The 144,179-nt window shown below is 40.1% G+C and overlaps 5 protein-coding genes and 2 long non-coding RNA genes across 18 annotated transcripts in view; 2 read left to right on the plus strand and 5 right to left on the minus strand.

Annotated features, from left to right (window-relative positions):
* Positions 1–9,959: 9,959 nt before the first annotated feature.
* On the plus strand, positions 9,960–17,712 carry entpd8 (ectonucleoside triphosphate diphosphohydrolase 8). The gene is made up of 10 exons (XM_076269171.1): positions 9,960–10,019; positions 10,290–10,434; positions 10,746–10,863; positions 11,295–11,445; positions 11,619–11,778; positions 11,887–12,117; positions 12,216–12,482; positions 12,707–12,817; positions 16,593–16,727; positions 17,524–17,712. Exons 2-10 carry the CDS (start codon positions 10,306–10,308, stop codon positions 17,710–17,712), a joined length of 1,491 nt encoding a protein of 496 aa, XP_076125286.1. The 5' UTR covers positions 9,960–10,019; positions 10,290–10,305.
* rab44 (RAB44, member RAS oncogene family) lies at positions 17,137–34,755 on the minus strand. The gene is made up of 9 exons (XM_076268561.1): positions 34,584–34,755; positions 21,746–29,766; positions 21,325–21,430; positions 20,937–21,071; positions 20,755–20,836; positions 20,390–20,504; positions 20,048–20,146; positions 18,290–18,366; positions 17,137–18,185 (listed from the first exon to the last, which is right to left on the minus strand). The coding sequence occupies exons 2-9, from the start codon at positions 29,750–29,752 to the stop codon at positions 18,098–18,100; spliced, it is 8,709 nt and encodes a 2,902-aa protein (XP_076124676.1). The 5' UTR covers positions 29,753–29,766; positions 34,584–34,755; the 3' UTR covers positions 17,137–18,097.
* Positions 34,756–35,253: 498 nt separating this feature from the next.
* Positions 35,254–40,072, minus strand: srsf3a (serine and arginine rich splicing factor 3a). 5 transcript variants are annotated; one of them, XM_076268366.1, is made up of 7 exons: positions 39,593–40,072; positions 39,038–39,058; positions 38,595–38,805; positions 38,299–38,433; positions 36,750–36,788; positions 36,244–36,330; positions 35,254–35,666 (listed from the first exon to the last, which is right to left on the minus strand). In XM_076268366.1, the coding sequence occupies exons 2-7, from the start codon at positions 39,042–39,044 to the stop codon at positions 35,639–35,641; spliced, it is 507 nt and encodes a 168-aa protein (XP_076124481.1). In that variant the 5' UTR covers positions 39,045–39,058; positions 39,593–40,072; the 3' UTR covers positions 35,254–35,638. The 5 variants fall into 5 exon arrangements, 4 of the variants coding, with proteins under 4 accessions (XP_076124481.1, XP_076124479.1, XP_076124480.1 ...); XM_076268364.1 differs by having other exon boundaries at positions 35,256–35,666; positions 39,038–39,090; positions 39,593–40,067; XM_076268365.1 differs by lacking the exon at positions 39,593–40,072 and adding an exon at positions 39,273–39,583 and having other exon boundaries at positions 35,256–35,666; positions 39,038–39,090.
* Positions 40,073–45,612: 5,540 nt separating this feature from the next.
* fkbp5 (FKBP prolyl isomerase 5) lies at positions 45,613–61,469 on the plus strand. The gene is made up of 11 exons (XM_076269136.1): positions 45,613–45,822; positions 50,242–50,365; positions 53,707–53,851; positions 54,202–54,344; positions 54,723–54,837; positions 55,344–55,500; positions 55,613–55,703; positions 55,927–56,010; positions 56,417–56,602; positions 58,049–58,288; positions 59,422–61,469. Exons 1-11 carry the CDS (start codon positions 45,794–45,796, stop codon positions 59,509–59,511), a joined length of 1,404 nt encoding a protein of 467 aa, XP_076125251.1. The 5' UTR covers positions 45,613–45,793; the 3' UTR covers positions 59,512–61,469.
* Positions 61,470–61,752: 283 nt separating this feature from the next.
* On the minus strand, positions 61,753–113,179 carry LOC143104815 (sodium- and chloride-dependent GABA transporter 2-like). Of its 3 annotated transcripts, XM_076269134.1 has the most exons (16): positions 112,954–113,179; positions 99,736–99,881; positions 88,693–88,895; positions 77,713–77,847; positions 74,794–74,934; positions 74,619–74,706; positions 74,004–74,136; positions 73,184–73,318; positions 71,449–71,552; positions 67,317–67,441; positions 67,090–67,202; positions 66,498–66,638; positions 65,599–65,701; positions 65,385–65,485; positions 65,038–65,208; positions 61,753–64,489 (listed from the first exon to the last, which is right to left on the minus strand). In XM_076269134.1, exons 2-16 carry the CDS (start codon positions 99,771–99,773, stop codon positions 64,334–64,336), a joined length of 1,887 nt encoding a protein of 628 aa, XP_076125249.1. In that variant the 5' UTR covers positions 99,774–99,881; positions 112,954–113,179; the 3' UTR covers positions 61,753–64,333. The 3 variants fall into 3 exon arrangements, with proteins under 3 accessions (XP_076125249.1, XP_076125247.1, XP_076125248.1); XM_076269132.1 differs by having other exon boundaries at positions 74,619–74,934; XM_076269133.1 differs by lacking the exon at positions 99,736–99,881 and having other exon boundaries at positions 74,619–74,934.
* LOC143104691 (uncharacterized) lies at positions 92,364–93,728 on the minus strand. The gene is made up of 3 exons (XR_012983117.1): positions 93,271–93,728; positions 92,739–92,793; positions 92,364–92,451 (listed from the first exon to the last, which is right to left on the minus strand). It is a non-coding gene; the product is annotated as an uncharacterized LOC143104691 (long non-coding RNA).
* Positions 113,180–141,476: 28,297 nt separating the features above from the next.
* The window catches only part of LOC143103651 (uncharacterized), a 10,378-nt gene continuing 7,675 nt past the window's right edge, over positions 141,477–144,179 (minus strand). For all 6 annotated transcript variants that reach the window (XR_012982931.1, XR_012982930.1, XR_012982932.1 and 3 more), the window contains 3 exons: positions 142,785–143,295; positions 142,570–142,692; positions 141,477–142,454 (listed from right to left, as the gene is read on the minus strand). This is a non-coding gene — a long non-coding RNA (uncharacterized LOC143103651). The remainder of the gene's footprint in view (positions 142,455–142,569; positions 142,693–142,784; positions 143,296–144,179) is intronic.

The following is a 144,179-nucleotide window of genomic DNA, read 5'->3' on the forward strand; positions in this document are numbered from 1 at the left end:
TTTACAATTTTATCATTGTAATAAAAAACGCAATTTGCCACATAATTTCAGCATGCTCCTGGCCTACTAATTAATGCCTATTGTACTTTATTTTTTGCAAAAAGAAAGAAATCCTTGATAAAATAACAAGTCATTCACATTATAGGCTACTTTACACACTGTTATGTCAGGTTGACTGACAAGCCTGTTCTGAAGACTCCCATTCATTTTGACTGCACAAGCGCGTCTTTTTCAGACAGACATCGCAATTCATTTTATAGCAGGCCATCGGACAAATATGACGCCTCGATATTAAAGAAACTCCGACTCCATTCATTCTGAAAGTCCACCGCACAACAATGCAACGTGCATGTTCACATTTTTAGTAACAACCGCCAAACTTGCTTGCTTGCCTTACACATCTAAGTTTTCCGACTATTTTTCTTACCTTCTTTTTCCGCTGTGGATGTTAGTGAGTTTGTAGAAGTTTTAGCTCTTACGTTCTGAACATCTCGCACTGCCATCGCCCGATGTCATTTCTTAGTCATATCACTCTCTGTCTCTCTTTTAAATGCCTATTCCCTGAATGGTAGGCTACAATTATGTGTTTTATATATAGGCTAATATCTAAACAAAATAACCCAGGCAGTCTCATCTAGGATATAACACAGGTTGAAGTTGGTTCTATTTAGGGAGGTGAACATCTGTAGATGACTCAGAAATGACATCGGAAGACAAGGAGTGAATATGGCAAGAGGCAAGCCGAAGTCTGCTGACAAGGGCCCGACGGTAATTGTAAAGCAATTTACAAAAGATTCACTGAACAAAAATGCTGATGTGGTACATGAAAATGTAGCTAAAAATGTGGAGAATGCAATGCAATCAAGCATTTTGGACGATATATTGTCACAAGCTGGCAGAATAGGCAACAGGCCGATGTGCGTTTTATTTGGAGACTGTTTTGCGCGAAAGAGACTGAGTTTGCTGCTGATATTCTGGGGATAGGCCTAGCCAATGTACGACTTTTGCCTTTTAATATATTGGCTGCATTAGATCAGTCTTTCTAGAACAGGCAAGGGCTTTCTAGCCTCACGTCAGCAGCGCTGCATCACCCATATAGCCTACATTAAAACAACCAGCGGATGGTGGGCAGGTGCAGTTTTGAAAATTGGTCAACAAACTTTGGTGCTGATGGATGGCTGATGGATGATAAGTTTTGCTATGCAGTTATGGTTGAAATAATAGCCCATCAGCGCATCTCTAGTGTGTGTGCCTCTCTCGCTCAGAGGGGAGGGAGAGGCTGAGGGTCGATCCAGCATGGATTCTAAACTCTGTGGTGGATAGGATCTACAATTAGGTGTTAATAATATTACCACGCTAGGTCGAAGTACTCCCAAGTGCTATTGCGCCACACATTGTAGTTCTCATGTTTATTTGCTTGGAAAATCGTCACGTTTCATGTTGTGTGCCCTAACATTTTTCATCAACTACTCGTGCAACTGTATTTAAGTAGTTAAAATGTGGAGGTGTTTGAATACTGCTATGTGCCTCTCTCTACGGCCACGGCAGAGCCCGCTAGCATAGCAACATGCTAACACATTCGCGCCGCGCGACAGAGCGTTTGAGTGCACCTACCGACGCGGGAGAGGTACGACTCAACTCGTGAAAGTTACGGTAAGAACATATATCACTACTGATTTTGGGTGGCGTGTTCCTTTAACTACCTGCCTGACGGCCCATGCTGCTTGTAACAAACTAGAACAGTTAGCGCAACTTTTTTCCCGAACGGACGGAATATGGTTACATACTGTAATATGTTTATTAACGGGATAAGGGAGACGCAGATCTGTTCCAGAATCAATGTTTATCGTATTTAATGACATAACATTGCTATAGCTTTGTAATAGGTTTTGATGAAAGTGGCATAGCTTCTCTGCTATACTAACTATTCGACCGTGATAATCTATTTACCAAATGGGGGTTAGGAAAACCACACGATAAATTCCGTGCATCAAAGCAGACTGGAACTTTCATGTCTAGTATTCATGCACGCCAGCTGTTTACTGTCTTTAAAGCACCAGGTGCGTCTGTCTAATTCTCAAACAGCAGAATGCTTAAATGCTATGTTAAGCTACAAGTAGGCCTAGGTCAATGTATAACATTAGCTTGGGATGTTTTTACAGTAAGCATTGGTAGTTGTGAAAGCAGCTGCATCCCTTCTAAATATCAAAATATGGAAATGCTAACATATCTTTTCTTTCTCCCTCAAGGTGCTTTGCTTAAATTTCTCAGCCCTCAGGCTCTTCCTAAGGATACCTCCATGGATGAAGATGGCCTGAAAGGTTAATCTTATGTGTGTGTGACTGTGTGTGTACTTGTATTTATGTTGGATTTTTAAATTGCTATACAACCTGCACTTTTTATAGTTTGAACAATGCATCCTTTTTCTGAATAAGATGGCAGTGTTTTATTTTCTCACTTTGTGAGAACTGAAAAATGTATGTTGGATTTAGTTATTGTGCACTTTTTTACATTTATATTGGATTTTATAGTACGGTGGTGTTTTTGCAAATGTTCAAAATGTTCAAAACTAATGCACAGTATATATATGCAACTGCAGTATTTGCACTGTCAAAATGTTGTATTTATATAAACTGTGGGTGAACTGTATGGCTATGCGGTGGTTCCTGTAGGCTTTGCGTGCGGTGGGGGGGGGGGGGGGGGGCCCCCCTTTCCCTTTTGCTTGGGGCCCCCAAATTCCTTGAAACGGCCCTGCTTACTAGTGTAGCGTCAGATAGCAGACGGTTACTTTGACCCCCCCACTACAGCACCCCCAACCAAAACTCACTTCCCACGGCCCTGTTTACATGGTTTTAGTGTCCACAATAAGTTATTTGATAAAACAAGTAATTTTGATCATGTATATTGTATTTTCATAATCATATTGAACATTTTGCATGTGTCCCTGAAATTGCGGTCCACCCTGTCATTATGGGGTAACTGTCCCTTTAAGAAACCCACTGATTTTTTCAGTGACATCACTACGAGCATTTTTTCTTTCTTCAATGGAGGCTGAAGCAGTGGCGAGTTGCAGAGTAAGTATTTACACTTATGTTTCATAATTTTCATCATATTATGTGTGTAGTTGGATGTTGTCAAGCTTAACATGTCCACTCTGTCATAGTGAAATATCAATTGATAGAAAAACCTATCAGAACTTTGAAATATATTTGTAAAACAGTACATAGTCAGCTTGCTGACTGTAGCATGTTGCTAAGTGAAGATCCACCATGTGCTCATTAAATGCTAACATTAGCCAAAAATGTCCACCCTGTCATTGTCCACCCTGTCAGCAAGCCTTCCATGACAGGGTGGACATGGTTCATGACAGGAAGGACATGTGCATAGTTTAGGCCACATGCTGATAATGTTACACATATTACAACAGCTATTACACACATTTTATAACAGTACATGCTATACATAGTAAATTTGGACAATTGGACAATTTGGACAATTTTTTTGGCGATATCGGTATCAGCAAGCCTAGTTTGATAAGGCAAGCCTAGTTTACAGGGACTGCCAATTAAAATGTGTAAGGGAACATTTTGAATCGTCTTTTTCAAGGAATGAGATCAAAAGGAGCTGAGATAGCAAGGAGATATCGGGAACGTCGTGATGCTGACCCAGACAGAAGAAGAAAGTACCTTGAAAAAGAAAGGGTCAAATGGAAAAAAGACAGAGAGACTGGAAAGAAGAAGGGTGTCAATGAGCTCAGTGAGAGAGAGAAGAGGGCAAAAAGAAAGAAATGGAGAGAGGCAAAAAGTCAAGCCAGAGCCAGAAACAGGGCCAGTGCTTTGCTACAGTCAGAGACACCACCCAACTCCCCTGCTGAAACTCCTGAAAATCAGCGTGAGCCAGGGCCCTCCAGGTTAGATCATTGGAAGTTTAGCTGATGAGACTTATTAGAAAGTTTAGATTTATTTGAAGGACAATTATCAACTGTTTATGTCCACATAAAATAACATATGAAGGGTTCAGATGCAAAAGCCTCTAAATGCCACCTACGTCAAAAATGAGATAAAGATGGTGAATGGATGCTCTTCACACATAGTACGTTAACCTTCTAACACTGTTCCGGTCAAAAATGACCGATTTAACCATTCCCTGTACCATAAATATAGCATTTTTCATCAGACTGCCTCAAGATCTTATGATATCCTTCACAAAAGGCTTTTGAACACATCAAATTTATTTTGACTACTTTCTTTGAATTTTGAGTGATTTATTCAACGTAGAAACACTTTTTTTGTTTACGGTCAAAAATGACCGCCATAGGAAATGAATGGGAAAGAGTATAATTTTCATCCAGGAGACAAAAGACATATCCTTACACACACTCCTACAACTTACCACCAATGTTCCCACACACATGCATGCACACACACACACACACACGCAAACAGACACACATACAGTACACACACGTACACCCACTCACAGACACACACACACACTCAGTACATGTTGTCAGTTCATGTTGTCATGTTGCCACATGTACGTGTGAACCACCAATGTTCGCACACATAGGCATTCACACACATACAGAAACACACCCACCCACACACACACAAACAGACACACACACACACACACATGTACACGCACTCACACACACACACACACACACACAGTTCCTGTTGTCAGTTCATGTTGTCATGTTGCCACATGTGCAGGAAAACCACCAATGTTTGCACACATATGCATGAACACACACAGAAACACTCACACCCACACACACACACACACATTTACACCCACTCTCTCACTCACACACACACACACACACACACACTTCATGTTGTCAGTTCAAATAATTTAACTTCAAAACCCACTAAATACCACTCTTTTCTGGTCTGACATTGATTTATAGGCAAAAACCTATAGGAGCCTGATTTTAAATGCTCATTTAAAAGAAAAGTGGTCAGATGGATTTAGAGGGTTTTTGCATCTGAACTCTTCATATTGATAACTAACTTGCTAAAATCGTATAAAAAAATCCTTACAAATATTTTGTGTTTCAGGCAACGGCATCAAGGGGAAAGCATTCGAAGGAGTGCGAAGAGAAAACTGAAAAAAACAGATTGAAATATTAGAGGCACAGCTCAAAAAAGAGAAAAGTAAAACTGAGAAATATAAGAAGAGGTACCATCGGGCCAAGAAAGAAAGTCCGTCCAAATCACCACGTACAAAAGTCAATGCTTTGTTGGCACGTCAAAAAGTGAATTCAGCCATCAAAAGAGCTCTTCTTTTCCATACATCCCTGATTGAAAATATTAGAAGAAAATATGAACATGCAAAAACAAACAGAGAGAAGCAGCTGATAGCAAAAGTGGTCAGTGGAAACATTCTAAAGAAGTATAAGCTCCAAAAGCATGCCCAGACTGCTTTTGGCTACTCTAAGAAGATAGCAAAGTATCCTGTGGATCTGACCTACCGTGGAAGGAGGTGCGTCAGTCGAAATGACATTAGGAAGAAGGTTACATCATTTTTTCTTCGAGATGATGTTAGTCGAATGACAACTGGCCGCAAACAAACAGTCACACGGCTGAAGAATAAAATGCAAAAGAGGTTGCTTACTGACACAATGAAGAACTTGAATAGGAGGTTTCTCTCTGAGCACATTGGCCACATGTCATACACCTCCTTTTGCCGTCTCAGACCCTTTTGGGTGGTAACCCCCTCTACCTCTGACCGTGACACATGTCTCTGCAAAAAGCATGAGAACTTGCAATTCATTGCCAATGCCTTGCAGAGCCAAGGGTTACTGTCGTCAAGAAACATTGAGGAAATTGAGGACCCTGAAGCAACCATGTGTGACCCGAAAGCCAAGGTCTGTGCTTATGGTGAGTGCAGTGAATGCCTCCTAACTTGTCACCCGATGCTGAAAACCCTTGGGGAAGAGAACATTAGTTTATTTCAGTGGATGACAGAGAAGATCAAGAAGGATGAGAAGGTGTCAACAATAACAGTGAAAAGGGAGATAACAAAAACAGAGCATGAGCTTAACACAGATTTCCAGGAGAGGCTTGTTCATTTTAGGAGCCATGTCTTCAACATTAAATGGCAATTTGATGCCTACAGGGAGCTCAGGAGGAGTCTGAAGCCCAATGAGTCCCTCTTGCATATAGATTTTAGCGAAAATTACTCATGTAAGTACGGCGAAGAAATACAATCTGTGCATTTTGGAGGCTCACACAAGCAGGCCAGTCTGCACACTGGAGTGCTCTACACCACTGGTGAACAAGCACCACACACCTTCTGCTCCATATCACCCTCCAGAAGACATGACCCTGTGGCCATCTGGGCCCACCTTGATCCAGTTCTGAAGGTAGTGAGAGAACGACACCCTCAAGTCAGCACACTTCATTTTTTCAGCGATGGGCCTGCAACACAGTATCGACAAAAGGGAAATTTCTTCTACCTCTCAACAGAACCCTACAAGTATGGCTTCAAAGAAATAACATGGAATTTCTTTGAGGCTAATCATGGGAAGGGGGCACCAGACGGTGTAGGTGGGGCCCTCAAGAGGTCAGCAGACCGGATTGTAGCCCATGGAGGAGACATTCCTGATGCCCAGAGCTTGTATAACAAGCTGAAAAGCCTGGACACATCTGTCGAGCTGTTCTTCATCCCAGAGAGGGATATTGAATCAAAGCCTGAGATACCTGCAATAGCTGCCGTAAAAGGCACTATGAGAATCCACCAAGCTATCAGTCTGACACCCGGCCAAATGAAATACAGAGACATTTCATGTCTATGTAAAAGGGAGAAAGGTGTTTTGGACTGCCCCTGCTTTAATCTTCAAGGTCACTCTAGCTAATGTTCCTGTTTCATCTGACAAGTCCCCAGCATGTGGAAAGACACCAGATAATCCTAGGAGACCAGAAATTATTGAGGTAAAGCACATTGGAGAGTGGTGCGTTGTTAATTATGACAATGAAGCATACCCAGGTATCATCATGGATGCAGAAGGGCATAGTGTGAAAGTTAAGTGTATGCAACGCTATGGCATAAACCAGTTGAAATGGTCAGGTCTTCGGGACGACATCTGTTGGTACCATGACTGGCAGGTACTTTGCCTAATACCAGAACCACAGGCTCTGAACAAGCGCTCTTTACAGATTGAAGCGTCTGCGTGGAAGTATGTGGAACAGAAACTGCAGAACTGAGCGAGCCATGTCTCTTCAGAAAGGGAGAGACTGTTTGGAGATGCGTCCAAGTGATCTTTCTGAAATATTCTGTTTTTTCAAATCAACTGTTCTCCACTTAAAAAATGTTTTCTTCTTGTTCTACAGTTGAATGTTTAACTTTCACTGTGCAGAGTTTAACGCTAGAAGGCCACATTAATGTCTCATTTTGGGCAACTTTATTCAGTGGCTGCATGCAGGTAGAGTCGATCAAAACTAGTCTGTTCAACTGGTAATTTCCCCCTACATGGGAAAAGGCATTTTTTACACAATTTTCTTGCATTGTTCCTTGCATTTATGGGGCCATTCAATGATATTCCACAACATGTCCACCCTGTCATGCCCAGGGTCCACCCTGTTATTTTCATGTTCTATGAAAATAAACAAATTATTTCCACAAGTTAGCAAAATCTTTTGTGTGATTCCTTTATAAGCAAATGAGGGCCAAATAGTATTGTTTGAAAAATTGACCAGATATCTTTGTTGTTAGATTTTATTTAGAAAAGAAAGTGCAACTCTCGCAGATTTTATAGAGAAACAAATAGTTTGCCATAATTTCATTATTATCCAAATACTTTTCCCATTAACTAAAATGTATTGTTGAGAAAGGGACTAAATAGTTTTCTGAAAATTTACATTTTATAATCACTATGTAATTACAATGTATTTACTCTGTTTTGAAATTGTCTATGACAGGGTGGACATATTTTGCTGTTTGCATGTAAATTGTCTGCTTGCAGTTAATTTATAAAAAGTGTGGGAGCTTGACCAATATGTATTTCTAACAGCATAACATATACTTAATACACAATGAATATGAAGTTCAATGGAAAATCTCAGTTTTTTTGGGGGGGGGATGGGGAAGTCTCAAAGGCACCTTATGGTGATATTGACTCTACTGTGACAAAACCTCTGTCTGCCTATTATTATCTATCAGCACACAACAAGTGCCCTTTATGAAACTCACACAGATTCTCATGTTTTGGCATAAACCATAAAAGGAATGATGAGCACTCTGATTAACAGCATAAAAGCGAGAGTGGGCAGTTTGGGGGGGGGGCTTATAGCCTGCACAGAGATTTACCTTGTAATCTGCACATTTTTTGTGTACAGAGCCAGGGAGATGTCAGGTTTTTTGTATATTGAGAGAATATGGCACTCATTTGACTAAATTGTGCACTCGTTTTACTAAATTGTGGTCTCATTTTACTAAATTGTGGTCTCATTTTACTAAATTGTGGTCTCATTTTACTAGATTGTGCTCACAATTTAGTATATTGTGTGCTCGTTTTACTAAAGTGCGCTTATTTGACTAAATTGTGGTCTCTCAACCTCAGCAACAACATAATGCATGATAATGTGGTAATGACATTTAGAAATCATAAAAATAAAGAAGAGGGAAGACAAGTTTGATGCTGAAACCAAATACACAAAGTCTTACACAAAGTTTCAGATGCACTACCTCCCTGCCACATTTATTTACTGAATGTTTGGGACAAATGTTGATACCTAATTACAGCGAGACTGCAGATTGCGTGCTGCAGAACAATTAGAAGTTTGCTCTGGCTTACCTCTCCTCATTCATGGGAGACCTGATCTGTGATTTTTGATAGTTTACAGGGAAATTTATAATTGACCGTGACGGAGGCCATTGCAATGGCCTTTGTGTGGGAGGCATTGGGTTAACAATGACGCCTTTTGTGTGAAGCGAACGAATGCACTAGAGGATCCCACAGGTGTTCAAGGCACAATCAAGGTCATCAACTAAAGAGACACACCACAGAGAAAATCATATATACATAATGATAAATCATAGTTTACAGTATCCATATGACAAAATGCAATCTGCTGTCCAGTCACCACTTTGGCCGAATTGTCTTAAAAAAAAAGTTCAAAACTATGACAATTGAGACAAATGATAAATAGAGCAGAATGTGTCTTGCAAAATGTAAAACTACCTATAAACACAATCCAGGAAAATGAATTGCCGGAAATCAATGGCCAAAGTTACCACCAGTGTTTCGGTAAACATCATCAGATTACAACCCATAATAAATATAAGAGAATGGTAGATAAATATCTGTTAACTATATGTTAACTTAACATGTTCTCTAAACAGCAGTGAGGCATTCAATAGACTGATTTAATAATTAACCTCTTATCTTTAAAATACTATTAGTAAGATCCACATGAATACAAGGAGCTGACCTGACAAAGAACCTGACATGTAACCTTGCTAATATAAGCATGGCATTCATAAAATTACGCTGTTAACCATAGTTTGTGCAGTTGTGCAGAATTCTTAGAATAATATTCTTTGTTTGCATGCCATGTGCTTCCAATTGTTATATTGTCTCCTGGTTTACTGCAGTAGTTGAGTAGATTTAACAATTTTGTTGCACATGAAATGATAGAAAAGCCACTGCTTGATTTATTGTTTCTGGTCATAGATAAGATAAGGTGTGTGTGCCGCTTTGTACTCTAATATACAGTATGTTATTATGCTGGACACTCTGTACTGAATGCTGAGGATTACATTTCTGGTATTTTTCATACAGTATTAGCTTTACTATGTGAATGTTTGTTGTCAGTTTCCCAGTGGGTGTGAACTCAGTAAGTTCATGTTTGAAGCTTTGCTCAGGCCATTTCTGACGTAGATAAGAGGCAGGACTCTTGGGAGAGACAAGACTATTAACATGTTTGTATGACAAATTCTCTATGTGTAGTTGTCGACAAGCAGTGGAGAGAGAGAAGGGGCATGTTGAACTTTGACTGAAGTGCTTTTAAAAGGTAAGTCTGACAAACATTGTCTGAATGTTGAACATAGCAGCTAATCCACAAGCTTTCAGTTTGGTTAATTGTTGACTTGCCACTGACAGTGGTGATATTTGCTTTTGGTTGTTTATTTTGACAAGAGTTTTAATACTCCTAGCTGGTACCCCACCACTTGTATGGATATCGAACTTAATCGAAAACATAGTAAATAGATATATACATTTTGTATTATATGAGAGTGAATGTGCCATGTACTTGTTTTAACATTTATTTATTTATTTGGAGGCGTATAATTGTTGGAATGGGGAAACTACCAGCCAGAAGCATCTTTCTGGGAATCGCTGTGACAGCCACTGTATGCACCACTATCATTGCATTAGTTCTATCTTTGGCTCAGCACTACACTATGGACTTACCCTACGGCACACAGGTGATTGAGGAAACTTTCAGATCCACCTGAAAGGTCAAAAACAGCGTAGGAATAGTCCATTGTTCTTCTTATCCCTGACAGATGTGACCTTACAGTATTCTTGCTAAATTTTTGATTGTGTTCTTCAGAAGTTCTTATGCTGGTGCTGGCTCAGTGGTTGCTTACTCAACCTGTAATTATTTCCACGACAAAATTACTGTTATGGTGGACTGCCTAACTCTTATGTCCTAACAGTCTGTGTGCTTGGTTATTAGTTAGGCTACCATGTTACAGTTACAAAGTTAATTTTGTTTGTAAATTTTTCATTTCAGTATGGAATAGTCTTTGATGCTGGATCTTCCCACACATCTCTCTTCTTATATAAATGGCCAGGAGGCAAAGAAAACAACACCGGGATTGTGTCACAGATGAAGGTGTGCGAGGTGGATGGTTGGTAACTTTTGAATATCACCTATCTCACAGCTTGTTCAGTTTCTTAATGTCACTGTAACTGATGCTGCTGCTCTAACAGAAGGCTGCAAGGAAAATTGCACCCCAACAGACTGTCAAAAACATACTGTACATTTCCAAATTTGGATAAATAAATCATTTTACCCCATGAAAAAGAAAACCTTTTTTTTTAAAAACTGTCTCAAAGTAAAATACAATGTTGACATTACATGTCTGGAAATGTGAGTACTTTTTCCCTTGCTAATATAGCTCAACATAAACAAACACAGAAAGAAACCGAGATACATTCTATGCCTTTGCCTTACTATTATAGGGAACACTACTGGAAAATAGGATGAATCATAATCATAATACATTTCCCATGATAGACTCAGGGTTCTACATTTCCCATGGTGGGGCTCTATTTACAGGAGGGGGTATATCAAGCTACAGGCAAAATCCTCCCGCTGCAGGCCAAAGTCTTCAGAAGTGCTTAGATGTCGCCAAAGCCACAATACCTGTCAGACAGCAGCGGAGCTGCCCTCTATACCTGGGTGCGACGGCTGGTATGCGGCTCCTAAGGTACACTATACTTTGTTTTTATGCTTTACTATTTTAGTTGTCCTACCATGTCTTTGTCATATGTGTGTAGATTGTTTCCTGTATAGATGAGTGACCAAGACGTACATTGTGGAAGAATGAACTTTGAATCTTGCCTAAAAAACCCTGTAAACAGCAAAATATGTAATATCCAGGCTACAAGATCAGAATGCAACAGACCTCATCATGGAGGAAGTCGTCAACACAATAAAGGGTTATCCATTTGACTTCCGTGGTGCGCAGATACTCTCGGGTATGGAAGAAGGGGCTTATGGTTGGGTTACTATCAACTATATACTGGAGGGTTTCATCAAGGTGAGTTCTACTATGTGCACATGACCTGTGTTTCAAAGACAAGGAAGAAACACTGAAGATGCCATGGAACTGTAACATAAGACTGTCTCTGTTCTTGTTTGATGGCAGCACACGTTTGAAGGCCAATGGATTCAGCCAAAAGGAGGTAGGATCCTTGGGGCTCTGGATCTAGGAGGGGGTTCCACCCAAATAGCCTTCACTCCCAAAGAGCCAGTTAAGCAGCCTGATTCTGAAGCTGCTCTTCAGCTGTATGGCCATAGGTATGGGGTGTACACTCACAGCTACCTTTGCTATGGAAAGGACCAGGCCATGAAGCAGCTACAAGCACATCTGGTTTCGGTGAGAATCAGGATTTGGTGTGTTTCTATTCTATTCAATATTTGAAAGATGACAAGCACTGTAACTGAAACGTAAAATGATCCAATTGATTATTCCAGATGAGTGGTTCTTCTACCACAATTATGCACCCATGCTATCATACAGGCTTCAACCTGACATTGACTCTGGGTGACCTCTACGACTCCCCTTGTGTGAGCAAGCCAGGAAATACTGACCCTGACAAAAGTGTCACCTTCTCTGGCATGAGTGACCCCAATCAGTGCCAGAGCCTCATTCAGAAGATAGTAAACATAAGCGAGTGTGCCTACAGCCCTGACTGCGGATTCAATGGAGTTTACCAGCCTCCAGTCCATGGAGAGTTCTTTGTAAGTCACTCCAAAATTGAATAACTGAGTGTAATCAACCAATAGCGCTAACCTGTTTAGGCATATGGTTACATTATGTTTCCATATGTAAATAAATAAGGGTATTTATTTATCCTTTTGCCATACAGACTAATACCACATACAAAGTAAATTTTTAAATTCAGTGTCTTGGTGCTCTTTGTTCAGCTAGCAGGGTAATGATTTTTTTCCATTGGCTTCTGCAGGCCTTTTCAGCGTACTATTACACATTTGATTTCCTGGGGCTCGCCCCTCAAGCCCCCTTACCAAAAGTCACCTCGACAATAGAGACCTTCTGCAAGAAGAGCTGGAATACTGTAAGAAAACACAGTTTCTCTCCTTTTACTCTCTACAACAGTGTTTCTAAAAGTGTGGTCCGGGGACTACTGGTGGTCCGCAAGCTATCCCAAGTGGTCCGCGAGCAGACGTGGTAAAATATAATATAGATGAGTTGTTTGCAATATTGAACCAACTTGTATGTAAATCCAAACAGTTCTACAACACTGTCTATGTATGCCAGTTTAAATCATATGGATCCTCTGACACAATATTCAAAGTGCAAAGACAATAAGCAAGGTGGTTCAGTGAGTAGTCCTATTGTGTAGGCTAATATACTGTTGAAGTAGGTCTAATCTTTTTTTTAGCTAGGTGATCCGTGCGTTTCTTTTTTATTGGTTAAGTGGTTCTTCATCTGAAAAAGTTTCAGAAACACTGCTCTACAAATGTGTATCTCATGGTTCACACAAGGGCATGTGAAGAGGTCAGTCCACCTTCACATGTGCAAACGTTACATCAAATACAGATGAATTAAATGAAAATATTTCACAACCCAACAACAGTGTGACTGATGATAATAAAACATATATAAATATATTTACCGGTATGTAAATTCTTCACAACTGGATTTAACTGGTTTTGATCTGAACTCTTCATGTACTGAATGTAGGTCACCAGATCAAAAGAGATAAGTATACGTTTGAATGAATTGGACCGATCTGCTAATGGCTGAAAACAAATGTCTCAACACTGTTTGAAATGCATTATACAGTACCCTCCAGAAGTATTGGCACCTCTGCTAAAGTTGACTAAAAACCGGTATAAAAAATAATGTGTTGGTGATTTACTGTAATCTCAATGAAAACAATTAAGAAAAATCCAACCTTGAAGGGAAGCAAACTGAGATGGAAGCTTGATTCTTAATGTTGTGTTCAGGCATAAAAAAAAAAAAGGTTTGGTTCCTGTTGGTTGTCAGTTGAGGCCATGGGTCGGTAGGGAATTTTTTATTTTTTATTTTTTTTCCAGTGGCACTAAGGGATAGGTAGAAAATCAATCCCACCAGGATTTCGCGAGGTTTTTTGAGACTGTTGCGACCTAAAATGCCTGGATGGAAGTTGCGGTGATTTTAGCTGTTTCTTGTGGAGAAATTGCGGGAGGAAGTGAAAATTGCAAAAATAGTTTAAATTTAGGGCAATTAAGGTTAGTAAGACCAAAATCACACTGATAATCTTGATGCTTATTAAAAAGGATAATCAAAGGTAAACAGTAAGGATTACAGAAAATCAAAGTAGGCCTACTTTATTTGTGAAAATGCTTTGACTGAGGTCATTCACAAAGCATTATAGTAGAACTGTCCAAAAAAGACAGTCACCTAAAGAGATTGCATCATGTCATATGTTTCAATACATTCATATATTTTGTAATTCATATTAAGTTCATATCTTTTTAATAATTCATAGTCTGTGGCCTGCATAATTACTAATAGCCAAGTAAGTATCTAGTAATTTCATATTGATTTAAACTATTTGACTACACTTCTGTTTAATGTCATTACATTGGTGGTGTACGACTAATTGACTGCCTGCCCCTTTAAGGACGTGAGAGTAGCCTAAGTACATTTCTGAGTGGATTGGAAGGCTTGCATCTCACGGCTACGAGTGTAAATCACTTTTTGCATAGTGCATTACGATATGTGGATGCAATTGGGAATGTCTTCTATGTCATTAGTTAAAATAAATGTTAAAAAAAACAACTCGAATGAAATCATTATTGGATCATAGAAGAGGTAAATGTCTTGCAATTTTATTAATTTCTATGATTTTGGTAGCACTACTCAAACTAAGCCCACAAGCTAGCAAACATGACATAAGCTAAAAGGACATATCCAGGTAAACGTTTGCCAATGGGTTGCATAGCCTACTCAAAAATCAGTAAGTAGGCCTTAATTAACTTACTTTCATAGCCTAGGTAGGTTAGCAACACCAGGTTGAGAGATGCAAGTAAGCAGATCATCAACGTTAGCCTTCTATTTATTGTCATCAAAACTGTAGAGGAACGAATAGGGCAGTCTTTGGTGTCATATGCAAAAGGTGCAGAAGTAAGTGTGCCATCTGGCTCAATATTTTGCGCGAGGGACTGTTGTGGTAGGTGAAATTTCACGGTGAAACTACTTTGATTGGTCAAATTTGCGAAAAAGTTGCGGTGTTTGGACAAAATTGCGAGTGCCTTGGTAAGTGACAAAAACAATCGTCTTCGTGAACAGCTGTGCATAGGCTACTTTGTAAAAGAGAGAATACGCTCATTCCTATACATAACGCAAGGGGTAATTAATGTAATAGTTCGCCTTTTATTTGTGGATTTATTTAATATATTTAGTGTTATTTCTTCCCCAAGCTCATAAAATAAATTTGGGTCGCACATAAATTGACAGGGTCGGTCGGAAACCGGAACCCAAGAATTTTTTTTTTTATGCCAAACCATATTTGTTTTGATCTGGACATTTGTTTTGGTTCATTGACCTGATGACCAACTTTTAGTGTCTTGGCAGAGATTGACAGATTTCCTTTGAAAATGTTCAGGTTTTTCTTGATGTTCATGATACTATATAAGTATACTCTTTTGATCCTGTGAGGGAAATTTGGTCTCTGCATTTATCCCAATCCGTGAATTAGTGAAACACACTCAGCACACAGAGAGGTGAACACACACTAATCCCAGCGCAGTGAGCTGCCTGCAACAACAGCAGCACTAGGGGAGCAGTGAGGGGTTAGGTGCCTTGCTCAAGGGCACTTCAGCCATGCCTACTGGTCAGGGTTCGAACCGGCAACCCTCCAGTAACAAGTCCGAAGCGCTAACCAGTAGGCCACGGTTGCCCTACTATGCACTTTAATTAGGTTCCCAAAGCCTTTGGGAATAAAAACAGCCTTGGGCTTGGGCTTTTTATGCCTTTAATTGACAGGATAGTGGAGAATGACAGGAAGCAAGTGGGAGAGTCGGGGTGGGATCCAGAAAGGACCACGGGGCGGGAATCGAACCCGGGTCGCTGGTGTACGGTGAAGGTGCCCCAGCCAGTCGCGCCACGGCTGGGGCCACTTTTGAAGATTTTGTTGGGGAGTTGGTGACCCCAAGATGATACCTTTGTCTGTAACTCTCCAACAGCCTATCCTACCATCCACCATACTGTACATGGCGGCAAGATAACCATGGGTCTTTGTCCAAGCATGTTTGTCACATTTCCAGATGATCAGAACCTTTTAATCATTGTTTGAACTGTAAATATAGGCATTTCAACAAAGTTGTCATAGACATTCTCTGACTTACAAATGTCAAAAAAACACTTTGTTTTTATTTAAATTTAGTGTATTCTCTTGTCTTTCCGATGTTAAAAAATGACTAGAGGATGTAGCCTCTGTGTGACTTTATTTTCATACCATAGTGAAAAAGAAAGTCATGAACTACTTCTGAAAGTTCACAGACACTCTGATTAACTTACATACATTGAAATTAGATAGGAAAATGCTTCTGTAAGGTTTTGTATATAAGATTTTTCAGGGGTGCCAATAATTGTGAGCAAAAGTGTTTTAGTTGAAAATATTTCTTTATGAGATTTTTCTTTTTCTCAAAATACATTTGCTTCTTATCAAGGCTGGATTTTTTCCTAATTTGTTTCATTGTGAGTTTACAATAAATCACCAACAGATTATTTTTTAATACCGGTTTTTAGTCAACTTTAGCAGAGGTGTCAATAATTCTGGAGGGTACTGTAACTGATTCCAGATCAGGGTGTTTCATATTGTGTCTGTTCTGTTTACCCAGCTTCTGGTTGAATATCCTGACACAAAAAAAATATACCTGAGAGACTACTGTGCTTCAGCTCAGTATATCATGACTATTCTTGTGCAAGGCTACAAGTTCAATGAAACCTGGGACAAAATCTACTTCCAAAAAAAGGTGGGTTGTGTCTTAACCTGCCTTCCAGTTGGAGAACTTGGAGAAACCATGAGTCCTTTACATAAAAGCAAAAGCAGCGTCACAGCCCTCATTGAAATATGCAAACAACCTGCCAAACTAGACATACAGGGAAGACATTGGTTGGAATGCATTTTCCTATTTGGAAAATGCATAGTCCAAATTGGAATATCCTCATGGGTATTACATACTGGACATGTAATTGCTTCACATGTCTGCCATGTTTAACATAATGCCACAAGAACTATGTGGACATGCCTACTTCCTACTATAAACAGAAACTTCAAGGCTCACGCTGGTATCTCATGCAGTGCCCTTCCTGTTAACACTGAATTCCTTAGGGATGAGGCACTAGATGATATATATGAGCAAATAAATCAAATAGAGAAAATGTAATTCATTTAATGTTTATTAAATTAATTCAACATTAAAATATAACCAGGACATTTGGAATAAAGGATATAAATAAATATGATCAAGCCAGATAACAGATGTAAAAAATGTACTGACAATCAAAATGTCACTGATTTTGACTTTTATGAATCCCTGAGTTACAAATTCATTAATGTGCTACAAACTCTGTAACAGTCTAATTGATAAAAGCCATGACATTTTTTCGTGAGATATCAGGGCTTCTCTTGTTTTTATGTGGTCTTGTGTTATTTGCTAACTTTTCGTCATGCTTTGTTTTGGAAAACACTTTATATTGCAATGTAACACAACAGGAGCTCTACAAATAAAGATGGATTTGATTTGATGTGTCCTTGGCATTCCACAGGTGGCCGACACAGACATTGGTTGGACTCTGGGCTACATGCTTAACCTGACTAATCTGATACCCTCCAAACACCCCCTAGTGGTTACAGGAGTGCAGCGCAGTCAGTGGGCAGCTGAGGTGTTTTTCATTGTATTTGCACTTTTTCTCAGCCTTGTGATGGTCATCTTCCTCATATTTTGGTCACCATAATCACTAACTGAACACTAGATGTTATATTTCACATAATTACAAATCAATGGGAAAAGATCAGCACCTGACTAATTTGTGCTTTGTTTACTGTTAACACATTTTCATAAATGAAGTGTTTACGTGTGCTGTGCTGAAGATCCATTAAATTTCAAATATTTACCAACAAAAGAAAACAAAATTTACAGAAATATTTTATATAATACTGGAATAATGTAAAGTGTCTGTTTTATTTTACTGTGCAAAGTTTTTTTTTAGGAAGGTCTAATTTAAAATAAATGTAATTTCTGTTACATGTATAAGTACAATGTATAAGCTAAAGTAGGCATGTAATGTGTGTATAGGTTTACATGAACTGAATATAAGACATGATGAAAAGAATAAGGCCTCAGCAGCAGCCTGACTTCTTCTGTGGGGGCTTCTGGTGCAGTGTCACACAGCCTTGACCACTCTCTTTCACTGTCTGCTTCAATAACCTACACCAACAATCAATCAGAGTTATTATAATAAACAACATAGAATGAAACTAAAACAAGTAAAAATGTAATTTCTTATCAATGGATAAATGAGTGCATCTTACCTGGCCAGACTCTCTATGGACTGTGAAACGTTGTAGCCAGTTACAGCACTGCATTCCATGAAATGGATGTTGTATTCCTAAAGAATTATAATACAAACTAGAAATGCAATCCCAAGGAATAACGAGTGCATGAAAATGCAAAATATATGATGTAAAATATCACACAGAGTTAAAACAGATAATGCAGAGATAGTTACAATGGTGTTGCTATGGTAGACTTGGTGGTTGTTATGCTAAATAAAACTGTTGCTATGAAGGTTGCTAGGGTAATCATTATGGTTGCTATGGTGGTTGCTAAGTTGACATTATAGTGGTGGTTGCTAGGTTGTTACTAGAGCAAGTAAGATGGTTGCTAGGGTGTTACTAGGGTACATTTGGTGGTTTCTATGCCGAATAAAACAGTTGTTATGCTAGTTGCTAGGGTAATCAAGTTGGTTGCTATGGTGGTTGCTAGGTTGACATTATAGGGGTGGTTGCTAGGGTACATATGGTAGTTGCTATGCAAAATAAAGCAGTTGCTAGGATAATCATATTGGTTGCTATGGTGGTTGCTAGGTCAACATTATGGTGGTGGTTGCTATGTTGTTGCTAGGGTAATTGAGATAGCTGATATGGTAGCTATGCTAAATAAGTGGTTGCTATATTGGTTGCTGGGGTCATCATGTTGGTTGACAATATTTCAGTGGTTGCTAGGTTGTTGCTAAGGTAATTAAGATGGTTGCTAGGATGTTGCTAGATACATAAGGTAGTTGCTATGCAAAATAAAGCGATTGCTATGCTGGTTGCTAGGATAATCAGGTTGGTTGCTATGGTGGTTGCTAGGTATACATTATGGTGGTGGTTGCTATGTTGTTGCTAGGGTATTGATAAGGTAGATATGGTGGTTGCTATGCTAAATATGTGATTGCTATGCTGGTTGCTGGAGTCATTGTGTTAGTTGATAATATTTTAATGGTTGCTAAGTTGTTGCTAGGGTAATTGAGATGGTCGCTAGGGTATTTATAAGGTAGATATGGTAGTTGCTATGGTAAATAAAGCGGTTGCTATGGTGGTTGCTAGATTGGGATTGCAGTGGTGGTTGCTAGGTTGTTGCTAGGGCAAATATTAAGGTGTCTTGAGTGTTACTAGGGTACATATGTTGATTGCTATGCCAAATAAAGTAGTTGCTATGGTATTTGCTAGGATAATCATGTTGGTTGCTATGGTGGTTGTTAGATTGACATTATAGTGGTGGTTGCTAGGTTGTTGCTAGGGTAAATAAGATGGTTGCTAGGGTACATATGGTGGTTGCTATGCCAAATAAAGCAGTTGCTATGCTGGTTGCTAGGGTAATCATGTTGGTTGCCATGGTGGTTGCTATGTTGATATGTTGGACAAATAGGTTTGTTTTTGTTAATATCTCAAAGTATAACATTTACAAAAATGAAAAAACATAGCAGCCATGTCCATTAGAAGACCTACGTTAAAGTTTGAACAAAATTTCTAAGTTAAGTGGTTGAAGTTAAATATCTTACAGAAAAGTGGTCAGCGGAATAATAATAATAATACTAAGGAGCCTAGCATTTTCATGCACTGTAATGAGAGTCTACCTCTAAATATAGTATATGAAGTCTTATTCTTGACTACAGTTACTTCCAGAAATATTGTAAACATCATTGGGAAAGCTTACACTCATTTATAAACTTACTTATTCATCCAATCCAGAAACTCACATTTAACCAAATTCAAATACTGATTTTTAACAAATTGTCATAGCACCTGAGCCAACCGTTCGCCTTCTGGGTGCAGAACTTCCCGATCTTCACTATCATTCTTGTTCCCAAGAAGCAAGATGATGACCTCACTTGGAGCCCCTTCCTGTTAAGCACATCCACAACATGATATATTTCGTCAATGATGCAGTTAGCGATGCTCAAAATTCAGTGTAAGCCTGTCTATTCCTTCAAGGCAGTTGCCTGGACCATGCTGAGATTGTAGTTGCTGATTACCTGAGAAAACTTTTTTTGTCAGAAATGAAGGATGCTGTTAAGATATTCTCTGAAAATCAGCAACTAAAGCTTTTTATTCTTTTAATATTTACTTTTAATTTTTGACATTTACCTCAATGCAGGTAATCCATTTGCGAACAGCACTAAAGGTCTGACAGGATGAAATGTCATACATCAGGATGAGTCCCTGAGCCTTATGTAACACATTATGGGTGATGCTTTGAAACCTGGAAGATATATGTTTGACAAAATTGTTTCAAAATCAAACACTCTCAACATGTGCAAACAAATATTCTTCTAAATATCTTAACACACTGGTAAAGGGGATTTTTTTAAAAGTTGTTAATTATTGATTCAACATTATTACATTACATGACAAGAATGTCAGAATGCTAACTGACATGAGGTCTAAGTATTTAAGTTCACGTAAGTCTAAGTTCACATCACCTAAGTTTGACTACTCCATAACATCCATACCTTTCCTGACCAGCAGTGTCCCATATCTGAAGTTTTACCAATTCACCATCCACAGCCAATGTCTGGGTGAAGGTATCAATACCTGTGATGTGTGTACAGACACATTATTTTGTACACATATCAATACAAAGCGACTATAGATGATTACAAAAAGTGAGAACATAAAAAGAGATCAAACTTACCAATGGTGGCAGAGTGATCATCAATAAACTGTCCACTCTGGAATCGGCGGATAAAAGATGTCTTCCCCACGCTACTGTCTCCAACCATCACTACATTAAACATAACAGCCTCTTCCAGAGATGTAAGAGTGTTGTCTAATGTAGAAAAGCAATTGGAGAGGTTTTAGGGGGTGTTGCTCTCCAAAAGGAGTTAATTTTTTGTCTGGATAATGTTTCATATATGATTCTTAGATAAGTCTACAAAAAAATCAAGATGATTATTTTTGTTTTCTTTTGTTGCTGTTGTCACCATCAGGAATGCTTTTACAAACATACATATTTTCTTTTTTCAAGTCAATATGTCAATATTTGTTTTCCTAAAATAAAATTAGACTGCCGACAAACTTACCTTGCCCATACTTTCTATCTAAATCTGATTTGCTTCTTGCTTCTGAAGGCGGTTGTTCCACCTTCTGAAATTGCCCCTCACCAGCTAAGACCAGTTTAGAAAGGCCCTGTGAAAATGTCACAACACAATCTTAATGATACATAGTTCCTTGAAGTTAGTCTTGATGATGGAATATTACTGGTAGTGTTAATTCTGTTGATTTCTAATTTAACATACATGCATCTAGATTCCAAAGAAACATTCATCCTGACCAACAGGTTTGTTTCAATTTGGCTACAGCTTTGTAAAGTTAACTTTTCAACTTTTGCTGACTATTGTTTTAGAAGAAGCACTATTGTTTAATAAGAAGCAGTCAGTTGGTACCGTATATGGTGTCACCACAGGGCAGAAGTATTTTAGACATATAATCTGTCATATTTACCTCACTATGGACATTTTCCTGAATGTTCTGCAACACACAGCTATCATTTTCAGGGGCCTGGCTAACAGGTTGGTCCTCAGGTCCCCCCACGGCTCCTCCTATCCCTCTGCAGCCCTGACCACCACGCCTGGAGCCCATCTTCCTCCTTGTGCCTTCTGGCGCCTCCTTGTGGCCAGCAGAGCCATGTCCAGTACCCTCATCTTGTGGTAGGGTATCTTCTGACTCCCCTGTTTCAGTCACTTTCTGGATTGTAACTGTCTCAGTTGGCCCAGTCAGATCTCCCATGTCATCAATCACATTACATCTTTCTGCATTTCCTTGGTCTCTCTTTAGGCCGCTTTTTTCATCTTCCCCTTGTCTCCTCATGTTCTTGCGAGTTGATCCCATTTTCCTTTTTTTCGTGGTGCTTTGTGGATCTATGGATGGGTTATCCTCTTGCAGCTCAGATGAAGGTGATGAGGATGCACTGTGGACTGATGTCCTGCATTGAGCAGATGCAGGTAAAACTCGCTCATCAATGAACTCATCAGGCCTTTCTGCCTGAGCCAGTGGCTGTAGGTTACTCTTGCTTGTTTGAACAGAAGTAATGAGTAACTGTTCACCCTCCATTGACAAGTCTTCTGTATTCGGAAGAGCTGTATCATCCCCGTCTTGTTTCGAGGTGCTGATGTCATCCACGTGCTCGTCTACATTTGCAGCCTGTTTCGCTCTGTTTCTCAGACCTTGACCTCTACGAGAAGAGCCCATCTTTCTTTTTTGGAGCATAGATTTGGGTTCCTTCTGACTGTCATCCTCACAGAGGTTTCCGGAGCTCGTCTCAGCTGCTGTGGTCCCACTTGATTCCGAAATCTCAATTTGTCCCAAGGGTGACTGAACATACATCTCCGGGATTAAATGGTCCTCAGGGTGGTTACAGGCCCCACTGGCAGGTTCAGAACATTTACTCTGATGGATGTCTGTCCATTTATAATTATGTGCACCCTCTAGTCCTCCTCTATGTTCAGCACATAAATCTACATCACCAGTGACCTGCTGAATTGGTTGTGTAACTGTGTTAGTCACACTATCCAAATCCCCATTCTTTACATCTGCTTCACTATGACTGCTATTCTTATTCTTATGTTGACGTTGGGATATTTTACGACTAGATCCCATTCTCTTCTTTTGTGGTTTACTCTCTTCTGAGGAATCCGAATTTTCCAGTGGACATAACTTAAGTGTGTTTTTACAAGAGGGTGAATTAGCAGGTGGTGTCTTACTGTTCACAGCCAGAGTGTCTCCATGAGCTGAGTAATAGTCATTGCCGGCTATATTCTCCAAAGGTGGCTGCTCTGCTGTGGTAATAGTTGGGGCCAAAATGCACTGTTCTTTCTTAATTACTTCATCTTTACTGTGAATGGCATCGTTGCTTCTCTCCTGATCTGTTTCGAGTGATTCTGGTGTTGAAGGTATAACTATTGTATTTCCAAAAATAGAAGACATTGCCTCTGTGTTTTCCTCAATATCATGGATTTTCCTCTCTTCCTCATCTTTCACTTCTCCTTCCACTGATTTACTGTCCAGGCAAGGACTTGTCTCTGTGTCTGTGTGAATGAGCATTCCATCCATGACAACATATTTTCTCTCCATCTTTTCATGTTGGCTCCTTCTTGTTGAGCCTAACTTTCTCCTCCGTTTCAAGCCAGGACTTTCTTCAGTTTGTGGATATTGGGAAGCAGAAACACTTGTTTCAGTAACTTTATCTTGGATTTGTTCTAGAATCCTTCCCTGTCCTTCAACTGTTGTGTCACACTTAACTGCTCTATGGGTTTCAGGTGGACCCAAGTCAACCTCCCTTTGATCCTCTACCTTACCTTCCAGGATCATTAAAATGTCCCTCTCTCCTTTTTCCTTTTCTGACTCTTGACTGCTTAGATCTTGTTTATTTGGTTCATCCACTGTCTCTTTACTTGCATATTTCATTGGACATTCATTAAATCCTACAAGAATTGTGTTTAGACAAGCTGCTTGCATGTTTTCACTGGATGATATTTCCTCTGATTGGAGATTTTCTTCCTGCTGCACCTCAATATCAGTTTCAGTGACCATCCCAGTCATCACCTCAGTTTCATGTGAAGATCTTGTTCCATCCAAATGTACTTCATTACTTTTCCTTTTCTGTCTACGAGTTGACCCCATCTTTCTCTTGTTCCTCGACACATCATGATTTAAATCCCCCTCCTTTTCATGAGGCTGAAGTCTGATGGTGGATTCCCAGTGATCAGACGCTGCTCTTAATTCTTCCATGATGGAGCTCTCCATACATGTGTGAGATTCAGATGGAGATTCCGTGGTAACCATGCCCTCTACTATAGTGTCTGGACTGAGATCTTCGGTAATATATGATAGCTTACTCTCAACTTCTGCTTGTTCTGATAGCTCTGTGCTTATTCTGTTTTCCTTCTTCGGGTCAGCTAGGGATTCCTGACTCTTTTCTGACTGCTCTTCCTCATGCTTTTTCAGTTGTTCAACATCTTCTCTCATAAATGCTTCACTGAATTGGTCTGCTCCCACTGTTGTGATGGCCTCTGTTTCCTTTTCCATAATGGACATCTCATTGTTATCTTCTGGGTAATTACCATCTATGTGAGCATTTGTTCCTTGTTCTACTTCCTCACTGTGTTGGACATCAGGGCTGAGCATCTCAGGGCTAGAACTCTCTGCATGAACATTCAGTGGGGCAACTGTGATCTCCGTATCTGCGTTCATGTCCATGTTCTCATTGACATCATCTGTACTCATGGCTCCACTTGGCTCTTCCCTTTTCTGTTCTCTCTTTGTCCTGCGGGTTGACCCCATCCTCCTCTTCTGCCTTGAGGTACCCTGTACACTTCCCTCTTCCTCTTGATGTTTGAAGGAGGATTCTGAGTGGCTATACAATGTGCTTGTTTCTGATGGGTCTGTGCTTTCCACATGAAGAGAATGAGAAAAGTCAAGAACATCTGTGCTGATATTTGGTACTTCTGATTCTATGGTGGAGCCGAGAATGTGAGCTTGTGTTCCTTGTTTTACTTCCTCACTGTGTTGGACATCAGGGCTGTGCATCTCAGGGCTAAAACTCTCTGTATGAACATTCAGTGAGGTATCTATCTCTGGAATGTGATCTGATGAAGGAGATGGGGGAGATCCAAGACAGGTGAGAGTCTCAATGGCTATCTGACAGGAGAAAGAGGCAGCCTTCTCAGTGGTATCCATGTCCTCAACAGTTGTGTCTGCACAGTCTAGGCTGGGATCTTCAGTAGGAGATGATAAAATATTCTCAGCTTCTGTCTGTTCTGATACCTTTGTATTTATGTTTTCCTTGTTCTGGTCACCAGGGGCCTCAAGAAAGCTTTCTGCCATTTCTTCCTCATGCTTCTTGAGTTGGCCAACATCTTCTTTCATAAATGCTTCATTGGACCGGTCTGCTCCCACTGTTGTACGGACCTCTGCTGTTTCCTTTGCCAAAATGGACATCTCGTTGTTATCTTCTAGGTCATTACCATCTAGTTGCTCTGCAATTATATCAGGGTATTGATGTCTATATTCTTGTTTTTGCCCACCCTCCTCTGGGTTGCACAGTTGGAAAGAAGATGAAACAGTTTCAACTGATAGGCTACTATCAACATACTGATTCTGTTCAACAGAGGTTAAAGCCATACTGAGAGTTCCAGCATCTGTCTGATTAATGACAAACTCATTTTCCTTTGAGACACCGATGATGCTTTCTCCTATAATTCCTTCTTCTGCCTCTGACCTCATGATCGTATCTGCGTTCATGTCCTCTTTGACATCATCTGTACTCATGGCTCCACATGGCTCTTCCCTTTTCTGTTCTCTCTTTGTCCTGCGGGTTGACCCCATCCTCCTCTTCTGCCTTGAAGCACCCTGTTGTACACTTTCCTCTTCCTCTTGATGTTGAAGTTTGAAGGAGGATTCTGAGTGGCTAGACAATGTGCTCGTTTCTGATGGGTCTGTGCTTTCCACATGAAGAGAATGAGAAAAGTCAGGAACATCTGTGCTGATATTTTGTACTTCTGATTCTATGGTGGAGCCGAGAATGTGAGCCTGTGTTTCTTGTCCTACTTCCTCACTGTGTTGGACATCAGGGCTGAGCATCTCAGTGCTAGAACTCTCTGCATGAACATTCAGCGGGGCAACTGTGATCTGCGTATTTGCTATCATGTTCATGTCCTCACTGACGTCATCTGTACTCAGTGTTCCACATGTCTCTTCTTTTTTCTGTTCTTTTTTTGGCCTGCGGGTTGACCCCATTCTCCTCTTCTGCCTTGAGGCACCCTGTTGTACACTGTCCTCTTCCTCTTGATGTTGAAGATTGAGGGAGGACTGAGAGTGGTCAGACAATGTGCGTGTTTCCGATGGGTCTGTGCTTTCCACATGAAATGAATGATGAAAGTCAAGAACATTTGTGCTGATATTTGGTACTTCTGATTCCATGGTGGAACTAAAAATGTGAGCTTGTGTTCCTTGTTCTACTTCCTCACTGTGTTGGACATCAGGGCTGTGCATCTCAGGGCTAAAACTCTCTGTATGAACATTCAGTGAGGTATCAATGTCTGGAATGTGATCAGATGAAGGAGCTCCAAGACAGGTGAGAGTCTCAATGGCTATCTGACAGGAGAAAGAGGCAGCCTTCTCAGTGGTATCCATATCCTCAACTGTCATGCCTGCACAATCTGGGCTGGGATCTTCTGTAGGAGATGATAAAATATTATCGGCTTCTGCCTGTTCAGATACCTCTGTATTTATAATTTCCTTGTTCTGGTCACCAAGGACCTCAAGGAAGCTTTCTGACATTTCTTCCTCATGGTTTTCGACTTGGTCAACATCTTCTTTCATAAATGCTTCACTGAATAGGTCTGCTCCCACAGTTGTAAGGACCTCTGCTGTTTCCTTTCCCCAAATTAATATCTCATTGTTATCTTCTAGGTCATTACCATCTAGTTGCTCTGCAATTATATCAGGATATTGGTGTTGGTTTTCTTGTTCTTTCTCACCCTCCTCTGGGTTGCACTGTGATAAAGAGGATGGCAGAATTTCAGCTGATAAGCTACTGTCACAGTACTGATCCTGTTCAAGAGTCAAAGCCATACTGAGAGTCCCAATGTCTGTCTGATTGGTGAAAAACTCATCTTCCTTTGAGGCATCTATGATGCTTTCTTCGATAATCCCCTGTTCTGTCTCTGACCTCATGTCCGTATCTGCATTCATGTTCATGTCTTCATTGACATCATCTGTACTCATGTCTCCACATGGCTCTTCCCTTTTCTGTTCTCTCTTTGTCCTGCGGGTTGACCCCATCCTCCTCTTCTGCTGCCTTGAGGCACCCTGTACACTTCCCTCTTCCTCTTGATGTTGAAGTTTGAAGGAGGATTCCGAGTGGCTAGACAATATGCTTGTTTCTGATGGGTCTGTACTTTCCACAGTAAGTGAATGAGAAAAGTCAGGAATATCTGTGCTGATATTTGGCACTTCTGATTCCATTGTGGAGCTGAGAATGTGAGCCTGTGTTCCTTGTTCTGCTTCCTCACAGTGTTGGACATTGGGGCTGAGCATCTCAGTGCTAGAACTCTCTGAATTAACATTCAGTGGGGCAACTGTGATCTCCGTATCTGCATTCATGTTCATGTCCTCATTGACGTCATCTGTACTCATGGCTCCACATGTCGCTTCCTTTTTCTGTTCTCTTTTTGGCCTACGGGTTGACCCCATTCTCCTCTTCTGCCACGAGGTATCCTGTTGCACACTCTCCTCTTCCTCTTGATGTTGAAGTTTGAGGGAGGACTGACAGTGGTCAGACAATGTGCTTGTTTCCGATGGGTCTGTGCTTTCCACATTAAGTGAATGATAAAAGTCAGGAACATCTGTGGTGATATTTGGTACTTCTGAATCCATGGTTGAACTAAGAATGTGAACCTGTGTTCCTTGTTCTGCTTCCTCACTGTGTTGGACATCAGGGCTGCACATCTCAGAGCTAAAGCTCTCTGCATGAACATTCAGTTGGGCAACTGTGTTCTCTGGAATGTTATGTGGTGTAGGAGATGACAACTGATGTTCTTGTTCTGAATGACCAGAAGCCTCACTGACAGTCTCAAAACCTATCTGAGAAGAAAAAGACTCAGTTTTCTCAGTGACGTCTATGTCCTCTATTGTGATCCCGGCAGAATCTGGACTGGAATCATCTGAAGATGATAACTTATTCTCAACTTCTGTCTGTTCTGATACTTCCATGCTTGTACTGGATTGCCTTTCTTGGTGTTCAGGTGTCTCTAGACTGTTTTCTGAATTTATCTCACCATGCTGCTGGAGCTGGTCAACATATTGGGTAGTGAATTCTGGGGTAAGATTTGTATTCTCAGTGAATTGTCTTTGGTCCACTATCTGCAGTGTCTCTTGATCTAGTGCATGGTATGACAGATGTTCACTTATTTGTTCCCCATATACTCCTGGATTGAGTATTTCTGCACCTTCCCCTTCCATGATGAGATGACTACTTCTGGTGCTTGTCCCAATGCCATCTGTTATATTCTCTGTTGAGGGGCATGCGTCTGTAGCCATGGCAGTATGTTCCTCAAACTCATCACCTGTTCCTTCTAACTCTCCCCCTCTCACATTGACAGTAAAGGCCATCTCTAACTTATCATTAAATACAGCCATTTCTCTGAACTGTGTGTCCTCTTTGACAGACATTTCCTCTTGCAATGTGTTATCCTGTGTTCCCACCTGGCTGTTTCCAATGTCCTCTTTCAGTTTGATTGCTTTGAGTGGTCTACGGGTTGACCCCATTCTTTTCTTAAGCTTTTGAACATTATGTTCTGAGTTTTTATCCTCTTCTTGTGAAACATTAATAGAGCTGGTTTGTTCACTTTCTGTGATGTTTTGATTTCCAAACTTGTTGTAACCTTCCATTACTGTGCCATCAATATTGGCATCGCTAGGATAGAAGATCTGTGAATTTTCTTTAACCGTTGAAATGTTTTCCATTGTTGATGAAAATGCACTTTTCTGTGTCATATGTTGCATTTGTAATGAAAAATCTTGGATGCCAGCCCATTCCACCTCCATTTCACTGACAGGCTCACCATCTACTTTCTCAATTTCCATTATTTCTTGGTTTAAACTACCCTCCAAATGGACCTCTTTTGCCCCCCTTTGTTCTTCACTTTTACCTACATCTTCAGCACTTTCATCTCTCTGCTGATCAGAAAGTCCTTGAGGTGTATTTTGAAGTGGCCTGTCATCAGAACAGATTTCCTTGACCTCAAACATATTGAAGCATGATTGTTCATCTTGTTTGTGTGAAGTTTCCCCCTCTTCTGGATGGGTGCCTGTGACACACACAGGTGGATTTGCTACTGGTGTGGGACTTTGAATAAAGGACACTGGAGAAGGGATTTCTGTACTGCAGGCCTCTGTCTCTGTTTTGAGTTCCAGCTCTGACAACAGCTTATGTCGTTCATTTGGAGACTCATCCCCAGTTCCCAGATCCTTAACTTCACTGCCACCTAATTCCGGCATCTGTGTCTGAGCCTGGCCTGCATCTGAATATTCTTTAAAATACTGATCCTGTGTTTCTGTGACATTAAATTCTTCCTGTACTATCTGCATGCTCTTAACCTCCTCCTGCTCTTTTCTCTCTTCAGCTTGCAATCCTTGCTTGGCTCTTCGAGTAGAACCCATTCTCCTTTTCTTCCCAGAAGTACTTGTTTCTGCCTCAGAAATGTCAGCCAGTGCCCCAGTTTCAAAGTTGTCTGAGTTTGTTTTGCCTGGATCATGTTGGCTAACCTCTATGTTCTCAGGCACAAAATCAAGCTGGCATGTGGGCATTTCAGATGAGTTTGATAGTTGCAGGTGTTGGGCAGTGGAGACCTCCTGAAGTTCTTCATTAGCTCCCCTCTCTTCTGCCTTATACCCTTGGTGGCGCTGTCGCGTTGACCCAATTCTTTTTTTGGACTTTCTGCTGGACATTATTTTCAACAGACCTGTGTTACAAGAAACAGCTATTATCAGCTTAATGAGCACAACAGACAAAATTCAGCTAAAAATTGTTTTTACCCAGCTTGATAGATGATGCTCTTTGATTATATATTCCATGACATTATGTCAAGACCCAGCGCTTCAGAGAACATCTCCTCTTGTAGCACTACTTACAACTAGTCTTGCTGATCCTAGCACTTACCACCTGACTAGAACTGACACTCGACTGTTTAAAAACTGCACTCACTGATGCACTTATTCTTATTGTACTCTACCTTTTTTAAATTGTCCTAGAATTGTTGAGAGAATTGCTTTAAAAAGCTTAAACTGTTTACCATGTTGTTAGTCGCTTTTGTTAAAAATGCGTCAGCCAAATGTAATGTAATGTAATGTAATACAATGTAATTATGTGTAAGGCTGATTTACAGAGAACATAACAAAAGAACATAAACAGCTTAGCTACAACATACAGTAGAATATCAATAAACATAGCATTATTCAAATGTCAGTTCATAGTAAAATCAGATACATTTAAATAATAATAATAACTAATAATAATGATAATGACAATAATAAGAATGTTCATAATGAATAATGACATATCTAATTTAATGATGACTAACTATGACTATGAAAAATGAAGGAATCAGCTTAGACACAAGTTGAAAATGCTTCTTGAAATTACCAAATATCAGTAGGCCTACAGCATACACTAGGTAGGGCAAAACCACCAATGAGGAACCATGAGTCTTGACTGTGTGCACTACCTCATTGGGCCCAGTCATCCACTCATACGGCTTCTCATATCACTGCTACACAGATGATGCACAACTTTATTCTTCCCGCCTGATGATGCCAGTCTCGGCGCGGATCTCAAATTGTCTCTCTAATATATCTGCTTGGATGAAAGAACATCACCTCCAGCTAAACACATTCCACGCACCCAAACACCCCTGACATGACTGATCACTGACCCTCTTCTAGCTGACTTCTTACTCGTTACTTTGACCTTGTGAACAATTTCAATTGTTACATAAATCCAACTTTTCATTGCATTTTTGCATGCTTCTGCCCTATTTATTGTATCGGCTTCCATAGGCATTAACACTAATGCTTGCATACAAAGTTATTGCTGGGTCTGCACCCACTTACTTAAGTGCTCTCATAAAAGCTTATGTTAACTCTCGGCTGTTGCGCTCCTCCAAGGAACGTCGTATGGCACTGCTGCCTCCACTCCCATGGCAATCCAGACTTTTTGTGGTCCCCCAATGGTGGAACAATCTGCTAAGCTCCATCAGAGCAAGGGTGTCCCTCTCTATCTTCAAAAAACTCTTGAAGACACAACTCTTCCAAGAATATCTCTTCTCCTAGCGTTTCTGATAACCTCACACACCTAATATGCACTAACCACACTCTTATATAAGTATATAAGAATACAAGTTCATAAAATGTATTTTATATTTCAGTAGGCTATTCAATTTCATTATCCTAAAAACCCAGTCCCCCCCATACCAGGATGGTTCGACCCAACCTGTCACATGCCACCCGCCATCACCTGTCAATCACTGTCAAAACTCAAACGATGGAGTCGTGCTTGAAGCGTAGCGGTAATTCTTGTGAAAACACGGAGGGACAAGTTAAAATTAAAATGTTCAAAATAGTTTTTTTTCCAAATGTTTGAATTTTGTATGTGTTTATCAGTTCCAAAGTCTAATAAATTAGACACTGATGGCACAGTGCTCTGTTTTAAGTCTTTTGCGCTGGTTAGGGGGTACTTGGCTGAAAAAATATTTCACAGGGGGTACATCACTGAAAAAAGGTTAAGAACCACTGCTCTATAGTACTAGTATTGCCTGTGATAACTCCTAGTCTCCTTTGCACTGTAGTTAAACGTTATTCTAACGCTGTAGCTGTAGCCCTGTAGTTTAACCACATTGATCTCAATAAATATTTCAAGTTTTTGCCTTAAATTGCACTGTGCCTATTTACAAGGGCATTGTTCCCACCTCTTTTGGGGCCTACCATCAAATTTTGGACCTCTATAGAAAGCTGAGAACCTGTAGTTTTCGTAGGAAACAGTCAAACTAACTGTGTGATGTACTCACACAGAGTTACAGAGGCTAGAATATAGTTTTTTCTTTCTGCCGGATTACAAGCATTTTTTTTTTTTTTTGGCCCACCACCACCCCCCCTCTTCGGAGGACAACTTTATTTTTATTTAAGTAACATATTTTTCAAGTGCAAATACAATTGTCCTACCTCAACCATTTATGTATATGACCCCGGAATCCGTATCATATAGCACCACGTGAATTGAAACATAAAACACATGAAACGCAATAAGGTAACGTAGACAAGTGAGACGGATAGACAGACAGATAGACAGACAAACATACAGACAGACAGACATACACACATGTTACCAAAGCCCTTTACCATGACCACTCACAGACATTTCCAATTAATTACAAAGAACTGAGTCCCATACTGTCAGCTCTGTCATCGTCCTGTCCCACTGTTTGTCTGCGTGTATTACAAGCATCTCTGAACTGACCACAATTCAGCGCTGTAGGTCACTTGATATCCCTTAGAAACACAACTGAGCCCTAGCACCAGGTCTTGTGGCTGTGTGCAAAAGTAGATCAATATAGAATGAAAATATGAGTACTTTAGACCATTATTTGCCAAGGTATGCTCATGCGTTTTGTTAAATGCCTTTGTAAAATCAACTTTTTGTTATCCAAATTGCATACTGACAATGAAATGCTTACTGCACATGAACCCCTTTGTGTAGAAGCATAATCCTGGTCTCAAATGAAAGGTAACACTTTAAGGTTTCTTGTGGATTATTTTAGATTGTATGTCAGGTGTTCTGATATAGACTGACTACACAAAATATGGAATATTTACAAAAAAGTCTCTATTTTTGCATTTACTTTGTTGGTTCAATTAGTGTGTATGAGAGACTATACATCTGTACAACTAATATTGGATAATACAACATGAAGATTACATTTCTATGGATTTTTAATCATTGTAAATATTTCAGTACCCAATATGTTGCATCTACTTATTGTGCTGCAGCTACACTGCAGCCAGAAGTCAGGGCAGCACCAAAAGTGGAGGAGGGGTAACCTGACAATAGCCAGCTATTGTCAGGTTAGAGGAGGGGGGCATTTTGGATCAAATTTAATTGAGACATAATAAGATCAATCTGAGAATGTAAAGCACTATACAGATTGTACATAAAAAAATTTTTTTGCTTTGAAATGGTGTATAACATTACTATGCTACATAACAATATGGTGCATACAATTGATTTAGAATGCTGGGGGGAGGTGGGTAACCGTCCCGCCGGCGGGACACTGAAGATTATAATAGCTTAAATTGTATTCATTTTTATAATAACTTTAATTATATGTTATTGTTGTAAGTTGCTTTGGACAAATGCCTCCGCCAAATGAATAAATGTAAATGGCTGATCTCTTACGAAGACCAACACAACAGATGCAGTAGCCTACCATTTTTAATCAAAGGTGTTAGGCTACTTGTAAAGTTATGCAAATACAGTTATTCTATGTTAGTGTAAGTTCACTCAAAAGATAGCCATGTAAGGCCTACTTACAACAGCCTAAAAGAGGAAGCTTATTAACCAGCATATGAAAACAGCTGCAACTCAACAAACATGACAGCCTTCTTTCAGGATACAAAAAATGAACACAGCAAGAAGCAGGCAAACAAATATTAGGCTTTGTTAGAAAACATTTTGCTGGTTGAAAGATATGTTAGGCTATAGCACTAACTAGCCAACAGCCAGGTTGTTTTAGGTAATTGCAAAAAGGTAATGACTCAAGCTGTGCACCATGCCCAGTTGCCCACGCAAACTGGGCTTCATTTTGAGTGCAATAGGCCTATATGCGACACGAACATTTAGTCTGTCTAGACTTAAGTGTCTGGTTTCATGCATTTCATGGCAAAAAACATACAGGTAGGCTACATCATGCGTCATAGGTCTAATAAAGATAACTATAGTTGAGCTAGATTTGCATAGCCTGCTTAATTTGGTTAGGAATTGTTGATTTCAAGCTATGTAGGCCTAACAAGCAGATTACAATATTCCCTAAATTCACTCAAAATTCAACTAAATAAATTGTCGTAATGTATTCCGTTAGCCAACTCAGCATTGACAAATGTGTGATCAGGAAACTCATTTGAAAAGAATTCTAGGCCTTTCTCACAACTCACACCATTAATGCTATACTTCTCATGGAGATAATACAACAGTTGGCAGGTAACGTTAGGCTACACTCAATCTGAGTGACTATGACCTGTAGCATAGGCCTATTTGCACAACTGCTCTACGTTAATCTGTAGGTTGGACAACGGCATATCATATAGAGAATCTTCATATTTGTAGGACGGCATCATAAACTTTTCTGCCAGGGACACAGCATCCAGAGCTACAAACATTTTTAACACAAAATAATTATTGTTACTTACCCTGATCAGCTTATAATAAATAAGAATACTGCAAAGTGCAAATAGCCTATGGCATTTCAGCTATATATATATATATATTTTTTTTTTTTATTCTTTCAGTTAGTGTCAACGCGAGGGGGTCTCATTTTGGTGAGGGACGTTGGCAATAGCCTAAAACGGCAAACATTAAACATTTCTGTAATATGTCAAATGACTTAAGCTAAAAGTGGCACAACTTGTGTGCATGACAGACACGGAACACTAAAGGCACACACGTGTCAAAAATGCCTGCTGTCAAAGAGCTGCATATGGCCTATGGAGCATACAGTAACTTGATACTTACCTTAAATCAAACGTAAGTTCCTGGTTTTCAGCAAGCAATTCCTATATATCCCTCAATTTCCAGATAATCATCATCGCAACAGAGTAAACGCAGAGTAAGCCATTTCCTAGTTTTTTTTTTTAACAAGTCAGCTTGGTTTTAAACTTCCTGTGTTATTTACACGATACAGTCCGAGCAAACTGAAATATGACAGTGTGAACAAGGTTAGCATGATTCATTTCCTGTGTTAGTACCAGAGCAAAAAAGTACAACTTAACCAAATACAATTACATAACATCTGTCTTGCAATATTACCCTCTGTCATTTATCTTTTCCATCAGCTGTGCAAGTTGCTACTTTTATTTGACCAAATACAAAGAGTTCCATTTGTTTTATGCATAGTGCCTTGCTTGCTGTTCTGAATTCCAAAATGAATGGATGAAATTAATATTTTCTACTAGCATATCAGGTAAAAGCAAGGATTTAACTGGGTATTCAGGTATGTCTTTCAAAAGAAACAACATAATTGTTTAGCCCTTGTGTTCCCCCAAGGCATTATACATTTAGGCCTATATTTATTTATACATTTAGGCCTATATTTATTTATCGACTATATTCCTACTACAAGTGTTGCTATTGACGGGCATCAGCTTTGCTTTGAATGGTGATGACATTCACTAGCTGTATAATGGTGATGTCATTAACAAAGGGTCAACAACAGGAAATAATGATACAAAACATCACTGAAACATTTTAATTCAAATATAGATAAACATTCAACGTATTGATAAATAATGATAATACAAAACAATCTATGGAGTTTCAGCATGAACAAGGCAATGGTGGCTGCTAAAGGCAAACATAAACAAAAACAAAATCACTGAAATAGCAGATGGGCTATAGAAATAACCGTGAATTTTGATATTCATATGCAGTAAACACAGGAAGGCTTACAGTCTCATATTGTTATGGTGATAATGAGAGACAAAGGAACATGACACACACACACTCACACAACAAATAACATCATTCTGGAGATTTCTTCTACCAGGAACTAGTGTAGTTCCTCACCATTTTCATTTCCTGTCGTTGGACCTAGAACGACTACATAAGAAAAAGGTTATTAGCATCACCAGATGGGGGGACTATAGTAACATTCTATTCAAACAGGCAAAAGGCAAAAAGACAGCATGGCAATGATGAAAATTGTGCTGTGCTGCTTTAACATCTGCTTTACATCTGCTTAATGGCATCAGGTAGAGCCCAGGATTTGCTCCAGAAGAAGGGAAAAAAGTGGTATCCACTAGACATAGCATGGCTAAGTAGGGGCAACCCCTATTCTTGTATCCAATGACATTTTTGGAATATTTGTTACATTTTATTTATTTAAATTTAAATAGCGGAGCCACTTGTGTAGGTATGTGGGATATTGTTTGCAATCAGGGGTGCAAGACAAATTCTAAAGGACAGCGGTGATGCATGAAAGCATGGTGGCTAATCAAAACTGCTACAGGAACATGATGAAAACAGAAGTAGGGGCAGATTCTCTGAAATGTACCACTAAGAGGAACTTACAAAACCAAGAAGTGCTTAATAGTTTACACCATGCCAGTCGCTATTTCAAAACAAAAATGGTCCCTGCCTTTCGACATTCTCAAACTCACATGGTTTCTCTACTCACCTCTTTGACCTTGAAAAGGACCTTGAAGGCTTGTGGTTCCCATCACGAGAGAGCGACCTCTCCTGTCTCCTGTCTCTGGACAGAGACCTGTGAATAAAAACAAAATGAATAAAAACATAAAAACACTGCAGTGCATATTACAACCCTGGTGTGACCCTGAATTAACCCTTAAATCACCGTTCCTTAAAACCACAGAAAAAAAACTTATTTTGCAATACAGGTTTCTTTAATGGCTTACCATAATTTCCCAACTATTAGCCAAGGTTTATACATTGATTTTGCAAAAAAATTTTCAGCTATGATGTTAATACACAGGAACATTTAATATGGTATTAATATGGCTTTGTTTTTTTAACTTGCATAAAAACACTGTCCTGCGGTTTATACACATTGTGGCTAATACACAGTAAATTACTGTAATTGCTTATAGGCAGAGGCTGAAATGTGGGCAGCCTGTGATTGGTGTCATTCCATTGTAAAGTTTTTGTGCGAGTGGACAAGCTCACCTGCTGCGGCTTCGACTGAAGCTCCTCCTCCTCGGTGATCTACATGAAGGGTGAGGCAGAGAGAGAAATGTTACAAGAAAATGTCTTATTGTATTGCCCAACTTAAGCATACCACTCAGGTCTCTGCTACCTGTGGGAGGAAAGTTGCTCCCTGAAACAATGACAGAAGGGAGACCAAATGAGGCCCCATTATGTGACTGGACTTTGGGATTTTACTCCCTTGTTTGGCCCTTTGCTTATGCAACACAACACTGAAGATGATGGGTATATATCGCATGACTAATTATAAAAGTTAAGTGTTGGGTGAGACAGATCAAGTCCAAACAGGAGTTGAGGGGTATTGAATTTACCTCTTCAAACCCAGATTGTGCACACATCCAGCTACTTCACAAACAGAGCAAATTTGTCAAGACTGGGGAGGGGATTCTAATTAATATGGAAACGCTAAGGTATATATTTTTTTTTCCAATCTGTAATATTATATAAGTGGCTATAAAAAGTAGAACAAAAATGTGTGGTAGTGTATAAAAACCAACTTACTAGTTTCTCAACAAGCTACAGAGGATATGATGCACGGAAGCCAGTTTGACCATCAGACGGGTAGAATTTGCAGGCAGAATTTGCCAGATGGTTGTTACTGTGGTTGGTGTAGCTGTTAACTTTGTCGACTGATATGGTTGGCTGAAGAGGTACATTTTGAGCTCTGATTGGTTAGCTGTGGACAGCTGCTGGTTGGCTGTGATGAAGGCATGTGGGGAAGCTACAACGCTGCTGACTGGCTGTGGTTGTAGGAGGAGGAGGAGGAGGAAGAGGCTGAGAGTGGCATGCTCAGGAACCGATGGCGGTTTTTGTTTTGGGCCATGCGTGGGTCATGTGAGCTGATTGGGGCGCGGCGGGCGGTCAGCGGCCACATGATGGAGTAAGGAGACTAGTTGACAGACTCAGAGGGTGAAGAGGCATGGTGATGTCTCTGTAAGGGGGGTCATCTTCATTAATATATATGTATAAATTTAATATATTAATAAAAATACAGAGCCGAAGCAAAAACACAAGCAGCACCAAAAACACAACACAGACAAAAATAAGCCAGTGTCTGCTGCACTTAGTTTAACATCTTCAAGTATTGGCTTATCTTAAGAAATTAACTTGATTATTGGAAATACCTTGCGGTCCAGGCAGCTCAGTGGGTCAGAGACGGCAATGTATGATACTTCCTTGGTCACACTAACACAATGTGGACGGCTCAAGAAACAGGTTTACTAGTGATCGAGCTAACTTTGCAAGATAGTGAGGATGCATGGGTGGTGTCTCCTACAGGCCTATCTGCCTATCTGCCTTATCAATGAGCATGTGTGTCGCATCTCTAATAAAGTTAGCTAAACTTAGTCAACCAGCTTACTGAAATATCCCTACCGACACCCACCCTTCCCCTCCAGGACTGAGCTGATTGGAATGAGCCGGTGTACAGGTCACTGAGACGGGCCTTGTCCGGGGGGGTGGGGGAGGGGACTGCAGAGACCTATGTTTAGGGGAGGCTGAGAGGCATTACCGGCGTCTAGGGGGTGGACTGCGTCGCCTGTAGTCGTCGCGTGGGCGGCGGCTCCATGATGGGGGTGGTCCTCTATTCCTGGAGCGTTTCTCTCCAGTGGACAGCTCTACTCTCACACGACACCCACACAGTGTTCTAGACAACAGCACAAAAAGGACTAGCACAACTGCAAGTAGTATCGTTCTAAGAATTTCAGAATGACTCCTAACTCATTAAAACCAATTAAATGTAAAATTCACCACTAACACATTAGTTCAGGCAGGACTGCTTTTGTCTCCTACTTTCATGAATGTTACCTTCCATCCAGTTCTCTCACAGCGTCTGTGGCATCTCTCGGGTCCTCAAATTCAACAAAGGCAAAGCCTGGAGGATTTCTCGCCACCCAAACACTACGGAGGGGGCCGTAGTAGCCAAAGGCTCTCTCCAGTTCTGTCTTATTGCCGTTGTTCCCAAGATTGCCCACATACACCTTGCAATCAAGTGGACAATCTCTGTGCATTGTGGGATCTACGCGAAACCCAAATGAAAGCTGAATTAAGTACAAAAAGTGAAGTAGGCTAACGCTAAATTTGAGATAAAACAATCATATCTTAATCTTCTTAACTGCTGGTGCAGTTATGTGCTGATCAGTGTAGGATACATTTCACACTAACTACATTCGTTTAGTTAGAGACAAAGGCACATGCATTGGTCCGGCGGTAACAAAACACTGTACTTTTTTAACAGATCACATACTTACCTCCCATTATTGTTCAGTCAACTGTAATAGATGGATGCACAAATTGTGATTATCTGAAGAAAACAAAACCACGATATTTGACTATTTTCTCGCCAATCCTAAAGGCACTTGCAGGAACTCAGATTGACAAAAACAGCTCAACTTTCACACGAGGAGAAAACAAGTACCGTGCATTCAGATTGTAAACCTTAATTTCCAATGAAAATACCACTAAGAGTGAAATGAAATGACTTACATAGATCTGCATGTTGTAGAGTAACGATAGTTTATTTAGGCAACAATCGCTGGGTGCTGTTTACAGCGTAGGCTACTTCTACTTTTCGCTTGATCAATCGTGCAGACGCAAACGTATCGACCTTTTGCAAACATAACAAACTAGGCCTGACACGTCCTCTAGTAGTGTAACGTTATCTAGGATAGCTTTGCTAACATTCGCTATCTAACCTTTACTGTTAGATCTAGTTAGCTTAACGATACAAATCAACCCTAATAGCTCGAGGTCCTGTTATTCTAACTGTGTCACTGTAGAAGATTATCCCGAGAAATATCACTTACCGCAAAAGTTAATTCACTTCTGCAAGCCCTGATGCAGGCTGCCTTCAAATACAATCTTCTTCTTCTTGTTGTTTTTATGGCGGTCTGGTTGCATTACCGCCACCTTCTGAAATGGAGTGTGGGTCTGAATAATATATTTCCCTACACTTAAATTATCTTTATTAAACCAGTTCTTCTAAAAAAAGGAAAGAAAAGAAAAACCTTAAACAAAAATCTCCAGAATTCCTTTGCAAAATATCTCTTACTTTCAAAGGTATATCTTCATCTTCTAGCTGCTGGACAACCATAGATACAATATGGTGTATCTTTCATAGTGAAACGATGTAGGCTACGAATGGTTACAGCGCCATCAAGAGGGAAGGAGTTGTAAGGATTTATGTGATTTTATTTTCTACAGACTGGCAAATGCGAGCAAGGCATGGCAAGACAAGTAGCCTATAACACATTTCACATTTCCTACACAAAGTCAGTCCAGTGTGCTTTAGGCCTACATAAATAAAATACATCAGATCAGAAATAAAAACATAGATAGATAATAGAAAAAACATAGAAGATAATAGGAAAATATATAATTTAAAAGTAAAGTATAGCATAGGCCTAAAATCTAATAGGCTAATAAAAGACAGAGTAAAATATATGAAAACATTGTGAGTGCTATGTCCTATATTTCGTTAGCTTAGCTGGATGTATGGATGGGTGTATGTATGTTTGAAGGGATGTATGAATGAAGGCCTATATGTAGGTCACAAAAAATGGCAGGTAGGCTAAATTACATTTGACCACATCTCCAACCTAGTTTAAGGATATCAACCTTTAGACTATTCATAAGCATGGAAAACATTGCATTTTGATAAGCCTAGGTGAAGTTGTGCCCGGTTAAAATAACAATTATGCAGTTGACATGCACTTACCACTCATTGTTGTAGCTGAACCTATAGGGAAATAAGCCATTGCTTATTTAGAAAGATGCAATATAATCTTGCCTTAATTTTAGTTACATGTATTTCACAGTGTGACCACCAAAGAACAAACAAACAAACAAACAAACAAGCCCATAAAACATAATGTAAGAGAAATCCATGATTAATGACAAGCTATATTGTGTGTAGTTAGTGTAAATAGTGTAAATGTCTATGCTGGAGTTAATGCACATTGGAGGCCTTGGGGCCGTGAAAAGTCCCGTCATGTTTGTGAGATAACATCTCACTCATCACATCCTCTGACCCTTCTGGGGCAAAAGTTCAGTGCTAGAAAGGATTAGGCAGAATTCAAGGGGATTGCATAACACATGTCTCATACGCAAACAACAAGCTTTATGCTATTCAGTTTTACTTTGAGTGTGTGTGTGTGTGTGTGTGTGTGTGTGTGTGTGTGTGTGTGTGAGAGAGAGAGAGAGAGAGAGAGAGAGAGAGAGAGAGAGAGAGTATCTCTTAATCCTCTTGTCTCAATTTCTTGTTGCTCTTCACATAGAGGTTACAGACATGGTTATCATGTTTTGATGAGTTATTTTTTTTTTTAATCTGAAGTAATCACTCAGCGGTTGTTTTCTCTTTAAGCGTCTGAGACATCTTTTCCCCTTGTAACCGCACACAGAACAGTGTGTTTTTCAATCAGATTAGTACAGCACACTCTGTTCTGCTGCACTTCCTGATGACTGGGTATCCTTGCATGAACTCGCCCTCGTGCTCTCTCTCTCTCTCTCTCTCTCTCTCTCTCTCTCTCTCTCTCTCTCTCTCTCTCTCTCGCTTTCTTTCTCATGCATCCACTCACAGACATCACACACACACACACACACACACACACACACACACACACACACACACACACACATACACACGCACGCACGCATGCACACACACAATTTTGAATGTTAAACCTGTGTTCCACAAATTAACTATTGACCTGAGCAACCCCATATCACAAAACTTGACCACTCAATACACTTAGAAAGCATTAGACTTTAAATATTTTAAAAGATGGACCACATACTACATACAGATAGACATTTCTCTGACAGAGATTCAGTAATCCATTTAAATCTAGAAATCCATTAAGCGCTTAAAGAATTTTTAAATCTGATGTGTATCAGTTAAAATATACTAGATAATTGAAAATATTTGAATATTGTTTCCTTGTGTATGTCCCGTGATCATAGATAGATAGATAGATAGATAGATACTTTATTGATCCCCAGGGGAAATTCAAGAAACACATGTGAATACACATTATTCAGGCACTTAGTCAGTATTGCTCACTATACGTGCTATAATTATCAAGAGCATTCTGCTCCTGTACAATGACGCTTGACTTCTTGCCAAAATTGTGGTACGTCATGCGAGACAGCACATATTTACTTTCTCTTGGTGCACTGGCATGCCTTTTCAATCTATCACCATCTCTGGGTTAAAGGGTCTTTAAGTGCACAACCAGAAACTCAGCACAGGTCTATGTTTGATGGACATATAAAATATGTTTGATACACCACTGTACATTATTCACAGCCAACCTTTACCGTTTTACTGTGTGTACTTGACATATGGATTCAGGGACCTTATTGAGGGTCAAATGTTATATTCCTTAAAGGAGAAGTTCGGTGTGAAATTGACCTTAGCTGTACTGAAAGATGTTGCCAGGTACTCACATTTGTCCAATAGGCACCTTCGCTCACCCCCTAGCATTCCAAATTACGCCGTTTTTAGCCGAGTAGCTGTGGGGGCATAGCGTAGCCTATGCAACTAAATCGCTATTTTTACACCATTAAAAAGGTTCCAAGTAACTCCACACTGCATTGGTAGACTTCTGAGGGTCTTGGAACCTTTTTAATTGTGTAAAAATAGTGATTTAGCTGCATAGGCTACGCTATGCCCCCCACAGCTACTTGGCTAAAAACGGCGTAATTCGGAATGCTAGGGGGTGAGCGAAGGTGCCTATTGGACACATGTAAGTACTCGGCAACATCTTCCAGTACAGCTAAGGTCAATTTCACACCGAACTTCTCCTTTAAGGGCCCCTGATTGTAAGACTGAACACCCCTGTCGTATAGCGGTCCATAATATTCATTATGTTAGTTTGTGATTGGAGCCCCAAACTCTGTGGGAATGTACAAAGTGCTTTTACAGCATAACATTGACAAATATCTCACCAGAGCACACATATCTGCTATCGGTGCAAATTGTACTGTTGGTTAGCATGGCAAAGCTGTTGTCTGTAGCTTGTTAGTGTGCTAAATGGGATGGTGTGAAAGCCCCACATCCCTGCACACCTATCTAGACAAACCCCTGGAAGTAAGCAGTGGTGCACAGAAAGTCTTCCATTCAATCCTAAATCTAAATCTAGATAATTTATAGACAAGAGTACATACAAATGAGTAATGAACATAAGAAATATGCAGTAGGCTAAGCTATGTAGGCCCTCTGTACATAGACACTTTTGTCCAAAGTAAAAATAACATCTATACAATAACTAAATTTAACAGTAAACAATTAAAAAAGTTACACCAAGGAGAACAGCAATAATAAACAACAATGTCAATTCAATAAATAGCCTAATAAAAATAAATAAATACTATAATATACAAACAATAACGCAGAAACGCTTAATAAACGAAGTGCATGTTGAACAGATATGCCTTTAGAAATACATATACAGCAATGAGTCTGATTGACAACTCTGTCACAGTACTCGGTGACCTAGAAACTAGAAAGATCTATGTGTAAAATTGCCGGAATTCTCCTTTAAAATGGTGTTGATGATTGTTAAATCTTCATATTTAATTACAGCCTATTTTAAACTGCACCCATCTCCCAGTGCTGAAAATGTAATTTATAATTTAAAGTTAATTTGTTTACATGAAAGAACATTGAGAGGAAAGTGAAGAAGAATTCTCACTTTAGGCCCCTTCAAACTATGTGACTTTTTAGACTGCAGAAGTGTTACCACTCTGCTCACACCACAGCAGTCTGGTCAGCAAAGCGAGCAACGCAACTAAGGCGTCTACCAATGGGAATGATGTATACCATTGACTGTAAGATGACGAGAGGTTTCCCTATCGGAGACATAATGTCTTTGTGATCTTGGTTCCTACTACAACTGAAGATGAATGGAGGAGACAAACTAAATTAAAGCCTACTACGAAAACCAGAAAATGTGGTGTATAAATGGTGCTGTTTGTGAACTTGTGAACTAAACCAAGTAAAAGTAAAACCGTATGCAAAGGTGTATTGTAGCATATTAGCCAGTAATTTGTTTCCCTCAGACACCTCTGCAGTGGGAAGTAAACAAGTGGGAAACCTAGGCAACCACAGTCTGAAAGCACACAAGCGACATAATTTCAGCTACATAGCAACGGGAGAGGAGCAAGTCGCCACATACAGTAGGCTATAGGCAATTGAGTATGCCAGGGAGTTCACAATGACAAAATAATGAAGAAATATTCAAGAAGTATTTTCCTATGTTGTTCAGTAGAAAATCCCATCAACATCAAGACACCTTAAAGACATGTGAGAGTACCTTAAAGGTACCATAAAAATATATGAAATACATATACATGACACATTTAATGATATTTGCACCCAAACACCAAACAAAACACCAGCGAGCTAGCTCATCCCCACCCTCCCCAGACTCCCCTTCCATTCCACCAGCCAAAATTCAGCTCACAACACTGATGTCCATAACTGGACATGGGGATCAGTAGCATACAATTTACAGTAATTTGAGCTGAATAAATCCAGAATAAACGGACATACAGTTACCCCCATAGTCAGTATAGTATTCTATTGACTTTTACATTTCTTTAATACTGTAAAAGGTAAATTACCATATCATGTAGCTGTCTGTCTATCCATTTGCTGCTTTGTCAAATTATGTTTTGTGACCTGCTTTGTTTATTGGTCCAAATGATGAAACAAATTGGCTGCGTCATGAATTAATTAATGAGATATCAGCCAGCATCCAAATTCTGTATGAAAGAGACATCCTCCACTGAAGTCTGGTCTGTGGGGTTTTATTTGATAAAGTCGCATTGTATTGGGTTCATTCACTAATTTCTGGTGTAAGGACAGAAGTTGTCAAAGGTACCAATGTGATAACCGGGTCTAGAGACATTTATATTAGCCTAGAATACTGAAAGTGTTTTTGGTAAAGGCCTAGTCTATATTTGTTTAAAGTGTCACCAGTCAGGGAGTTGTGGCAGACACATAATTTGTCACATGTGTACTGAATCCTAAATAACTAACTAACTAACTAATCAGTTAGGCTAAGTAGCCTATATACATGATTTTCTAAACAAAGCAATGCTTAAACGTATAAGGCCAAGTGTGAGGAGAAATTAAATGGCACCTAGAACACAAACTCTGGCTAAAGAAATGTCTAATTATTTTTTTTCAAATATCTGTGGCACCCGATGGTCATTTAATTCCTGATCAATAAAACAATATTAATTCCTAGATATGTAACACTACTTTGAACCAAAATATAGGCTGCTTTATGTTTTGGTTAAAACGTAAACGTAAATAATCAGCGTTGTTTTAAAACGAGTTATTGACATTTTTTACCAAACATGCAAATTTTACTATTCATTTGGACGGCGAAAAAGCATTCCTAGTCCTTCCCGCACGGCATTTCCAGTGGCATAGCTGCCAGATGGCGTTTTTTTATCACTCCTATTAAACTACTGGAGCCATAAAACGCGACGTTCATGCTGTAGGCTTCGAGCGGTATATCAGAGGCGTGTGCACAGTACAGCCTGTTCCCTACATCGGCACAGCAACCGGCACTTCACGGGTTACGGGTCAGGGTGTCTAGTAGGACACTGTGTTCTCATCAGCGCAAGCTACAGTACAGCCGGAACATTGTGTTACTCTGTGGATACTTTCCAAGACCTGCCCTTATAATTTTTTCTTCACTAAATCGCCCTCCCCCTCCTTTTCTCCGCCTCCTACCTCGTTCTCGTCTAGTTTCCCCTTCTCCCCATGTGGCTGTGATGGTACCGAGTAGTATATTTGTGTGTGCGCTTACGTGTGTGTATGCGCGCATGTGTTTGAGATGGGGGCTGCGGTCTGTCAGACTGCAAGTGGAACACGAAGTACCTTCGGTTGGAGAGGGCGGGTCGAACACAGCGTTACCGCCAGCGTCGTGACACTCTACTAGTACAAGCTGCCGGCGCGATTCCCTGAAGTTACATTACGGATATAGAACCACATGAGAGGCAGAAGCGAGAGAGCCAGTCCGTAAGTAGTTTTCTTTATTAATTACATTCTGCGTATTTACGCGTATAGGCTATTATGTTTCTCTTAAAGTCTGATAGTTATTTCAGATATTCAGAAACGACATCGCATGTCAGGGATGATACAGTGTATCAGTATCAGACCAAGTAATTTAACGTTGGCATTATTTAGGTGGAGGGCTTACAAAATCACATAGAGCTATATTTGGTCTATTGGTATGTTTTTATTATGCGTTTCTAATTTAAGCTATGCTGACCTCACAGCATTGAACGGTGTTGTACCCTTGTGTGGACTATTGTTGTATTTTTGGACTATTGTTGTATTTTTGTAAGTTTTACATTTAGATTACTCACTGACATTCCCAATATTGAAAGGTGTTATAGCCTATGTTTGCCTGTGTTAATAGATAATTTACAACACAACAGTTAAGTAAGCATTTAAGAGCTCATTAAACCCAAACCAAGATCAGCATAGTGCTCTCTCCATTCAATCTTTCACACACACACACACACACACACACACACACACACACACACACACACACACACACGCATACACACACACACACGCACACACGGATACACACAAACACACACACACATACAGGGATCATTTCAGAACACAGGCGGCTGCTGCTGCTGCTGCTTTTCTTCCAAAAAACTCCTTTGTCCTATGTTTCATATGTTGTATTTTTGTCAGAATTCTGAAAAAAAAGTCTTCAAAGAATTGTTGCAGATTCCTTGCAGAGCCATTGTTCCAGTTGTGTTTAGATGCATTAATTCACACATTTTTGGAAGCAAACATTTTCTCTTTTCACTTCTGCATGTGTGCCTAACGTTACATTCTGTTTGCGGTCTTGACATTCTCTTTTCTGTGATGGTGAGAACCAAGCAGTGAAATCATATCTAAATCAGACAATTATACATTTAACTAATGGCTCATTGTTTTGTTCTCAATAATTATGTCCCTTTTTTAAATGGATATGTGATATGGATAACACTATGTTGAATATATGGATATGGATATCCCCTGTGATATAAATAAAGCTAACCCTATTGTAAAGAGTGCATTTGGTTTATCTGTCAATCATTGTCATAAATAACTGACTTTTGTCGTAAGCTATATCAAGAGTGTCAGGATTGCATATGTGAGATCAGAACGGCAAAGGCCTCAAAGCATTAATGGTTTTCTGTGGTATACCTGATAGTATTTGGTATGTCACAAAGATTGACTGTATGATTTATTCTTATAGATGATCAATTGTCTGTAATAGCTGATCTTTAAGATTAACCCACACAACGACGTGGTCTATCCATTTGTTTAAGGCTTTCAAAGCATTTCGACTATATATATATATATATACTCATGTCTTGAAATTTCCGAGTGTTTGCAAACAGCATTTCATTATTTGTGAATTATTTTTGTTTCTGTGTTACATTACCATAAAAAAACAACAGTTATAATCAGCTAGGTAAGGAGATACTATCTCCCCAGAAGAAGATGGGGTCATCTCGCATTGTTTGTGTCTGTCTAAGGTTGAAAGTATATTCACTGAAACAGCCTGTGTATGTCTATTGAAGCATTGACTTTGTTATTAGGATCCCTGAGTCATAGTCTGTCTGTACTGGCTGGCCAAGAGTGGCCAGAACTGACTGTTCTTTACTCTGTTGCTGTTCTTTGTTCTCTCATCTTTTCCTGAAAGCTGAGTGGAACTGATATTTACGCAAAGTACAACCCCCTCCTCTCTCTCTCCCTCTCTCTCTCTCTCTCTCTCTCTCTCTCTCTCTCTATCTGTCTAGCAAAGACATTAAGTGTACTGTATGTTCTCATTGAAAATCCCCCTATTTCAACTATCAGGACAGAGAAGCCTATTTTTAAATGCAAGCGCAGTTTTGCTAATGTCACCTGTGACATAGGCATAGTTATTAGATCAATTACTTGGGATGGATGCATGGATATTAGGGTAATATAATCTAATGTTATAAGACTGGAAGAGCTATTAAATGCTAGATGTCTTTTTTAAGAGAGCATCTCTTATGTGACAGTGGATGTGTCATTCCCATCATTCTATCTGTGGTCTGTTGTGAAGCAACAATGATGCTTTGCCAGTGGAAGCTAATGTTGAGTTGGTAGAGTTAGCTTGGTGAACGGCATCAGATTGTGCCAGGAACTCTGAATAGAGAGAACATACTGTTCCACACACTCTCAAGCTTCAGGAGTGTGGTAACAAACACACACACACTGTCTCCCGCTGTCTCTCTCTCTCTCTCTCACACACACACACAAAAACACACATGACAAGATAGATAGATTGATAGATAGATACTTTATTGATTCCCAAGGGGAAATTCAAGCAGACTTTTTCAACCTGTTCAATTATATTTTAGCAAAAATGATTGATCAGAGAGTCAAATACCATTCATGCATCCATGGAAACATACTGTATGCAGAAGTATACACATATAAACAAATATATGAGCACCCACACATGCACACAGTTTTGCCTAATTCAACATCATCAATATTTGGATTTGTTACGTGAAATACAATTATTTCATCAACAGATTGTCTAGCTGATCAAAATAATTAATTGTTCGATGTTCGTTAAGTCTTCAGATAATATGAGTCAGTATAATAATAATAATAATAATAATACATTTAATTTTTATAGTGCTTTTCAAGACATTCAAAGATGCTTTAGACAACAGAATAGATAACAATACAGTAGAATGGACTAGAATATATGTGTGCTTCTGTTTCTGTTAGTTTCTGTCAAGGTGTCAAAATATTTCTATTAGATTGAATTATTTCTAAAACATATGTTTGAAAACACATAACATGGCCTGGTACCCAGCATGCGGAAATCACAACTCTTAGCATGTGAAGGGGGTCATACTCTTAAAACAATTCATGCAATGAAATGAAATGAATACACAGGCTTGTTTTAAATACTAGAGTATAATTCTAAAGTTATGTTACACGAGAAATAAGTTCCAGTCAAGGTCATCACTTTAACAACAAAACAATGGATGCGTTTTTCCCAGAGCATTTCTAAGTTAAGATGTTTCCTTGCCTTTTCCTGTAATTGTAAACTTGGATAGTCTTGTCATCATTAGCAGCAGTTTAGTAACTGTTTAGTATCAGGCCAATGCATAAACAATATCAGTAATCCTCTGAAGAATTCTGGCAGACGCTGCGAGTTCTAGTGACAGTTTAAAACGTGTCAAATGTCAACTCGGGTCTGTTTAACAGCTCTCAAGGAATGCACCCATGTAGAATGTCCAGTCAGGCAGAACATTAAATATTGACATAACAAAATGAAACATTATGTTGTGTATGATACCACACAGTATATAGTAGACATAGATTTGTTGTCATATGCAGCATAATAGAGTTTGATCAGACAAGTTAAGAAATGCTCTAACTTTTCTGTCTTATTGCTCACTGAGTCAGCGCTCTTAGCTACAGTGGCAACTGTTTTTTCGTTGTCCTTTTCCCACACTGTTGGATAGGATAGGCTTTTTAAAATGAGTCAGCCAAGAAAAGGTATTTGGTTGCCAATGCTAAAAGGCTGAAGACAGAAACAGACACTGTTTCAATTGTCATCTGCCCCATGTTGTCGTAATTATCATTGTGAACGCACTCATGCACTCAAATGAGGTATTCTTAGTATACAGTAGAAGTAGGCCAATTGAGATGCAATGAGAATCATTGAAACATAGAAAACCATACCTTGAAAACATACAAGCATCCGGATTAGTTTAGTGTTATTGAAGAATCTGAGAATAGAATCAGATAATTATTTTTAATAGCACATACTATGTACAGGGCATAGTTTTCTAGGAATTCAGTGCAAACATAATTTGCACAGATGACGTGAGAGATATGCCACTCTTTAAATAGAGGCTCTTGCGTACGAGATGACCTAAGCGGGACTCAATTGGGGAAGTTAGCGTGTCTCGGGGGGTCCCCAGGCACAGTGTGTACAGATATCAAAGAGTACAAGACAAGTCAGTGTACACACAAACAAATGATAATGCCACTGATCAGATGAGGAACAGATTGCATGAGCTACAGGATATTGATGGAGACATGATAGAAGAAATACAAAAAGATACAACTGCTAGATAGTTGCACAACACAAACGCCCAGCGCAATAGACTTAGTAACTTCACTAGGATTTGTTAGAAAAGCAGTCAGCCAGTGGATATTATGTAGATTGTCCCTTAACAACATATTGTTTCAATAGAGTGTGTGTTTTTTTTGTTCTCAAAGCTTATCTAAATCAATCTTGATGCTTGTATGTTATATGGTTTTCTGTGGTTCTATGATGTTGTCATCCCAGAAAACTCCTTTAGTGTGTGTGAGGTTGTGCTATATTGTTGATGGATATATGTATGAATAGTCTTTTTTTATTTCCAGGGGTAGCGGGACTACAAAAATGAACACGCACAGGGGCGAGTTTACAGATGGGCGGTCCATAGCAGCACTCTTTGCCAAAGAGGGTATTGACATCACTTCGAACAAAGATAAGGGTGTTTGCAAGGTAATCTTACTATTTTTTTCAGAACAAGTGACGTCTTTTAAGATATCACACACTTGACTCTTTGATGTATGTTCACAGAACTCAGGATGGCTGAGGTTGGTACGTTATGCTTTAGCAAAATAAAATGTATCTGCCAAATTATCTGAAGTGATAGAAAAAGAAATGTCTTGATTAGTTGAAGCTGTATCTGACTGATGAGCACACATCTGTGGGCTTTTATCACAGATTCAGAATTTACCTGTGCATTTTCTTGGGCTACTCTTTAGAGACCTCCCAGTCAATAGAAATTGGGGACACAATGTTCTGCTGCATGGGAGGCACACAGCGATGCACATTTTTTGCAGGTCACTGTGTGACTAAGCCGCAGTGTGCTGCCACTGAGACAGTAATGGTCTTGTTAAAACAGATGCTTGTGAAAACAGTTTGACAGAATGTCCATTAGATGCCAAAGGGTGGAGTTACATGACAATAATGTAAGGAAGCAATCTCATTAATCAAGTTCTTAATGTGCTTGTTATGTTGTTAAGCACATATTTTGGCTGTGTGTGACCATTGTAGGGGATGGATTTGAGATGTTTGTGAGGAGATATTTTGTTTTGGCATCCTAATCGCGTACAATTATGCAAATTCTATATGTAAGTTTTCATGGCTTGGTGATATAGTATAGTTTAGAAATGCTGTGAAAAATCTCCCATCATGACTGATGTATTCAGAATATTCAGTTCTATATGTATGTGAATAGTCATATTCTACACTTTTACATACATTTCTTAACAAATGTGAATATAAAAGAGGAAAAGCTACAGGGATATGGTGCAAGATGACGTCTAACACAGGATAAACACCACCACAACATCAGCAACACAGCTTTGGGTGGTATGAGGTGTATCCCTAATCCCTTTTAACATATGGTTGCCAGTTTTGGTTGTTCAGATTTACTGGTGCAGTAGCCTAAGGCCTACAAGTGAATCAGTGACAAATACAGTACAAACACGTGCAAAGACATGCAAGCCTGTAACATCCTTAATCTTTTGCTCAATCTTTTATCAGGTAGCTTAAGTTTCTTACGCACATTGATTTTGATGTTATGCCATTATTATTTTGGGAGATTATCACTAAGACTTTGTTTAAAGGTAACAAAAGAATAATCCAAATAATTGTAAATTAGTGATTAACTCTTAAACAGACTGAGAAACACAAGTGAAAATACGAAAATACACAAAATACTTTAGTTGTTTAGTTTCTTCACTCAGTAAGTAATCTGTTGTTGTAACCAAAGATTATTTGACATAACAGTGGTTGTAATTTGTAAAAGGCGGTTTGGATGTGGTTATGATAGCTTTTGGTGTTGACAAGTTGATGTGGCCACAGTAAATTAAATCAGCCACTGTTTGTTGAAATATCACTATTTAGGATGAAATCAAGCAGGAATGTTTTCTTAGCAACATACTCAGGTTCTATGTAGTCTATGAAATTAATTTCTCACTGTTATCCTCAGTTAAGATGTTCTTTCTTGCATGAAGGGAGATGACATTTACAGATAAGCCAAGTGGATAATAGGAGAAATTTAACCTTTGATTTCAGCCTGAGGTTTCAATCTGGATCTATTGAAGCATACACAGACCAGGTCAAACGGTACAAAACTGCTAAAACAATGTTTAGTCACTTGTCTTTTCCTTAAATATCACACTACTTTCCTTAAAAGTCACATAGTAACGGCTCTGGCAAAAGTAGCATCGAAAGCCAAAGTCCGTAATGGTACAAATATGACCTATTTTCACCAAAAAAAGGACCTTTTGGACCTTCGATGAATGTCCGAAACAACCCACCAGAAACTATTTCCTGTTGCTTGGTGCCCTCACGAAAACTTGTTTTTGTGTGTTTTCTTTTATGGAAGTAGTACGTACTGCTTTAACTGACAAAAAGCAAGTGTGGGTTTGAGCAGGTGCCAGCTGTGTAAGCAGCATCACACCGATGACCTCTACCACATGTGTGGGAGGGAGGGCGGTTGGCCTTGCAGACTCTGAGCTAGGCCTAGGGCCCTGTGGCCTTAATCTGGACTGCGGAGAAATCCAAAACCACTGGTCAAGTAGCTGAAAGGGCCATGCAAGGACATGGCAGTGAAGTTAGGAAAGAAGTGCAGAGTACAATATGAAATGAGACTATTTAATGCTTTTCAAGGGAATCAATAAATATTGAAATCAGTTTTAAATATGTTGGAGACAAGTACAAAATCTAGGGTTGGAATTTCAAAATCCTCTTGGTCTTTGTGGGGTTTCTACTGAGGGCACCCAACTTTATTGTTATTTTCTGATAGCTATATGTGTCTATAGTACAAAAATGCATGATGGACATCTGGGACTCACAGCTGAAGCTGTAGCCATACACCCGATGTACCTATACCCAATGTATTATGCATGGACAGCAAAGTCACGAGGAGGGTGTCAAAACCCATGCCAGTTCACATCTTGAGGGTATATGCTTTCAGACAATATATGGTTTAGGTGGTTGAATCATTTTTCTCTAAATGGTACAGCCCAAAAAGGTATCAGCCATATACTCTATTTACCTATACCCAATGTATTATGCATGGGCAGCATACTAATGAGGAGGGTGGGACATGTCTCAAGGTTTATATAGTTGAATCAGTTTTCCCTTCATGGTACAGACCAAAAATGTATTATGTGTACACTTTCTTCACCTAAATCCATAAAATCCCATATTTAAATGGGACACTTACTTAAGAGGCTGTAGAAATCTTCAGCTGTGAATTTGAAAAGTTCATCACACACTTTTGTCATGTAATAATAACATGAATGCACAAAGGCTTACTGCATGCACTGAAGGTTGTATAGGCATATTTAAGGGAAAAGTATTCATACAGGGTACATGTTTCATTTCAAAATACTGTATCTCATGCTACAAATGGAATTCATGAAAAAGACATTTCAGGCAACTGTGCATAAGCAATGCACAAATGTTACTTACCTCATGAGAGTCGGCAAGATGATTTTGGTATTGTCCTGACAACAGCACCTGTAACATGTTGCCGATCTCACCTGATTGGATAGGCATCAACTATTCAAAACAACAACATATCAATTAACACATGGAGGTTCCACACAAAGTGTGGTGTTCACCATAGTGGCAAGGCAGAAGATCAGTTACAAATCAGTCTCATAAACTCAATAGACTATCAATGTGAAACTACAACCTATCAATATGAAATTACAATATTATCAATATGGAACTATAACCATACTGTGAGTGAAAATGTCGGGGTGGTTGAGAGAAGAGGCCTGATACATGCTTGTATCTCTGTTCTTTCCCCTCACACATAGGTGGTGAGGAGACAGGGAGCAGAGGGGGAAACTCCCATGATCGGTGATAAGGTGTTTGTTCATTACACTGGGAAACTGCTCAATGGGAGGAAGTTTGACTCAAGCATTGATCGCATGGAGCCATTCAGCTTTAACGTGGGAAAAGGTGCGACATTTGTGTCAGGTCAGACACAGTGTGTCTGGCTTGTAAAACTCATAATAAAAGCCTCTGAATAATGCTCTCGTATATTCCTAATATCATTGTAATGACATGACTGCATGAAACAATGTATTTTAGCACTTTTAGGAACCAGATGATAGCATCAGCTATTATTTGCACAAAACTGTTGTAGCATTAGCGCATGGAGATAGAATAATAATGGTGATACTGGATTGAACACTACATTGGGCTTTCCTGCCTGATCAAACACCCATGTGACTTTATTTTCAATGATGCCATTTTTTCTTTGGCTGATGCTGATGCTGATGATTCTCCTGTTTGTGTTCCTGCTGTAGGCCAGGTGATTAGGGCCTGGGACATCGGTGTGACCTCCATGCAGAGAGGAGAGGTCTGCACATTCTTGTGTAAACCGGAGTACGCCTATGGCAAAACTGGCAACCTCCCTAAAATTCCCCCTAACAGCTCACTAGTGTTCGAGGTAAGGGTCTCTCTTCCCTGTGAAGTAAAGAACCAAACACACACAGTGCAGCCTTGCAGTATTACTTCAATTGGAAATATGTATTGAATTGCATTACTCTACTAATCGATAAAGTATTGTACTAGATAGATATTGGCACAATATACATGAACTGAAAGGAGCTAGATGATTCATGTCTGATATACAGCTCTACCTTACTATCCACTACTGGGATGGTTTAGTGTTAGAGGTGCATGAATATCTGCACCTTGCATTTTAAACACAACAATACACAAAGGAGATGGAAGATCTGTCTTGGCCACATTTAAAAAAGTGAACTTTTACATCGCATACACTGATTTTAGTTTGTGACTTTGATTGGGGTGATATTTCACTCAGGTGGAGTTGCTGGACTTCAGCGGAGAGGAGTTGATGGAAGATGGGGGCATCGTGCGGCGGATAAAAGTCAAAGGTGCAGGCTTCACCAATCCCAACGATGGAGCAACAGTCCACGGTGAGGCTTCTCAGCATGGACGGATTATGAACTTTTGGGTCCCTGGGCCCAGATGTATTAAGGGCCCCCCACTAATTGTCGCATATTTGGGGGGGGGGGGGGGGGGTTGGGGGTTTTTCCAATGTTACATTTGTTTGATGTGATTTTCTGTATTCTGGTGCATTTTGGGGATGGCCAATACTTTAATTCAATCAGATTCATAGCCTACATCCTGATGCATTGATATTGAGGCAATGATTCCATTCAATGGCTTGGGCCCCTGGGCCTGGTAGGCCCATGCAGTAATCCATCCCTGCTTCTTAGGCATTCACAAAGCAGCCCATATTATTTCTCTGTTACATAAATGGATTTAGGGTTAATATGACGTAACATATTATGAAAGCCATTTGCCAGTTTCTGATTGAATCACTCCACCGTGTTAGACTGGAAAGCACAAGTTAAATACTACCATGATTAAGGCACACATCCGATATTTAGATGACTGTCTGTCTGCCTCTATCCCCCAGTGCACCTTGAGGGTAGTTGTGGAGGTCGAGTGTTCGAGTCGCGGGACGTGCGCTTCATCGTGGGAGAGGCCGAGGACGTTGGGGTGCCCATGGGAGTGGACAGGGCCATGGAAAAGATGCAGAAGGGAGAATGCTGCCTGCTGTATCTCAAGTCTAAGTATGCACCGTGCTCTTGTGACGTGAATGACACAGTATTCTGCTTCTGCTTCTGATTAATCATACTGGTATGAAAATATGAGAGATGTGACTTTCTTGATTGTTTTTGACAGATACGGTTTTGGAACCGAGGGGAAACAGAAGTATAACATTGGACCAAATGCTGATCTGGTATATGAAGTAATACTCAAAGACTTTGTAAAGGTAGGTAATAAATCTGACATTTTTCTCAGAAAAGCTGTTCTTGTTGGAATTAAAATTGTTCAGATATAACATTTCAAATATCAACAAGTGCCACATTATATTATATCAAATTAAAGTTCTGTATCAGTTATGCGTAAGACGTGGCACATTGGTTTAATCAGTCGCTTACTGATTTTGAACAAGGTATTAACTGAAAGGCTGATGAGTATTTTCACACGTTTAGGCCAAAGAATCTTGGGAAATGGACCTGAATGAAAAACTTGAACAATCAGTTTTGGTCAAACAGAAAGGGACTCATTACTTCAAGGTAACACCAAGAGAGTAAAGCTTCCTCTGTTAAAACTGAAAATGAAAGTGAATTTGGCAACAGGATGTTGTATATGTGTGTTTGTGTTAGTGTTTGTGCGTGTGTGTTTGTGTGGGTGTGTGTGTATAAGAAAGATAAAGAGAGACAGAAAGAGAGATTGTGAGAGATTGTCAGCATGTTTGTATATTTGTAAACCTCACGTCTATATTTTGTTTGTGTCAGTTACAGTTGAACTGTGTATTGTACCACATCACAGTTTCCCCACATAAAAAAAAACTGCTACAAAGGCATTCTTAGACAAGTTGAAATAGTATACCTAAAATCCACCAAATGCTGGTTTCAGGACAGCGCTGAAGAATGTCGATGAGAGAGTGGAGTGACAGATTCTCATGCTTCCTATCCACAGGCCTGTCGATACCACCAAGCTGTGATCCAGTACCAGCGCATTGTGTGTTGGCTGGAGATGGAGTGTGGAGTGAGCAAACAGCAGCAACAGGCTATCCAGGACCTGCTGCTTGTAGCTCACCTCAACCTGGCACTCTGCTACCTGAGACTGCAGGAGTACTCACATGTGATTGATAACTGCAACAAGGTACAAGACCACTACTGTAATTTCACGTGTTTTATAACTGCAACAAGGTACAAGACCGCTACCATAATTTCCCAACTATTAGCCACGGCTTTGATTTTGCAAAATTTCTTCAGCTATGAGGTTAATACACTGGGGCAGTTAATATGGTATTAATATAGTTTTGTTTCTTTTAACTTGCATAAAACACTGTCCTGCGGCTTATACACAATGCGGTTAATACACAGGAAATTACTGTACTCTTCGTACATCATACCCAGCACCTTGCCTCCCCGTGTCCTGCAGCTGAGTTCATATCTCAGGATCTAGATTAGGCCTACTCCCTCACCAGCATTGTCTGTTTGTAAGTGGCTCAGTAGGTTGCAAAATCTGTATCGTAAACATGCTAATGAACCTTACATTTTTCAGTAGCCATAGGTGTGTAGATTTTAACAAAATCTAGTTTGGTTCTTACCGGGCTTTTACTGCCTGAAATATCAGATTTTGTTTACCACGCTCGGAGGTTAGTGCTGGGCTGGTGGGTGCTTATTCCCAACCTTTCTCACGGCACATCAACGGTTAGCCTGAGAATTCTCGCCGCAATTAAAAAATCCACTGGAGCTCCAAGCAGATTTGTACACGCAGCCTTACAACACTGTTTACAGCTTTTTGAGTCACGGTAAAATTTAATTTTTGGTACATAGCTAATTTAGATAAACTTATGGTGTGGGTGCTTGTGTTTCTTTAGAAATCCACCGTCTTGGTTTGTATAGAAATTAATATTAAGTGACACATACACGTAAGAGGTTGGACATACGTGACGGTTGGTAATATGTGACGTTCCAATACCTTTCTGTCGATTTTGTTGCATATATTATGGTTAAGAAAGTCTTGAGAATTTCTTTTTTTAGGGTTGGTGCCCATTCAATTAGAATAGTGTAGAAAGTGATTGGATCAGCTCGTAGATCTGGCAAGATCTAATCCCACAACCTAGTTAATCAGAGCCAGTTGGCAAATCAGACTAAACCCATTATACTGAACTCAGTAGGGAGGGCCATAGCTTTTCCCCAAGAGTAGCCGTGGCAACTGTTTGATCAGCTTTCCCTCTTGTCGTTGCAACTGTGTGATCAGCCGCCCCTTACCCTCATCAGTTCTGATTCAAAGAATCCACTGGCTGTATATGTACTCTATACTGACCCTTTAAACAACTGATTGCTCTAAAGCTCAGACACTCAATAGCTCCTCCTTTTTTATCATAAGCAGAAGCTTATGCAACTCACTGATTGGTGGTAAAACCTACAACTACTGCTTCTTTGTCTCTAGAGTTCCTAGACTTTAATGCATGAAATTGGAGAGGGTGATGTATACCCTGGCTGGTCTAGACTACTGTAGAAAAGCAGCTTAAGGAAAGTAAGGGATTATGTGTCCTCAAAGCCTGGAACATTTAAAATCGATGTCCCCATGTTACAGGTGATTGAAATCGATGCTGACAATGAGAAGGCCCTTTATCGGAGAGGAGAGGCTCGTCTTCAGCGGAACGAATTCAGTTTGGCAGTAAAAGACTTCCGGCACGTTCTCCAGGTGAACCCCTCCAATCGTGCCGCTAATTCTCAGATCACTGTCTGCCAGAGGAAAATGCGTGAGCATCATGAACAGGACAAGAAGATCTATGCCAACATGTTCCAGAGATTTGCAGAACATGATGCTAAGGTACTTGAGATAGAGTTTTATGTTGTCATCTGCAGACTTCTGTTAATCTCTATGTGGCTTGTCTTATTCTAGTCTGCTGGAGCCATAGTGCTCCCATAAGCAAGAAACAATATTACTGTAATATTCACAATAATACACAGTACCCAGGCACTCTGTAACACATGTGATATTGTTTGTGTTTGTTTGTTGTGTGCATTTGTACAACAGTGCATGTGCAAGAGGCCTTTTACTTCTGGTACATATACAGTGTGGTGAATCTGATTCCTGGCCACTTTATTAAATTAATATTAAAATTGAATTAAAGTTTGCCATAACAGACAAAAACAAAAACAAAAAATTGACACAGCCATATACACATACAAATTATACTGTATGTACAACCTTTCAACAAGTGGGGCCAGCATACTTTTATAATCTATGCAATGTAGTAAATATGGAAAATAGCACATTTCCTTGATGAATTCCTTTTCGTAGTATATCGTAAATGTGCTAATTACCAACCATTTCGTTCGAAAATTGTAAAACAACAATGTTTTTTAATACTTCAAAATAACATTTCCTAAGTGAACCTTACATTTTTCAGTAGCCATAAGTGTGTAGATTTGAACAAAATCTAATTGGGTTCTTACCGGGGCTTTTACTGCCTGAAATATCTGATTTTGTTTACCACGCTCGGAGTTTAGTGCTGGGGTGGTGGGTACTTATTCCCAACCTTTCTCACGGCACATCAACGGTTAGCCCAAGAATTCTCGTCGTCGCAATTCAAAATTCCACTAGAGCTCCATGCGGATTTGTACACACAGCCTTACAACATTGCTCAGCTCATGGAGTCACGGTAAAATGTAATTTTTGGTACATAGCTAATTTAGATAAACTTATGGCGTGGGTGCTTGTGTTTCTTTAGGAATCTGCCGTGTTGGTTTGTATAGAAATTAATATTAAGTGACACATACAGTACACGTAAGAGGTTGGACACAAGTGACGGTTGGTAATATGTGACGTTGCTATATGTTCTGTAAGTTGTTAAAGGAGGAGCAAGCTGCTTATGTTATAGTCATCTGTCCTCATTAGCTTTTCTAGTGTGTCCTGTCCGTCATCTTGTGTGTAACCTTGTGACCTCTGTGTCTGTGAAGGTGGCCCGGCTAAAGAGGAAGCGGGATGGCGGCATAGCATGCAACATCAGCAGTAAACGAAAACACAGCAGAAGCCAGGACTGCTCCTGATCCAGGAGGGGGAGCACAGGGGCCATTACCAAAGCCACATCCCCAGAGGAGCGCAGGCAGGCAGGCAGGGGCTAAGTGGCAGGGGCCTGACCTCACCCGACACCTTACACTGAAGAAGCTGGGGGGTGGAGCAATGGAACCCCATGCTCCTGTCTGCCAAAAACAAACAAACAAAAAAACAAATTAGCCCTGACCCCACCATTGGGATAAGGGGACTCTCCAAAGGGCATTCTGTCAAAGACTCTGTGTGGCAAACAAACAAAACAAGACAAAACTGGGGAAAGCTTGAAAAACTGCACATGGTTCCTTCATGTCCTCTTGCAACTACGCTCCTTAGCCGCTTTGCCTGACCGATCTCTCTGTCTTGCTTTTTCTGTGTAATTTATAGTTAAATATTGCATTACCTGAACGATCTCTTAATAATTTGTTATGCAACTATGTGGATGCTCCAGATTTAGTTTGGCTTAGATGCAGTATTTTTTTTGTTATCTGTTTGTTTATTTAGCACAAAGGGACGAGGTGTCTGTCAGCTGGATGGACATGGACCTGGTTGCATTGACATCAGTATGAGTATGACTATCTAGTATGTAGGAGACAAGACGCCGTTCAGTTGACACTGTTTAAAGTGTTAACAGTTCTCTCTTTTATGCAGACAAGTGCACTCTTTCCCAAGGGGGAAAAACACGCCTGACTTTAAAGAGGGATAAACTTTTCTGAGACTATGGACGTGCTTCAGTGTTAGTGAAAGATCCCGACGCTTCTCAAGGCCCTTTGGATTGCTTTCACTGAATCCTTTATGAAAACATGTTTTTTTTTTAAATCACACTTACTCATCAGCTGTGAACATGAGGGAAAGCACTGGTTTCTTGGCATGTTATTTTGGTACAACCAGATGGTCAAAATGGGCACAAACGTTCTCCAAAAACAAACAAAAAACATCAGACAGCATCAATCTTATTGAAACTTTAATAGTTTGGTTTATATGACCCTTTGACTCCTGTAGTGGCAGATCTCTCTTCCAATGTGTCCTTAAACTCTGCTGCACTCTAAATGAGTAATGCTCTCATTTATACTCATCAGATATAGTGTCATTTGAACTTTCTCATCTGATTGGGTAGTTTACATCAAGTGCTGTTTGTACTGATTCCATTCAATAATGTATTTTGTTGATCAATGAAACTTGTTCTAGATGACACATTTATTTAGCATTGGTCGGTTATAAAGTGTTTGGGTGTTTACAGCAGTTCACGGTAATCAAAAAAAAAAGAGAGAGATTCCAAGCTCACTGCCTTTTCCTTATTCAAGGCTGCTGTTTTATTCTGTGTTCAGATGTTTATACAATCTTTTCAGAGCTGTTTCAGAGGAGACATCAAATTCTTCCTCTTTTCTGTTCACATCTGTAATGTTATGTGGTTCTTGTTTTTAGCTCTTGCTCTATTGCCTTGGACCACATTATTACATGCATTATTAACTTTTCTTTACGTTGTTTAAGTTGAAGCTTTTTCTCAAGAAAGTAAATAGTAATTGGTGTGAATATTTTGCTCGATACTATGGAAAAGCAAATGTGCTGGTACTAAGTGATGCACCAGCTAAGTGCTGATATGAATGAAAATGGAAAGTGATGGTATTAATAACTCATATGAACACATATCAGGATCCAGATAGTCAACACACATCACAAAAATGGACTAAATAGCTGAACATTGAATTAGACTACAAATCAGACCACATCAAACCACTACTGTAAGACATACTGTTCCAGTGCCTTCTATTCTACCACATAAGTTTTGAATGTGTTGAAGCTACTGGCCACTAGAGGGCGCTCTATTGAAATACTTCACACTCTCTTCGGAGTGAGTGACAAATCCTGACTATTACTTAAATACTGCAAATCTAACTAGCATCTTTGGTTTATCTGATGTTGCACTTTACAAGTGAATAAAATCAAAATAGGAGAATAGGTGAATAGAAAGTAGTCATTTGATTGTATTTGTGCAAATATAATGAAATCATGCTAAGTAAGCCTTATGCTGTATTTTTTCAGTCTGATCATGGTCTGGTTTGAATTCAGGTTATCTGGGTTATTCTCTTTGGTGACCCAATAATGGGTAATAACAAGTAATATCTGAATTATGTTTAAATTATTATTTATTTTTTTGTTCAGAGGAAAGCCACAGGTGGCTGTGAATCACCAATCTAATTTTATTCATTATGTTAGTCTAAAAGGAAAACCATGATTGGTATGTTGGCTAAACTTTATTTATTCTGGACAGCAGGCCTATGGACAACATTGATTTTAGTCATGATCTATCTAAGATAAGAGTGCATGTCAATTATTTTTCTTCCCAGTAACTTAGTACAAATCCATTGATCTCCTCAAGGAGATCAGAGGCTAAAAAATACAACTGCAGCAGCTGATTTTGTATTTTAACATTCAGTCGCATATCTTTACTGTTATTTGTAACTCCATTTGAAAATGACCCATCATTTGTCATTGTCAAACCCAGCGCAGATAACTCCATGCCCAACTACAAACACAACAGCTCACACATTTATTTTGACCTTATGTCATGTCTATGTTTGCAGAGCATTAAAAAATCAATGTGTTAACATTCCAGAGTCAAAGGTAGGTGTCAACACCTCACCAGCATACATACAGCAAACATTGTTCAGTTACAGCAACACATAAATACGACAAACACCAAAAAATGCTGACACCCTTAAATTGCTAATATTCTGCCAAAAGCAAGAGTCAGAGCTACAGAAATCGGAAGGCAGGGCTTAAGGAAGGAACAAGAAAATATGAAAAATAGACACGGTTAAAATTCATAAAAACTGGCATTCAGTTCCCCAAAGGCTGCAGGAGTCTCATTAAGTATTCAAACGGCTGGCAGTCACTGTTACACAATCACGGCTATTTTGCTCCAAGGCAAAAAGAACAACCACACCAATAAAAACATCAAAGATGTACACAATGAGGAATAAACTATGTCATCCACAATAACTGGTCCCAATGTGTCATGCCATACAGTATAGGCAAACAAAAAAAAATACAGGCACAAATCTAGCATTGATGCATAAGAGCAGCAATGAATCATGGCTTTTGACATAATTATCTTCATATTTATTACAAGTGTTTTGAAAATCACATATCAGATGAGTACGAGTGTGATAACAAAGACATATACACCTTTTACCCATACACGGCTCATGCACTTAAATCACAGACTGTCAAAGTTCCAGGAGGGATATCTGATCATGTGTTGGCACATTCCATGATCCATATGTATTAAAGAACACATGATCAAGGAGAAACTATTCTACTTTTAACTATTCTATTTTCCCTACATGGGAGAACCAATACCCTTCCGAGTGTTCACTTAAATATTTCTGGTATGTTATAAAACATAATGCACAATATCCTGTCTTGGTTATGATATACCAAGTAAATACGACCATGGCACTTCTGGTTAAAGGCCATACGGTTATGCCGACTTTTGGCATGTAATAATGCTATAATAGCAACACATACACACACACACACACACGCACACACACACACATACATTATGGGAATCTTCCATCTACTCTGGACAACTTTTTCTGAAGTATGCGAAGAGGATACAGTAAAGACTTTGAAAAGTGAGAGCTTTCAACAGGTCCTGTCATTGTTTTAAGTTGTGAATTGTTCCTGGACACCTATATAAGCACCGGAAGACCAAAATCCATCAGAAAAAAAACCTTTATAAAAATGCCAAAAATGAGTCTTCTTGTTGATCCCCCATCAAAAGGACATCAAATATTTAAGAAAGACATTCCTGAAATCCAGAGGCGGACAGAGTACACAGCTTCATTACTTGAGTAAAAGTACAGATACCCTTTGTTAAATTTTACTCAAGTACAAGTAAAAGTACAACAGTCAGATGTCTACTTAAGTAAAAGTACTGAAGTACTTGTTTTTAAAAGTACTTGAGTATCAAGAGTACAAGAGTAGCCTACATTTTCAAAATATTGCATTACTACTGCCACTGTGCTTACATTTACAGAAACAACCTACATGGAGTTATAAAATATGTTAATGTTAATACCTTGGAGAATGTAAAAGGAATTGAAAGTAAAATCAAGTAATTTTTACCATGTTGCCAGGGATGGGCAGTATTTCTAATACATGTATTTAAAATACGTATTTCAAATACAAAATACTAATTGAAAATTGAAATAGTCTGGCGAGGTGTGGCCACAGGTTGGCACATTCCCGGTATGGACCTGCTGCGTCTTCATCCATTGTTTCGTCCATGGTTTCATCTCTTATCTAAATCTGACCATGGAGTTGACTTTGGCGGAAAGCTGAAGGTGATTGCTGATAGGCTGTCCCAATCAGCGGCGCCTGCACAATCCAATCATGTTTGAGAGGGAAACAACAAATTATGGGTTTCCGAGATTTTTCTTTTTTCCTTTTTTTTAGAAGAAGTAACGGGTACTCACGGTTATGGATAGAAATGTAGTGGAGTAAAGAGTACAATATTTGCCTCTCAAATGTACTTGAGTAAAATCATGAGTACTCCGCAAAAATGATACTCTAGTAAAGTACAGATCCCTAAAAATTGTACTCAAGTACTGTACTCAAGTAAATGTACTCTGCTACTGTCCGGCTCTGCTGAAATCACTCACTCTAGATGTTACTGGTGAACACTAACCACTTCAACACTTCAAACACTTCACCAGCTAACCACAGGAGATCAGTATGAAAATAGCTTAAATTGTGACTGTTCTACCAGAGCTTAGTGTGATTCTTACTATATACAAATACTTTCCAAGATATCTAAAGAGGGCCAGTGTCTCTGAACTTGTTCCAGGCTGCTGTCTCTGATTTCTGGAATGGAACCCCACACTCAGGGTTCTGAGGGCAGTGGATGGCGTTCTTTTGGGTCAGGTTCTCAGGAAGGTCCAAAGATGGAGTGCACAGTGTCAGAAGCCTCTGAAGAGTGCAGAAAGGAGATGTGATGCAGTCAATAACAGCTGGGGGTCAGAGCAACGCTATGAAATAATTTTCCACTTTTTTGTTGAGGTATGTTTTGGTTTCACATTCAAATTCCTTCGATGGTTTAAAAATGGCTATGTGGACGACAGATAAGCACACTTGTAGTTACCTCTAGCCAGGCATATGCACTATGTAACTGGTTTTCTGGGACAGAACACCCCACAAAAATAATTGATAATAATCTTTCACCTCACAACACTGCAAACTACTGTATATTGCCAAAGGACATTACATGTTAACAAGCTTTTATCAGGGCCAACTCGGAAGCTGGTGGTGTTTCCAAGGGTAAGTTGGTCAGTTCACTAGTTTTAGACCAAAATCCCTTACTATTGCTTTGATGACGGGGACAATATAGTACTGAAGATTTGTTATTTTCTTCAGACATGTATGAGGGTATATGAGGATATATTGATATTGTTACATTTATTATTATTATTTATCAGTGTGTCTTCTCAGTAATATTATCGATTTGTAATGAATCATACCTGTCGTAGACTTCCAGGAGTAGAAATAATTACATATATCATCCAAAGGGGCACAAGCAAAGTAGAGGAGAGGGTGAACCACCAACCAATGGCATAACCCCACCACGGGTATTCAGTGTTGTTGTTGAACTTCAGAGGGCTGTATTTGATGAGGGAGAACACAAATGTACCCTAAGAAGACAAGAGAGGGAGTGTGGAATTGAATTGAACAGATCATACAGCACCTTTGCTTCCATAAACAGCATGTGACTATTCTGCTTTTAATGTGCAAGAGTAAAAACAGGCCAAGAAAAGCAATGTGATGGAAGCATGTCCAAACAGTATGTTCTGGAAAGAGAAGCACTCACAGAGCAGACTACAGGTGTGACATATTTCCAACAATACTTAATCAGAGGCAAAGGCCGATACCCAATCATATCTTCTATATTGTCATACAGGTGGTCAGCACCTGAAGGGACACAGATCGCCAACCACAAGGCACGTTAGAAAAATGAGCTTATGCAAAAAGAAACTAAACTATTAAATCGAAACACATAATTACTGTAACAACACATCTCTTACCATAAACCCATCCAATGCATACAGACTGGAAAAAAGCAAACATTAGCAGAGTCATTCCACTGCAGGCATAGTAATCAAAAAGCTGGAAAACATACAGCCCACCCTGCGAGAAAGAGACAAACCAATGTTAGATTAGATCACATTCTGTACTGGATGATCTGTATTAAAGTGGTCTGATTGCTGGTTCTCTTGTTTTTCTCAGGCAATTGCCACAGTTTGCAACCAGTACTGACTACAAATGACAGCACTGCTCCACAGTATGATTTTGCCATTCAACATTGTTAAAGCTTAAACTGACATTGTCATAAACCAAACTTGCAACGAAAAATAACAGTTCTGGTGAATGTGTACAGTATATTTCCATAGGGGAGTATGCATAGTTTCACCACTGTATATTTGTGTCAGAACACAAACATTTTAATTTAGTGTTCTTAACACTGATCTATCTAGAGTGTCCCTGAACTGCTGACTGATGATGATGGGTCCTGAACAAACCTGTCAGGCCACATCCATGTCTCTCTGAAAACAAATGTAAGTAGTCCCTATGAGGCTACTCTACTTCATCGAAGCCCAATATGAAAACATTTATAGCTAAGCGAAGAATATAAAAAATTCTACAGTGTACTTAGGTGTGTTAGCACAGACATCTTCTCTTTATGCAATGTCACCAGTAGATGGCAGACATGAGGCATATTTAGTGAGGATATTTCCATACCGGTTTCATATAACAGTGATGTGGAATAGGGTCACCTAAACAAGGTATGGTACAGGATTATGACAAATGTTTATTGATATTTATGTCAACTTTAAATCACACCAAATCATTCTGGCATTCTGATGCAATGTGTTGTTTGGCTGATTGAATCTTGAACAGGGAGTCAGGGAGTTTGACCTCTTACCTCAGTGACCATCACTAAGCCAATGAGGAAGCTCGCTATACTGATGATGAGTAGAAGGATCTTGCGTCTGTGCTTGCCCGTGTGGAAGAAGTTGGGAAACATATCTGTGATGGTGGTCATCAAAGCCTCCAGGCCTACAAACTGAACAGACAAGAGATCATCATTCAGTTATTCATCGTTGAAAGCAATAGCTTTAAAACACCCTAAAGCAAGAGTCACAAACATCATTAAAGGCAATTAACATTATTCAGATTGTTGCTCAACAAGAAAAAGGCTGCAGCCAAAGTTGTGAGAGTCCTCCTTGGTTGCTATACGAATGCTAATTTAACTTGGCAAGGTAGCCTACGAAAGGTCCGATAACTACAAGTTGTCAATCTGACTAACACAAACTGTTTTAAATTAAAAAAGCATTTAATTAATTTCATTGATGCATTTAAAGTAATTATACCCCTCTAGCCTATTTCATGAGCCTGTATGATTGCAAAGTATGTTTATTCTTCTGAGAGATATAATAGAGTACAGTCAAGGGTGGCAAACCTGAGCTAAGAAACAAACAAACCCTGTCCGCTATCATCTGGGATGCACCACTTACCTCACTGTCCAGCCCAAGCAATATGATCATAATGAAGAAACATATGGCCCAAAGTTGAGGTAAAGGCATCATGGCAACTGCTCGGGGGTAGGCAATGAAAGCCAAGCCCGGACCTATACAGAAACAACATGAGACAACAAAGCAAGCTGAACTGTAATTCAATTACACAGATGGATACCAAAGACCTCAGTCAGCCTCTTCCCAACCATAAACATATATAAGATTACCTGATTCTGCTACCATTGAGATATTCGTTTTTTGCTCATAAGCCATGAACCCCAATACAGAGAAAATTGCAAAACCGGCCACAAAACTGGTCCCGCTGTTTAATAGGCACAGGTAAACACAGTCTCTGGAAAATATAACAACAACAGAACATCGTCATTTCTTTCTTTGACATTAAGCTTCATGTGTCTGTATTAAAGTTCTTTTTAGAAAACAAGATATGATATGATTAAATTACCCTCTACAGCATTCAGATAATAAAAAAAACATACAGATTAAGTCTCCCACACAGATGGTAAAATAACAATACTGACTTATTGCAACGCAAAGACCATTCTTTATCTCATAGAAAACAATTGTACCTCCGCGCTACTGCGGGTCACATCTAGCGCATCGACGGGAGAGGACCGAATCCAGTAAGAGAGAGAGTTCACCGGAGCAACAAAGATGTGGAATTTAAGTATTTTTTTTATTATTAAGGTGTCAACATAAGGACTAACGTTTCGACGTGTGCCACGTCTTCATCATAGTCAAGTATGGAAGGCATAGGTGGTGGTACCTTATTAAGGTGATCAGGATCACCTGACGGGTGTATAGAGGGCAGTACCCCAACCTTACCAGAGTTGAATTTACAGTGTCTTAAGAGAGAGCTAGAAGATGCTAAGAAAGCTGAATCCCGTTTTTCCTGGCATTCTATAACCCTTTCAGAATATTGGAGAGCGAAACGCATCCCCCGCGGATTACGCATGAACAAGACCCCATCCTTTGGATTAGATGATCCGTCCTTTATGAAAAAATGGGAACAAGTGTTGAATAAATGCTCTCTAGATCTTATGCTTCTAATAATTGAGAAAACTAAATGTGAAAAAGAAAAACTTAGTACTGAGATCAACCGCATTGAGACTGAAATGAAAAGTAAAATGGACGTGGAAACATTTAATGAAGTCATTGGTAACATCTCCACTACCCTGGCGCTATACGTTAAAGACATCCGAACCTATAAAATATGAAAGAGACACTAAAGATTATGCGGATGGACATGTGTTTGAATGACAAGGTAACAGACATAGGATCCCTCCACACCATCGTCCACCTCCACCAAGAAATAGCAAACATCTGACTCTCTCGACTGCAAGCGAGAGAGATTCTTCTGACGATGTGAGTGACGCTGGAGGTTCCACCAGGTCCATGCCTTTTTTAGCCCAAGCCCACTCTCGACAGAGAAGAAGACGAGGCGGGGTACAAGGGGGAAGAGGAGGCCCACCCCCGCAACCCACACGTCGGTCTCCTCGCTACAACAAGATGAGACCGTAATCAACATTTCGGACCTCGAGCTTTCTGAAGATGAAAGATCAGTGCTTCAAAAAGGACTGTCCTTTGCTCCTTCTAACCACCATGACCCTTTCTCCCTTAAAGTGGACTGTTTCAAGTTTTTCAGACTTCTCCATCTTAAACACTTTTTTTCCAGACCTAATGTCTTATCCAACAGCGACATTGTCTGTAGAAACTATGATGCCACCAATGTCAGTAACATTGTTTTCAGAGAGGTGACTCCGTTTAAAAAGAAGTCACGGTTTCTACCCTCTTCCAATCTTAACCCTACAATCATGACTTTCAGTCAGTTAGTAGAAGACGACTTGGCTAAGTTGAGCCGGTCAACTACTTCTACAGCTAAGACGAATATGAACAAACATGAAATAGGAACTCTACGAAATCGAAAACGAGTTAAGACAAGACATCATCATTCGCCCTGCCGCCAAGGGGGGCGCTGTTGTTGTAATGAGTTTGGTGAACTATGAGTGTAGCATATTAAAACTATTGGAAGATGACAAACAATACAAGCCTTTGCCTTCTAACCCTACTTGTGACATAAAAAGTATGATTGACGTATTTATTGATACATCATTTAAAAGAGGTTGGATAACAGACAAAGAAAAAGCTTTTCTAGTTGAAGACCACCCATTATGTCCAGTGTTTTATGGTTTGCCAAAGATCCATAAACGCTTAATTGATCCACCTTTACGTCCTATTGTGTCCAGCATAGACAGCCTTACTGAACCCTTGTCTCAGTTCGTTGATTTTTTCCTGAGAAAATATGTACATGATTTGCCATCTTACCTTGGTGACACCAATGATATGTTGAATGCTATCAATAATTTAAAATGTGGAGATCATGATATTTTGGTGTCTCTGGATGTGACAAGCGTGTATACTTGCATACCACACCACATCGGTGTACAAGCCGTGTCTTATTATCTTAAACAACGCCCTGCAAATATTCTACCTCCTTCTGACTTTCTATTAAACTTAGTTGAACTAATACTTTCTAACAACTTTTTTAAATATTCAGGAAAGTTTTACCTACAACTTCAATGAACGGCGATGGGCAGCGCATTCGCGCCATCATATGCTTGTTTGGTAATGGGCCTTTGGGAAGACAAGTATATACTTACTAATCTCAATCCTTTCCATTCTAAGATCGTGCTATGGCGTAGATATATTGATGACATCTTTTTAATATGGAAAGGCACAGTGGATGAATTAAATGACTTTTTAATTTATGCCAACTCTAGCACTGACTATTTGTCTTTTACTATGGAGCATGACTCTCACTCGATTGACTTTGTAGACCTAACTATTGTGAAAGATGTTAATAATATACTGCAAACGACAATCTATCGCAAACCGCTGAGCAGAAATACTCTGCTTCAAGCAGATAGCAACCATCCAGCACATTTGATTCGTAATATCCCCACGGGCCAATTCCTTAGAGTGAGAAGGAATTGTAGCTCCACTGAAGACTTCATGTCCAAAGCGTCTCAACTGGCGCAGCGATTATCGCAACGGGGATATGCGAAAGAAAATATTGAGAATGCTTGGGAGAAGGCGCTTAGTGTTGACCGATCCTCCCTGTTAAATAAGAGAATTAAGAGTAAATCAAATCCTAAAATCTGCTTCTCTACCCGCTATTCGCCAATGACGGGGAGAATAAAACACATAGTAAAAAAGCATTGGCATATCCTCCAGAGTGACCCTGCCTTAAAATACATCTGTGCGGAGCCACCTAGATTCGTCTTCAATCGTGCCCGCAATATTCGAGACCGTTTGGTCCATTCTGACATGAAATTTTCGTCTCCCACGACCTGGCTTTCCAATCCACCGCTGGGATTCTACAAATGCGGTAATTGTGCCCAGTGTTCTAACTCTACCAATACTAAAGATTTTTCGCATCCCCGGACGGGTAAATCTTATTCTATTGGTTCTTTTATCAATTGTAATAGTACACATGTAATTTACTTATTAAAATGCCCATGTGGTCTGGTATACATTGGACAGACAAAACGTCAACTAAAAATTAGAATATCAGAGCACAAAACAGCAATTTGCACTAAAAACACCACTTATGCCATGGCAAGACATTATATGCAGGCAAATCATGGATCTCCAGCTTCATTAAAATGTTGGGGGATAGAAAAAATCAATACACCCTCTAGAGGCGGAGACATGATCAAAAAACTCTTATGTAGGGAGGCATTCTGGATATTTACCCTTAATACACTTGAACCTCATGGTTTAAATGAGGAACTAAATTTGTCGTGCTTTCTGTAGGTCTATGTGCTTAGTCTGATATCTTATGAACATTTTGCACTTGTCTTTAATGACTCCATACAGTTTGAAATTGAGATGTTACTATGTACTTGATTTTCCATGTCTATTTACTTTATTTTTATAAATATTTACTTTATTTTTATAAATATTGTGTATTTTTATACATAGTCTGTGTATTTAAATACTGGTATTATGATCATTTGTTTTGTATATACCTTCAGGGCTGGTTTTTGAGTGTAGCCTACTTCTATGGTAGCCGTAAGGTTGGGGTACCGCCCTCTATACACCTGTCAGGTGATCCTGATCACCTTAATAAGGTACCACCACCTATGCCTTCCATACTCGACTCTGATGAAGACGTGGCACACGTCGAAACGTTAGTCCTTATGTTGACACCTTAATAATAAAAAATACTTAAATTCCACATCTTTGTCACTCCGGTGAACTCTCTCTCTCTTACCATTCTTTATCTCAGTTAGTTTACACAACAATAATGTCATAGACATATGGTGTATGTACACCTACTTGTAACAGTTGTTGTTGTACTTATTGTAACTGCCCAGCGCAGTCAGGCATCCAATGCAAATTGCATAAGAATAGAAAATCTGTGTGCCAGCATCCATCCACACCTATAAGGTAAGGATGGAGGTTAAGAATTAAAGGAAAAAAGATGACCAGCAAAAGCAAATTTGTCAATGTTACAGAGGAGCATTCCTCTTGAAAAGCTAGTTCACTGCAGACGAGGTAAATCAGTCCTCAACAGGTCTGTAAGCATCAGAACAGCTTGCCTACAGGTGTTTATTCCACCAAATTACAGAAATTATTTTAATAAGACAGTACTGGGTTGATAATCAGTTAGGGTTTAGCAGTTCAAGCATGATAAAATCTAAAATGTTATGGGTATCTGTGACTGTGAACAGGGAAAAATACTGAATATGAGCATGCCGACCTAGCCTGGGTGCCAGCCGAACTTAGCACCGCCCACAACATTTGAGGTCGGGAAGTACGGTCTGGCATTGCTCAGTTGTGAAGCAACTATGCTCGAACCAGAGCTGTTTGGACCAATCAAATTGGGCTTTACGATGATGGACAGGTGAGCAACAGTGCCTCGTCTATCACGTCATCTGAGCACGCTTAGGTTGATTTTGTTTGCAACAAAAACGCTGTGGCTAGAAGGAGATAGATGGCTTCTAAGACCCCATATGGAAAAATGCATATTATTTCCATGAGGTTTTATCACTGAAAACGATATCTGAAAAATGTAGCCAAAGTTGATATGCGGGAAAACTCCGGTTTCACTTTCATCAAGGGAAAACAGCGTGTTTGCATTGTGACATGTTGTCCCCACATTTCTTTGAAATCTCGATTGGCCACCTATTTGCTCGAGGGGTTTGCGACACCCTTCCCCAGCTGTTTATAACATGTTTGTAGCATCGGTGTTCAACGGAATTATTTTTAAAAACGAAGGAGGAAAATATCCGGTTTTTACGAATAGTCTAGCCTGCTACTTATTTTGTTGTCTTAGATTTCGCTATAGGGTGTTGTAGGCAACTTTCGGATGACATCAAAAAGGCCCCAACTGTAGCCAGTTTTAAATCTAGACTTAAGACCAAACTGTTCTCAGATGCTTTCTGCTAACTGTGCCGAGTTACAAATTCTGAATCTGCCTTGATAATTATTCTACCTTGTCTTTTATTACTTTTTTACTACTTTTGCCTTTGTTTTGCTTACTAATTATTTTTAAATTATTTTACCTTGTGTTTTATGTTTTCTTTTTATTATGATCTTTACCTTTTAACTATTCTTTGACTATATTGCCTTTCTATGCTTTTATTTGTGATTATTGTTTGGTTTTGTTTATGTAAAGCACAAGCAGTATGAAATGCGCTATATAAATAAACTTGACTTGACTTGACTTGACGGCTAGGAAATATTGACAGCACAATAACTTTTACAAAAGACCAGTAAACAATGTTAAGGCATTTGTGGAGAAGAAGGATGGTTTGTGTGTTCTTTCTACAGCTCACGTAAAGCTATTTCGTTGCTCTGATTGGTTAGGTCTATCCAATTGAGTGCAGAGGCATTCCCTCCTTGTATCGGTTGAAACACAACGCCCCGTAATTACGTCCCAATGGAGCAATATCAGACTCATATTCTGACTAGAATTTTGAGTATGACAACGTCAGGCTAATGCCGACCTATAGGTCCATGCCCACTCCATGAGAGATGCCCATAAGGAACCACGCCTCACACTTAGTACCTGAGGGTCAGCCAAGCGTTCTGGATCAGGGTAGAGGTAGAACTTGATGCCATCCACTGCCCCAGGGAGTGTGAGCCCCCGAATCAACAGCACCACCAACATCACGTAGGGGAAGGTAGCTGTGAAGTACACTACCTGAGACCACAGACCGTATGAATCAGTGGACAAATATGGATTTTATTAGATGGAAAAGGATAGAAAACAGAAACTTACAACTTACAATACAGTTACATATTATATACTGTATTTTACCACAAATCAATCACATTTTTTTTTTTTTTAAAGTCAAAAGAAACAGGTTTCTCTCTTTCTCCCACTTTCTTAACTGTCCAATCAAATTAAAGACATAAAAGCCCACCCACACACACACACATAAATATATACAGTATATATATATATATATATAGGAATAGAGAGGGGATGGAGAGGGATAGAGAGGTGTGTGTATATATATATATATATATATATATATATATATACACTGTATATTCCTTCACAATATCTTTTCACTCTCTCTCTATACACAGCTGAAAAAATAAGAGAACACTGCTAATTGTTCTGTCATCCTACGGTTGCTGAGTGACATTCAAATGAGTTGATGGTCATATTCAAAATTAAGAGACCACTGTAAATAAGATATATATATCTATATATTGTTCGAAAAAAATTCTAAATCGATTCTAAATCTGATCAGACCCCCTTTGTGAGTTTCTCTATCAAATGTGATGCTTTTATCATAAAATGATCAATATGAAAATTTGAGCTTAACTGCTCCACTAATAGTAACAGCGGAGTATAACTGAATCTTTCTGTCATTCACCTTGCCTGTGGACTTCACCCCTTTCCACACACAGAAGTAGCAAAGTATCCATGACAGAAGAAGACACAGGGCTAACTCCCATCTCATATTGCCCATTTCATACACATTGTCTGTGATATTCAGAACCCTTCTCCTGGAAAAGAAATGAAATATAAGAAATGTTAGCAGCTTATTGAATTCACTCACTGTGAAGAATAATTTACTGCTCAAGCAATACTATCATTCATGGTTGATGATGAGAATATTTTTTTTTAAAAGTGAACTAGTTAATTGGGAAAGGCTGGGGGTCCATATTGGACAGCTCCAACTGTAAATCTTTGTGAGATGCAGCCTACAGGCGAATAAACAGTACCGGTACATGACGGAATATACTGTACTGTATGCATTAGCTATGCTAGGTGGGCCGTAAATCATATACCTGTAGCTACAGGTGAAAGTTGCATAACCTTGAGCTGGGACCGTAATCAGCCTGACAGACATGAATTCCCCAAATTTTAAAGTATGTCTGGGCCAACTGATTTGGGGTTAAAGTCAGACCAAAATCATTAATGAAAACGATATAAATCGGGCCATCATCATAAATGAGTGTTGAAATGTCAGTTAAAAATTACTCACTCCCAAAACTCTTTCACTGGTGATGTTGCATTTTCAAAAACTGTAAAGTTGAGTAGGCCTCTGGCTTTGTCAAACTCCATACAGTTCTCTGTTGCAACATAAAATGTGTAAGTGCTGGTGACAAGAAAGCCATTAAAATAAAGATGGACGTAAGTTAAGATGAGGACAGCAATACCTGTGTTCCAGGGGTTTTGACAGTTTGCCCAGGGCAACTCAGATTTGAAGGAGGAGAACAGATAAAAGAATGCCCAGGCCAGAATGACGATGTAATAGATGCTGGAGTACAAAACCACAACTTGGCTTCCATAGCCCAGACCTGTCAATAAAAAAGGCTAGTTAAAATGGCTGTTTTTTTATCTTGTCATAAGGTATCCGTCCGTCCGTCCGTCCGCCTGTCTGTCTGCCTGTCTGTCTGTCTATCTATCTATCTATCTATCTAACACACAGTGAGGTGAAGCACACACTACCCTGGAACAGTGAGCTACCTTGCTTTCAAGCCCGAAGCCCTAACCAGTAGGCCATGGCTGCCCCCCAACATCTTTAGAATAGGTTTCTCACACCAAAAATATCAAATTCAAACACTTTTCACAGATGTTAGGCAGTCGTGTGTTGCCTGCAATGCAGCAGTGTTTGAAATGCACACGGTAAGATATAATCACAGTGTTATTGTGGTGTTGCAACATGCAAACCAACCTATCTCGGGCTTACTGAGAAGACACTGAGGGGTATGGTGTGTACAAAACTGATCGCACGTGGATCAAAACGCATGTTGTGTGCCACTGGATTCCTAATCACAGTGTCTTTCCATTCATTTTGAAATGTTCTTGTAAGATCCTGCTCAAAAGCAAGCTGACTCTTACGATTCGCTCAAAATGTTCTTTACAGTAGGGGAGAGACGGGACAATTGATATGCGGGACAAATGAAACATTCCAGTTTTGTCCGAGTGCAATGATGACAGACTTCCTTTGGTCAAAATAGAGCATGATGGCCTCCTTCTATCAGCCAAATAAAAGTGTCAGAGTGTGCAGTATCCCTCTTTATTGCGCAGTTTGTAACTATCAGTAGTTGACACAAGTGTCAGTCCGTGTTATCTATGTTTTTTTTTGAGTAAGTGTTCAACATCAGTGTCCAATATAGATTTAATTTCAATCATAGTCATGATAATATTTAGATGTTTTTTTATGTCAGGGAGAGAACTCAGTTGGGGGGGCACATTGGCCTGTTTGGATGGGCCGCCCATGAAGCCGGTGCTAAAAGAAGACAAAGGTAGGCTACAATTTTGGGGTGAGGAAGAAAAACATGTAAGACAGCATAGTAGCGACGTTAGTATAGCAGTAGGCTATAGCTTAGGTAGTGATAAGGTTACTATGGAAACATTCACGGAAGGAACGTTTAGAACTTTGATAAAGTCGTTGGTAACTAGACAATCTTTTATCATTATTAATCAGAATATGCTGTTTGACATGCAAATGGGAATCTGAACAGAATATTCTATTGAGAGAAAGTGGAATAGAACATTATGTCCAATATGTGGTTTAATGTTCTGCATTTCTCATTAGTGGGTCACTTTGATACTAACAGTACGATTCTATGTAATGACTGTATGATATCTGTACTGTCCCTGTGTATATCTGTGTGTGACTGTATTTAGAGATAAGCGGGAATATTATGTCTTTGCAGTGTTTCACTGTTCTGCATGGCTGTGTCAGTAGCTACTGTATCTGCTTCAGATTGCCAGGTTGCCACTAATCAGAGTCTGATTCAGTGTAGTCCATGTGAGATGGGATGACCAACGCCATCTCCCGTCAGCCTGGAAGGATACTTAAACCCTAAAAACTATTTCCTTGTCTAGTTAGAGCAGCTGATGGATCTTTAGGTGAAGTCATGCTGTCTCTCCCTTGATGCACATCATTGTAAATAAACTCTGTTCCTGATTTTTCATACTATTGGTCTGACTGGGTCTCTATTAAATCTATGGTATCAAAATTACCATCAGTTTATGGAAGTTCCACTGAGATTGATAAGGATTATATTGATCTCTTGAATTAAGGATTACTGTATTCTTTTTACCAAACCTACTGTGTGTGATCCCTCAGCCCGCTGGTAAGACGCGCTCTCGGTGAGTAGTACGTTTTGTTCCTTTAAAGTGCTATTATCACTGCCATCAGTTGGGCAAAGGGAGATTGCGTTGAGTAGGGCCCCTGTCTTTTGTAACGGAATAGACAGTTTTGGGTGATAGTTTGTTGTATGCGCATCATTGTAAATAAACTCTGTTCCTGATTTTTCATACTCTTGGTTTTACTGGGTCTCTATTAAATCTATTGTATCAAAATTACCATCACTATTACTGTAACAATTCATCTAAATAACATATTCACAATATTGTCTTATTCTGAATAAGGTCAATATTAGGAATATTAATTATTTAATAGTAATTACTAACTCACTGACACCTGATTCTATTTGTCACAATGCTTTAAATTAATGAGCGAAACTAAATTGACTAATTTTAAGATATTTGACTTTGTCTTACAACAATGGCTTGTCAATGACTTTTTAATGTCAATGACGTTGTAATTACCGTATTTTCCAGACTATAAGTCACACCAGTCAAAAAATTGTTCATGAAGAGGAAAAAAAACATATATATAAATATATATATATGTTGCACCTGAGTCGCAGGACTGGCCAAACTATGAAAAAAAGTGCAATACGGTATGTTCTTATTTTCTAAGAAGTGCAAGGTGCTTCTACCTAAGAACTCTAAACTATGTCAAACAACATAGACATGGCAAATGAGCAGCAAGCTGAGTGAATGATTGAGATATTTTAACTAAATATGAGTGAAACATGTAGTTTCAGGTGCAATACTGTTCATGTTTAACCCAAGATTTTGTCTCTGTACTCTGTACCTTCCAACATAAAGAAGTGAATACATTTTTGTAATGCTCTGCTTAACATCAAAAGAAGGACTTGACGTTGCACTTGCACTTGACTCTACAGCAACACTGACCAAGAAAAAAGCCTCAACTGATGACTAACCACGAAAGAGGCACTTGTTGTTCATATCCTCACAGCAGGGTTAATGCTTACCTTCAAAAAGAGGGCATATCTTTCGCCAACAAGTGACTGATCCCTGGCTTGTGTACTGCCCCAGAGAGGTCTCCAACAGAAAGAGTGGGATGCCACAGGAAAACAGGAACAGCACATAAGGAATGAAGAACACCCCTTTGGGGGGCACAGAGTAAACACTCACACTTATTATAAAGGGGTAGTTTGTTTCAAAGTCAGGATAAGCCATTTCTTTCAGGCTCAAAACTCAACCTTCAGAGCCTTGCCTTACTTTAATAACACATCTGGTGAAGGATAACATGCTTGGTCCATGCATGACAATTGGTCATGGATGGATAACATGTTTGGGGGAAAATCAATAAATTTTTAGGTTGTCTGTCTAAGAGTACAAATGTAAAAAATACATATGTTATAAAAGTGGCATTTTTACCATTAAAAAAATGGTACAAAACACATATGTTAACAGCAGGGGCGCAGGAGGCACGGGGGACGTGGGTGATATGTCCCCCGCAGTGCTGAAGAGACAGCCTTCGTCCCCCTCACTTTTGATAAGGAAAAAAAGCCTTATAGGTACGCTAAATAAATAATAACATATAGGATTTGCGCTAACTATGTAAAACTCCCCATTAACAGCATCACATCACTAACCACAGCCATCTACAGCTACTGTAAGATGGCACAATCTCATATTCACTCTGTTGGATATCTGAAGCCAGTTTGTCTACTAACAATCATAAAATAATCCAGGCTACTTGCTTAGCATAAATCATTCATCATCATCTTTATTTGAGTCAGGCTGGTATTCGAGGCAGGCTTTTTTAAGTATTTCTAACCTGCATTTGCGTTTTGTTTGGAGCGGCACAGAGGCGTATCAAGCTTTTTAAAAATGTGGGGGTTGTGGGATAGGGAAGTGAAACAATCCGGCCAAATTATAAATAACTCCCTACAGGGATGTTGTAAGTATTTTCTGAGATGGGTGCGGACTATATTGGCGGGTGTCCGAGAGTTTGTGCCCCGGATTTTTTTTTTAAATTCTGATTGCTACACCATTTTAATGCAGTTTGGGAGGGACAGAACAAGCAGCGCCCTTCATCTGTGTGGCTCATGTGACACGTAGGCCTACCTGCTATCACTTCACTATTTGACACTACCCTACATGGAGACACATTTCATGTTATAAATAAAGAAATAATTTCAAAAATGAATTTGCCTAACAGACAACAGCCTAATTTCGAGGTATCACTGGACTATTAATATGCCTAACTATAATACCTATTAAATAAATGTAAAGGACACACAATAATGACAGAACTGTAAGCTTAAATTCAAAAATGTTTGAAGTCTACTCAAACATAAGGGAATATAAATAAATTGTGTTGCATATAGCCAGCTTAATTAATGTCAATTTAAAGATTATGATTAGCAGTTTCTATACTGTTTCCAATGATAGTTACCGGAAGCCACGTTATTGTTTAAACTATTGTTGCTTCTAGCCCACGTTACCTTTCACTTGCTGCAGGGACGCACACATGGCATGAGCGCTCATAAGCGTTCTACATGCTGGAAATCTTTTGTTCTCAGATGTAGAACTCAAATGTGTCTTGACACCGCCGTTTGTAAGATCAAATGAGACGTTCTAAATGGGACGCAATGTAATGAAGCAGTTTTTTTCCAAGCGTCTTGGAGACGTATGTGTGCTGACTGGGCTATGTCTATATAGTTCTCTGTCGAACATTCGTTCGGTATCTCACTATGGGAAGCGCCCTCTGGCGTGACCAACCACGGAAGCACCTATTGCACCACGTCTGTCTATAGACAGACCAATTGCAGCCCAGAGGCGGAGACCCTACGTCACCCCTTTATAACCGGCTGCGCAACCCTCTTCACTCATTCTCGCTTTCTTCCCCGTGAAGACCACAATCTTCCTCAGCATCTACTTCCTACTGAACTGTCCATCGATAGGCCGTCAAGGTTCTGTCCCCGGGCGTAGGATTGCTACTTGCTGAGCGCTTTCATTAGCACCTACTAGTCAGCTTCGTTGCTGGACTTGCTAACGCGTTAAGGCGAGCAAAACGAAAAGAAAAAAAAAAGATTTTGAACCGAGAAAAATCATTACGGTGCTCGGTAGATATGGCTGCCTCGGGCGGAAAGGGATCTCTATGATGGCAAGAGGCTTCCCTCACGCCTGCCTCCTGCCAAACATCTGCTGCCAGTTTTACCTGCGTGCCTAAAAGAGGTCACACGCTACTGGGACAAACCCTTTTCTCACCGTGTACCCGTCAAGGGATTCGCCATGCTAGATATCAGTGGCATGGAAGAACTTGGGCTATCCAGCCCGCCCGTGGTCGATCCCTCTGTAGCGCGTCACTTAAACCCAAAGGCGACGCTTACTGCATCGGGGCTCACACTCCCTGGTAAAATGGAGCGCTTCACCTCCTCCATGTACCAAAAAATTTACAAGTCCTGTGCTTTGGCTGTAAGGGCCCTGAACACCACATCCCTCCTCACTGCCTATCAAGCAGAACTGTTGGAGGAGATGGGGAGACAACTAGATGCCGGCGCCGCGAATCCGGCGATCTGGGAAGAGATTTCCATTATCGCGGATCAAACAATCAGCGCCTCGCAGCTGCGGGCGAGCTGCGGCCGTGCAATGGGCCTCGCGGTTGCGGGCGAGAGGTCCCTATGGCTTAACCTATCTAGCCTGAGCGACAGGGAGAAGATCTCTTATCTCAACACCCCCGTCGACACCAAAGAACTCTTCGGACCGGCTATTGAAAGCATGCGAAAGAGATGCGACACACAGAAAAAGGAGGGCGAAGCTTTCGATGTGTGTCTTCCCCGAAAGCCTGCGACGCGACCTACGTTTGCCGCTGCTCAACAGAGAGCCCCGCCTCAGTCGCAGGGCTATCAATATCGGTCGACCTTTCGTATGCAGAGGCCCCAGCAGGCGGAATCCCGTAGGCAGACGGAAAACCCTCCTCCTGGGCAGCAACCGAGAGCCTCGACCTACAGACAGGGAAATAGGCCATAATTTGCAGCCACCGCCGCAAAACACCGCGCCTCTTACCCTCCGGGCAACAAAAAGAGGCGAGAAAATTAGAATGCGTGTATCATACTGGGAGAGACAGCCAGCACCACGGGCTACCTGGAATGTTCTCCCCTCGGGCCTTCATCTTGCCGTCCTCCCTCTCCGAAGAGAACGAAACGGCAGGTGACGTTCGTCCCCTCTGTTCGCCGTGTGATGGGCATCGTTCGCCCTCCAGCCCACGGTTCAGAAGGAGCTCTGTTCCCCAAATCGCTCCATTACGATTGCTTTCCCCAATCTACAGTACGGACAAGCTGGCGAGAGAAACCAGTGTCTTTGTACCATATTTCTCCAAATACACTATGCCCCCAAACATGGTGTTCCCCCACACACAGAAAAATAAAGTTTACGCTGACGCATCCAGGCATAAAGCCGAGGGCGCAGCTTTATTCAGCAGAGAAAACCAAAATAAGAAAAAATACTACAGTTCGAACAGGGGACGGTCATTCCACCCTCTGTCCACAAGAGGTTGCTAACGCACCGCCAATAACAAACATGTCAGGCGTGCGTGGTAAATCAGTGCGGGGTAAATCAGTGGGTTTTCTCGACAATACTAAGGGGCCTAAGACTGTCTTTCGCTATGAGACCCCCCAAATTCAATGGGGTAATAGCGTCAGTTGCAATCGGAGAAGCAGCTCATGTTCTGGAGTCGGAAATAAACTCCTTATTGAGCAAAGGGGCGATCAGAAGAGTTCCAATACAAGAAAGCCAGAAAGGGTTTTTCTCCCGCTACTTTCTTGTAACAAAGAAAGGCGGGGGGCTACGGCCGATTCTAGACTTAAGAGTTTTGAACAAACACTTCACGTTCAGAATGCTCACGTACAGCACTCTGTTTCGTTCAATACGTCCCGGGGACTGGTTCACTACATGCGATCTTCGCGGCGCATATCTGCATATTGGTGTATTGGCCCGCACAGAAAATACCTGAGATTTGCTTTTCAGGGCAGGGTTTACGAATACCTCTCAGTCCCCTACGGGTTAAGTCTAGCCCCCCGCACATTTACCAAAGTTATAGAAGCAGCACTGATTCCCCCCAGACAGTCGGGTCTCAGAATATCTGCTTTCCTGGACGACTATCTCCTTTGCGCTGCAACGCGCGAACAGGCGCAGCTTCACACTGCAGCGCTCATAGGCCATCTATCGAGCTTGGGCTTCAACATCAATCACACCAAGAGTCATCTATCTCCCTCTCAGACAATAGAATATCCGGACGTTCAGATCGACTCTCTTTCTTTTCGTGCGACGCTGTCCGAGGAGCGAATCAAAGCGTTTCACCAAAGCCTCTCCCTGTTCCGCAGGAACAAAAACAGTTTCCTTCAGAACATGCCTCCGTTTACTGGGACTGATGGCCTCATCAACGGCCGTGATCCCATTCGCCCTCCTGAGAATGAGGGAATTTCAAAGGTGGGTAGCGTCCCTGCGATTATGTCCCCGGACACATCTCACCGGTATCACCGGTGTGCCTCACAGCACTCAACTGGTGGAAAAACCCACAGAACAGGCTCTCCCCTGGGAGTTGTGTACGAGAGAAAGGTAGTCACGACGGATGCATCCCTCACGGGATGGGGTGCAGTCCACGAGGGCAGATCTGCCAACGGTACCTGGCCAGCATGGCTTCGAGACAAACACATACATTTTCTCGAACTGTTGGCAGTGTTCCTAGCGCTGGAACATTTTCTCCAATACCTGCACGGTTGCCATGTCCTAATCAGGACGGACAATACAACCGTAGTCAGAGCCGGACAGTAACGGAGTACATTTACTTGATTACAGTACTTGAGTACAATTTTGAGGGATCTGTACTTTACTCAAGTATAATTTTTGAGGAGTACTCAAGTACTTTTGAGAGGCAAATATCTTTACTATTTTCTTATTACTCTTTACTGTACTTTTACTCAAGTAATGAAGCTGTGTACTCTGTCCGCCTCTGACCGTAGTGGCTTATATCAATCGCCAGGGAGGGACTCGCTCCCTTCAACTTCACAAGCTTGCGCGCAGACTGATTCTTTGGAGCAGCACCCGGATCAGCTCGCTACGAGCAACGCACGTTCCAGGAATCATGAACACTGGGGCGGACCTTCTCTCAAGGGGAAATCCCCTTTACGGAGAATGGAGATCCCCAAGTTGTCAATCAGATCTGGGAGAGATACGGCAAGGCTACCGTAGATCTCTTCGCCTCGCACGAAAACGTTCAATGCCCACTGTTCTTTTCTCTCAAAGACGCAGATGCACCGCTGGGTGTGGATGCACTGACACAACCGTGGCCCAATGCGCTCCTCTACGCATTCCCACCACTAAGCCTAATTTCTCCGACACTCGCCAGAGTAAGGGCCAATCTCAATTCTCTATTTTACCCCTTCCCCCTTCCCCTTAGTTTTGCGCGTGCACGTGAGACGAAGGGCTATCTCAATTCTCATTTCGATCGAGGGGTAGGGATAAGGGCAAGGGGTAGATACCCCTTAAAACCAAGTAAGATCGGGAGCTTACTTGAAACCGAGGGGTAAGAGAAATACCCAACATACAACGCTCACACCGGAAAAATAAGCACACAGAGAGATTCATTGACATGAAATGTTGCCATTAATAAGGATTAAATAAAAAAATATAAAATTAAAATGGTAATTGTTTTATGTTGCATTCAATCTTGTGAACATATATTGAAGGTCCTGTTCTTCATGAGGAAGTTTTCAAAAATCGCCTGTTTTGTGAATGTTAACAGCACATCATTATTTGCGCGAATGTCTCGCATTTTACATATTTCCATGTTTTCCCCCGGAATTGGTAGCATACCATGTCAGAAATGTAAAGTCCAACAGCAGCTAAATTCGCTGAACTTTTTTACCGCTCGTCTGATATGAATGCTGCATAGGGCTACTGCTGCCGACTCCTCGCATAGGCTATTACAGGTAGCGATTGCTTCTGATGTAAAATATCGAAGGAGTGGGATGTTTACATAGCAAACTGCATGTTTATTTTGTCCCCCATCCCTGTTTCATTCACCCGGACCAGAAGGTAGGCTGCGAACGAACATAGGCACGTTCTGCTGTTGTTGAAATAATTCCTGAACGGTTTTATTCCGAGCTGAAAATGCAATGATAGCCTATTTGACAGAAGACAGGTTGCTAGTGACAAAATATTAGCTTTCAGTGTGGTACGATCTCTGTAAATGACGTTAATTCAAGTGTTTCAATCATCCCGCTCTCCCTTATGGTTGGCTAGTGGTATCTCATTTCCAAGGGGAATATCCTTCACCCCTATGTCTTGCCACTCGGTTTCGAGGGACAAGGGCTAGGGGTAAGATGAAGGGATAGGGGAAGGGGAAGGGGTAAAACAGAGAATTGAGATTGGCCCTAAGAGAGCACGGACTATCTCTCCTGTTAATAGCCCCAAATTGGCCCGGGAGGTTGTGGTTAGCGGAGATCAGCCAGATGCTAGCCGGAGAACCCTGGCCTCTTCCTCTCCGCAGAGACTTACTATCTCAGGCCCAGGGACAAATTCTACATCCCAGGCCAGATCGCCTGGCACTCTGGGTTTGGCCCGTCAGCGGTTAAACCTGAATGCTGCCGGTCTTCCTCCCGATGTCATTGCAACTATTCAAAGTGCCAGAGCCCCATCGACGCGAACACTTTACGACCGTAAATGGCGTGTGTTTGAAAATTGGTGTGTGGACAGGGAGGCCATCCCTTTCCAGTGCTCAGTTACTGATGTGTTTTTTGCAAGGACTTTTAGACAAAGGAAAAGCCTTCACGACATTTGGCCGCTATATCTGCTTGTCATGTGGGGTTCGGCAAACTCTCGGTGGGTTGCCATCCACTGGTTAAGCAGTTCATGAAAGGTGTACGGCGTTTACGTCCGCCACCGAAGCCTACAATGCCATCTTGGGACCTGCCCATGGTCCTGAAAGCTCTCTCAGAAGCCCCTTTCGAGCCTTTGGGTAGCATCGATATGAAACACCTCACGCTGAAGACGACTTTGCTTTTGGCTTTGGTCTCAGCAAAGAGAGTGAGCGAACTGCATGCACTTTCGATTCACCCGATGTGTATGAAGTTTAACGAGGATCTGACAGCGGTAACGTTGAGACTGAATCCCGCTTTCATTCCAAAGGTAATCGTTCCGAAATATGTTGGCAAGGCCATAGAGTTACGATCCTTTCACCCTCCTCCTTTCTCCTCGTCAGAGGAGCAGAGGCTGCATTGCTTGTGCCCTGTCCGTGCACTAAAGATGTACGTAGACAGAACGAAAAATATTAGGAAAAGTGACCAGCTTTTTGTATCATGGGCGCCTCCCCACACAGGGAAACACATATCTACGCAACGTGTCTCTCACTGGCTAGTTAACGCAATTACGTTGGCGTATGAAGCCAGGGGCATTCAGCCTCCCGAGCAACTTAGAGCACATTCTACTCGGGGCATGGGCACTTCTTGGGCATTTTTCCGAGGAATTTCTGTTCAAGACGTATGTGGAGCGGGCTGCTGGACAAACCCGACACATTTATTCGTTATTATAGGCTGGATGTAACGGCACCGACTCTGGCGCATACAGTGCTTAGTGTGGGGACCGCAGACGAGTGAAATGAACCCTCAGAGCTCATCATATCAAAATTATTTGCTTCGGAAGGCATGCAATACGGGAGTTGTCTATATCTTCCCATAGTGAGATACCGAACGAATGTTCGACAGAGAACGGGAGGTTACTTAACGTAACTGTGGTTCTCTGAGAATATGAGTGAGGTATCTCACCAATACGCCCGTTTTGCATAACTGCACGGGAGAAAGCATGCCAGAGAATGAGTGAAGAGGGTTATAAAGTGGTGACGTAGGGGCTCCGCCTCTGGGCTGCAATTGGTCTGTCTATAGACAGACGTGGTGCAATAGGTGCTTCCGTGGTTGGTCACGCCAGAGGGCGCTTCCCATAGTGAGATACCTCACTCATATTCTCAGAGAACCACAGTTACGTTAAGTAACCTCCCGTTTATGACACCAAATTAATAAGTAGGCTATTTCTGATTGGGGAAACTTTTAGCCTATAGTTTATTTTTCTTTCAGTCTGCGGTTCCATAGGCTACCATTCAATCTTGCTGCAAATGATCAGATGTGTGAAGCAGCGGGCATAACTAATTTCACGGCTACGTGGACGAGTAGGTTCATTGTTGAGGAGGCCCATAGTTTGAGAAAAGCTGCAGATCATAGACAGAGAAAGCATAATGCTCTGAGAACAGTAGCCAAGGGCCTTTCTGCAGAAACAACAACTGCCTTAGTGCGTGCACTCCCGCTTTCACTTTGACTCCCTGCATTTCTACATTGTGACAAAAACTGTAAGTCGGACAATTTCGTTTAGCATAATGTGGTAACAATTATCATTTCAATTCTACCTCAAATCTGATCACTGCAGATGTTATAATGCAGACCTAAGCAGCAGCACAGCTTTGAAAGACACACACTTAGAATTTGATCAGAGCGACTGTGGTTCTTCACTGACACGATTGGCTGGATGACCGTTCAATCAAATCAACAGACCTATTTGTGTCTCTGTGTGTGCGCGTTATCAGAGCCCACCCTTTTTAGACATACGGTTCCAACTCTTTACGAGAGCGTTTATTTCCATATTTTACTTTTGTTTTAATCTGACAAAAAGTGTAGGGGATAGAATCGTGTTCCAGCAAAAGTGTGTACGTTATAACACCCACATCCCCCACGCTTGCTACGCCCCTGAGCCTACTACATTTAAACACAATTGTTGTAACTCAAGGCATTCCAGCCAGTGACGGACTGGACGGTCTGGCATTTGGCCAGATGCCAGAAGGGCCGCGTGGGCCGTTTGGGCCGGCCAATCACGGAGCGGCATGCTTGTCGGGTTTGCGCGGCCCATTTATCATAAAGACGGTTTTACAATATCTCTCGGCCCACTATCAAGCATCAATAGTGTTACATGGCTTCGAACAAGCCATTTATCTCTAACTCCCTTTTCCTCCTTCATGGAACCCGACCAGTATTTATACCAGACATGAGTCTCTACACTACAGTCATGGTGACCCTCAATATTTACATCAGTCTACATTCTTTTGTAACCTTATTCAATCAAATGATTTAAAAGTGCATTGTTTGAAATTGGAATACAATAAATATGCTGCCTGTATCTTTTATTTTATTATTGGTTTACAAAAGTTAGGCTACATGAAGCAATGACTTCTGGGAATTTCAAAACCAAATGCGTCTACTTCCTTCAGCACGGGGAATTGCCGATCTAGCATGCCTTGATCCTCGGAATTTTCCCCTTATAAAAGCTAATAAACTGCCCCCAAATGCACTTCGAAACATAAGAGAATGTCTGCTTAAATTCAGTGCACAATGCCAGATCTGCCCTCAGACCAGCTTCTTGCTATGTGCAATTCTACTTAGATTTATTTCACACTACTTGGGCCAATGGTAGAATACTGGTCACTACTTGGGCCAATGGTAGAAAAAAGCAACATGGGATGTTGATATTTTATGAAGCCATGAATGAATCATCATGCCTATGATCCCAAAAAAATACTCTTTTCTGATTGGCTGGTGGGGTGGCTATTAATATTTTATAGTTAACTATAGAATCTTTGGCGATAGCATGGACAGTTAGCTTGTTTACAGCATAGACAGTCTATGGTTTACAGTTGATTCCATTGTTGCGAAGCCTGCAACCGTCGTCATACTATGGTTGTTATAGTTACCATTCATAAGCATTGATATGGAACGGTGTCCTGTTATTCAGAATTAATAGCCACCCCACCAGCCAATCAGAAAAGAGTATTTTTTCTCTCCGGGTGATAAACTTTGATAATGTACTCTTTGTGTTGGAGTGGACATTATTTGACACTAAGGTAATCTTGTTGGTAGGCTGTTGCTAAGATACAGTATATGAATGTCTGAGGTAGATACTTGACTTTTCAAATTCAATTTGATGTTTGATGGAATGTTAAATACCTGCTACATCCACTAAAAGTAGCCTATTCAAATTCTGCATTTTCTGTTCGGCATCAAATTTGTAAGACAGTACAACATATTTCAGAAGGTTCCATTTTCTGTTAACAAAAGATTTTTGTGTATACGTTGAAATAATAGTGTATCTTAAAAAATGAAATGTGCCATTTTGTGCTGACATATGTTATTTTTAAGACTTTTTTATGACACACATACCATACTTAAAGCTGCAGTTGGCAAGTCTGACAGAATTTTGAATGTTTACAACTCTCATGCCCCTCCCCCACTACCACCGAGCACCCTCTCATCAAGTTTGTGCTCGTCAGTGCGCACCAAACTGCACCAGACTGTGATTGACAGTCAGATCTCACACAGCCCTGCTCTGATTGGACCAGAAGTACTGGGAGCTGTGGATTTTTGCAAAACAAATAACAGGCTCTAGGTGGAGGTAGAAGTTTTTTCTAAAACCTTCTGATTTATGTTGTTCTGTTGGAGCATAGTGTCTCAGTGAATATGATCAAAAAAATCTTGCCAACTGCAGCTTTAATAAACAACTTTATGTCATATTTATGTCATATATTGAGGTACATAGATACATATTTCAGAAGCTTACCCTGATTGTAAAACTATACCCAGCAGAGCAGCTCTTTTCACATGATAAAAGCACCTTGGAACATAACCTTGAGCAGTTTTAAAATTCAAAACCATTGTCATAACTAAGCATGTACCTGATATATCCACTAATTTGTCAAATAGCCTAGTATGCCCTACAAAAAGCCACATTCTGTTTGCAGCATTTGAAGCATTTAAAACTTAAATGATTATGAATGAAATTATGTTTTCATCTTAAGTTCTTTTTGTCCTCAACAGGTTCTAAACAAAAGTGCATTAAATTGATGGCAAGGCTTTCTATATTGTTCAGCTTTTCATCATATTGCAAATATGAATGTTTTCTCTTACCTCCTCCATTTTTGTAACACAAGTATGGAAACCTCCACACATTACCCAAGCCAATGATCTGGCCGGCTACTGCTAGGAGAAATTCCATTTTGTTGGCCCATTGGCCCCGCACTAGTTGGTTGGATGAAGGTTGGGCCAAGTTTCCATCCTGGTAGGCCAATTTGCACTTTGAACTTTCACACTCAAGCTGCTTTTCCATGGTCCTGCATATACAGACATAATTTTATCCTTAGCAACGACAAAATATGACAAATTCTGATAATGCAATTGAAGTACCTGGAATGACTATAGCAAGAACAAAAAGCCCAGCTTTAATCACATTGCATCACTCGATAGAAACACAGACTATTGCCAATTGTGGTTCTCCATATCTCTATCACTTTAACCCACTGAGTGCATAAGTGCATATTTAATGAGATAGGGCCTCATTTGCATATTTAAACATTAAAATTGAAAAAAAAAACATGCAATACATTTTTTTCTCATCTTAACATAAGTAATCAACTGAGAAAGTTTCATGGTGATAGCTATAATTTAGAAATGTTACCCTATTCATGCTTTAATTATCTTATTATGCTAATTATGCAAATTGCCCAAGGTGCAAGTTTTAGCAACCAAGTTTAAATCTATCCACTAGGCCTATAGATGACATTTCTGCAATAAAACTTTAGGGTACTCAACATTTCTGGGTTCACTATTGGGCCTATGGGAGATGCAACATAGGTTTTCTTATAGACAGCTTGTTTCCACCATGAGTGTAGGTATTGAGCATGCAAAGTAAAAATATGTTTCCCAGGTTTATTTGCACTTATATCTTAACACATAATGTTAACATTTCTCCTTTCTGGCATGTTCAGTAAAGCTAACATTATCGTTATCCCACTTACAGATAGTTATTGCAAACTACTATGTATCTGTTCTCTCTCAATGAGTTTTTATGTTGACTAATAACCAAAGCGTGAACCACCGTTGTGTTTTCTGCTTATGGATGTCAGGAAAATGTATTGTATACAAGTATGCTAATGTCATCTCATTTGTGATTACAATAGTCGGAGACTCGTAATGTTAGCCGAGGATAGGTTGAAGGTTAGTGAACGAGTGCAACAGGTTCATTATCATCAACTGATCAAGTTTAGATAAATTATATAACATGATGTGCATGTAAAACAAAACGTAAATCTATGTCAGGTTTAACAGTCACTGTTCTTGGTGGCATACTTAGTCAAATGAGTCACTGACTGTGTCTCAAATCGCGTACTTCTGCACTTGCAATACCTAATTTGAGTGCATGAGGGTGTTCACACTGAAAATTCCAACGAGACGAAGGGCGCTGCAAGTTCCCGGATGGTGCACTCATAACGGTCAAAAAGCTGAGTGTGCAACGCTGGACACTTTTCGCCCTTAACGGACGCCATCTTGCCCAAATAGCGGAAGGGGAGGGAGTGTTTTCAAACTCGTGGTAATCGCGGTTGAGAAAGCTGAAGCAGCAGCAGTGGAAAACAGACTTTACGGAGGTACAAGCAAGTTATAACATAAACGGTTCATGTTTTGACACAGTATGACCATGTCACTGTCGAATTGAGGACGCCAATAAATCGTCATTTCCGTGAAGTGCACGGAGTTAGTAGCCTAGAAATCTAGACGCACCCTAGCGGCGGCAAATTAATTTGCTCAGCCTGTACATCTAGTATCAAACCATAGGAATTTCTATTGGCTGACGCCGTGGACTTCATCCAATCACAGCGCTCTATTTTTTTAGAGAGTCTTAAAGCTACCTTGTGTAAGAACTTCTCCCATCTAGCGGTGAAATTCTATATGACAACCAACTGAATATTACTTTCTAGCCCCTCCCATTCCGAGCGCATTTTAACTCCTACGGTGGCCGTTTCATGCCAAAGTTAACATTGCTTCCAGTACTACGACTTCGTCCGGTGTTCCTTCCAGTTATAAGGTTACTTTAGAAAACAATTACACATTGCATTTAGTTATATAGCCAGTAAACATGTTGGGTATGACCTCTATGTAAAGTGAATAGCCTAGTTTTACGTTTTCATTATTTTGGTAGGCTACTATTTCATTGCTAGCATCAGCTATCAGGTTCCCAAACGAATGCATGCTAATGTTATAGTACAGTAGATTCAGTGCTATCGTTATGCTGTATGTGCGAGATTAATAGTGTAAAGGCAATGTTTACAGCGTAGCCTACTATTTTTCTCAGTGAGCAGAGTCAGAGATCAGTCGATGCAACGGAGGTGCAAGGGAAAGGTAAAGGAAGAGGGAAAGGTAAAGAAAAGCCAAGAGCCGGTGGCAGAGGATCGATGAGACCTCCTAGGCAAAGAAAAAGTAAGACTCCAAAAGATGACGAGGAGAGACTGGAAGAACTTCAAAGACAAAGGAGAGAAGCAACGGAGGTTTGTGTTTTTAATATATTTCTCTGAACAGTATCAATGTCAATGACACCGAAATTAGCTCGGAAGCTGCACCAGGCACGTTCGTTTGCGTTGCGTCTGCTGCAGGAAAAAAATAGACCATTCATCTAAAATTGATTTTACGCGTTGTGAACGGAACGCTTCAGTCACGCGCTTGGTGTAGCTTCCCTGCCTGTTTGTATCTCAATTGTTTGTAGCAATTTCTAGCTGTTGCCAGTCAACTGCATGATGCGAGTTGTCTCCCAGTGAAATCACGACACATAATTACGTTATGGTCTATAGAAAATGTTACACAACATTTTCACCTTTTCATTGTCCATACACATACATAGTATTCATCATTTTGTGTGAACACTTGAAAAATGACACAGAGTAGGCTACTACTCTGCTAACAATCTAACTTTGCTACCTAAACAAGCCTATCTGATCTTATTTCTTGTGTCTTATTTCTTCAGACTTGTGGATGGAATGAGCCTGCAAGAGCACAGGAACCTCACCACACAGTTGCTATAGTGAGGCAGCCAGGTCTGGTGTTTGATGCATCAGTGCAGACATGTCGTCCCCCCACCTGTGCCAGGGATGCCTTGGTGTAGTTGTACACACTGCAGAGACATGCCAATCGATCAGAAGAGAAAATGCTGTGGACAAAACCCTGCCACCTGTGTGAGCCTTCTGCCTCACTACACACAGCACTGCCTAGATGAAGGTTTTCTCCAGATTCACAGGCAGTACATCACAGACATCACAGCATTAGGCCATGTAAGAGAGCCAGGTGATGACAATAGAGTTCAGATATGCTACCTACAGACATTTCATTTTCTGGCAGCATGGGTCTCTAGGACAGGGTAATAGAAGAGTGATCCCAAGCTGTGTGTGTAGGATAAGGGATAAATTCCCTGACCCTCAGGGACATCTCTGGAATTTATTTCACCTTCCTATAATGTTGTAATGTTGTGTTATTGTAAATAGTTTTGTATTAGTGTTCTTGTACTGCCTGTTCCTTTTAAAACTGTATTTAATTTATTTTACACCGGTACATCGCTATATTTTGCTTTCATGAAAATAAAAACTTTTAGAATTGATAAGAGACTGTTCATGCTGTACCTCATACATTACATCCACAAACTTATAATTAAAAAAGGAGTTGTGGTAATTTACCATTTTGAAACACCAAATGACAGTAACATGGTCAACAATGTTATTTGCAATATATTTATTTACAGAAATTACTAAACTATGGTATTTACACATGAACCCTTCCTTTTTGTATGGTGCCTTTGAAGCAACATGGGCCATCATTCTAAATTTGCAGTCTCCTGGAAAGCTGATCCTGTGGAAGACATGCAGTGTCGTTAGACATACACGCCATTTTATATAGTTCAACATATTGTTACTAATCTGTATAGTGCTATTTTGCCTAGACTGAGTTACAGGCAAGGTTACAATGAAGGCATGCACGTGCATCACATAACAAGACCATTGAATTTCGTCCACATCCTCCTCCACGATGCTCATGTCATGTAGGCTTTGTAAAAAATATATATAAATGCTTATATCATGAAAATATACAATAGAGAATGTCATCGGGTATAGACATTATGAGCATTGATGGGTTACCTCTGTTCAAGGTCCTCAATTTCAGGGGCTTCTGCAATTGCGCCAAGATGCTCATCTGAAATGAATAAGCAGAGCGTTTCACAACATATAACAGTACATAAAATGGTAAACACCAAGATATTAAAAATATACTTTCAGTTATTATCAAACAACAATCACATAGAATCAACAATTGTTTTCATGCAGTGAAAAACGTTCAGACAATTTAGTAGGCTACGTCTACAATTAATAAGACTACAGGACAGGCCTCAGGATGTGAACGTCACCCTTGGAATTGGCTACACTAGCATTATCAGATTAGGATATATTTAGGCTACAAAGCAAAAGCAATGAAAAATAACTACAATTTAGTGCCCTTTGCCTGTGATCCGTCATAGCAGATTTATGTTACAATCCTTTTTCATCGACGCGAGGAAAAGTATCCCAGACGTCATTCTAGCGTTATGGACAACCATGCTATACTAAGCCAAGCAACTATAAAACTTCGAATTTACACCATAGACTGCATGTTTACACGAATAGGCCAAATTACCTGTCGAGGAGAAAGCAGGCAATTTCGGCGTCCCTTTTAAAATCCTTGCTCCTCACGAGCTCTTTCCATCTTAGAAAAGCCACTCCAATATTGACTTTGGTCTGTTGTTTTTCCGGTCGCGTTGGCGGTTTAATTCTCTTTTTCGCTTCCTTGGCGACTTCATGTCCTCGAGAATAGTTGTAATCCTCCATTTTCAACAGACTTTCAAATCTGCCGGCAGTCGCGAGTAGACTGATCATGCAATGAGTGTTGCCTACAAGCGCGAAAGGCGGAGCTGAATTTCCAGGAATGTCCCTCGTTGGCGAATGTATTTCAAAGATGGAGGCGCAACATGGATTCAGCCATTTGCGCGACTCGCGCGTATGTATTTGGAATAGCAGATTCTACACTTACGAGAATACTTTGATTAGTAAGTGGAAATAATTACACATGAATGAGCACATATTTTTGAAAGAACAAATGGGTTTTTGCTAAGAATTAACTCAAAAAAGTACACAATGTAGCTTTAAGGCGGGCTTAACAGGATAACGACAGTCCTGCGACGGTGAACAAGGCGTTGGCGTCAACTTTGGAGGAGTTGGACTTGTGCTTTTCTTTGAAAGTAGAGCAACACAATGCACATTCTTTCGAAGAAGGATGTATTTGCCGTTTAGCCGACCGGATACGGATATGGTCGTAGCGCTGGCCTATTGCATGCCTAGGCAGTTTGAAAGACAATTCTCTGCCCGCCCCTTGGATTAAGCAGGTGAATGATTCGATTCCAGACTATACACTTCAATGATATAGGATGGCCCGCCAGGCTACGGAGTTAGTGTTTGATATGAGACAATACTATTTTGTTAAAATTTGCGCACTCCGCCAGTAAGCACACAGTGCACATAGTGTACTACACGAAAGTGTACTCACGTAAGTACACCAATTGAGACAGACTCCGGTTTCATGCACTGCCCTACGTTAGTTCATATCCTCATCGTTCTTTAGCTGTAAGGCCCAACTGTCTAGCTAAATCCCAAATAAGTGCAAGATATGCCTGTCTATTTCAATGAAATCAGTACTCATATAGTATCTTGTTTCCCAGCTTTTCATATAGACCCATGTGAACCATATTTATAACTTTTTGTTAGTGAAAGACTTTGAGACTGTAAGTGAGTAGGCCTATGGCCGTCTATGGGAAACATTAATATATAATTCTTAATGGATCATATATCATTTGATAGAGCCATTTCTAATCTTTAAACTGAAAGAAACTTACAATTGACACTTTTGGCTAAATAAAACTTTCAGAATTCTTCACTTTCTGCTGACGAAAAAACGAATGTCCGCCATGTTTTTTGTGCACGTGAGCAACATCTTTTTGAGTTGTGGGTGCAAAACTGTCACATAACGGCAACACAATGCCACGGTAGCCTTAGTTGGCGTTATGGACGTGAGAGTTTTGCGTGGTATTGCCCCCGTATCGTTATATAAAGCTCTGTTCTCGTTGTAGCTTTCTCCTGAGCAATCCATGATTTGAAAATAACTCACTTATCGCTAACTTAGATATCCATCTGATTGTTTCTCACCATCTCCTCTCCTCGCTCGTTATAGGCTATCAGTTAGTCTCTTCACCATAGTAACTACTCATTAGGCGTGTTCGTCTTCATGCAGATCTGTGCAGATCTGACTTGATGTGATGCATGCTGGGTTGAACACAATGGAGCCAAAGATGGTTGATTACGAAGATACTTCCTGAGGCCATTTCCTGTCCCTGGAAATGTATGCAAATAGGGTAGCAGTAGTACGCCCCGCACGAGGGGGGGCCACTATCCCCAATTTATGCAGTGATCGGGCTCCCTTTTTAACATTGAGGTCTATGGCAGAATCCAAGAATTTTCCAGAATTGGTCAAAGCCATTTCAGGAGAATGTCGTGACAGTATGACCCTCCAGTCGGGAGAAAATCAACATTAATGAAGGTGTACACCAAGCAGGGCTCGAATTACGTGGGAGCCAGAGGGAGCCGAGCTCCCATAGAGTGAGGACTGGCACCCATGAAAGCAACAAAGTCAAAAACCTGAGGGGGTCTCTCATATCTGAAGGTGTCTGGCATTGTAATTTAATCTTAAACAACCGCTCATTATCCATCCCTGTGCGATCTCTTACCATTAAAGACGTTAAATTAAAATATAGGCTACTACGGGACGTAGACCTACCTACACACTAACGCAGCATGACACTTCACCACCACACCAGACTATATGAGCAAATCGTATCGATTTGACAGCACTCGCAAATCTGAAGAAGTCACCCTGCTTTGATGTGAGTGTTTTGTCTATTTGCATAGGTGTTCATTGGGCTAGCCTACGTGGTTTGATACGTGCTGAAAAGTCCTGTTTGCTGTTGAACTTGCGCTTCACCTATTCTATGTTGATTGACAAAGCCATAAATTATGGCCCATAATGCAGCCTACAATGATTGTGTTGTCTGATGATCTAGCTATCCTCTGCCATTCAGAGCTCCGGAAAGTTCCCAGCTATTTTGAAACACCTGTTAGCAATCTCTGATGTTGGAATATTCAATGGCTACTCCATTCAATCCAATCTCAGTGCAAACTCCAAAATTGTTCGTCTATTAATTTTCCACGGTTCAACACATTAGCCTACTAGAACATAGTTTGGCTGGCTTTATTCATTTCTGCCAGTTAGTGCTTTTTCCCCTGTGTATAAGTTACACTACATGCATTATTGTGTTTGACACTGAGGATAGCCTATCTGAGACGGTGGTCTGGTTTAAATGAGTTACGTTGTGAAATTGAGAATGGCACAGACTAAATCGTTTAGTCTATTTCTTTGTATTGTGAAATTAAAATGAGATATGGACTATTATAATCAATAATATGTTGAAATTAATTAAAAATAATCAATTTCTATGTAAAATCTATGTCTGTTGTGTGCGTGTGTCAAGGTAAAGCCTAGGCCTACCGTGCGCATATACTGTACTGCGCAAAAGCGCCACTTGCGCCTAGGCTATTTCATTTTATCGCCTTGTCTCTGACTGAACTCCACTTTGCCCTCATAGACATGAACTAGGACGACCCATCTTGCTACGCATTAATTATCTTTGATGGAGCTCTCCATTGTGTTCAACCCAGCATGCATCACATCAAGTCAGATCTGCAAGGATCTGCATGAAGACGAACACGCCTACTAACTCAACTTATCAGAATGCACAGATTTCACTGGCTGAGTAGCAGCAAGCGAAATGATGGTTCCTGAAGCTACTGAAGTAAATGCTGTTATCCTAACCTACGAAACATTTAGCACAGCTTTGAAATCTTACGTGAAAATCTAAATGGGTATTATTGTCTGGGTCCGGACTCAGACCGCGGTCCGCCATTTGACGACCTCTGGCCTAGTGTATACTGTAGGCTATTATTTAGCGTGTAGGCCTAGGCTTTTTTCCTTATCAAAAGTGAGGGGGACGATTGCCGTCTCAAAACTGCGGGTGTCATGTCCCCTGTATCCCCCGTGCCAAAGGCGCACCTGCTCTTTATAGACTAGGCAGGATTTTGGAAAATGTGCTTATTTAAAGTCCCGAAGGCAAATAATGTTAATTTTTGGCATACAACATTTTTAGGGGTTTTGAAGGGTGCTGAATTCAAATCTTCTGTATGCCAGGCTCAAAAATGTCCCATAATGCCTCAAAATGGAGAAATCCAATATGGCCACCGCCGCCAGGTCAAAATCTAATTAATCACTTATCTTTTGGACTGTACAAGATAAAAACCTGAATGTAATGTGCTTTTATAGGTTCACATATAGGGAATTCAATGCCATACTCAGATTTAAGATCAAGACTAAATAAAATGCTTGAAATGAATGTACATGGTTAAAATTGTTGTCTCGGATAATGAATAATTCATGAAAAAAAGAGGACCATGAAACAGGTTGATGGATTTCTGAAGAATTTACTTGAAACATGTTTAGAAGCAAGGTTGATTACCATATTTTAACTATCTATTTATATTATATATCTGTATTTTAACTATTTATTTAGTATTTTCAGAAAATGCTTGAAACTCTTAAGCTAAATGCCTATGTTTAAAACTACTACTACTACTAGATTTGCCTACTAATGAAATATTGTACCTGAGCCTTAGGGCTTTGTTGTTTGTGGTCACGCCATAAATCAATTTTGGAAACCGAAAGAGAATTGTGTGCAACTGATGTACACATTAAAGTACATCTAATGGGTTATTTTTTTCAGTGAATGCTGTCATCACTGCAAAACTTGGCTGCTGAGCCTGAAATACAAAATGTTTAGCTTTGTGTACACTTTTCTGTTTACTACATAACCCAAAGTGTGTTATTTCAAAGTTTTGAGTTTTGATTCTACAATGTAAAAATAGTCAGAATAAGAAAGACCCATAAAAGAGTAGGTGTTGCCAGACATTTGACCAGTAGTGTACATTTAGATTAGGGGAGACCGGGGCTGGTTGGAACAGGGGCAGGTTGAAACACTGTTAATATCCAGGCTACTAGAGGGAGCTGCAACAAAATTCCAACACTAAACTGACGGCCTTATTCAGTAGAGTAAACTCATGTATGTAACTGGTCTCCAGGTCATTAACTCTTTAGGTGAGAACAACTTTTTAATTTTGTAGTGTCAAAACACTACAAAATTAATTAAAAAGTTGTTCTCACCTAAAGGGTGAGAATATTCTAAGTTTTGACACTACAAAATTAAAAAGTTGTTCTCACCTAAAGGGTTAATGATCTGGAGACCAGTTACATACATGAGTTTACTATTTTACTTTAGGACAGGGGTCTCCAACCTTTTTGGGAATGAGGGCTACCTGAAGACCCGAAATCATATGGAGGGCTACTCATTTAAAACAAACATACCCTCACCCCTTTTTTGCGAGGGTAGTCCTCCTAAATAATAGGCCTATGTGATTTTTACTTTTAAATGATCATTATTTGTGCAGGCCTATACGTCTTTATATATTAAGCAACTGTATTTTCAAATTTAATATCAATAACCTATGCAACACTACCAACATTTTTGTTCAGTTTGTTCATTTCAAAGTTTGCATGGGGAATCTAATCTATTTTTTTTTTTTTTTTACAAAAAAACTTTCTTTTTGTGCAATTAATAATTTGGGTTACAATTTGTACCCAATTTATACCAACCCACCATTATGAATTCAGGGGATGTTTAAGTTCTGATTTCAGTGGACAATTCGGTTTTAACATTTCAATAGTAATCGCCCACACCACCCTAACATATGAAAACTCCTTTTAAAGTTATTGCACACCTGAAATGATCCATGATCTGACAAAAAAGGGTAATGCACAGTCCTGCTCAGTCATGCATGCTATAACATTTTTAGCGCTATTATACGGCAGTTGCCTACGGAGGAGAAAAGGCCTGTGAGCTAAAGCAATTGTTTTTCAGTCCTTGAACAATCATGCAAGAACCGTATTTGACGAACATGGAATCGCCACAGAACTTTTGCAAAGATATGCTTTCATTGGCTACACCAGACAAGCAAGTTTTTTCCCCCTTTACTGTCTATGCGTGCGAGCAGCGTGTGCGCTCCGCTTCCGTTGTTGTTTAAAGATTGAATGGGAAACGGATTTGAAGCCAAAGGCTAAATTTTAACGCAGCTACAATTTATAAGGTATCACCAATATCAATTTATTGTTACAGATGTATGGCTACATACATTCTTAAAATGGTTCTGGTCTAGACTTAAATATCTATTGAAAACTTCACAATGGAGCGTGTTTTTAGAGCGTGATCTGCAGGTGACCTGTTGGCTATTTTTTAGAAAGTGCGCTGGGGGCGCCTCATAGCCGTCCCGCGGGCTACCTGGTGCCCGCGGGCACCGTGTTGGAGACCACTGCTTTAGGACTATAACATGGGTGTTCCAACCAACCCCGACTACATGTGCCAACCAACCCCATGCCTTGGGCAGGTTGGCACATGTGCCACAACCCCACTTTAATCATATATAACTCAAAACAAGGGATCATTTGTTAACATTGAATATATACAGTATTTAGCTGAGATCCAAAGCTTTCAGTTAAACACAATTTGACCGTTTTAACGCATTGAAAGACGGAGAAATATAACCGAGAGTGAAAAGTGTTCCAACCAGCTCCAGTCTCCCCTACATTACAGATTTGTAGCTACACAGTAATTTCCCATGTCATACCCACATTGTGTATAACCTGCATGACTGTGTTTAATGCTAAAAAAAAAAAAAAAAAAACTTGTGTATTAACAGATTAACAAAACTTGTGTGTTGGCGCAGAGCCCAATAGCCCAATGAATCAGAATAAGAATCAGATTGTGCTTTAATCACAAAGACGAATTAAGTAAAGAAATGCATTTTCATGTATAACCCACACCTGTGTATTAACCTCATTTTGCCAAATCAATGCATAAACTTTGGTTAATAGGCAGGAAATTATGGCATTTACCTTATGTTTCTGCTGCTGCATTGTTCCTCTCTATTCATTGTGTTTTTCTTACTGCAGTGAGACTAGTCTCTGCATTATCATTATCAGTATCTGAGTGCAAGAGAGGCATCGCTACATAAATGACTTCCACCCATGTTTGGGCTGTCCTATGAGAGATGTAACGGGGAGGAGTTACAACAAAGATCCAACACAGGGCAACCCCTTTGAGCAATGATGCATCCAGAGCTTGTTATTCTGTCACTTTCCGATTACTACTGGACAAAACATATTTTATCTGGAAAACTTTGGTCATTGATCACATTTGGTCAATGGGCAAATTCCATAGCCTGGCTTTCACCAGACCAAACACAATTTTTTAACCCTTTCATGCATGAATTATTAATTCACTGAGGTAGACAGGTGTTATAAGCTAAAACAGTCTCTATGAACAATTTATCATGTATAAATCAAATTTAAGACAATAAAGTAAGACAATAAAGTAACTGCATATTGGTGCAAATGGTCGCACTACTCACAAGTACATTATCTCCATCTCCTACTCCATGCCCTACCCTTGCATCTCATGCCATGTTTATGTGTGTGTGTGTGAGTGTGTGTGTGTTTGTGTGCCAGTTTGTGTATGTGTGAATGGTGGGGGGGTATGTTGGGTAATGGTGTGTGTGTGTGTGTGATTTGGGGGGGGGGGGTACCTGTGTTTGTGTGGGGGGGGGATGGGGTTGTTTGTGAGGGGTGGGGTATAGTGAAATGGTGTGTGTGGGGAAGGGGAGTGTGTGTGGGGGGGGGGTATGGTATGTTTGTGTGAGTGTGTGGGGGGGATTTGTGTGTGTGTGTGTGTGTGGGGGGGGGGGTAAAGGTGTGTTTGTGTGAGTGTGTGGGGGGGATTTGTGTGTGTGTGTGTGTGTGTGATTGGGGGGGGGGGCACCTGTGTTTGTGTGTGTGTGTGTGGGGGGGTTGTTTGTGAGGGGTGGGGTATAGTGAAATGGTGTGTGTGGGGAAGGGGAGTGTGTGTGGGGGGGTATGGTATGTTTGTGTGAGTGTGTGTGTGTGTGTGTGTGTACCTAAAGGATGCACCTGTATGTGTGTGTTCATATATGTGCTTGTGTGCCAGTTTATGAATGTGTATGTGTGAATGGGGGAGGAGGTCATGCATAGGTGTGTGTGTGTGTGTAGGGGGGAAGGGGGGGTTGTAAAGGTGTGTCTGTGTGTTGGGTAATGGCAAAGATTCTATAGTTAAACTAAGATGAATCATAAGACAATTCACCAATTAGGGGTTTGCACGGCGTGTCATCAGATCTGGACATCGCCATATTGGAGATACTCGCCTCATTAGAAAGCATTAGGCACTGAAGTAAATCCCTAACATCGTCAAGGAAAATGGTTAATTATTGCCGTGTTTTAGGTTGTACCAATAGGTCAGACTGAGAAAAACATCTGGTGTAGGTATCGACTTCCAAACGTTATTAAAAAACCAGGGAGAAGGGACAATAATGCCAGAAGTTATCAGAGGAAGGGGGGCGCTTGTGGTTGAACTTGGTACTTGTCTCCCTCACCCAACTCATATGGATCTGCGCTGCCAATAATCTGTAATTTCTCGAAATATCGCGCCTTTTCTTGTGGTCCAAGTCCTGCCCTATATGCCTTTGCATCTTAGACGCATTTTGATGAGCTTTTCTGTTGTTTAGACACGCTACAATCACATAAGATATCCAAAGTGCATAATACTCCATTGTACTTCATTTACTGAGTATCGCCAATATGGCCGCGCGTGCTGGGTTACCATAGTTACCGGCCAGAACGTGACGTCGGTGCAAACCCCTAATAGACCTCTCCAGAATAAGTCCCGCCTCCTAACTTCCGTATCCATCCAACCTTCGGTCGTCAAATGTCTATGGGAAATAACATGGCGTTTTGAAAGATCGTACCTGTCAAACTCTGTAGGTGACAAAGTAGAAAAAGCTGCTGGGCAGATTGGCCTACACACTTCTGCCATCTAGTTTCCACTGGATTTTTTTTTTTTTTCCGGTGCCGTTTAAGTAGTATAGTTATTTCCCATAGACAATCGACGCCAGGAAGTTGGATGGATACGGAAGTTACGGAGGCGGGACTTATTCTGGAGAGGTCTATTGAACGAAAGAGCACTAGTTCCGGACTCATAAATAGGCGTGTCAAAACATAAACTTTTCTCTGAATAAGCAATAATAACATATAAATATAATTTTGTATACTATTTTACAGTCCTTGTTTGTGTGTGATGCCAATGAAACACTCTTTCGGACACGGAATGAATAATTTCATTTTGCCCCGTTAACCGAGCTAGCTAGCTATCTAGCTAGCTAACTAACATTAGCACAGTAAACGGAAAGTGAATGGGAATGTTCGCTAGCTAGCTAGCAGCTAAGAACTTTGGTTAAACTTATATATTCTTGCAAACAAACCTGAAATAACATACATTCAGCAACTTTGTGGTAGTCTACTAGTTCTAGCAAAAAATATGTTAGGTTAGTTCAGTGGTCCCCAAACTACGGCCCGCGGACCGGATACGGCCCACCACCTCATTTTAGGTGGCCCCCCAAAACATGTCCGTGGTATATAGGATCCGGCCCGCACGGAAGTACGACATCGTCAAACTATAACCTCCGTAATTTCCCCCATTCATTCTCTATGGCGGGTCTAAACAGTACACATGTAATACTGTTTTTGTCCACTGGTGGTTGTTTTGGCGCTGTTTCGCGTTTGCCATCGAAAACGGAATGAAATGTATAGTAGGCCTACCTGCAAACAATGTAAGAGGCCTCTGCTGACTACATCAGTGCTCAAAGTATTCTAAAAATGTATCAATTAATTGTTAATAACTAACTAACTTCTATTCAAGTCATAATTCTGGAACTTTCTGGTATAATTATTTATATTTTTTATTCACTCGTTCAAATGTTCATACAGAGTTCACAAAGTTCTCAGGTGAGTGAAAGTTAGAATGGTGGTCATTTCAGATGTTTCAGCCACCACTTCATAAAACTCATAGTTTGAGAACTTTAAATTATTTGTAGGATATTGCTTGTTCACAACTTGAGCTGTGTAGCCTATGCAAAGTTCAGAGTTCAAAATATACTTTTTGGACTCCCTGCTTATAGTTTTGAGAATGCTATTATTATTATTTCATTTGAGCTACATTTTACACTGATATGGCATGATGGCAATATAAACACAGATAACAATGGTATTAAATTGCAATAGCCTAGATTAAATGTAATGGAATATTCAACTAAGGTAGACTGCCTTTGTTCACAGCGCTAAGCTATTTATGGTTACTGATATACTCTGAGTCTCTGGCCCTCTCTTAGAGCCAGGCATAGTGAGCTGGCCCTCGGAAGAAAAAGTTTGGGGACCACTGGGTTAGTTTATCAACCATCTCTGAGTCTAGAGCATCTGAGAACAGGTGGCTGCACCAGAGCTTTGAGGAGACAGTGACAGATCACAAACAAAGCTATTTTTGTCTTTATTTGTTTCGTTGGAAAATACGGAATGTTAAGGAGACATGTGGCTTGTAGAAAATGGGTTCAAAACTTACATCGCTGAATGTAGGGCTAAGGGATTGGTCATATTCTGAGAAAATGTTAATTTTTCATAGCCACTGGACCTCCCGCTAGACTCCTAAATGGGCGTGACAGCTTCGAACCCCACGTCACAACGTGCCAGAATTTACCCTCGCTTTATCAACCGTGTGTGCGTGTGTGGACCATAGAAGGCTAATCGTGTTTTACCCTATTTTCACCTGTACTGTCTCATCTTATACTGGAATATTACAGATATATTACAATATATTGCATATTCCATATATTTGCAAATTTCCCTCACGGGATCAAAAGAGTATATATACTTACATATATATTCACAATTTTGTTTTGAATAAGATTTAGATAATAAATATGTAATAACATTATTAATTTGAAGCTATTTTATGAAATTTACATATGTGGTCTCATAATCAAATATACCCATTGGTGCATGATGTCCACTACAGTGTACAGTTACATTTTCACTCATAGGGAAAAAAGTACAAAACTTATATTGATAAAACTTTGATAAAAGTACTCCCTACAACATACTTAATGAGAAAATATTTTTTTACCTGCATATACTGTGTAGAATAAAATTAACTAACTGATATCCCAGAGGTTGTAGGGTCAGATTTATGATCCAATATTTCAAGTTGCAAATATTATTAAAGACAATGTTTATGCACACAGTACATGAAGGTTTTAGGAGACCACTCCACTGGTGGTTTGAAGTAAATATTGCAAATCCAGTAGTTTTAAATTAAGTTTGAGAATCCGTCCACTGTAGTGGACACCATGCATGAAAGGGCCTGCAGATCAGGCTGGGTTCACCTACAAATTCCAAACTAACAGGTTTAATGTGTTTTGACCTTGAACAGACCCACTCCTGAGCGTCCTAAAAGGCAAGTGTCGGCACACTTTCATGGATTTTGGTTTTTTAAAAAGTGGCCCTCACGCTGCAGGTGCTGTAAATGAGCCGTCTGAGCCTGCTGAAAAAGTAACCCAAGTCATTCACCTGAAGCACTTGGAGTGATTGAGGGGTGGGGTATAGTGAAATGGTGTGTGTGGGGAAGGGGAGTGTGTGTGGGAGGGTATGGTATGTTTGTGTGAGTGTGTGTGTGTGTGTGTGTGGGGGGGGGTAATGGTGTGTGTGTGTACCTAAAGGATGCCCCTGTGTGTGTGTGTTCATATATGTGCTTGTGTGCCAGTTTATGAATGTGTATGTGTGAATGGGGGGAGGTCATGCATAGGGGTGTGTGTGTGTGTGTGGGGGGGGGGTTGTAAAGGTGTGTCTGTGCCCTCACGCTGCAGGTGCTGTAAATGAGCTGTGAGCCTGCTGAAAAAGTAAAAAGTAACCCAAGTCATTCACCTGAAGCACTTGGAGTGATTGAACTTCTGCACTGAGAGACACATCAGCATGTGTATACGCTAGAATTTTGGAGACACAAGCACACTTGCACACATGCATGGTGCACAAACACAGGCATTTTGGACTAGTAGCCTGAAAAGGCAGTACAAATCCTGGTTGAATAAACACCTCATAGTCTTAATAAGAAAAAACAGGCATTCAAACAAATGAACCACCTGGAGTCAAAAAGCATCCAGAAGGATATTAAATGTAAAATTAAGAGAGCTAAACTGGACCATAAAAAAGCATAGCAGAGCAGAGCAAAAACTAAGCAGTAACAACTTATGCTCAGCTTGGGGTGATGTCAGAACCATGGTTGGGTTAAATGACAAAGCTAAGAAAGGGGTGGCTTTAGATATATTGTATCGCATACAGCTCTGGCCCAGGAGTTGAACATGTTTTATTCAAGACTTGACAAACATAACTTTAGCAACAAAACTGCTGTCCAGAAAAAGAACTTACTTACTTCACCTCAGTCATTCACCTGCTTTTCTGTGCACCACTGTAAATATCTTCAAATGCTGCATAACCAAAACGAGCTCTGACTGATAACACTGGTAGCTGTGTACTGTTTGACTGTGCAGACCAAATAGGCCCTATCTTTCATTTTATTTTTGTCATTGCGTCAACAGATGTCCCTGATTTATGGAAACAATCCACGATAACTCATATCGCAAAGAACAGCCATCCTGACAACCCCACTGTGTACCTGGCCAAATATTACTTGGTGCAGTTTACCTCAGAGTGAGTCAATTTCTTTGACCTATCTTTTACATATACTGGCTCTCTTCAGGGCTGTGCTCTCTCTCTTCTACTTAACATTTTGTACACTGACAACTGTCATAACAAAATTGATAACCGCCACATTGTAAAGTTTGCAGACAACACAGTCATTGTGAGCTTGTTGAGGGAGGACGAAACATCTCACGGTCCTGTCATAGACTATACTGTAAGATGGTGTCTTCTTGGAACTAAACCAAGGACATAAGCATTGAGTTTAGGCACTCTAAAGACTCTAACCCTGTCAAAACAAATATAAATGGTCAGGACATAGAAGTAGTCAAGCAATTTATCTGGAGATTATGATTGACAACAAGCTGAGCTTTGATGGGAACACTAATATTGCCGCGTAAGAAAGGTCAGCAGCGTCTGTATTGTCTGAGGAAGCTGGCCATGTATGAACAGGTCTCTGATGACTCTTTTCAACAAATACTTACTGGTAATAGAATGAACCCTTAGGCTACCTTTTCCCTCATCTGTTGGTATGCTTCAATTAATGTGAAACAGAAAATGCAACAACAAAGGTCATCAAGGTGTGTAGCTGTGTCACTGGTGTTCAACTGAAATATCCGTCTGAATTGTATAAGAAACAGGTGCAAAAGAGGGGCAGTGGTAGCTTAGTGGCTAATGAGCTGGGCTAGCATGCAGTAGCCTAAAGTTGGTCTGGGGAGAATTGCCCTTGTCAAATAATTTACATATGTAAGGTGCTTTGGACAAAAGCATCTGCTAAATGAAAAATAAAAGCAGGATCCATTCTATCTGAATTTCAGACACTGCCCTCTGGCTCTCCCTTCAAATATCCACTAGCTAGAACCGAACAGATACAAACACTGTAAAAAGATGAAGCAACTGGCGAAACGCGTTGCTCAATAAAAATCACTAAGAAATATAACAGTGTGCGGTGGCCACCTCTTTTTATATATGAACTTTAAAACCTGCAATCCACCAGCACCTTTTTAAGTTGGCTGTGCAAAGGGATCTCTTCTATTTTTCAAGATACAAACACTGTTTTGTACCCTCAGCTATACTGCTACTAAACTCAACAAGGAAATATAGGTAGCTTCACTATCTCCCCCACCCCCATTGGGGACAAATAAAATTCTTCTACTATTATTACTAATACATACACATATTAGTTATGTATTAATGGCTAACAAGTGTTCCCTAAACAAAACTATTACTAGAACTCCTTGTTAAACCCATTGTTACATCATGTCAGACAGAGGTAGTGTAAATTGATTCATTATGTTTGACTCACGCCCACGTCTTGCTTGCGGTGTATATTTTCAGTAAGACAGAGAACTTAGATATCGCCAGAACAAACACACAAACACAATAGACCCTTATTCCATAGCCATAACAATTCTAGGAATGTCTGTTTTTGGAATGACCTGCTGTCATAGCAACTCAAGAGAAGCCTTTCTGTCTGGGATTAGCCCATTTTCCTCACAGAGACTAACAGGGCCAGGCATAGCGTAGAAATCCAGACCCTGGAAATCTAGAAAGATTAAGGGTCTGGCCATGACTATTGTAATGGCCCAACTCGAGGGGTAGCACCAAGCATGCATTTGAAAATCTCACTGCACGCAATTGGATAACATTACAAGTGATGCATTGAACTGTTCAATGCATCACTTAAGGGAAGAGGAGAAATAGACTTATCCGCATAGTCTGTCTGCCTCTTCACTACCTCCATGTCTTGAACCGTCTGTCCACTAGCCACTTTACCATTGTCTTCTGCCTCACTGTTTGCGTGCTTTATTAGCACATATGCACAACCCCTCCGAACTGTGACCACACTTATACCTTTCTTAATATAGTTATTTATACATAGATATATAGACTTTATTCTTGCAATGTTGCCCACTATGTGGATACTGTTTTTTAGAATTGATTTAGATTAAGTTTTATTTAGTATAATTTGTATTTTAGTATATTCTTTATCTTTATCTAATCCTTATTGCTTAGTTGTGTTTTTTATATTATATACTTTTAACTAGAGAATGTAATTCCAGGGAATTACAAGTGCATGAAAATGACGCTAGGACAGACATGGTGGTTGCACAGCTTAATAAAAGTTGATAGTTTAAAAGTAGACAGTTTAAAAGTTGAATGTAGATTGGGAGTTGATCACACTAGTTGACTGAAAAGCCCAGGCTGCCAAACAGTTGTGGGCAGAGGACACAATTGGCGGGAGTCATAGCTGATGATGACAGTTGGATTGGCTGAACAGTTAAATAGTTGGATAGTTTAAATGGTTCAAATATTTCATAGGGAATTATTGTAGTGAGGACTTTTATTTTGAAACAGCTTTGGGCAGAGGAAACAGTTGACGGGAGTCAAAGTTGATGACAACTGACTGTTGCTAGAGTAGTTATGGTGGTTGCTATGCTGGTTGCTAGGTTAATGATGTTGGTTGCTAGGTTTTAATGGAATGTGGTTGCTAGGCTGTTGCTAGGGTACTTGAAGTCGTTGCTAGGTTGTTGCTAGGGTGTCCATGGTGGCTACTATCAGAAATAAAGGAGTTACTACAGTGGTTTGCTTGTATAATCATCTTGGTTGCTATGGAAACTGACAATTTCAATGGTTGCTAAATTGGTTGCTAGGTAGGTGGTGGTTTAAAATAGTAGGCTAGAGGCATAGTTGATGATAACTGACAGTTGGAATAGTTGAACAGTTAAATAGTTGGATAGTTTAAATGGTTAAATTATTTAATAGGGAATTATTGTAGTGGAGACTTTTATTTTTAAACAGTTGTGGGCAGAGGAAACAGTTGAACAGGATCTGTAGTCTTAAGAGAGCCAGATTGTATGCTTAAAGCCTTAGACAGACAGTTGCTGGAGGTGGCCGGAACCAGAGCCATATAAAGGTAGAGTTGCGACAACTCCATTGACGCTAATGTTCCATTTTTTTTCAACAATGGCGGCTAATGGAAGCCTCAAATAGTTAACAAAAGTTAACAATTTATAATAGCAGCAGTGCAGTTACAGACTGTTTGTAGCCAACATTTCAGACTCAGATTTACATTATTGGCTCATCCGAATAATAATAATAATAATAACAGTAACAACAGTAATAGTAGTAAAGTAATAGTATTAATAACCTAATTATAATAATAAATGTATACTATGACAGCTTTTCTGCTGCTCAGTTTTTATCAGTTCCTTATCAAATAAATGAAAAGAGGCTAAAGCCCAATAAATGTGCCACAGATAATAACCTAATATAAGATAAACCTTGCCTATACCATTTCAATTAGGCAACACTAGGCAACACCACGAACGATCTGTCATTACGTTTTTTGCGTTTGTAGCCTACAACTTTTATGACTTGACGTGTTGGGCATTTAGCTTTACCATCATGTCAACATAGTTGTAACGTTATGCGCAATGCTCATAGGTTATGGATTTAAGTGGTTTAATTTTAAAAAGGGCAGCAAAAATGGGATAAAGTGCAACTGCTTCCCCAAAACAATTCCTCCATAACTGTGGATTTAATCGTTTGATATGTGGATAACTTTCAGTGGACTAAACACATAAAAGGTAAGATTTTGTTATCACAAAGCTAGCTGGTTCGTTAAATTTTAATATGGCTAAGTATATTTACAGCCAACTTTGTACTTGCAACAGTGAAACTGAGTTTGTTGTTAACATTGTTGGTAACGTAAACATTTCTTCAGTTAGGAGCAGGACTGTTTTTTTAATTTTGCATTCATTTTCATTGGCAAAAGCTGGCCTAATATGCATGAGAGAACCTAGATTTGAGGGAGCTGCAGCTGTTAGCATCAGCACGGTCATATTAACACAGCAGGGCACACTAGCCCGGTGATGGCTAGCCCAGTGATGAAGGATCGTGTAAAATCCCCATCCCCAGAAAGTTTCAAACCAAGCTTGCGCTGATGATGCATGATCACTGATCAAATTGCTATTTTCTGACACGATGCACACCATTCCCAGGTGCTCACCTGTCTGTATCTCAAGCTCTTTAGCCTAGCATCTTAATGCTGTTCACAGCACGGTGAATGACAAATGATGATTATGATTATGTTTATGAGTTCATAGCCTGGTTATTTATCGAAGGACTTACATGTCACGTTTTATATTTTATTATGATCACTCGCATTACCATGGGGTTACTTAATAGGTAGGCCTAATGCTACGGTTAACTTAGAATGCCCACCATTACACTGGAGATGTTAAAAAACGTGTAAACCTTTTTTATTCTCCCACGACGATAGGCTAGGCTTGGCTAGGTAATTCGCTCATTAGCTCAGATCAGTGAATACCAGAGGAAACGCCGGGTAGAAAACTCAAACAAGTAATGTTAGACTAGCTGTGTTACAGTTTCTCGTTGCAACGAGCTTCACAGGAGCTCCATGCGCTTTTGTAGGCTACACGCAGTCTCAAAAACACTGTTCACTTTTCGAGTCACTGTACGAGGTCATTTATTTTATATAGCGATAATTTAGATACACTTATGGGGTGGGTGCAATTGCGTTTTCTAAAGAATCTCCCGTCTTGATTTTGTACAGAAATTAATATTAAGTGACACGTAAAAGGGCGGAAAAAAAGGTCACCTTATATAGCAGGCTAAGATATGGTCTGGAATTTAATTTAATATTGTTGTAATGGTAGGATAACTACATAGTTTACACAATAATTACACTGTGTTATAAATATTGTATATCAATGCATTTATTGACTGTCAATTACCCAAAATCGTGGCTCTGTCTATTGAACAGGAGCCTATTTAATGCATTCTAATCCATTGTCAATCACTTCCGGGAACTAGTTGAGGTTTACACAAACCACGTGACCAACGGAATTTTGAACACCCATTGTCGCAACTCTACCTTTATATGGCTCTGGCCGGAACCATATGGCTCTGGCCGGAACACTTGGCATAGGGAGGGAAAGTGAAAACCAGCGCCCCAAGTGGTTGCGTTCCTATCGAAGAGCAGCTCCAATGTTAAGTCCCATAGACCTATTTTTAAAAAAATACTGTGAAGCCAAATCAGCGATCTTATCCACCAAAAATATTTTTCAGTGTCTATACAGTAATAATCTTCTAACTGTGAAAATGTCAGACCCTATTTTAGCCTTATTTAAAAAAATCGAAATTGCTCCTTTTGTTTCATAAACGAACTACAAAAAAGCCACGTGACTTTACCCTTCGACGTTACTCACGGTAGCATGGTTTGTTTATTAGCCTGGTTAGCATTGCCACTTAACACTTACTGCCAGCTCTTCATGTGAGTAGAAGCACAACACCAGTTATCCAGACATAAAGGTTATCACCACGCGGTTTACATCACCTTCCGTTATTACAAAAATATGTAAGCCAGTTAAGCAAATTGCCGTATTGATCAGTTAGAGATTAAGCGCCCAAACCTGTGACGTCACATGCAACTGTAGTTTGTTATCACCATGTTATGACAAAAACTCAAAACAATTCAACTGATCCTAAAAATAAGGTATGACCACTTGAAGCAATAGAGGTGACCCCAGTGCCTAACATATGGAAGGCATTAAATTAAGATCCCAATGTGCACCGAGATATATTTTTTCTAAAAAAAAAATCCCATCCCCTCCGCTAAACTCTAGGAACGCAACCACTAGATGGCGATGAGATTACTTTCCCTCCCTATAGGATTCTAAGAGCCCTATTGTGATGCCATAATCGCCAGTGTTAAGTCTATGGGGGAAATTTTAATAGTTTTTAATAGTTCAAAAAGTATAAAAGTTACAAATATGAAAAATACATTCCCCACCTGTCCTAAGTAAGACCTACGTAACACAGTTTGAATGAAGTTTCTACATTAAACGGTTGAAGCCGCATTAAACGCAGAAAAAGCGTTAGAAGAAGAATAATAATAAGAAGAAATCGGATAACAGTAGATTGCATTTTCATGCACTCTAATTACTTTTTCTGCTGTTTTTTTTTTTTTCTGCAGTGAATGTGTGTGTCTGTATGCTACTGTGACCTTGAATTTCCCCTAGGGATCAATAAAGTATCTATCTATCTATCTATCTATCTTTTCTGACTGATTCCGGACTTCGATGCAATTGGATAACACTCTGACCAATGTTTACTGATTGATTCCGGTCTTTGCAGATGTTGCAGCGCTGTCGTCATCTGTTTAGCTTGCCTCTGGCCCGCCTATATCAGATACACCGATATGATTGGTGCCCCATGATAGAAGGGACATCATGAGCATCATTACTCATTGCCAGAGTGACTCGCTGAGCAAATTCAAATTGTGCTCACGCGAGAACTCAGGATTTCCAGGGTAGGCCAGGCAGACAAGTATGGCAAAATATTTGAACCACACAAAACAGCCAGTCTCTCTCAAAGAGTGGGAGGGGGGTGGGTTGTTTCTGTGGAACTGGTACAATTATGTCCAGCTGCCTTTGTGCTGTACAGTTGGCCAAATGAAAATTGTAAGAGTTTGTTCTTCGCATCTGTATGGCTCAAAGGCCTTGGCGTGCTGTAATGCATCATAGAATAGAAGAATTTCCATGACTTACTATATAAGGAATGGTGCATGCCAATGATTTTTTTTTTAAATAAATGGGCATTGAATAAACAAAGTTGGGATATTCAAGCAAGCAGTAAAGCTAATAACCAGTTATACACCAGTTCTGCATGGAAATATTTGTTTCAATATATTTGGCAAGTATATTTTAAACTGTTACAACAAAAGTCCCTGATATTCCATGACTTTGCCCCAAAACTGATACAATTCCCTGACTTTCCATGTCTGGAATAGACTTTCCAAAATTCCATGATATTCCAGAAATTCCATGACCCGTGGGAACTCTACATTCCTTATTAGTGGTTCTAACTGTACTAAAACAGTTTAAAGTTTAAGTATGCTTGTTGAGGTTTAAGTAGCAAACATGGTGACCTGATCAAGCATCCTTGTAACCTAGTGACCTATGAGGAATTCAAGCAAAGTAAACTCTATTTTACCCTGACCTTATTCCACATTGTCACCATAGACACAGTCAATAAATTGGTAATGCCCATAGAAAAGTAAAGTTTTGTGGAAATAGTTAAGAGTGAATTATGGATAATGCAGCAAACCAATTTCCCCCTACATATGCATTTTATTTGTCAAGCTTACACTACCTTATGTTAAAACTTTCAATAAGTTGTGAATTTACATAAAAATATTGAATTCCTTACTGCTTGATTGTTGTAAGCTGCCCTTATACCCTACAAAGTAAAACAGGAAGACACATACGCATAGCCCTCCCACCTTAACCTTTGGCCCATATTCCACAGCTTAGTTACTACAACGCCTGTCTGGGAATGGGCTTGCCGGCTGAAAGCTAGGAAGTTTCCTATTTCGCAACATAACATTAGGAAATCCCAACAAAGCCACAAAACAGGCACATTATACCCTGCTGCGGGTGATCAGTAGTTAGCTACAGCACTAGAAAAGTGAGAAAGATAGAGGATGAACAGTACCTGATGGCAGTTGCTACTGCTGAAAGTATACGAAAAGCCGGATATGAATGGCCTAGTTCCCCATGAAAGTCAGAAAGGACATTGAAGGTGTTGGCTTTGTGCTGTGTGCCATGGAACCCTTCCTTCAGCCTCCGCTTTCTGCCTGCTCTTCTCCCGCTGCCTGGAGCTATTTGTGAATGTGTCCATGCAGAGTGCTTAGAGCATGTGGATGTGTGTGTATGTGTGAGGGTGTGTGCGTGCTTCGTCGCTAGGCGGAGCTTACTCAGACGACAACCGTTCCTTTGCTGCTGACATACCTCTGGCTTGCATAACTAGCACATGGAGAGGGAAAATCAGCTTGATAAATTAACTATCCAAGCTTGGATAATAAATATGACTAGCATGGATTACAGAATAAAGACACTTTAAACAGTTCTACACCCACAATATTCACTGAATTTAGACAGAGGGCTTTTACTTTCTGTCTGAACATCTAAATCTACCCTAGACAGATCTATTGTATATGGTAGACTATTTAGTAAACTTGTTAAGGGACCATCAAAAAAGGCAGAAAAGTAGCCCCACACCTGTTGAGATGGGGTCTTTGCTCGGTATACAGTGTTGGCTTTCCTCCAAACATGACGATTTGGATTGTGACCAGATAACTCTATTTTAGACTCACCTGTCCAGAGAATGAACTTCCAAAAGGCCTCTGAAAGTTGAATTGGGCAGTTTTGTTCTTTCTTGAGAGCAGAGGCTTCCTTCTAGCAACCCTCCCATGAACGTTGTGTTGGTTCCAGTTTCGTCTGATTCTAGATTTATTCCACATTCTGCCATCGAGGTCTGTAACTCTCTAGAGGTGATGTGTGGATTGGCTTTTGATGGGAATCCACTTCTAAATTGCTGTGATGTTGAATGCCCTCCATTTGCAAATAATTTTTGGAGTTGGAATATTTTGGAGGGGTCACACAGAAAAAAAAGGTGCAAACCAGAACCAGAAATGGTTCTTTAGAGTGATGCCATAGGGGAACCATTTTTGGTTCAATAAAAGAACCAAACGCTCGAAGCTGACGTTTCGAAACAGTGTCAAGCTTCCGAAACGCAAGTGTTTCGAACAGTGTTTCGAAGTGTGGTTCAAAACGCCCATGTCACGTGACCATGGCTTAGTGAGGCTTCGTGGTGTTTCAATTTGGTTTGGACAGGTGGCACACTTGCCGTGCGAGCCAATTACCCGAGTAAACACCTGTTTGATCTAAATTACAAAGTCCCAGAATGCTTAAAAGTCATTCAAACACATCCTATCTTTGTGGGTTTTTTGTGAGGAGAGATATTTTGAGATATATCGACATAGAGACATATAGAGATATAGCGATTTAAAGTGCATTCTTGTGATTGATAGGTTAGTGATATAGATTAATTGACAGGCTAGAGACAGACAGTGAGCGATAGTTTAGATAGATATAGTCTAGTGACGTTAATATTTAGATAGTAGCAGAAGTAAAAAAAATATATGACTGATGCCTTTATTTCAAGAACAGCTGACCCTTTGAAATACTGGCAGGAGAGGAGAGTGGTTTATCCAAGCCTAACTGTGATGGCAAAAAAATATTTGTGCATGCCAGCAACAAGTGTGCCTTGTGAAAGATTTTTTTCCAAGGCTGGGGAGGTTTATTCAAAAACAAGAAACAGATTAAATGCCAAGACGGCAGAACAACTGTTATTCCTAAATAAAAATGTATGTTGACATACAAAAAATGTGTTGTTTATTTTTCCCATGTTGTACCTGATTAGTCTAACCTGCTTCACATGTATCCTTTTTTCCCCTACAACATGTTCCCAAAAAAAACCATGGGCCATAAGCATAGCCTACATTTTAAAACCATTGTAGCATTTTCCTCTCAAGCATATTCCGGCGCAATTGCTTAGAACGTTTCATTGTTTCACAAAGCCTCGTTCTGCCCATCCCTACTAAACTAGTGTTTGTCTCATCTTCGCTCTCCATTCACGTTACTGGGCTCAGAGCACCAGTGGGCTGGTCTGTATGTAAATTTTGAGGCGTGACAAATGCAGAGCCATAGAGAGAAAGAGTTGCGACACTCTTTGATGTCACCGCCAGGGCAGTTACGTGGTTCGTGTAAACCGCTATAGTTCCAAAACATACGCTGGCTGTCATGTTCTTCTATGGGACAGACAGCAGCGATTGCGTTATTTAACAGTAAATATATATATAAACATACACCCTACTACTTTTTCAGCTGTTATTGCATGATTACATATTTGTTAATGTCAGTTTTGCATTTTGAGATGCAGGGTGACCAGTATTGGGAGTAATGAGTTACAAAGTAACGCGTTACTGTAATTCCACTACTTTTAGTGGTAACAAGCATGTAACGAAGTACTTTTGTAAATCGAGTAACACAATTACAATTACTGAAATTTCAAAGAGTTCGTTACTTGCGTTACTCTGTTGATCTTGAATGAACGACTGCAGACAAGATGCACATTTGCTGCTTTGTCTCCCGACCTTAGCTGTGTTTCCAGCGATTGTGTTTCATGTTTAGATTGCAGATGCATTCTTTACAGTTAATAGGAGCCTCCTCACATTCCTCCTTATTTCGGATTTATGCTAAAACACACAAGAGTGCATTACGCTACACTTTAAATGGGCATCTTAAAAGCCTTTTCCCTTTCGTTTCCATCTCGTAAGCTCCACTACAGTAAAAGTGCATTGTTGTTTATCTCCGCTCTTTTTCGCCTATTGCGCAAAAGCCTCGTTATATCAATTTCTCATTCTTACAACATAGCCACGCCACAACACCAATAGGCTACGGTAGCCTATATATAGCCTTGGCACAAGCAAGCACACGTTTAACTCGAGAGGAAAATGCAGATTTCACTTACCAGATAAAGAAACCTCCAAATAGCCTACCGTACGTAACAGCGACTCGAGTTATTTGCACAGTAGGCTATGTTTACATCGGAATTGACGACCATGGTGTTATGGATTAATTTGTCTGCGACGGAACATGCAACTTCTCTCTGGAATACCTTATTAGATGAGTAACCTTCTGCATAGTGCGCGACAATCCCAAACTCTCGGATGCATTAGAACTTATTTCGGTAGGTCAGCACTTGTGCAGCGCAGGCTTTTCCCAAACTGGTGGTGCTTAAAATGCTATATAATACAACTGTGTTCAAAGCAGGATGAGGATAAGCTAAGGTTATGTGTGTGTGAGCAGACAATAACTGCTTTGAAAATAGGCCATTTAACATTGTTTCACATTACATCCCATTGAACGAATTCCATGTAGCCTACAGAAGGATTGCAATAATAATGATAACTAGAAAAGCATTTCCTGAAGGAAATACAGTGCATGAAAATGCAAAAATATGATGAGTTCATATGGTTAAATTATTTGCTTGGTAGATAAGGTTTAATATAGTTGGAATGACTGAACAGTTAAATAGGTGGATAATTGAAATGGTTAAATTATTTAGGCAGATAGTTGACGGTTGGAATGTCTCCAATGTTTGCTAACAGTTATGCTAACTATGTTAACAAAGATAATAATGTTAACCAAGTTACTATACTAACTAGCATGCTAACATGCTAGCATGCTAACTATGTTAACCATGTTACTTAGCTAACTTAGCTAATCATTTTTAGCAGTTATGCTATCTATGCTAACTAGCATGTTAGCATGCTAACTATGCTAACCATGTGACTTAGCTAAGTTAGCTAATCATTTTTAGTAGTTTTGCTAAAAATGCTAACTAGCATGCTAACATGCTAGCATGCTAACTATGCTAGCATGCTAACTATGCTAACCATGTGACTTAGCTAAGTTAGCTAATCATTTTTAACAGTTTTGCTAAAAATGTTAACTAGCATGTTAACATGCTAGCATGCTAACTATGCTAACATGTGACTTAGCTAACTTAAATAATCATTTTTAGCAGTTCTGTAAAAAATGCTAACTAGCATGCTAACATGTTAGCATGCTAACTATGCTAACCATGTGACTTAGCTAAGTTAGCTAATCATTTTTAGCAGTTTTACAAAAATGCTAACTAACATGCTAGCATGCTAATTATGCTAACCATGTGACTTAGCTAACTTAGCTAATCATTTTTAGCAGTTTTGTTAAAAATGCTAACTAGCATGCTAACTATGCTAAGCATGCTAACTAGCTACAGTGGGTAGGAGTCATAGTTGATGACAAGTAACAGTTACAATAGCTGAACAGTTAAAAAGTTCAGTAGTTTAAAGGGTTAAATTGTTTAACAGTGAAATATTGTAGTGAGGACTTTTATTTTGAAACAATTTTGGCAGAGGAAGCAGTTGGACAGGATGTGTAGTGTTAATAGGGCCAGTTTGTATGCTTAAAGCCTGAGACTGGCAGTTGATGCAGCTGGCCCGAACACCTGCCATAAGATTCTAATTGCTGTGATGTCATAAAGGGCAATGTTAAGTCAATGGGAAAATTTTGATAGTTTTTAATTAATAGTTTAAAAAGTATAAAAGTTACAAAGTTGAAAAATACAAAGCCCACATGTCCTAATTAAGACCTACGCGTCAATGTTTGAATGAAGTTTCTACGTTAAACGGTTGAAGCTGCATTAACTGCGTTAGAAGACATGGAATAATAAGAATAAGAAGAAGAAGCCTAGGAAGAACAGTACAGTGCATTTTCATGCACTGTAATAAGAAGAAGAAGCCTAGGAAGAACAGTAGAGTGCATTTTCATGCACTCTAATAATAACTTATTACTATATTGCAGAATTCAGTGTCAGTGCACCACCATGCATACTAGTAGAAGGCAAGCAGTAGGCAGTGTACTGTACATATCTATCAAACCACCTAGATGGTGAGGGTGGCGCAAAACAAGGTCAGGGAGGCCATGCATTGTAGAATGTTTTGTGGTCGGAAAAAGTTTGAGAACTCATGCACAAGGCTATTGATTTGAAGGGCCGTTGAAACTACAATAAATAGGTCCAAAAATTAGGTTTATTGTGTGTGTGACTGTTCAGTACTGTTCATATTGACCTTTTAAAAGCAGACTTAAAAGTAACTCAAAAGTTACTTTCTCTAGTAACTAATTACTTTTGATATACAGTAATTGGTAACGTAATTGAATTACTTTTGAAAGAAGTAACTAGTAACTGTAACTAATTACTAATTTTCAGTAACTTCCCCAACACTGTTCAGCAGGAGAATATACTTACTGACAGTGGTGTCAAAAGTACACAAATTTCCCGAAAAGGCAGCATTTGAACATTAAACCACACAATGATCCAAAACATACAGCCAAACAAGGCAAGAAATGGTTAACAGAGAACAATATCAACATTTTAGAGCGGATCTCAATCCGTCAAAAAAGTGAGCACAAGGCCAAAGTGATGGCAAATAAAACCCAGATTGCTGCTAAAAAGGTGCAGTCTACAATCGTTGTGGAGACATGAAGAGGCTTGGTGGGTATTATATGAACCATTTTGAGAGCTGTGGTGGTAAATAAATACTGTTTCCAGTGATTGTTTAAAAAGGGTATGAATAATTTTGAACACGCAATTTTTCATAAAAATGTTAAAAAAGATAAAAAACACTTTTTGTTTATTCCATGTTTTTACCACATTGTCTTGCAACCTTTTGGCATGTGAAAGTGTCATTTTAAGTAAGAACAAACATATTGGTCAAGAGAAAAATCAATATTTGCCAGGGGTATGAATAATTTTGTTCTTAACTATATCTTAAAAAAGTCTAAAAAGTGAACATCCGAATGAAATGCTTGTCAAATTAAAAGATACCTAGGCTATCATAAAAAAGTTGCATTGTTTGCATGATAAAATGTAATCAGGTAATCCCCAACAATGTAACTGTAATCTGATTACACAATTTTCTTATTGTAATCTGGGCTGATTATAGTTACTTGATTTTTGTAATCTGATTACGTAATCCAGATTACTTGTAATCCGTTACTACCCAACCCTGCTAGAGATGCGCTGATGGGCTATTATTTCAACCATGGAGGTATAACTGGAGAGAGTGACTAAGTTCCGCCCCCATTAATTTCACGGAGTGTCTATTCGTACCCCTTGTACGAATAGCCTTGGCCACACAACTGGGCTATTCACACCCTGTTACATAACAACAAAAACATGTTGTTCGCGTGCCCAAAAAACATGGCCGACATTCGTTTTTTCGTCAGCAGAAATGAAGAATTCTGAACGGTTTCAGGACTAATATCTGTTCAAATTAAAGTTGAGATGGAAAAGTTGTGTTTTATTTTCATAATCTTTGTTCAGTAAACACATACAACCGCCAGTTTGTTAGCTAACATAAATTTCGTGAATATGAAGTTCAGGCCTATAAACTATAAGTTTACCTGCAAACATGAACTCATTGTGGACGCAGATAGTGCAGTGGTCACAGGCCAGGGCTGGCACGTGGGAGGCTGGGGTTCGATTCCCGAGTGATGTGTTTTGGCGGAGTGAGTGTGCATGTGTACCAACGTCTCTGAAGGCACGCAATTTGAACAAGAAATCGGTTCTCAAACGGAAGTTTTGATTGCAACAATTAGCTAGTTCATGCACCAGGGTGTAAATAGCATGCAGTACTATAAACACCTGGGTACGAATAACATCCACTTCTAACTGTACATTGATGCAAACAGCATACCTTATTCAGGGTGTATATTACACAGCTGAGCTATTCACACTCTGTTATGTAACAACAACAAAAAACATGTTGCTTGTTTTTAAAAAAAAAAAATATATATATATTATTGTGTGATCAATATGCCAGATTAAATGCACAGGGGTGCAAATAGCATACACTGATATTTGTACCAGACGAGGTACTAATAGAACACATTGCTGTGTGCACCGGGATACGAATAGCATACATTGATATTTGTACAAGACGAGGTACTAATAGAACACATTGCTGTGTGCACCGGGGTACAAATAGCATACATTGATATTTGTACCAGACGGGGTACTAATAGGACACATTGCCGTGTGCACCGGGGTACGAATAGAATTCACTTCTTATTGCACCAGGGTACGAATAGCATACACTGCTAATTGTACCAGGGGTGCAAATAGCCTTACCCTTCATTTCAATGGCCCATGCTAGGCTAGCTACTTCAGCCAAAAAAGTTTGAAATTGACCGCAGCCATCTTTATGAAAATGGCGTTTCATGGGTGTTCGTTTCTGGCACCAGGTAGAATTAGCCTATTAGATTCCACGTTACAGACAGAGACAACGTAAGGTACAACGGTATGTCGTTGATGAAGATTGGATATTCCCTCAGAGGAAAAGAAGTTGTTTGTGAACGCGCTTCACTTCACCTCGTTATAAGCGCAAATGTATTTCATTGGTTGGGATAACATTTTGGGAATGGTGGTAGAAGTTTGCCCTATCTCTGAAGTCCTAGGTTATTTAATGTGATGTTCATATGTGATAATAAACAATGCGAATCAATATTGACTCACTTTAGGCTACACAAATAATGATCGATCCCTAAATGTTACAGTATATTTGGACAGGCTGTATACTATATTGCGCAATAAGCTATTCAACGAAAATGACTATAATTATGTAGACATGGGACGAAGAAACTTGTGGATAGCTGGGATTTTTGCTGCACCCAGTGTGAATTTGCAGCTTGTTAAACCTAGGCTACATTTGCAGGCAGACGAAATGAAGGCAACGCAAGTTAAACTTACCGATAGAAGCGCACATCCCTCGGGTACTGTGGTTCGAGTAGGCAGAGTCTGCAATTGTTGGATATTTGGCTTTTGCCTCGACTGGCAGCCTGAACATTTAAATCAAATGCGTAGCCTAATCATGTCAATGTTGCAAGAAAGCAAACTAAATAAGTCATTGACATTTGTTTAGTTTTAAATCACTTGGGGAGACATGGTTACATAATCTACAGAACTACATCCTTTGCGTTTTAAACTAGTTTTCATACACAACGCAATGAGTAGGCTAATAATTGGATATAGGTCATTGCTATGCATCTGCTAAAATGTATGGTCATAGTCAGTTACCTTGTCAACCCACATATACGGCAAATAATAGCCTAATATGACAACATTAACATTTTTCTTTTATTTACCACAAAGTCCGGTAATACAGCCTAAACCATGTAGGCATTAAGTCAAGTATCAGTAGCTTAATCCAAGTAGTTAGTTGTTTTATTTGTCATCTTCCAGAAATGCAAACCAACATGGACGCGTGAGGACGCTCGTGGCCAACACTAAACTCGTGCATGAGCTGTCATCTACCAATCAGCATGTAAAAACTGGTGCCGGAAGTTGCAACCATGTAACGCCATGTTTTCAAAAATGTCGGCGGCCAAATGCCATGCTAAGTGGCTGAAGCTAACCCTTCAAATCCTGACCCCCTGATTTCAACCATAACTGCATAGCAAAACTTATCATCCATCAGCCATCCATCAGCACCAAAGTTTTTTGACCAATTTTCAAAACCGCACCCGCCCACCATCCGCTGGTTGTTTTAATGTAGGCTAGGCTATATGGGTGATGCAGCGCTGCTGACGTGAGGCTAGAAAGCCCTTGCCTGTTCTAGAAAGACTGATCTAATGCAGCAAATATATTAAAAGGCTAAAGTCGTACATTGGCTATGTTGTAGCCTATCCCCAGAATATCAGCAGCAAACTCAGTCTCTGTCTTGCAAAACAGTCTCCAAATAAAACGCACATCGGCCTGTTGCCTATTCTGCCAGCTTGTGACAATATAGGCCTATCGTCCAAAATGCTTGATTGCATTGCATTCTCCACATTTTTAGCTACATTTTCATGTACCACATCAGCATTTTTGTTCAGTGAATCTTTTGTAAATTGCTTTACAATTACCGTTGGGCCTAGCCTATTGCCTGGCTTGCCTCAGCTTCGGTCATGTCCTTTTACAATTTTATCATTGTAATAAAAAACGCAATTTGCCACATAATTTCAGCATGCTCCTGGCCTACTAATTAATGCCTATTGTACTTTATTTTTTGCAAAAAGAAAGAAATCCTTGATAAAATAACAAGTCATTCACATTATAGGCTACTTTACACACTGTTATGTCAGGTTGACTGACAAGCCTGTTCTGAAGACTCCCATTCATTTTGACTGCACGAGCGCGTCTTTTTCAGACAGACAGCGCAATTCATTTTGCTGTGGATGTTATTGAGTTTGTAGAAGTTTTAGCTCTTACGTTCTGAACATCTCGCACTGCCATCGCCCGATGTCATTTCTGAGTCATATCACTCTCTGTCTCTCTTTTAAATGCCTATTCCCTGAATGGTAGGCTACAATTATGTGTTTTATATATAGGCTATCGAAACAAAATAACCCAGGCAGTCTCATCTAGGATATAACACAGGTTGAAGTCAATGTCAAGTTGGTTCTATTTAGGGAGGTGAATGTGTGTAAACATCTGTAGATGACTCAGAAATGACATCGGAAGACAAGGAGTGAATAGTGGCAAGAGGCAAGCCGAAGGCTGCTGACAAGGGCCCGACGCTATTGTAAAGCAATTTACAAAAGATTCACTGAACAAAAATGCTGATGTGGTACATGAAAATTTAGCTAAAAATGTGGAGAATGCAATGCAATCAAGCATTTTGGACGGTATGTCACAAGCTGGCAGAATAGGCAACAGGCCGATGTGTGTTTTATTTGGAGACTGTTTTGCGAGACAGAGACTGAGTTTGCTGCTGATATTCTGGGGATAGGCTACAACATAGCCAATGTACGACTTTAGCCTTTTAATATATTTGCTGCATTAGATCAGTCTTTCTAGAACAGGCAAGGGCTTTCTAGCCTCACGTCAGCAGCGCTGCATCACCCATATAGCCTAGCCTACATTAAAACAACCAGCGGATGGTGGGCGGGTGCGGTTTTGAAAATTGGTCAAAAAACTTTGGTGCTGATGGATGATAAGTTTTGTTATGCAGTTATGGTTGAAATAATAGCCCATCAGCGCATCTCTAGTGTGTGTGCCTCTCTCTCTCGCTCAGAGGGGAGGGAGAGGCTGAGGGTCGATCCAGCATGGATTCTAAACTCTGTGGTGGATAGGATCTACAATTAGGTGTTAACAATACTACTACGCTAGGTCCAAGTACTCCCAAGTGCTATTGCGTCACACATTGTAGTTCTCCGGTTTATTCGCTTGGAAAATCGCCACGTTTCATGTTGCGTGGCCGTAGCATTTCTATCAACTACTCGTGCAACTGTATTTAAGTCGGGAAAACGTGGATGTTTTTGATTACTTCTACGCTTAGTCCCCGTCAAAGCCCGCTAGCATAGCAACATAGCAACATGCTAACACAGTCCAGCCGCGCACCAGAGCGTTTGAGTGCACGTACCGACACGGGAGAGGTATGACTCAACTCGTGAAAGTTAAGGTAAGAACATATATTACTACTGACATTGGGTGGCGTGTTCCTTTAAAGATATAGCCCAGAGATTAGAGGCAGAGAAGACAACCATGGTTGATGACCGAACAGCAGCACTATGGCTGCAGTACATGGAGATGCTTGATTTAGTCCGTGCATTCATCAGATCGGAGAGAACTGGAAATTGGATTCAGCACCTAGCAGGCTTGGAATTTCAACATTCTGGGGGCAAGGCCACTTGGCCTTCAGTTGGGCATATTTGGTGGAGGGCACAAAGGCCACATGTCAGGGCACTAAGGCCAACGTTAACTATACAGTAGTAGGCTATAAAAATGATCAAAGTTGTATTTAGCCTATTCACTGCAGTAGACCTGCATCACTGTATGCAACATTACAAAAACATGAAACATGACACATTACATATAACTGTAAATCATCTGATCATCTAATATTTACAGATATCTAGGCTATATTTAACATTTATTTGATATTTGGCCTGTTATGAAATCATGTATTGAACAATTTAAGCACAGCTCAGCTTTAAGAAAGTCAAATAGCCTAGATGCATGCTTAGCATTTTGTGATCATTAAGGCTACTTTCACAAACTCTTAGTCAGCTGTCCTCTGATTTACCGATATCTAGGTGACATTTGTAATATTTATTTTGTATTTGGCCCGTTATGAAATAATGTGAAACAATTTAAACACAGTGTAAAACTTAAAGCCCAAATTTGGAGACATCCATGTATGTTGAAATTTACTGCAAATTCAAAACGGGATTACTCTGGAACGGCTAACTGTACAGGGGACTGCTTTACACCTTTGTGTTCGGTAAGGTCTGCTGTTTATTCTGATATATGGTTTGTCATGTGTTAAACGAGGGGTTCGTGAAGTATTCCGCCGAGATGAATGGGTAGGGAGATGGACGCAAAACCTTCAGTAGAATTTATGATTAAATTGAATGATATTATTTACTTTTCTCGCGAACCGTTCATCACAGCAATTAGCGGCTGACATCGTTTAAAAGCTGAGAAAAAGCTCTTTCGTGTGATACTTGTGATGTCTGTGTGATGAGTAGGCTACTTCGCAAGTAGTTCAACTGAGAAGAATGGGTGAATTTGGACGCACTTTCTTTCTTGCGCTAACTTTCTCCACTGCGTAATTTGCGCTGTGAATGCTAAGATTGTTTTGACAGGCCATAGGCTAAATATATATCGCTATTAGGTGGACGCAAAGCAGAATATTGAAAGAAGGGGGCACCAAGGCCACCGTGGCCTGTAAACCTCTGATTTTCAAAGGGGCGTCACGGCCAATGCAAGGGGCTACGACCGTGAAATTCCTACCCTGGCACCTAGATACCTTGACAAACATAACTTATATGTCAAGTCATTGAGCATTTACCTTCAGAAAATGCACCAACTTGAAAACACACATCTGCAAGTTTATGAAAGATTTTCAGGATGATGGTCTGCAAGTTGTTCGTAGGTCGAATGAATACTGGGCTGTACTCTCCCCTGATCTTGTAATCGAACAAGCTCTCATGCGAAGTATGAAAACGACCGGAGGACTGACACAGGGAAGGGGTATGACTGAAACTCAACGTGCGGTGTGGGTTTTTTCTAACCCTGCTTGGGCATTTAAAAAAAACATTTAAAAATATTCAGATGACTGACAGAGATATAACAAACATCATCTTCATCAACATCTACACAAAATCCTCCAACTCTCCGCAAAAAAGCAAGCCAAACTGAGTAATTCGGGACAAAGGGGCCTTGGTCAGACAGGTAACCAAGGACCCAATGGTGACTATGAATGAGATCCAGAGTTCCTTTGAGAAGATGAGAGAAGTGTAAAGAAGGACAAACATCAGTTCAAAATTGTTTTTACACAACAATTCTACTACCAAATTTAGGTTTATATTGGTGAAGTTAGCTTAACAGTAGCAAGGTCGCTAACGTTAGCTGTAGAAGCTAGACTCAGATGGTTGGTAAACTAACCAGCAAGCTACTACTGTTAAGCTAACTTCACCAATATTTCCTAGAAGGTCAAACACGTTGGTATGAAAATATATACCTGTGATGTGACATTACTTAATTGTATATTTGTAGTAGTTTTCATGCTAGCTTTCACAAGTAGCAGGAACAAAATACTTTACCTTTTACTATTCCATGCTGAACTTCAATGGCGTCCGTCTTCGAGGCATTCTTTTCAAAATCTCAACTGAAGGACGTTTTTCAGATGTTCAAAATATTTGAGGAAAAGGCTGCACATTTATCAGCGAGAAATTGTGCAACTTCCCACAATTCTTTTAGGGAACATTTTCTCTGAATATTTTTCTCGCAAATGTAGTTGATTTATTTGGGGAAAAACATAAAAGTTATTTTTTTAAGGCGACTTCTTCAAGAAATTAAGTCATACTTGATTTTTTGTGTGTAATTTCCTTGGCACCAGGATTCATTTTTTACAGTGTATCGAACCACGTACGAATAAATTGACCTGTTTGCTTGTTAATCAGACGTCTATCAACTTGCGCCACAAACCAGCTGACAGCAGTGACAGAAATTGACTTCAGTTGTATGATTAAAAGAAGTCAGCTAACGTTATGATAATTGTAACAAGTTAACATAGCTGTTCATGTTATCTGCTACCATGTTATCATGCTACCGTTGCCCAAGCCATTTAGTAGGCCTTCATGGTTAAGTATCATGGTTAAGTTTTACAAACGTTTCACTGAGGTTAGGCTGTGGCCGCCCCTACCTGAAGTGTCTGTAGAGCAAATAAATCAGCAAATAAATCAAATAACAATGTGTTGCCTAATTGTGTATCCTTTTGTTCAGCCTATACATGGATTTCTATGGAACGTCACGAAAACATGCGTGCGCAACCAAGAGGCAGAAAGCACCACAGAACAGCATAGAGCAATGCAAAAGAGCAAAAGAATAAAATGAGTTTTTGTGCTGAAAACTGCACCAATTCGAAATCACGATGGCTAGAGAATGTTAAATATGTTCAATATCCCTAACGGAATGCATGTCTTCGCCAAAAATGACAAAATACGATGTTATATTAATAATCCAAATGAACGTCAAACTTTGAAATATAGTCTGAAATGAGATGTTATTATCATTGAGACAACAGGGGTATACAAAAAAATCAGATTGTAGCTTACAGCAGCCGACTATTTAGGTTAAGTTTATAACGTTGTGGACGGCCACCAAGCGTCTTCTGCCTCGCGGCTGCGCGCGCATCTAGTTTTGTTGGTAAATGGGAAACCCGTGTATTATTTTAAGAATTCAGTTCATGAAACACAGGCATTGAAACCCACACTGCAATGGGCAGGAGAAGTCTATAACGTGTCCATATTTTACACAGAATTTGCGCACAGGGAGAATCAAAATTCTTAGGCTTATAGGCTATTAACGTTAATGCTGCTGACATGATATTTTATTTAGCCTACCAATTAACACATTCGTGCTTCTCCTGTGGCGCAACAGGTTAATGCCTATATGTTGCTTTTACACGCAGTCGACATGGGTTCAATAAGCCTATCTCATCTAAAAATGGCGTCTCTTCCGTTTTGCTACATTAAGACGGATCGCTACTTCCGGTCATACGGAACACCATAGTAGGGAGATGGCAGCCTATTTAAGCCTAAATAAGCAAAATGATGTTTCCGGTTTACTTCCGGCTTTTGGCAATGGCGGCCGAAAAGTAGTACAAAGCTTATCAAAATAATAGTCTGCTTGCGATTTCGCTGTTGTGACTTCAGGGCTCTCAAAAGCCTACCTTTTAGCGCGAATATTGTTGATATCAATATCAAGAGATCATCACGCTATTTTGTGCTTTCACATCGCGAGTAGCGATTTATTTTTCTAAGCTTAAGCCTAGCAAAGATTCTATAGTTAACTAAGATGATTCACCGATGGAACGAAATGGCATAGACACTGGACCTCCCGCTCTATCTTCTATCTATGTTTATTTACAAAGGTAAATTAGTAATTTATTTACTCAAGGTTCCTCATATCCACTCTGAGTTGGGAAAGTCGGCCTTTTGTGTAATATAAATATGAACTCTATACTTTCCTATAATCAATTCAGATCTGTTATCACAAACCTTCCTATGTCAATTTGTACCTGCTTTAAGTAAATGTCTTTATTATTATTATTATTATTTTATTATTAAGATTTTATGTATTTTTTCCCTTCCTCCTCTATAATGTAATGTATGTTATCTTATTATGTATTTATTTTACTTTGTTTTATTTTATTTATAGGCCTAGACCTATACCTATACCTTTTTTTTCTCTCTTTTTACATCTTGTTACTTCATTGTTTCTGTAATCTCGGCTTTATGAAAATGAGGGCTTCCCTCAATGACCCTCCGAGAATAAATAAAGGTTGAATGAATGAATGAATCTTTTACTGTCACGCTAGACTCCTAAATGGGCGTGGCAGCTTCGAACCCCACGTCACAACGTGCCACAACCCTCTTATGATTCGTCTCGCTTTATCAACTAGAACGCTCTAGAATCTGTTATCAACCGTCTTTATCAACCGTCTCTGAGCCCTAGCGTCTACCTTTATTCACCCTCAGAGGAAACCACTGGAGCTTCGAGGATCACTTTGAGCACAAAGTAAGTAATCTTTTTAATAATACAACAAATTCACAACTTGTTTGACACTCGTAAATCATCGTACGCCCACCCGTAAAAACATGTACGAATGAATGAGTTGCTAGCGTGAACGCTGGGGTTTGTAGTCTTTTTGGGAAGAACATGGATGCCATTGCTGGTATCACTTGAAGACCAGGGTCTGCTGGTATCACCTGAAGAGCAGGGTGTAGGCTACTGGTCTCGCCAGCAGTCTCGTTAGTAACCTGTTCACCGACAACACCAACCATAACTTACACACTTGCTCATAACGGTCTAGGCCTAGTCATATTTTTGTTATCCGTTTCGTAAACCTAACATATGTGCCAGTGTCTTTTTATTTGGCTATGCACCTTGTAACTATATCCAGAATGATCATACACTGAATGGCACAAAACTATGTAATTTGTTATACATTATAATAGCACATGCTTTTTCCACATACTTTTAAATAGCACAAAATAACTTCATTACATGAAACACCTTCACTCAATTTTTTAATTCAGAAATTATAGCTGACAGATATCCTCTTACAGGACTTAGGTTACATAGTCCCTAATAACAACCAAATGGGATGATGTTGAGTTTATATTATATTCAGATTAAATTGCTACACAAAAGTAACATTACAACATGGTTGGAATTCCACTAGAAATACGTGCACCTCAAACATGATCCTGGAAAACATTTTGAAACACTTTCTAAATTTACAATATTACACATACAATACACACTGTTGTTATGAAGCTCTAACTTAGTCTAGAGCTTACTAAAGTAAAGCTAAAGTAAAGCTTCCCGCTATGCAAATTTAACACTACCCCTACTGTGGTGCCAACCCGATCACACTCGCCATGCGTATGATTCCGGACGCAAACCTGTGCACGCCAATGCGTACAGTAATGTACGCAATTGTCAATAATTCGCACATGCGCGATAGCCTGAAATAGGCTTCCTCGAGCTTGCAATGGTTTTCACAGGTAGGCTACAGTAGGCTAGCTTAAATCCGTTCATTTGCTCGTGTTTGCTATTGTTTCTGTTTCAAAATGTGTGTTTAAACTGCTACCCTATTTTAGTTGGATAACATGACCTATCACGCACATCTGTAGGATATTTAATATTTATTGGCGATAGTGTTTTGTTTTTTTAATTGGTATAAGCGAGCGTGCCTTTAATAGGCTACGAGCGAGCCTAATTTTAATAATAATAGCCTGGTAAAGCTGTAATATTTTAATTTGAGCCTTGTTAAACATCCGCGATATATTTAGTAGTTTGTTTGAGATTTGTGGACTGTTTGGAAGGTGACTGCTATAAAGTTCTCGGACATACTTTTTTAAAAAAGTGGCGAAAGTCCAGTTCAAATCGGAGAAATTTTCCATCACGTCCTATTGATGTCATTAGTTTGCGACATAATTGTTCACTCCTCGGCTGCGCAGCCCAGATGGATGCATAGGGATGGATGTTGTGGTCAGCCTTGGTAAATTGGTACAAAAGTATGTCTTTTTTCGTGGTCAGTTAAACTCCTGTTCTGCCTTGTTCGCTTCCAAGTTTTGCAAGTATAAGAAAACAAGGAGATCACGTCAATAGGCCTAGGTTTTAAGACAACAGCTGGCAGCAGTCTGCCTGCCCCGTGTCTTACCATGCCGCCGGTGATGTAAGTAAGCAATGTCCCGTTTAATGTCAATATAACTTACTGTTCACCTTGATAGTTGGCTATTGGGTAATGTTTCCATTTTCTTTTCTAGTGTACTTTGATAATAAAACGATACATTTTCAATGATGGAATGGATCATTCTATACACATCGATGTTACATGCACGCAATGAAAAAGCTAATAAGCTAGCGCTGGCAATAGGCAAACTTCATCAAAATGGACAGTTCAAAACAAACGTTGAATCTTATAATTCTCTGTTGCAGTAACTTAGAAGAGATGGATATTATAACAATATTGCAGTATTACTACAATATTTTCTTCAAATAAATCAACTGGCCGATACAATACTGCACTGAGGTAGCCATCTAGTCATGAGTTTGTGGTTGTAGCTGTTGAGATGCCCAGCTGTTATGGGGAAACAAAAATAACATTGCACCAAAGAATTGTCTTGTTTACAGGGCAATCCATGTATTAGTGAACACATGATGATTTCCTGTGGCCCAGTGGTCAGATAAATAAATGAATGAATTATTGAAAAAAATATTCTTCCCCTTTCAGAAAGAAGCTGTTCTGATGTGTTTTCCTTTCCACCCCAAATCCCTATCCCACATAATTTGACCAGTGGTCCTTGGTATGTCCATCTTGCATTTGCATTGAACACATTCATATTTTTAATTTTCTTTCTCTCAAAATGTATTGCTCGGCATTCTTCGGACATTCGACTCTGGCAGTGATTGTAAGTTGGAAGAGGTTAGCAATGTAAGGAAGGGTATAGTACATATGATTTAATCTGGAGTGTTCAGTAGTATATATTATTTTAACCTGAGTGTCCAGTGTTCAGAAATCAGTCTTAGAATTAATATATAAGACTACTATAGAAATACTATAGCGTCTATAGAATATTATAGAGGTATTACAACATCACAGAATTATGTTATGTTCCGCTTGTGTTGTCCTGCTGTGGCTGTCTGTTGTTGTTGTTGTTGTTGTTGTTGTTGTTGTTCTGTGGTGTATGTGTTGTTGTGTGTGCAATTGTTGTTGTGTGTTGTTTTGGTGGGCTGATGGTTGTTGTTGACTGTTTTTGAAAAAAGAACACTAACTGTAGGCATAATTGCTCTTGGATGGGGATTTAAAGCAAGGTTCCTATTGATCTCCTTCAGATAATGTGGCCTCTTCATTTTCAACTGGGAAGGACCTGCATGGACTTGAGAATACAGAGCCAATCGGTATGTACAGTATTAGACACACACAAACACACACTCACTCACTCACTCACTCACACACACACACGCACTCTCTCGGAGGAATCAACGCTGTTACACCTATCCTGTAGATGTCAATTAATATGAATTAAGACATGTCACACCTTCCTATTTACTATGGTACATCATATTCAGAAAATACATAGTTTTCATGGCTGCAACTGCTTTGCCTTTGTGTTGGAGCTCAAAACATCAAATGCCCCATTCATTCGCCAATATACAAAATAGAAAAATAATTTTTTTGCAGACACAATGCTTTGCGTTACAGCTAGAGGGATGAAACTTTGCACACTCCATGTGGGTCATGTGCAGAAGGTCTGACTTGAATTTCAGTTCGTAGCTCCATGCTACCACCCAAAACTCCACCTCTGAAGTGGGAGTGGTCAACTTTTTTAAAGTTTTTCCTTCACAGTTTTTTTTGTTAGTGTCTCAGAGATCCCATTTTTGGAGCAGTTGTCAGGGGCCTCAAGGCGGTGCCGTTCGTCTTGCTCCCATCCCTCTAGCACCTAGCGTTACCGCGCCAGAAGAGAGAAACCTTGTACGTTTCGAACAGTTTATCTCCTTCCGGGAATAATCCACCGACTCCAAACTGAGCCTGGCTTGTTTGTGATGTCCCGTTGTTCAACATATTCTGATTTCATACTTATCAGACCAACAAAAGTGAGTTTTTTTGGCTAAAAATGTAAAAATGGCTAAACGTTAGCAATTCCACTGCTTTGTTATTTTGCATAGCAACCACCATATGTACCCTAGCAACACCGAAGCAACCACCTTAATTACCCTAGCAACACCCTAGCAACCATCTTAATTACCATAGGAACCGCTTGAATAATGTCAAGCTAGCAACCACTATAGCAACCAAGATGCTTACCCTAACAACCACCATAGCAACCATGTTATTTTGCATAGCAACCACCATATCTACCCTAGCAACACCATAGCAACCATTCAAATTACCCTAGCAACAACCTAGCAACCACCATAATATGACCATAGTAACCACCATAGCAATGCCATTACTGACCTGACCAACATATGTGTGTTTTTTGGCTAAAAATTGAAAAATGGCTTAATGTTAAATAGTCAAAAAACATTTTTTTGCAGACACAATGCTTTGCGTTACAGCTAGAGGGATGAAACTTTGCACACTCCATGCGGGTCATGTGCAGAAGGTCTGACTTGAATTTCAGCCTCGTAGCTCCATGCTACCACCCAAAACACCTCTGAAATGGGAGTGGTCAACTTTTTTTATGTTTTTCCTTCACAGTTTTTTTTGTGGGTGTCTCAGAGATCCCACCTTTGGAGCAGTTGTCAGGGGCCTCAAGGCTGTGCCGTGCCTCTTGGTCCCATCCCTCTAGCACCTAGCGTTACCGTGCCAGAAGAGGTAAACCTTGTACGTTTCGAACCGTTTATCTCCTAACGGGAATAATCCACCGACTCCAAACTGAGCCTGGCTTGTTTGTGATGTCCCGTTGTTCAACATATTCTGATTTCATACTTATCGGACCAACATAAGTGAGTTTTTTTTTGGCTAAAAATGTAAAAATGGCTAAACGTTAGCAATTCCACTTCTTTGTTATTTTGCATAGCAACCACCATATGTACCCTAGCAACACCCAAGCAACCACCTTAATTACCCTAGCAACACCCTAGCAACCATCTTAATTACCCTAGCAACCACTTGAATAATGTCAAGCTAGCAACCACCATAGCAACCAACATGCTTACCCTAACAACCACCATAGCAACCATGTTATTTTGCATAGCAACCACCATATCTACCCTAGCAACACCATAGCAACCATTCAAATTACCCTAGCAACAACCTAGCAACCACCATAATATGACCATAGTAACCACCATAGCAATGCCATTACTGACCTGACCAACATATGTGTGTTTTTTGGCTAAAAATTGAAAAATGGCTTCATGTTAAAGGAACACGCCACCCAAAATCAGTAGTAATATATGTTCTTACCTTAACTTTCACGAGTTGAGTCATACCTCTCCCGCGCCGGTAAGTGCACTCAAACGCTCTGTCGCGCGGCGCGAATGTGTTAGCATGTTGCTATGCTAGCGGGCTCTGCCGTGGCCGTAGAGAGAGGAACATAGCAGTAATCAAACACCTCCACATTATTAATATTATTAACACCTAATTGTAGATCCTATCCACCACAGAGTTTAGAATCCATGCTGGATCGACCCTCAGCCTCTCCCTCTCCTCTGAGCGAGAGAGAGGCACACACACTAGAGATGCGCTGATGGGCTATTATTTCAACCATAACTGCATTGCAAAACTTATCATCCATCAGCACCAAAGTTTGTTGCATTAGATCAGTCTTTCTAGAACAGGCAAGGGCTTTCTAGCCTCACGTCAGCAGCGCTGCATCACCCATATAGGCTAGCCTACATTAAAACAACGGATGGTGGGCGGGTGCGGTTTTGAAAATTGGTCAACAAACTTTGGTGCTGATGGATGATAAGTTTTGCTATGCAGTTATGGTTGAAATAATAGCCCATCAGCGCATCTCTAGTGTGTGTGCCTCTCTCTCGCTCAGAGGGGAGGGAGAGGCTGAGGGTCGATCCAGCATGGATTCTAAACTCTGTGGTGGATAGGATCTACAATTAGGTGTTAATAATATTACCACGCTAGGTCGAAGTACTCCCAAGTGCTATTGCGCCACACATTGTAGTTCTCCTGTTTATTCGCTTGGAAAATCGCCACGTTTCATGTTGTGTGACGTACACATTTTTATCAACTACTCGTGCAACTGTATTTAAGTAGGGAAAATGTGGAGGTGTTTGATTACTGCTATGTTCCTCTCTCTACGGCCACGGCAGAGCCCGCTAGCATAGCAACATGCTAACACATTCGTGCCGCGCGACAGAGCGTTTGAGTGCACCTACCGGCGCGGGAGAGGTATGACTCAACTCGTGAAAGTTAAGGTAAGAACATATATTACTACTGATTTTGGGTGGCGTGTTCCTTTAAATAGTCAAAAAATAATTTTTTGCAGACACAATGCTTTGCGTTACAGCTAGAGGGATGAAACTTTGCACACTCCATGCGGGTCATGTGCAGAAGGTCTGACTTGAATTTCAGCCTCGTAGCTCCATGCTACCACCCAAAACTCCACCTCTGAAATGGGAGTGGTCAACTTTTTTTATGTTTTTCCTTCACAGTTTTTTTTGTGGGTGTCTCAGAGATCCCACCTTTGGAGCAGTTGTCAGGGGCCTCAAGGCTGTGCCGTGCCTCTTGGTCCCATCCCTCTACCACCTAGCGTTACCGTGCCAGAAGAGGTAAATCGTGTACGTTTCGAACCGTTTATCTCCTTCCGGGAATAATCCACCGACTCCAAACTGAGCCTGGCTTGTTTGTGATGTCCCGTTGTTCAACATATTCTGATTTCATACTTATCGGATCAACATAAGTGAGTTTTTTGGCTAAAAATGTAAAAATGGCTAAACGTTAGCAATTCCACTGCTTTGTTATTTGGTATTGCAACCACCATATGTACCCTAGCAACACCCAAGCAACCACCTTAATTACCCTAGCAACATCCTAGCAACCATCTTAATTACCCTAGCAACCACTTGAATAATGTCAAGCTAGCAACCACCATAGCAACCAACATGCCTACCCTAACAACCACCATAGCAACCATGTTATTTTGCATAGCAACCACCATATCTACCCTAGCAACACCACCAGCATATATTTTCTAACAGTTTTACCTTTACATCCTGCAGAAGTTCAAGAGGGATCTCTCGTATGCAGTGCTGCTCCTTTGCCTCATCAAGGTGAGACATGTCTAACCTACAGTATATTCCACCCTTATGTTTGCTTAATCTCATTCTGGCATATGGTTTTATTAAGCACTAAAAACTACCTGCACTCGTCACGTCACTCTGAACAGTGATCTCATCCTGGCATATGGTTTTATTAATCACACAGAAGGGAGGAATATAACTTATTATAGCTTAAATCACATCTCCACACTACAGGCGTTCAAAAAATATATAATTTAGGCTATCTACGGTAGGTACGGTTATGGTAGGTATGGTTATGGATATGGTTTGCATGGCTGAAACTGCTTTGCCTTTGAGTTGGAGCTCAAAACGTATCATATGTGTACCTCGTTCGCCAATATGCAAAATAGAGCCATGTATAGATTTATGTCCTCCAAAGTTTGCAGGAAAGTGGGACATGTCCTATTGTATGTTAAATCACACCTACAACTGATCGATCGTATGATATGCAAAAGTCTGCAGGAAAGTAGGTCAGGCTTTCAGAATATATACAGTGGGACATGTCTCAATTCATGTTAAATGTTAAATCATTTTCTTCATAATTAAAGGTTTGAAGGGACAGAGGACGGTGGTGCAAAAGAGAAGGAGGGCCAGCCGGGCCTCGTGGAGTTCAATCAGTGGCAGGGTATTTTTTAGCCTGACAGTGTAGCTGTAATGTTAAAGTTGGTGACTTTGGAGAGCTAGACGGTAAAGATGTGCACCCGCTAATATTGGGTACAGTGAAGAAAGAAAGGGAGGGAGGCTGCTTTTAAAAGAGAGGTAAAGTATAATTTTTTTACGGGTGCGAAATCACGATAAATGACCGGCAAAACCCTACTGCTGAACAAACTAGCCATGAAGATGAACAATTTTTCAGCATGTTCTAGTTGGAATATAGTAGGCTAGAAGCTAATGTAATAGTGTTATTTGATGCGATATCCCGTGATATTTTAGAGGAGGCTGCGCTTCCCCTTTAGTCTTAGAGCAATCGCCTCTAGATTAGATCTATCGAAGATGACATTCAATGGAAGAACAATTATTTTAGTATGGTCACAATCTGGCCCTGAGTTTTGATACAAATTATATTGACATGGCAACACAAACCTAATTGATAATGGATTTTAAGGGGGGGGGGGGGGGTTAACCCTAGATTACGGTTCATTTAGGGCCAAAGTATCTTGAGGCCTTTTGGACCAATGACAGGAAGGCTGAGCTGCTGAACATATATACTCTATATATACACTAATAGGGGTGTGTCAAGTGGTATGTATAAATGAAAGTGGTGTTAAGGTTTGTTTTTGTGTCAATCCTTTCTTGAAGTTCAGAAAAGGAACCTTAACATTTGTTTTTAATGACACTGAGCGTACTGTCTTACAGATGCTTTGGGGGGTGAGAGGCCGTACGTTGACCCTGATATCAGTGGCACACATTGCCGGATGGCAATTGGCCGTCTGATAAAAGAACATGGTATGACTGGCATTCTATGTTTTCAATTTCCTTATTTAAAGATCAAAATGATGCAGACTACTGAATCTGATTACACTTTAACACCCTTCTATCTCAGCACTGAGTCAGGGTTTGTCTCGGCCTGAATATCTGCCACAACACAGGCCGCCTTGGTGGCCTGAGGAGTTGCCCTTTGCCTCAGCCAGTGACGGTACGTTAATATTGAATAACCAGCTATTACTGTTTCGACTGCATGCACACAGCTGTTGCAACATGATTTGACTTTAACTTTGTTTCTCACTATGGTCATTTTGATACACTTTGATGCATTTTTTAAAGGAAAAGGTGAAGGGCGTAAAGCTTTCACTGCTGAAAAGCTGAGGCAGGTGGTACACTCATACAATATATTGTATTACAATCTCCAGGTATATATACAATTGTATGAACCTGTCTAAAACCTTTTGCATACCAGTGTGTTTTACAGACTAAAACAGATTTGTACATACATATCTAACAATAATACGCTTTTCCTTTAATCTGTTGAGCTGCAGCAATCTGTTGAGGCACCACCATCACCCCCATCACCAGCACCAGCAACGACCCCCCACCCACCCCCATGATGCAAGGGCGCTGGGCACCAGCAGCAGCATCACCACTTCCAGCCTTTAATGCAGATTTCAATCTCCAGGTATATATGTACAATTGTATCAAGCTGTCTAAATTGCTGTAGTTTTGCTTCATTCCTTAAAAACACAGAAAATACTTAAAAAGAGAAGGATGAATGATTTCAAGTGCAACCATTGTGTTTAAAGACATTTGTACATACATATCTAACAACGATGCGCTTTTCCCTTAGTCAGAGAATGTGCAGCAGTTTGTTGAGGCACCACCAGCAACAGTAGCAGTACCAGCTGCAGCTGCAGCTGTGTCAGTGGCAGGAGCAGCACCAACAGCAGCACAAACACCATCAGCACCACAAACACCCAATGCAATAACAATAAAGGCATTCATTCATTTACTCATTAGTCATTTTAGTTTGTATTACTACAGTCATTATTATTGTTGTAATCTCACATGTACTATGGCTACCATAATTAAAATTAGATAGATACATAGATAATGTGTCTTAATAGGCCTACAGTGAAAATACATTATATGTAGCCAACTGTTCCAGCAATTCAATTCAATTTCAATTCAAAAAACTTTATTTATCCCCGAGGGGCAATTTTTCTATGCAGTCATAGTGACATATAAGACATAACACAACATATAAGACATAACACAACATATAAGACAGGACAGACAAAGAAAGAATAGGACAGACAGGAGTGTAGGGGGGGGGGGGGGGTAGTCCCAGGAGATGGAATTGGAGGGGGCTTGGATTCAAGTTCAAAAGGCGAATAGCCTCAAAAGTAAAGGTGGCCTTCCTCCTGTTAGTCCTAGCCAGAGGACAGCGCAGACGCCTGCCAGAGGGCAGCCATTCAAAAACCCTGTGTAGGACATGGGTAGAGTCTTCTAGGATGCAGTAGGCTTTCCTTAATGTTGCCTTGTCGTGCAGTGATGTCAGAGACTGAAGAGGGTGGCCAATGATTTTAGAACATGTGTTCACAATGCTCTGGAGGTGTTTCTTATTTTTGACTGAGAGGGAGTGAAACCAGCACATGGATGAAAAGGTCAGTATACTTTCAATAAAGAAGTGTAAAAAATGCTAAGAATCTTCCTGTTCACTCCAAAGGAGTAAAGCTTCCTCAAGAAATACTGCCTCTGTTGACATTTTTTCATACTCACCTCTGTATTAGAGTCAAAACGCAGTTTGTCATCAATGATAGTGCCCAGATATTTGTATTCATGTACAACTTCCACTGGTTCCCCATGGATTGTAGTTGCAGTCCTGCTCCCTCCACGCATAGTGAAGTCAATAAACATCTCCTTGGTCTTTGTAACATTTAGCTCCAAAAATGAGCGATCACACATTCCACAAACTCACTGAGGACAGGCCCGTGATCTTGGACAGAACCATGTAGCAGGGAAAGGAGAACAGTATCGTCAGCAAACTTCACTAGGTGACGATCAGCATGGCGGCTTCTACAGTCATCTGTGTACAAGATGAAAAGTAGTGGTGAGAGGACACAACCTTGGGGTGAGCCAGTGGACGTGTATCTGATGTCAGAGAACCTCTTGTTGACCAGCACCGTCTGTGTTCTTTGGGTCAGAAAGTCTGTAATCCACAGAATTAGATGATGATCCAGGTTGAAATAGTCCATACGTTTTTTAGCCAGCATGTGAGGTTGAATGGTGTTAAAGGCAGATGAGAAATCTGCAAATAGGAGCCGGGCAAAAGAATTTGGGCTTTACATGTTCATGGCATTCAAGCAAGGAGGAAGATGCATGGGGTATGGATATTGGACATGCATATCCACTCCTAGGCTTATTCTCCTATACTCCCCCTGTAGCCTAGTAGCCAGCATTACATTTTACATTTAAATCTCTCACTTTGGCCTATGGGACACTGACTGGATCTGCTCCTTGTTATTTCAATTCAATGATCAAGATGTACTTCCCCAACCGCCATGCTGTCTTCTGATTACCATTTGTTCTGTCGACTAGGCCTACTCTCATGAACGCTAAATTCAAGACTTCCTCAGTGGTTCCATGTGGGTGCAATACATTGCACACTGCTCTCTGTTCCTGTGATAGTTTACAGTGTTTTTAAAAGGCGTCTAAAGGCACATTTGTTCAACATGCACTTAGTCCATTAAGCAGTAAAGCACTATAACTTGTTATTTATCATTGATTGAATGGGCATTTGTTTATTAGCCTATTGCCTAGCCTATTGCTATTGTCCTAATTACAGTCTGACCAACATCTTCATTTGTTACCTGTTCAATTTAAGTGTTATATTGTTATCTATTTATGTTGCTTTGAACAGCAAAGATTAGGATAACGAGCCTCCTTATTCTTCAGCCAAGCAGGTAGGCCTACGGGGCGTTGCCTAGCAACAAGGGTCAGAAGTACACGTTTTTCGATATTTTGTGGAATTATACTTATTTTCATTGAATGCCAATGTCGTGAGTCATGTACCAACTTGCTTTAACTATTTCTATACATATTATACCCAGCAAAAGTCGTCTGTGCCAGTGTTTTGCATCCTAACAATATTTTGTTTATGTTTTAATACAAAACCGTTTTAATGAACTACAAATTCGGCGCCATTGTTATAAAGCAGCGTTGAAATGAACGCTACACGTCATGGGGCACGTAGTCTAATTACAGAAATAGCTATAATTTCAAAATTACAAAAATATTTTTATACATAACATGAGAAACATGCTTGAATTATTAAGATGTATCACCTGCTTGACTATAAAGTCAAAAGCTTGCAACATTTGTAATATGTTAAAATAAATGTAATTTTCCCATTTTTGCACATGAGATACACAAATGACAGAAACATTATTTATAATACATATCTTAAGTAATAAGCATACCAAATTTCAGACAAATCTGACCAGTGGTTCCACAATTCTGGCAACTCACAATATTACATTTTTACACCTTTGAGGGGCGCTACTGAGGTAACCGGGGTACCTGGGGCATTAAAAATTCTTGGAGATGCTTCCCTGCATCCGGATGAACAACATATGCTATTTTATTTCACCCTCTGAATATTTTTATTTTTCCTCAACTGGGCAAAATATGACCATGCATAGCCTACATTTGGATGAGCATGACATGATGAGAACGTAAAGCAATAGTTTCAACTTTGGCAAAAAACATTTCACATGGGCTTAAAGGCAGAGGAAGCTTTTGAGGGTTTGGGATGGCATCATCAACCCAACTTGGTGTGCATCCAAAACTGTCAGAAAATGCAGCTGAATGGCTGTGTGGATGGTACCTTGCAGGGCTGCCGCGTAGGTCAAAACTGACCAGCAGGGTGATGTCATGCAAATCATGTTTATTTCATATCAAAACACTTGCATATATCAGATAAAAGCACAATATAGATGTTATAGGTGCTTGGTTTGATCCATGAACTTTTGTGCATCCAAAACTGTCAGAAAATGCAGCCGAATGGCTGTGTGGATGGTACTTTGCAGGGCTGTCGCGTAGGTCAAAACTGACCAGCAGGGTGATGTCATGCAAATCATGTTTATTTCATATCAAAACACTTGCATATATCAGATAAAAGCACAATATAGATGTTATGAGGTGCTTGGTTTGATCCATGAACTTTTGTGCATCCAAAACTGTCAGAAAATGCAGCCGAATGGCTGTGTGGATGGTACTTTGCAGGGCTGTCGCGTAGGTCAAAACTGACCAGCAGGGTGATGTCATGCAAATCATGTTTATTTCATATCAAAACACTTGCATTTATCAGATAAAAGTACAATATAGATGTTATGAGGTGCTTGGTTTGATCCATGAACTTTTGTGCATCCAAAACTGTCAGAAAATGCAGCCGAATGGCTGTGTGGATGGTACTTTGCAGGGCTGTCGCGTAGGTCAAAACTGACCAGCAGGGTGATGTCATGCAAATCATGTTTATTTCATATCAAAACACTTGCATATATCAGATAAAAGCACAATATAGATGTTATTAGGTGCTTGGTTTGATCCATGAACTTTTGTGCATCCAAAACTGTCAGAAAATGCAGCCGAATGGCTGTGTGGATGGTACTTTGCAGGGCTGTCGCGTAGGTCAAAACTGACCAGCAGGGTGATGTCATGCAAATCATGTTTATTTCATATCAAAACACTTGCATATATCAGATAAAAGCACAATATCGATGTTATGAGGTGCTTGGTTTGTGCATCCAAAACTGTCAGAAAATGCAGCCGAATGGCTGTGTGGATGGTACTTTGTGGATGTCGCATTTGAACCGTTTGCCCCGTGTTATCCCTGGTATATATATATTAGTGATGGGCAAATGAAACTTTGGTGAACCACTAAACCACAGCAGTGTGAAGCTAGCAACACTAATGAAAAAATCCAATATGGCTGCCACATGTAGAGTTTTCAACATAAAAGTCCTTACCCAAACCAGTATATGTAACCAAAAATATTGGTTTGCTAAGGACTTTTATGTTGAAAAATGTATGTGTGGCGGCCATCTTCTTGCTTTTCAGCTAGTATCGCTAGGTTCACACTGCTGTGGTTCAGTGGTTCACCAAAGCTTCATTTGCCCATCACTAATATATATGAGCAAAGTGTGACAATAGAATTCTAACTATTGGTAGTGCAGCTGCTGGTGGTGGTGCTACTGCTGCTTATTATTATATTTCTTTTACAGCATATAATAGATATTTATGTGTAAAGTCAAAGAAAAGATGGCAGGTGGGAAAAATACACTTTATTATACACAAGAAGGCAACACAGAACATTAATTACAGATTAATTACAGTGAATTTGTCATTTTTATTTGGTAAGGCACAACCACTTCTGGGGAACTATGTACCGGTATGTACTTCTCTCTGTACCTTCTTTGTCAAGGGGTACAGGTGTACTGGTCTGAGCGATGGTGTCATAACTTTTACTTTTTACTATAAAAAAAAAATCTTGTATGAGCTTTATCTTCATATTGTGATGACTACCATATCTTGCTTTAACATAATCAATAATGATATTATAGCAACTATTTAGTGTGCTACATTTTTGTGTTTGTTTTGTCAGCCACTGTTTGATCTCTTGATTACTACCACTACGCCTCCCACTATGTAGAGCTGTGACAATTGATGAATCAATTGATCATAAATTAACAATCATAAATTAACAATGAAATTAATCATTAGTTGCAGCCCAGCTTTGATCGACCAGCCCGTGCTTTGATCCACCAGAGAAAATCACCTGCTGAAGTGCTAAGACGTGGGCCAGATGTGATGTTGATTTGTTGATATGGATAAATGTCATAATCATGAAACAACTGAGCATAATTGCTGTGATGGTTTGTGCTGGTGGTGCCGCTCCTGCTGCTCCTGCTGCAGCTACTGCTACTGCTGCTGCTGGTGCCGCTCCTGATGATGCTGCCGCTCCTCATGGGGGAGGGGGGTGGGGGGTGAGAGCCGCTCCTGATGCTGCTGCTGGGGTGGGGGGATGAGAGGCGCTGTGCCCCAGCGTACTTACTTCACAGTTTGTTGAGCCCGTACCCTAGAGTGGTACCAAACATACAGCCGTAAATGCTGCAGGAAGTGCTGCCTTGTCATGTACGGCAAATGGTGCTTCAGCCGTTTCAACCGTGCATTAAATTGCTCAGCCTGCTGGGTGTTTATGCCTGACAGCTGAGGATAGCTGTCAGCATTATAGCCAACACTGCAACCTGCACACACACAAACAATTGAAGAAAATATAGTATCGTTGTCTTGCATTGACAAGAACAAGTGAACAACAAGTGTAATGCATTGCAGTAAATTGTGTTGCAGAACATTGCTCACCTTTGTGATTCCTCCAGTGCAACCGGTCTATGAGGAACCAGCTGCTCTGGAAGAAAGCTGGATCCCTGTTAAGGCTGAAGCTGTGCAGCCTGCATGCATTGTCATAAATGATAACATCCGGTGCTGAAACCCATATAAAGAATGTAGACAGAAATCAATAGTTGCAGAAAATTTGTCGAAATTGGTACTACCAAAAACATGAAGGAAGTTTTTACCGGTCAGCCATTTGGTCTTCAATGCGGTAAATGGCAAGTCAACGGACTCTGGAGACTCCATTACCGCATGATGTGGCCCTCCTCAGCCATATTCCTCAAAAGGGGCAAAATAAATGGGGCCTCCTTCTCGGCAACCACCAGAAGTTGAGCCCATTCATCTTGCCCAGTTAGACCTTCCCCATACCTCTTCAGGGCCTCCCTGAGGTGTGGGGACTTGATCAGAATTCGATCACTATGACTATTGGAATGAAAAGCAAAATTGATGACTGTCATTTATTTTGTATAATTATATTTGTATAATATAATCTTGACATATGTCATACTATGACTGATGTTCATTTGTAAATACATATCAGAAAAGTTGAAGGATTGCATACATATACAGTACAATGTTAAAAAATACTTATCTTCCTTCTTTCCCTTGGTCTTTCCCTTGGTCCTGAGTGGGCGGTGTAGCCTGGGGCTGCTTGGCAAACCGGCGATGATAACCAAGCCATCCATCACCACAGCCCTGCAAGGAGCACATATCTGTTGTTATATGTTCAGTTGTGTTCAATTGTAATGCTGCTACTAGTATAGCTACTACTACTACTACTAATAATAATAATAATAGCAATAGTGATGATGATGATGATGATGATGATCATGGTGATGATAATCCAACCTTGGATTAGGCCCGCATTGAGGACAACAAAAGCCCTCAACCACTTGGATGTCCACCAATTTAAGGAACGACAGCCATGCCCACCGAAACCTCTTGTACGTGATTATCTCCTCCACCCCATAGTAAAATAACAAAGCAGTGGAATTGCTAACGTTTAGCCATTTTTAGCCAAAAAAACTCACTTATGTTAGCCAAAAAAACTCACTTATGTTGGTCCGATAAGTATGAAATCAGAATATGTTGAACAACGGGACATCACAAACAAGCCAGGCTCAGTTTGGAGTCAGTGGATTATTCCCGGAAGGAGATAAACGGTTTGAAAAATACAAGGTTTACCTCTTCTGGCACAGTAACGCTAGGTGCTAGAGGGATGGGACCAAGAGGCACAGCACAGCCTTGAGGCCCCTGACAACTGCTCCAAAGGTGGGATCTCTGAGACACTCACAAAAAAAACTGTGAAGGAAAAACTTTCAAAAAGTTGACCACTCCCACTTCAGAGGTGGAGTTGTGGGTGGTAGCATGGAGCTACAAGGCTGAAATTCAAGTCAGACCTTCAGCACATGACCCACATGGAGCGTGCAAAGTTTCATCTCTCTAGCTGTAACGCAAAGCATTGTGCTGGCAAAAACGACTTTTTTGGCGATTTAACATTTAGCCATTTTTACATTTTTAGCCAAAAACCTCACTTATGTTGGTCCGATAAGTATGAAATCAGATTATGTTGAACAACG

The sequence above is a fragment of the Alosa pseudoharengus genome, unplaced genomic scaffold, assembly GCF_046254945.1.
Source record: "Alosa pseudoharengus isolate Yale_2024_CS ecotype anadromous, Long Island Sound unplaced genomic scaffold, YU_APseudo_1.1 YU_APseudo_1.1_scf_5, whole genome shotgun sequence".
Classification (NCBI taxonomy): Eukaryota; Metazoa; Chordata; class Actinopteri; order Clupeiformes; family Clupeidae; genus Alosa; species Alosa pseudoharengus.

Bases quoted from the DNA above. Each gene is read 5' to 3' on its own strand.
- rab44 (XM_076268561.1), bottom strand. From the start codon at position 29,752: ATGTCCAGCAGAAAGTCCAAAAAAAGAATTGGGTCAACGCGACAGCGC. The intron at 21,431-21,745 runs GTAAATATGACA...ACATTTTCACAG, and splicing joins AGGAAAATGTCCATAGTGAG to GGCCTTTCTAAACTGGTCTT. The intron at 20,505-20,754 runs GTATGGATGTTA...TATATCTTCCAG, and splicing joins GACACTGCTGGTCAGGAAAG to GTTTCAAAGCATCACCCATA.
- fkbp5 (XM_076269136.1), top strand. From the start codon at position 45,794: ATGAGAGGCAGAAGCGAGAGAGCCAGTCC. The intron at 50,366-53,706 runs GTAATCTTACTA...CCTCACACATAG, and splicing joins AAGATAAGGGTGTTTGCAAG to GTGGTGAGGAGACAGGGAGC. The intron at 54,838-55,343 runs GTGAGGCTTCTC...TCTATCCCCCAG, and splicing joins CGATGGAGCAACAGTCCACG to TGCACCTTGAGGGTAGTTGT.
- LOC143104815 (XM_076269132.1), bottom strand. From the start codon at position 99,773: ATGAATAGAGAGGAACAATGCAGCAGCAGAAACATAAG. The intron at 74,935-77,712 runs GTAAGCATTAAC...TTTTATTGACAG, and splicing joins GATATGCCCTCTTTTTGAAG to GTCTGGGCTATGGAAGCCAA. The intron at 73,319-74,003 runs GTGAATGACAGA...CTGTGGTCTCAG, and splicing joins GGGTGAAGTCCACAGGCAAG to GTAGTGTACTTCACAGCTAC.
- entpd8 (XM_076269171.1), top strand. From the start codon at position 10,306: ATGGGGAAACTACCAGCCAGAAGCATCTTTCTGGGAATCGCTGTGACA. The intron at 11,779-11,886 runs GTGAGTTCTACT...GTTTGATGGCAG, and splicing joins TACTGGAGGGTTTCATCAAG to CACACGTTTGAAGGCCAATG. The intron at 16,728-17,523 runs GTGGGTTGTGTC...GGCATTCCACAG, and splicing joins AAATCTACTTCCAAAAAAAG to GTGGCCGACACAGACATTGG.
- srsf3a (XM_076268366.1), bottom strand. The intron at 36,789-38,298 runs GTAATGCCTCTC...CCCTTCATGTAG, and splicing joins AGTCCACCCCCTAGACGCCG to ATCACCGAGGAGGAGGAGCT. The intron at 35,667-36,243 runs GTGAGTAGAGAA...TTTCTTATGTAG, and splicing joins TCCTTTTCAAGGTCAAAGAG to TCGTTCTAGGTCCAACGACA.